The sequence below is a fragment of the Leptonychotes weddellii genome, chromosome 3, assembly GCF_054177405.1.
Source record: "Leptonychotes weddellii isolate Sample4059 chromosome 3, ASM5417740v2, whole genome shotgun sequence".
NCBI classification, from domain to species: domain Eukaryota; kingdom Metazoa; phylum Chordata; class Mammalia; order Carnivora; family Phocidae; genus Leptonychotes; species Leptonychotes weddellii.
Genome location: NC_138371.1, coordinates 64,006,046 through 64,141,301, shown reverse-complemented (window position 1 = coordinate 64,141,301; position 135,256 = coordinate 64,006,046). Strand labels below are relative to the sequence as shown.

Below are 135,256 nucleotides of genomic sequence, written 5' to 3'. Positions count from 1 at the left end.
GTGGATGGAACTGGAGGGTATTATGCTGAGCGAAATAAGTCAAACAGAGAAAGACATGTATCATATGACCTCACTGATATGAGCAATTCTTAATCTCGGAAACAAACTGAGGGTTGCTGGAGTGGTGGGGGGTGGGAGGGATGGGGTGGCTGGGTGATAGACACTGGGGAGGGTATGTGCTCTGGTAAGTGCTGTGAATTGTGCAAGACTGTTGAATCTCAGATCTGCACCTCTGAAACAAATAATGCAATATATGTTAAGGAAAAAAAAAAAAGAAGATAACGGGAGGGGAAGAACAAAGGGGGGGAAATCGGAGGGGTGGACAAACCATGAGAGACAATGGATTCTGAGAAACATACTGAGGGTTCTAGAGGGGAGGGTGGTAGGAGGTTGGGTTAGCCTGGTGATGGGTATTGAGGAGGGCACATTCTGCATGGAGCACTGGGTGTTATGCATGAACAATGAATCATGGAACACTATATCTAAAACTAATGATGTAATGTATGGGGATTAACATAACAATAAAAAAATTTTTTTTAAATGTAATGGGAAATTCCAAGAAATAAATATTTAAGTTACTTTTATCTTCAAAAATGTACAAGGCTCCAAAGCTAGACCAGTTGTGGCCCCACCTGTTTCTAGACCATACCCCCTCCCTCTGGCAAGGAGCGCCCCACTGGAGAAAGTCTTTACCAGCTCACCCACCACCCTGCTGGGCCACCAATTGGACTAAAACTGTGGTTCTTATCTAGGCAGCTTCCCTGACACCGCCCCCCCACCCCCCACCCCGGCCAACTCCCCTCCAGCCAGTCCCCATGGAGATGTTATCTGCTTTTAGAGAATACCCATGTCATGGGCCTAAACTAAATACGTGAATTTTCTACTGATTCTGATTATTATAGATTCTCTTCTTAAGAGAGACTGTGTCATGTGGTCATAAAAGCAAAGGCTCCAGAGTTGGACCGACCTTGATTCAAATCCTGGTTCCATATTAGTAGCTATGTGACTCTTCCACCTCTTTTTTTCTCATCTGTAGAATGAGAATAAAATTTATTTCATAGTGTGGTTGATTCAGTAAGATAATGTCTTTGTGTACAGCCACTAACGTGGTACCTGGCACAGTGAAGTTAATAAATATAGTTTATTTCTCTTCTTTATCAATTTATTTTTGGCTCTCTCATCTTGCACTTTAAATTACCTTGAAGGTCTTGGAAGAAAGCCTGGAGTCCTGCTAGCAATGACTTCAGCTTGTACCAAGTATTGTTATAAACTTCTTTATTTACTGTCTTGCACTATAATTCTAATAAATGTGTTGGGCCGAAGTATTCAATTGGGTAGTTTCCTCAAGTTTCTGGGTGAAAATCAACTCAAGAGAAGAGTGAATGAAATCCTTTAGCCTCTTATTTCTTTGAATAAGAGCCTTGCTACCATAAAGAGGTTTTCTTAATATATAATGCCAAAGAAGAGACTCTTCCTTCAGTAGTATAAACTCATCCTGTGTGGCCACCTATTGAGCAGTAGTAGAGAATGTCAGGTCTCAAACCCAATCCTGTACTTCTTTTTTTTTTTTTTTTAAAGATTTTATTTATTTATTTGAGACAGAGAGAATGAGAGAGAGAGAGCACATGAGAGGGGGGAGGGTCAGAGGGAGAAGGAGACTCCCTGCCGAGCAGGGAGCCCGATGCGGGACTCGATCCAGGGACTCCAGGATCATGACCTGAGCCAAAAGCAGTCGCCCAACCAACTGAGCCACCCAGGCGCCCAATCCTGTACTTCTTTATGCACCAGATATATGGTGAACTCTTAAGTGCTAGCAGACGCACCGTACTTCTAGCTGTTTGTGAGGGTACCGACTACATGCAAGCCATGGCCGCTGCTCTCAAAATACAATTATAGAACAATGGAGGAATGTGTAAGATAAACTAAACTATATGTCTCAGAGTCTCAGTGCTAGAAAAGTTCAAAGAGATAGGAAAGTCTTCGGACTGGGTAGTGAAAAGTTTCAGCTTGGGCAAAATGGACATCTAATTCAAGAATAGAATGTCCAGGGGTGTCCCGGTGGCTTAGTTGGTTAAGTGTCTGACTCTTGATCACAGAGTTGTGAGTTCAAGCCCTGCGTTGTGCTCCATGTTGGGGATGGAGCCTACTTGAAGAAAAAAAAAAAAGACTAGAATATCCAAAACAAATCAAACACTAAACACACTGCATTTGTCCCTGTTTGGATAGCTTCATTTTTCTTCTCAAAAACCCCAACCTCACCCTTGCACACTGGGCAGGAGCCTTCTCTGTGCAGCCAACCTGAATGCACCCATTCACATTTTCCTTCATCCACCTTCACCCCCACACCCCCTGCTTTTCTTCTCAATTTTCTCCTGTGTCCTCTCCCCTCACAAACAAGCTCTGTGTGAGAAATTCAAACTTGCCGGGGAAGAGAATCAGAAAGCATTGGTATGTTAGAGCTGGTGGACATTTGAGACACCATAGAACTACTTACTCTTCCCTTCATTGGCTGTTTGCAGTCAAGGACTTTCTACCTTCTGGTATCATTCAGTCATTTCTCACTTTTTTTTTTTTTTCACTTAAGAGGATGTGAGCCACCCTATCATATACAAAGTTCCCAGTAACTCTATTTCTGCCAAATTTCCCAGATTCTTAAGAATTTCATCCCCTGCCTCTTTCCATGTAATCAGTTTAGACAAAATTGAGAAATGGGCAAAACTACCTTTTGTACTCTTAGCCTTTTCATTCTTCACCCATGGTCCTCTTCAGCAACCACCTCCATCCTTGTTTCTCGAAAATTCCTCATTTCCCTTATCAATAGTTAGCATTAGAGTCTCAGCCACCTTGAGGTTTAATGGCCCACAACAGTATAATTGTTCTCCTTACTAGATAGATGTAATTGGATTCAAGGTCTTCTATTACAAATAAAGGTCAAACCTATTTCAGACATCAGTCAAGGAGGATTTGGGGAGCCCCAAGATTTTGGTGGGGACCACACCTGAAGAGACATTTTATAGTTAACACTGTTTTACCTACCTTTTAGTAATATAGATAATATGCTTACATAAAAGCAACAGTTGAATAATGATGTAACAGAATATATGAAAACGAATCCCCTACATTCAAAAATACTCCAGCTAAAAATATATTACTTCCCAGTTCCAAAGCCACCCTTTATTGTCTACACTGAAAAACTGGAGCTAGAATATTAAAATATTTCTCATTTTCAGTGAGAATGATGTTAAACTTTGTCAGTATAAGGACCTGGAAAGACACTACGAGAGAAAGAGGGCTTCTCTTTCTGGGTGGGGTGTTTTCGGTTTCCTATCTCATTGTTGCCAGCTTCCTGTTAGGTTCATCCAGTGGCACACACCCCCACTGAGTTTCAGTGGCACACATATGGATGGCTTCCCATCAAGTTTCAGCAGCATCCCTACGGACAGCTTCCCAATGAGTCTCACCAGTGTCCCAAACGTCAGCATCCCAGCCTTGGCCCATCTGCATTTAGAAGTGTTTCCTGCTTGCCCCAGCATCTGTGGATCAGTTCTAGCCTGAAAATCCAGCAAAATTCTTGCAATCCAATGATCTGAAACCACATCTCTTCCAACATGGCCTGAATTCCAGCCTTGGAGAGGAGGGTTCTTTTTCACATTGCTCCTTCCTTAGGTACCCTCTCTGAGTACCTAAGGAATGTTTTTGTTGTTGTTATCTTTTGTTGGTTTTTACCCATTTATAGATCACCAGCTGTTATACTTAATAATTCTTTATATTAAACTTTCCCTATTCAAACTACTATATGGTGTCTGTTTCCTGATTGGACCCTGACAGATATAAGATGAGGGATAAGAGATCTTCTTCCCTAAAGAATAAATCTTCAAAGCATTTGTTTAAAAACCCAAAAAATGCAAACAACCAGAGAGATAGTTTGACTTTCTGCCAGAGTAATCTACCGCAAATGAGCCTTATATCTTGGTTATAATAAATAAGATAGAAAAAAAGGCAGTAAGCATTTAAATCCTAGAACAATAGATTCTCATAGTAAACCTGCAACAAAAAATAAAATAAACAAACTAAAAATTCAAACCTAGATATACAAGAAACTTAATCAACTGTCAAGTTTCGGTATTGTGTTCAAATGAGTATCTTCTGTATTTAGTTTAAAAAATTATCTGGGGGAAAAAATTATGTAAGGGAATAGGAACACTGACTAATTAGGCTTTCTAAATTGAGGTCTAATTGATATACATTATATTAGATTCAGGTGTACAACATAATGATTCAATATTTGTATATATTGCAAAATGATCACCATAATAAGTCTAGTTAATATCCATCACTATACATAGTTAAAATTTTTGTTCTTGTAATGAGAACTTTTGGGAACTACTCTCTCAGCAACTTTCAAATATGCAATACAGTATTATTAACTATAGTCATTAACTGTACACTACCTCTCCATGACTTATTTATTTTATAACTAGAAGTTTGTGTTTTTTTACCCCATTCACCCACCTCACCCTCACTTGACTCCCAACTGGCAACCACCGATCTGTTATCTATATCAATAAGCTCAGTTTTTGTTTGTTTAAGTTCCACTTATAAGTGAGATTATACAGAATTTGCCTCTGACTTATTTCACTTAGCATAATGCCCTCGAGGTCCATCCATGTTATAGCAAATGGCAAGATTTCATTCTTTTTTTTTTTTTTAGATTTTATTTATTTGACAGAGAGAGAGAGCACAAGCAGGGGGAGAAGCAGACTCCCTGCTGAGTAGGGAGCCCAACATGGGGCTCTATCCCAGGACCCTGGGATCAAGACCTGAGCTGAAAGCAGACACTTAACCAACTGAGCCACTCAGGCGCCCCAAGATTTCATTCATTTTTATGGCTCAACAATATTCTATACACCACATCTTCTTTATCCATCTATCTATTGATGGATACTTAGATTATTTCCATATCTCGGCTATTGTAAATAATACTGCAATGAATATGGAGGCGCAGATATCTTTTTAAGTTAGTGCTTTCTTTCTTCTTTTTTTTTTTTTAATAAATACCCAGAAGTGGAATTGATGATCATATGGTAGTTTTATTTTTAACTTTTTGGGGAAACTCTTCCACAGTGGCTCCACCAATTTAAATCCCCACTAACTATGCATGAGGGTTCCCTTTTCTCCACATCCTCACTAACACTTGTTATTTCTTGTCTTTTGATAATAGCCATTCTAACAGGTATGAAGTGATTCTCATGGTGGGGTTTTTTTGGGGAGGGGATTTTTTTATTATTATGTTAATCACCATACATTACATCATTAGTTTTTGATGTAGTGTTCCATGATTCATTGTTTGTGCATAACACCCAGTGCTCCATGCAGAACGTGCCCTCTTTAATACCCATCACCAGGCTAACCCAACCCCCCACCCCCTTCCCCTCTAGAACCCTCAGTTTGTTTCTCAGAGTCCATAGTCTCTCATGGTTCGTCTCCCCCTTTGATTTCCCCCCCTTCATTCTTCCCCTCCTGCTATCTTCTTCTTCTTCTTCTTTTTTTTAACATATAATGTATCATTTGTTTCAGAGGTACAGATCTGTGATTTCAGTCTTGCACAATTCACAGCGCTCACCATAGCACATAATACCATCCACTTTTTTCAAAGAAATGGAACAAATAATCCTAAAATTTGTATGGAACCAGAAAAGCCCTCGAATAGCCAGAGGAATGTTGGAAAAGAAAAGCAAAGCTGGCGGCATCACAATTCCGGACTTCCAGCTCTATTACAAAGCTGTCATCATCAAGACAGTATGGTACTCTCATGGTGGTTTTGATTTGAATTTCCCTGGTGATTAGTAGTGTTGAGCATCTTTTTCATGTGTCTGTTGGCCATCTGTATGTCTTCTTTGGAAAAGTGACTATTCTGATGCTCTACCCACTTTTTTATCAGACTGTTTTTGGTTTTTTGCTTTGTTTGTGCTATTGAATTTTATGAATTCTTTATATATTTTGGATATTAACCCCTTCCCAGATATTGGATGTACAAATATTTTCTCCCATTCAGTAAGTTGTCTTTTTGTTTTGTTGATGGCTTCCTTTGTTGTGCAGAAACTTTTTAGTTTAATGTAGTTACACTTGTTTATTTTTGCTTTTGTTTCCTCTGCTTTTGGTATCAAATCCAAAAAATTATCAAGACCTATATCAAGGAACTTACCACCTATGTTTTCTTCTGGGAGTTTTGTGATTTAATTAGGTTATATGTTAGTTTCTGCAAAAATGTTAGCACAAAATAGGCCATGTTGGAAATATAAGATCTGCTGTCATGTTATTTTGCACATGGTATTCAGAGCTCCAAACTTTGAGTGACAGAGAAAGAGAATCATAATACCTGTCTCAGGGAGTTGTTGTAAAGATCAGTACCTAGGACAATGGCCTATTTTGTGCTAACATTTTTGCAGAAACTAACATATAACCTAATTAAATCACAAAACTCCCAGAAGAAAACATAGGTGGTAAGTTCCTTGATATAGGTCTTGATGACAATGTTGGCCAAGTAGCAACTTCTCCAAAAGGCTATTTTTTGTGGTTATTACTATTATTCATGACTTCTTTTGTACTATATTGAGTAGTATGGCAAGAAGATTTCACTTGCTAGTAACAGAAAATCCAACTCAATCTAGCTTAATAAATAAGAACTTTGGGGAGTACATAATAGCAAAGTCAGGAGGTAAAGGGAGCTTCAAAGTTTATTGATCTGGTGACTCAGCAATATCATTAAAGACTCAAAACCAGCAATTGGTGCTGGTTTTCCTGAGGCTAAAGCTTTTTGTAGAGTTAGGCTGGCTACCAGCCATAATAAGGGTAGTGCATCCTTGTTTACTCTCAGTGAAAAGGTGAGCTCTGTCTACCAAACAAGAGTACTGGGATTCACCCAGATCTTAGCTTACCCATGTATCAGGAATGGAGTTAGCTTCCCAAATAGTACATAAGTTATAAGGGGGAATAGGAAAAGGCAATATGGATGTTGCACAGATGAACCAAATATCTTGCTTAAATAATTTAATTTCCCTCTGTTAAATTTTCCTACAATCCTTGTATATATTCACATTACAATTTTACGGAGACAGTGAATAAAAATATGGCAAGGAATAAGGAACATAACAAAAAGCTCTTATATAGCCTTACCATGTGCTCAGTGTTTTAAATGCTTTACATATACTCACCCATTGGATCCTCAAAACTACCATAAGATTAAGACAAGGAGCTATCCAAGAATGGAATCAGGATTTGGAACCTAGGCAATATGGCTCGGGTACCTATATGCTTAACGCTTCTGCCACATTACCTCTCAACAAAGAGGTGATTTGCAATTCCTCTGGTGTGCTAAACAAAGAGCTTGCTTCTGTGGCATCCCCTCCGGAGAGGTGATCAGCATAGAGCAATGGATGAATGAAGGACTAATGAATAAATGAGTGACATGGAAAAGAGGTGTCCTGAGAAGCTTTTCTCCCCATTCAAACAATATTTTAAAACCCAAATCCCAAATAACAAAAGAGACAAAGCACACACCAATGGAGTGATTAGAAAACGTTCTCTAATCACATCTCACTCTGCTTTCAAACCTTTATCGCATCCTTGAATTATAGTCAGAGATGATGAAGTACTTTTGAGCTAGGTTCTCTAATGCCAGTGGAAATCTGTCAACACCATCAATCAGCTGTTTGATATTGAGAACATCAACCTCTTTGAGTCTCAGTTTCTTCCTCTTTGAAGTGAAGGGATTCAACCAGGTTATCTAAAGAATAGCATGTACACACGCGCACACACACGCACACACACACACAATTACTTCTACACTGCTAGCACTACTTCAGTCTTTCCCCCCCAAACAATAGCTTGTGATTTTACTTAGAACCATGTTTATTGGCTCTTTCATCACGGCTCTGGCATACCTCCAAATATGATAAATTAAAAGATAATTGGTAAACTGAAGAATAAATAACACACAAGGAACCTTGAAATCTTTCTGTGAGCTTCAACTAGTTAAGCCTCTCAGTGTCCCCCTGGAGTCAAGCTAAACAGTTTCCAAAGGGCAAATATCTTTGAAAGTCTGACTTATTTTATTAAAGCTACAGAAAAACTCAGAGTTTATGGATTATCTTTTTTGTCTCTCCTTCTTTTCTCTTCTCTCTAATTTCTATCTTGTTGTCACTGCGTCTTAGAGTTTATAGATGGGCTAATGTGGTTTTTTAATCTCCTCAAGAGAATTACGAGTATGAACTATTAATCTTGCTAATATTAGAAAGTGTATCAGGACTAAATTACTGTACTGTGTGTGTTTGCATAGAAAATTATTGATGACCTTAAGCATCTCACACCAATTTCAATTTCATGAATTCATAAATCCATTACTGGAAATATGTTTCCAGTAATGCACATTTGTTTTCTACCATTTATAAATTGTGGATCTCTGTGAAGGAGCCGAGTAATTTTTATTTTCTTTATTCTAATATCTAAACCATTTTTCTGGGTTTCTCGGTTTAAAGAAAGAAAATGCCTGTGAGAATTATTCTTTTGGTCGGTGGTTCTCATTAACCTTGGACAGGAGAATCCCAGTACATAGATCAAAATAAAAGGGCCATTTGGCAATAAACTAAATGTATTGCTACCTTGTCCACTAAAAGAGAAAGTTGAAAACATAACACCTGGAACAGACTTTCTATGGTGAGGTGCCTTTATTCCCTGATGAAATTTTGTCAACTTACCGAGATTTTTAGTGGAGAATTAGATAGTTCACCTTATACCCTGTAGAAAGTACCATGGGGTTTGTGTGTGTGTGTGTGCAACTCACTAAACTATACATAACAGATTAGAAAGGAAAAAAATTGAAGGATAAGTAAATCTTCACGAACAAAATGTGTACTGTCATCTTCCTTAACTAACGACATTCGATCTGCTCCAAGTCTGCCCTATTTTCCTAAATTGGCACTTAAGAAAGGGCATCAAGTCTAAATCGCTCCTCCACTGCTCAGCAAGAGCCCCTTTCTGCATAGCCCTCCTTTTCCTTTTCCATCGTCTTGTTGTCTCTAATTACACCATACCTACAATCCTATCCTAAAGCCAAATTAGTGCATGTTGAGCAGGGATTGGAGGTGGTATATTCTCAGTTCATTAACTTCTTGTTAGTCTGGAAGCTTGCAAAATTGGGCATAAGAAGAAATAAAAATTGGTAGGGAAAACATCTGAACTTCTTTTTACCGCCTCTAAAATTCCATATTATCAGCGAATGAGAGAATCTGTATTAAATAAAGTGCCCTATAATGGGCATCCTGGCTGCAGTATAGTGAAGTTGTTAAAAGTATGGACTTTGGAGACAGATGTCTGCATTTCCATTAACTAAGCTATGTGCACTTGGTTAAATTAGTTAACTTCTTTAAGCCTCTGTCTTTGTATCTATAGGAGAGCACCCTTCTTATAGGGTACTTATAAGAATTAAATGAAATAATACATGTAAAGTACTTAGAATTGTGCCAGACCCATAGTAAATGCTACATAGGTATTAGCCATTATTATCTAATCTGAGATTTTAATGCCCTTGCAAGATTCCCAAGCAGTGGTCATTCATCTTTTGCTTGATTTTTCCCAGTAATTGGAAACTCATTACCTCCCAAGGTGATCTATCTCATCTTCTTACTATTGGAATGTTGATCTTTCCATAGTGAGCCAAAATTTGTTTTTCTTGTAGTTCCTACTTAACCAGTCTGAGTCTATCTTAGAGCTATATAGAAGAATTTAATTGATATTTGAACACTGTCATCTCCTTCTCATTTTCTTTAAGCTAAACATCCTCCATTCCTGCAATCATATACATGTAATATGGATGAGTATTTTACAACTAGTTCGTCTATGGTCATCTTAAAGAGTGGTACCCAGAAAATTAGGTCTGAAAGCAAGACTGGCATTTTCCTTATTCTAGGGGGCATTCAAGTTCCTATTCATTTTGGAGCATTTTAGCATCCCCAGATTACTACCTCGAATAAAACTCTTAAATTGTGTTTGCATGACTTCTACTAAGTTACATCTTATCATCCCCTTTCTGGGCTTAGGCCACTTTTTCCTGTTTTGTTTGTTTGTTTGTTTGTTTGTTTCTAGGATGGTGGTAGGAATGGCGTTAGTAATTAGGCAACTTTATAACTACTATTAAAATTCATGTTGGCGTTGGCCTATAACTTGGGTTTGTCAAGATATTTTTGGATTTTAGTTCTATCAATCTTCTTTTTATCATACATCACTGAGTGTCCTCTTTATTTTGATAATCCAAAATACATAGCCATCATAAGATGAAGAGGACAGAGTACTGGGAAGCCACAGCCCTACTTCAATTCCTGTTCTCAAAAATAACAGGTCTGAGGTACTTCTTAACTACTCAGTCTATCTGTGTACTTCACACATTTATTTTTTAAGGAAACATACCAGGAACACTAAAACAGTGTTTATCATCAAGACTATAAATAACCCTCTACAATGTTAAAAAGCAAATTAAGATTTTTTTGAGAAACTTTACTTACAAAGCTTTGGAAATAAGCAAAAAGTCACAAGTTTAGCCTGAAAGAAATCAAAGTGGAAAGGCATAAAATACATTTTTAACACTTGGTCCTTTTGCTTATTCAGTCCCTGGATATCTAGGCATCTCTTCCTGAGTTGCTCAAGCTCTGGGGACTGCCTCTCTGCCCACAAGCACCTTGTATCTCTGCTCTTGCCTTTGGTAGTGGGCACAGGAAAATGTTGTTTGCCTATCTGTCTCTTCCTTAGGGTCATGAGCTCCTCAAGGGCAAGAAAAAGCCTTTTAATAATCCCTATATCCAGCACAGAACCTAACACATAATAGATAATAAATGTTTATTGAATAAATAATTGAGCAAGCATGCTAACTACACATCCCTACTAATATAAAGCCAGTCATTAACTGAGATTACAGCTAAGTATGAGAACTGTAAAGAGTAAGGCTACTTCCTTTTCCCTATCTCTTCCTACTTCAACCACATCTCCTTTCCCCATTCATTATGGCCAGAAATTCCATTAAATGGGGACACCTTTAACTCTACAACTCTCTAAGATATAAAATGCAAATATTCCCACCAGAGAAGCAGTACTTTGACATAAATTTATATTAAGTTGCAAATTAGTGATACGAACTACTCCCTCCAGTGCAGTTTACAGAGATAGGGGTGTTAGCAGAAAAAGAATATCTATTAACCCTGCAGGTTCCAGCCCTGCTTTGGCCATGGGCCAATAAAAATCCTAGAGCATCAGCCTGCCGGCAAATAGAGGCTAGAAAATTCTGCTGCTTCCACAAATAGCATGCCTGGAGCAAGGATCCACCCTGAAGTTTCCCATGTGATCATCTGAACCAAATTCCTCCATAGGACACATAACCTAGGCAGCCCAGCTGCTGAATTAGCTTCTAGCTTCAGAGTTGCAGATATCTGCGTCCCCTCAGGGAGGAGAGAGCTTATCCCTGAATCCCAGCCAGCAATGAAGAGCCCCGGCCTTTTTGCCCACTACTGTCCCCAGGGAAGACGCTGCTTTCCCGGGATTCTTCTTAGGGAGGCCTTTCACTTAAATCTGCCCTGAGAACCCTGGGGCCCCAAGGTGGTGATATCTGCATTATTTGATTAGGAACTCCTTGGCCATTCACCTCTGCCTAAACGGGAACCTGACTTTGGCCTCTCATTCTCTAATTTGGCCTTGGAGCACCGAACCGTCTCCTCCTGCCGTGGTCACTGTACCCTAACCTTTGCCATCCTGGCTTGGTGCCGGTTTGCTCCTTCCTCCCCCACGGTAATCTCTCAATTTCTATCTGCCTGGTCACGTGGTGTATGACTCTGAGAGGAAAAAAGGAGGGGGAGGGAGTAGGAAAAGGAACTGCCAGAGACAACAAAGATAAAAACTTCCATCTGTCTCACATGTTTTGCCTAGAGCCAGAACTGCTCAGTGGCAGAGGTTAAATTCCACGCATTCGGACAGAATTTCCTCAAAAAACTCCTCTTAACTGCAGCTTCTCTGTCTTGCCTCAAGACCCTCTTGCCACCAGCGCCCACCAGGTTGAGACCAAACTCCCAGGACTAGCCAGTTCTGCTGGAGCTTGGGCATCAGCCAAGCTCACGTGCCAAAGCAAATAGAAGAGGGAAAGGGCGCAGAATGGAAAGACCAAAGGGGCATCTCATCAGCACTGCTTTAAAAAAAAAAAAAAAAAAAGCTGTGTTTTTAAAATTCTGCTCAGGCAAAAATATAAATTCTTGAGAAGAAAGTTTTCCTTCCATTTTTTGTTTTATTTTGCAATATTTACAATATTAGGTAGGTTTTATTTTTCCATTGCATGCAAGAAAGTTTAATGTTTGCTATCAGTAAGATAGTTGTAAAACACAAGTGCCGAAAGAAATTAATACTTCACTATATGTTAGATTAGTAAATGGAATGTTTTTCATTACACGCTTATTCATCATTTTAGATGGCTTAAAACGTATTTCCTTTTCACAGAATAATTTCATCATGAGTAGAAATATCTCAGGCTTATTTAACATCTAATTTAAGAGAGGGCAGGGTGTTAAAGTAGAAAAGAAACCAGACTGAGAATCAGAAGCTCTAAATTCTAGTCCTTCTAACAGTGGGACTTCAGGTGAAGTCTCAAACTCCTCATTTGCAAAATGCAGGAATTGAACAGAGACTGTCCATCTTTTGTCGCTGTTGTCACATTTTCTGTTCAGTAACTTGATGTACTAAGAGTGTGGTCCAGTAAAAAAAGGAAATGCACTTGGATTCAAAAGACTCAGCTACCTCTAACTTTCTTTATGACTTTGAGCGTTTACCCTCTCCTGTTTCCTCATCTGTAATAAAAAGGTAATGAAACATATGGTGTCTCAGGACATTTCCAGCTCTAACAAAGAAAAATGTCTGCAGTGCATATGCTGCCTTCCTTTTGCATGTAAAACTTCATGTTTTGTTCCAAGTAGCCTGAGAAAAATAGATGCATTTATGAAGCATTTCCCCTGTGTGCTGGAACACGCATGCTCTCATCCACACGAACAGGGCACCTTTAGCTCCCAAGGAGAAAGCTGTCTTAAGAGCCTTTTTCGCTTCATCTTTCTTCTCCGTCTCCGAGACTGTTCTCTGGAATCCAGCACAAACTTCATTATTACTAGGCTTCATCCTCGTGACCTCCGTAGGCCTTGAAGCAAAGACAACCACACTCAAATCTAGTCTTTGCCTGCTGTTTAGAAGTATACTGCCTAGGTTAAAAAAAAAAAAAAAGTGCCTTCTAAAAGCTAAAAAAAAAGCCATTTTTTGAACAGACTTTAACATTTTCTTACATGAAAATGTGCTTAATCCAAAAATATTTTTGTGTTTACAATTTCTGGACTTTTGTTAAAATGCCCTAACTATTCAAGAAAAGTATCTTTGATTCAAAAGGAAGTCAGAGCTATAGTCACGGGTGGTTTACAGAACATATGCTGGTAGTCTTTCCTTCATTTCAATATCTTGCCATGATTGGTTGTTGAGAGCTACAAATAAGGAAGTCTTCAATTTAGGGGATTTCTCAGTGGAAGTTCCCAGAGCAACACAAGGGAGAGCTCAGGTCAGTTTGGGCAGCATTGCTAGAGCCTGCAGATAAAAGCTTCCAGACTCTGTAACTGACCACGTCTTTCAAGAGCACTAGTCTGTGAAGGAAGACTGATAACCCGGAGAAGAGGTAACCAAAATTTTAGTTGTTTCCTACCAATTCTCAACCTAGCTAGGTAGCCTGCATGTCATAGACTGAAATGTTGCAGATTTGTTCTACTCTTGCTTCTGTAAAGTGAGTAATTTATGACATGATTCGATAATATCTCTGTATTCATTGTCATAATTGGACACTTGGCCCTTAAAAGATGGGGTCCCTAACCAAGACTCAAGATAATTTTTAAATACTGTGATCTTTTTACACTCTTCTCAACTTTTAAGATCAAATTTTTTTTTTTTTAAAGATTTTATTTATTTATTTGACAGAGAGACACAGCGAGAGAGGGAACACAAGCAGGGGGAGTGGGAGAGGGAGAAGCAGGCTTCCCGCCGAGCAGGGAGCCCGATGCGGGGCTCGATCCCAGGACCCTGGGATCATGACCTGAGCCGAAGGCAGACGCTTAACGACTGAGCCACCCAGGCGCCCCTTAAGATCAAATTTATGTCTCTACTTGAAATGGTTTTTTTAAGTTTATATCTGTAATATATAAGCCTTCTCCAACGAGTGGTTTTTATAACATAATGTAAGACTTAAAAGATATGTGTTTGGCATAATTAAGTTGTATATAGCTTACTAGGTTGAACAGTAAACTAATACTGTATATATTTGTACTTTTGGGGGACTCAATTTTTAAAAAATCAATTCTGGCCTGATCCAGGGTGTCCATTCAAAAATTAACTCAAGGTTAGTATTTTTTCATCTCCTAAGAAACACACATAAATGAATATTTTTTTACAGCAAAATATTAACCTTACAGACAACATTGCATTTCCTATCTTAGAACATTTAAACTTTCACCATGGTAGTAATCCAGTCTTATTGGTATCAACTGGTCTTTATTTTCACAATCAAAAATGAATATTAAAGATTATGTAGTATTTTCTTAAGAATAATCCTAAGAAAAGTTGATAATTTGGAAAGATTAAACAGTGAAAATCATTATCAACACCAATAGCTGCCGTTTATTGAATGTGTGCCGGAGAAAAACAGTCACAGGATCTTCCAGTTAGTAAGTGGCAGAGCAGAGCTCAAACCTGAATTCATATTGCTTCTTTTTCTTATGACTCTGTTACCATTGCTCTGCCCTCTTACAATATTGAAATCATATTTTGAGATGTCTTTTCCAAAGTGCAGAGTGATGGGGGGGCAGGGAGGAAGATGACTTGGCCAAGGTCACAGATCAGCCAAGTCACTCGTAGAAGCTTAGAAGTCATTTCAAGGTCTCCCTTCTGCTCACTCTCCCACCCCATTCCCCTCATTCCTTCCAGGATGCACTTCTACCCATGCACAGGTGTACATATTAGTCTACTTCCATGCAGTGGGGGACATGGTGCTGTGTACTACGTCCAACCTGACTGAGGTTCCTGCAAGCAGCTAGTTAGGGCCCCAAAGCAACATCCAGTTACTTCTTTTAAACACTTGTGACAATGAAAGAGATGGCCACTGGAAAATTTAAAATCAGTTTGTTAAATTCTGCCCAAAAAGTCCTAGTTGGAATTTCATGGAACTTACACATTAATTATGATCATCCTTACAGTAGAGAACCTTTCTGTCTGCACATATTTTTTTCTCTCCATGTATTAAGGCCTCGGAAAACACCACAGGTTCTTCATTTATTATAAAATGTATTTTATTTAATGTATTTTATTAATGTATTTATTATAAAATGTATTCCAATATATTTTATCTTCTTTGTGTATAGGGTTGGGGATGCTGTTTGGATAAGGACGTTCTTTCCACTGTATTTTCTAACTAATTATTGCTAGCATTTAGAAAAGTTCTTGATTTCATATTTTTATCTTTTATCCAGCTATTATATTGATCCTCTATTTGTTCCAAATTGCTTTAGGTAATTCACATGGGATGCCTAGTTAAGAAAAATATAATTTTTTCTCCTCTTTTTTTTCTTCTCACCAAAACTTCTAGAACAGTGTTTAATAACAGAGGAGATAGCAGCTAACCTTGTCTTGTTCTGATCTCAGTGGGAATTTCCCTAGTGGTTAACATTAAGAATGATGATGGCTGTTGGTATGAGATAAATACGTTTATCATAAAAACCAAATAACTACCAAATCTACTTCTCACTCTATTTTACGAAAGGTATATCAAGACTTCATGTTAACCTATATTCCATGTCTTTTTGGTATTATTAGAGATAACTGTAAGGTTTTTCTACTTTAAGGGAGGTAATGCTCTGCTGTTACACAATGCAGTAATTGCCTTATTTAAAAATTCTATGTTATCAAAAATCATGCCTCCATAATAAAGGTAGGTTTATAATTATAAAGTATATTTAGGTATTGCTCTAGTTAAAATAATAAATTAGTTGATCAAAATGAACCAAACCAAACCTACACATTTCCTCATTCTCTCTTTAATCCACATGCATAGATGCCTCTTCTCTATTATTTTGGCTTCACAATTCAGTTCACAACTCAAATTAACAGAAAAGAATGAAAACAATGTGGCGTAGCCAAGGAACCCTATCCAGGCAGAGCAACCAGATACTCAAACAAAGCAGCTGTTCCTACGCTTTGTGCAAAAAAGCTTTCTCCCAATGATGACTGTGCTAGTTGCAAGCCACAACTGTGTTATAACCAACAGTGATATGCAAAATGTGTGTCCAGATTAATTAATCTTACACCAATTTATGTTAAGAAAACATATGCTAAAAGAAATCTGTAATTTGTTGGGAACTTTTGCTTTCATTTTCACAGGTGAAATTAATTTGTATTTTTATTTTTTGATAAAAACACCAAAGTTTTCCATGTTCTAAAAAAGTTTAACGAGAGTTATCTGCTCCTTGAAAAGTTTAAAGAGCAAATCTTCACACTGTTTGTCCTTGGCACCCATTTTTGGAAGTAATTCTCTAAAAGCTTTCCAATATTTTCTACTGTTATTGATCTAGCTGGGTTGAATGTTATTTTTTCCACACAGTTTAGATGGTTTATAAATGATCCTTTTCATCACATTTTTCAAAGGTATTAGCATACACAGTATTCTCTTGTATTTTTGCATCATCTCCATAACTATGTAGATAATCTTTTTCACTACTACTTTTGTTCATTAATGTTTTCTCTCTTCTTTTTTTTCCTGATTGGACATGTCAAAGAATTTGTCTCTTGGATTTAACATTTTATGATTCGCTCTTTTTTAAAATAGTTTTTGCTTTTATCTCTATCAGTATTTTCTCTTTTTTGAGATTTATTTATTTATTTAAGGGGGAGGGGCGGAGGGAGAGGGAGAGCGAGATTCTCAAGCAGACTCCCCATTGAGCAGGGAGCCTAATGTGGGGCTTGATCTCTGGACCCTGAGATCATGACCTGAGCCAAAATTAAGAGTTGGAAGCTGAACCAACTGAGCCACCCAGGCGCCCCCATCTTTATTAGTATTTTCTTAATGTCTCTTATTAGACTACAGTATTTTACTTTTTCTTTTTTCAATTCTTGAGTTAAATGCTTATTTCATTTATTTTTATTCTTTCCTGTTTTTTAATGAAAGTATTAAGGCTAAGAATTTCCTGAGCACCATTTTAACTACATCTTACAACTTTTTATAGGTTACTTTCACATCATCATTATTTTATGGTTTTAATTGTAGTTTTATTTCCTCTTTGATCCAAGAGTTATCTAGAACAAGCAAGTTTTTTTCAGTTAATAGCCTTTGTTTACAACAGTTTTAGATTTAGAGAAAAACTGAGCAAACACAACAGAGTTTCCATATTACCACCCTGCCTCACCTCATCACATAATTTCCCTTATTTCTAATATCTTACATTAGAATGGTACGTGTGTTACAATTAAGGAACCAGTATTGACACGCTTTTATTAACTCAGGCATAGTTTATTCAAATTTTCTTATTTCTTTCCCTTTTTAAAAAATTGAGGTAAAATTCATGTAACATAAAATTGAACATGATAAAATGAACAATTCAGTAGCATTTATTGCATTCACAGTGTCGTGCAACCACCGCCTCTATCCAGTATCAAAACACTTTTATCACCCCAAAAAGAAACCCCGGGCCCATTAAGCAGGTGCTCTGCCTTCCTTGCTCCCCTCAACCCCTGGCAACCGCCAATCTGTCCTTTGTCTTTATGGATGTACCTGTTCTGGCTATTTCATATAAGTTAAATCATATAATACGTGACTTTTTCTGACTGGCTTCTTTTACTTAACATAATGTTTTCAAGATTCAGCCACGTTGTAGGATATATCCATACTTTATTCCTTTTATGGCCAAGCAATATTCTATTGTATGTATATACCACAATTTGTTTATCCATTCATCTATTGTTGAGTAGAATAGTTGGGCTGTTTTCATTTTATGGCTATTGTAAATAGTTTTGCTATGACCATGTATTTATATGTATTTGTTTGAATACCTGTTTTCAATTCGTCTTGGGAATATACCAAGCGGTGGAATAGTGGGTCATATGGTAATTCTGTTTGACTTTTTAAGGAAGAACCAAATAGTTTTCCAAAGTTGTCAAACCATTTTACATGCCCACCAGAAATGTATGAGAGCTCTGATTTCTCCACATTCTTGCCAACTCTTGTTATTTTCCATTATTGTTGTTATTATTATTATTGCTATCTTAGTGTATATGAAGTGGTACCTCATTGTGGTTTTGATTTACATTTCCTTTATGACTAATGATGTTGAGCATCTTTTCATGTGCGTGCTGGTTATGTGTATAGTCTCCTTGGAGAACTGTCTGTAAGTCCTTTAGCCATTTTTAAATTGAGTTGTTTGTCATTTTGCTGTTGAGCTTTAAGAGTTCCTTATATATTCTGTATTCTTAGAGTCTTATCAAATATATGATTTGCAAATATTCTCTCCCGTTCTGTAAATTGTCTTTTGATCATGTCTTTGATAATATCTTTCAATGCCCATTTTTTGTTAATTTTTATGAAGTCAAATTTATTTTTTATTTTCTTGTTGATGATTTTGGTATCATATCTAAGAATCTATTGCCAACTTTAAGGTCATAATGATTTACCTGTATGTTTTGATCTAAAAGTTTCATAGTTTTAGCTGTTACATTTAGATCCATTTTGAGTTAATTTTTATATATAGTGTGAGAAAAAGGGTCCACCTCCTTCTTTTTATTATGGCTGTGAGTTGTCCTAACATCATTTGTTAAAGAGACTATTCTTTCTTCATTGAATAGTCTTGGTGCCCATGTCAAATATCAATTCACTCAATACATATCGGTTTATTCTTCACTCTTAATTATAGTCCATTAATCATATGACTATCCATATGCTAATACCACGCTGTTTTAGTTACTGGAGCTTTGTAGTAAGTTGTTAAATTGGAAAGTATGAGTCCTCCAATTTTATTTTTATTTTTCAGTATTCTCTTGGCTACTCAGGGCCCCTTGTAATTCCATCTGAATTTAAGGATCAACTTTTACATTTCTGACAAAAAAAAAAAAAAAAGGCCATTGGAATTTTGACATAGATTACATTAAATCTGTAGATCACTTTGAGAAGCATTGTCATCTTAACAATATTAGTTCTTTTAATCCAAGAACACAGAACGTCTTTCCATTTATTTAGATATTTCTTCATTCTTCATTCGTCTACATGTTTTGTAGTTTTCAATGTACAAGTGTTTTACCTCTTTGGTCATATTTATTCCTAGATATCTTATTTGGGAGATGCTATTATAAATGGAATTATTTTCTTAATTTCTTTTTTGGATTTTTCATTAATGATGTATAGAAACACAACTGATTTTTGAGCATTGCTCTTGTGTCTTGCAATTTTGCTAAACTCATTTATTAGCTCTACTAGCTTTCTTGTAGATTCTTTGGGATTTTCTATATATAAGATAATGTCATATGCAAATAGAAATATTTTTACTCCTGGTATGCCTGACTGGCTCAGTTGGTAGAGCATGCAACTTGGGGTTGTGAGTTTGGGACCCATGTTGGGTGTAGAGATTACTTAAAAATAAAATCTTAAAAAAAAATAAAAGAAATATTTTTTCTTTTTTCTTTTTTTTAAGACTTATTTATTTATTTATTTGAGAGAGAGTGAGCACAGGGGAAAGAGGCAGAGGGAGAGGGAGAGAGAATTCAAGCAGACTCTGCGCTGAGTGTGGAGCCCCACACAGGGTTTGATCTCACGACCCCGAGATCACGATCTGAACTGAAACCAGGAGTCCGATGCTCCATCAACTGCGCCACTCATGCCCCTTTATTTTTACTTCTTTCTAATTTATATGCCTTTTATTTCTTTTGCTTGTTTAATCACTCTGGCTAAAACTTTCAGGACAATGTTGCATAGTAGTGATGAAAGGATGCATCCTTGTCTGTTCCTGTTCTTAGGGGGAAATGTTTCAGTCTTTCACTATTGAGTTAGTTGTTAGCTGGAGGTTTTTCATAAGTACTCTTTTTCATGTTGAGGAAGTTCCCTTCTATTCCAGGTTTCTAAGTCTTTTTTTTTTTTTTTAATCATGAAAGAGTGTTGGATTTTGTGAAATGCCTTTTTTGCATCAATGGAGATCATCATGTGGGATGTTTTTTCTTTATTCCATAATGTGGTGTATTACACTGAATAATTTTTTTTTTCTTTAACCACCCTTGCAGTCCAGGGATAAATCACACTTTGTCATGGCATAATCTATTTAATATGCTGTTGGATTCTGTTTGTTAGCATTTTGTGGAATTTTAAATCTTTATTCATAAAGAATATTGGGGTTTTTTTTTTAAAGATTTATTTATTTATTTATTTATTTATTTATTTATTTATTTGACAGAGAGGGAGAGCACAAGCAGGGGGAGCAACAGGCAGAGGGAGAGGGAGAAGCAGGCTCACCGAGCAGGGAGCCCGATACAGGGCTCGATCCCAGGACTCTGGGATCATGACCTGAGCCAAAGGCAGATACTTAATGACTGAGCCACCCAGGTGCCCCAGAATATTGGTTTTTAATTTTCTTTTTCTCTGGTGTTTTTGTCTGGCTTTGATATCATGGTAATGCTGGCTTCATAAAATGAGTTAGGAACTATTCCCTCCACCTCTATTTTTTTTTGAGTTTGAGGAGAGTTGGTGCTAATTCTTTTTTAAGTGTCTGATAGAATTCTCCAGTGAAACCATCTGGCTCTGGACTTTTCTTTGTTGGGAGGTTTCTGATTACTGATTCAATCCCTTTATTTGTTATAGGTCTGTTCAGATTTTCTGTTTCTTCTGTTTGAGTTTTCATTGTGTGTTTCTAGGAATTTCTACATCTCAACTATATTATCTTATTTGTTGGCCTATAATTCATAGTAGTCTCTTAGAATCCATGTTATTTTTATTTGGTTGGTGGCAATGTCCCCACTTTCATTTCTGGTTTTAGTTATTTATTATTCTCTTCCTTTTTTTCTTATAAGTATAGAAAAATTTTGTCAATTTTGTAGATCTTCTCAAAGAGCCAACTTAGACTTCATTGATTCTATTGCTTTTTTTTTTTTCTATTTCATTTATCTCTGCTCTAATCTTTATTATTTCCTTCCTTCTGCTAGCTTTGGGTTTAGCTTGGTCTCCTTTTTCTAGTTCCTTGAAGTGTAAAGTTAGGTTATTGATTTCAGAGCTTTCTTCTTTTCTAATGTAGATGTTAACTACTATTAATTTCTCTCTGAGCACTGTTTTCACTCATCCTGTAAGGCTTGGTATGGTACAATTTTGTTTTCATTAATCTCTAAGTAAATCTAATTTCCCTTGTGATTTCCTCTTTTGATCACTAGTTTAAAAATATGTTGCTTAATTTGCACATATTTGAATTTTCCAGTTTTCCTTCTGTTATTACTGTCTAGCTTCATTCATTTTGGTTGGAAAAGACACTTTGTATGACTTCATTCTTTTTAAATATATTGGGACTTTTTTGTGGCCTACCATTTGTTTATCCTGGAGAAGGTTCCATATCTACTTGAGAAGAAAGTGTATTCTGTTGTTGTTGGGTGGAATGGTCTATATATGCCTGTTAGGTCTAGTTGATTTATACTATTATTCAAGTCCTCTCTCTTTCTTGATCTTCTATTTTTCTACCTATTATTAAAAGTGATGTAGTAAATTCTCCAACTGTTATTGTAGTACTGTCTATTTCTCCCTTCAATTCTATCAATATTTGCTTCATATATTTAGGGGATCTATTGTTTGATGTGTAAATGTGTATAATTGCTGTATCTTTTTGATTAGTGACCCTTTTCAATATATAATGTCCTTCTTTGTCCCTTGTAACAGTTTTTGACTTGAAAGGTATTTTGTGTTAATATAACTACCCCATGTTTCTTTTGATTACTGTCTGCATGGAAAATCTTTTTTCCATCATTTTAGTTTCAACTTAGTTGTGTCTTTGGATCTAATGTAAGTCTCTTGTAGTAAGCATATAGTTTGATCATGTTATATTAACCATTCTGCTAAATTTTGCCTTTTGATTAGCGAGGTTAATTCATTTATATTTAAAGAAATTACTGATAAGGAAGGACTTACCTCTGCCATTTTGCTATTTGATTTCTGTATGCTTTATACCATTTTTCTGTTCCTCACTTCTCACATTAGTGCCTTCTTCTGTGTTTAATTGATCCTTTGCTTTGTACCATTTTATTCCCTTCTCATTTTATTTTATATATATATATATTTTTTTTAGATATTGTTTTAGTGCTTACTGTGGTGATTACAATTAGCAATTTAAATTTATAACTATCCAATTTGAATTAATACCAACTTAGCTTCAATAATATGCAAAAACTTTATTCCTATACAGCTTAGTTCCTATAAACCAAAAATATAATTATGCTTGCTTTCATGTTCATCAATGTAATTGTCTTTGCCAAATTTTTTTCTTTGTAATCCTTTCAATTATTGTCTAGTAGACTTTTATCTAAGCCTAAAGGACTCCCTTTATCATTTCTCATTGGGTAAATAAGTCTACTAACACTGAACTCCCTCAGGTTTTGATTATCTCAGAGCATCTTAATTTTTCCTTCATTTTTGAAGAATAATTTTGCCAGATAGAGAATTCTTGGTTGACATCTATTTTTTTAGCACTTTAAATATGTCATCCCACTGCCTCCTAGACTCAATGATTTCAAAGTGAAATTGGCTGTTAATCTCACTGAGGATCCCTTGTACATAATGAGTCACCTTGCTCTTACTACTTTCAAGATTCTTTCATCTGTGGCTCTCAACAGTTTGATTATAATGTGCTTTGGTATAGATCTCTTTGAGTTTATCTTACTGGAGTTCATTGAGTATAACATTTGGAATTTGACAAGAGAGAAAATGAGGAGAACCATTAGGAGGCTAGTATGGTACATAAGAATTGATGGTGGCTTGAACAAGGGGTGGCAATAGGGACAGAGAATGGCAATGAAGACAGCGTGTAACAATGAGGACAGAAAGTATATGCATGCAAGAAATGTTGCAGAGGAGTACTCATGCGAATTACCTTATTGGGTGACAGATTAAATGTCAGGAAGTAAGAGTTTTATATTTTTGTTATATGGGGCAATGTTTTCTTTTCTTTCTTCCTCTATTAATGTGAAAATAAACATACAATTTTGAATTCTACTTGTAGTTACTTACCTTCACATTAAAAAAAAAAACCCTAAAATAATATGTCTAATTATCATAGTTAGAATGACATCCTATCTATCATTTCCTTATTTTTACAAGTAGAAGATAAGAAAAATAGTAAATTAGAACTTTTCACTTCTGCCACCTCTCTTCCACCCACTTGAGTTTTTGTTGCTATAAACAGGAATTTTAGAATACATTATTATTAAATTATTTATTTATACGTGTACCTTATATCTTCAAAATTACTTTTAATAGCCTTATTATATTTGCTACAAATTTTCACTTAATCTAATAGTTATTTCCAATATTTACAAATATTTCTTTTATCTCAGAATTTTACCTTTCCTTTTTAAAAAAAATTGATTCCCTTCTTCAACTATTTCAGGAAATGAGTGGTATAGTTCTGAAACTTCAGGTATCAAAGAATATCTTTGTTTTCATTTCCTATGTGAATGATAACTTGGGTGGTTATAGACTTTGTAAGTTAAAACTCTCCCATGCATCTGTAGATGTTATTCTAATCAGCTTCTGAAGTTTAATGTTGAAGATAGTCTATTTTTCTTTCTTTGCAAGTAATTAATTCTTTTCTTCCTGTATTCTTATTGAATTCTTACCATATTTTAGATTTAGGAAAACTTCCCTTACCCTCTCAAGCCTGGACTCCAGTGTGTTTTCAAAGTACCCTATACTGACCACTATTGTAATATTATAATACCACATTGTGCAGCAACAGTCTGCTTCTCCTATGTATGTTACCCACAACAGACACTAAGTTCTTTTAAAGTAGGACTGTGTCTTGGTCATCTTTGCATCCCTAACTTTTAGCACATAGCAAGCACTCACAAAATATTTGCTGAATAAATAAATAAATTGATAAATCATTTCATATCAAAATTTTTATCAGGATATGTCAAAGTGTTTGGTCTCTTTTCACTAATATGTTTCAAAACTTATGCAGTCCTTTTCATCTCCAATTGCTTTGGATATATCTTCTGATATATCTTTGGTTGCTATTTCTGTTCTATTTACTCTGATCTCTTCTTCAGGAAAAAGTTAGAGCAGTTTCTTTCCACTATCCATTTCATGGTTTTCATCTATTTGTCCTTTTGATTGACATTTGAGAGAGTTTTTCAGGCTTTTACTCTAATCACTGATTTAATATTCTGCAGTATTAGATTCCATTCTTGACTATGTTCAAATCATATTTTAATTTTGCCATTGCATGCTTTATGTCCTTACAGCCTTAACTTACCCAACTTTATTTTTATTTCTCCCTGCCTCTTAACTAGGTCATTCCTTTTCTTAGTCTAATATCTTGTCTAATATGACATCTCTTTTTTCACAGAAAATGCAAAGCAGATTTTTCCCATCTACTTACACATCTGGTAAACTATTTTCCAAAGTTTCATTGTCTCTGCATTTTGAGAACTCTGTTTTCTTCCTTTATGCAGTATAATCTTTTCAAAGGGATGCTTTGTCTTGTATTTTCTCATTCCAATCATTCTGTAGCCCTTACTAACCAGATGGATTTTCCTTGGTTCTTCTCATTATCTGCCTGATTTCTATTAGTTCCTCAGCACAGATATGGAGCTGAGAGACAAGTAGACATGCACAGATCACAGGGACATTTTTGTCCTGAAGCTGACATTTATTAATTTTGTCACTATAGGTATTGACCTGAGGTGAGATCCCTTACCCTTATTGCCTAGTTATTTTAGGATGAAGAGGAGAATTCCTGGTTAATCAGAAACAATCATTGGTCTTTTCCTTGATAGGAATCATATATGAAAAATTAAAGTCTGAGAAATAGTCAAACCCACAGCTCTGTCTGCTCATTCCCTTTCATTATTGGCTTCACATATCCTTAAATATAGAGCATCACATTTATCCACTTCCATTGGGATCATGTTGGTATACTCCAAACCACAGCTCAAAAAATGATAATAGAGAGAAGTACTAATGGGGGACATTGGGGCAAGGAGGTGTCAAATACTATGTACAGGTCACACATAGTAGTGGGGTTACTGCCCAATTCACTAGCAGGTGCCATGAGGCAGATCATTTTATTACTGTTCTTCAGGCCAGCAGATTTCCTCATTCCCAGGCAACAAAGGTTATGTCCATTTCAGCCCCACAGTTCTTGGAAATGATTGGAAATCCTGTCAAATTTTGTCACTAGATTGCTTGTTGGCAGGGTTACAGCTACTCTTTTGATGCTTTTTTTCTGACTTAGAAAAAGGCATTCCTTTGGGGAAGACTCAAGCCCAAGAGGGCAAAACTTGGCAAGTGACCACCCCTGTCAGCTGGGTGCTCTGTATAGGGCAGAGCCTGCTCAGCCATACATGCTGGATCTGGTCATCAATTCTTCCTTTCAGTGCTATTATGAGTTCTCATATTTTTCTGATTTTTTATTACGCATTTAATTTAGAGTCTGAAACACAAACAGCTAGTCCAGATGTCATCCTAAATCGGAAGTCAACCAGATTCTATTAATAGTGATACTTCACATCAAAGATTTGATGGAGATCATTGATGCATACCTGACATTCCAAGTTGTAGTAAGTGTTTATGCTGGCAGCATTCCTTGTCCCTAGATTTATATTCAGAACGCTCAATAAAATATTAAGCACTTTTGAAAATAGAACCCAAAATATTTTTAATGAGCCTGCAGTTCTCATTTTCATCCCATTCTACCCCATAGTACTGCTTGCTAACCTAACGTATATTAATATATTATGAGTAAAGGAAAATTGAAGTGAAATTATGTCTTCTTTTAAAGGACTAATCCTCAAATAAATGTCTCAACTCAATTCCTAACCTTAATAAAATATACTATATGTCAGTTCTAAAAAATTCATCATCATTATAGAAAAAGGAAAATGTTTGACATTATCTTAGCCTAAAATTCATCTACTTACCCCAGCATTCATGCATGTTTCACACACTGGAGAAATATGCAGCCATTTCTCTTTATGGTTACAACACATCATGGGATTGAAACGAGAGAAAAATATATATTTAAGTAATGTGTATGTTTAATTTTTTTATACCTTATTCAAAGCTCTTAACACCTCCACATTCAAAATGCTTATGCATTTAGTTTTAGATTCTGGGTGTATTATTAAACTCCACTGTTTCAATTAGAAATCACCAAAGCAGCTCTTTCAATTTGCTCAAAAGTTGGATGAGTTAGACTTCATTAAAATAAAAAAATTTCTGCTCTGCAAAAGACCCTGTCAAGAGAATGAAAAGACCAGCCACATACTGGGAGAAAATATTTGCAAAAGATACATCTGATAAAGGACTGTTAGCCAAAATACACAAAGAACTCTTAAAGTTCAACAAGAAGAAATCAAAGAACACAAATTTAAATGGGCCAAAGATCTTAACAGATATCTCACCAGAGAAGATATACAGATAGATGGCAAATAACCATATGAGAAGATGCTCCACATCATATGTCATCAGGAAAGTGAAAATTAAAACAATGAGATATACTACATGCCTATTAGAATGGCCAAGATCTAGAACACTGACAACACCAAATGCTGGCAGGGATGTGGAGCAACAGGAACTCTCATTCATTGCTAGTGGGCATACAAAATGGTCCAGTCACTTTGGAAGACAGTTTGACAGCTTCTTTCCAAGCTAAACATACTAAATATACATATGATCCAACAATCCTACTCCTTGGTATTTACCCAAAGGAGTTGAAAACTTATGTCCACACAAAAACCTGCACACAAATGTTATAGGAGCTCAATTTATAATCGCCAAAAATTGGAAGCAACCGAGATGTCCCTTAGTAGGTTAATGGATAAATAAACTGTGGTACACCCAGACAATGGAATATTATTCAGTGCTAAAAAAGAAACAAGCTACCAAGTCATGAAAAGACACGGAGGAAACTGAAATGTACATTACTAAGTGAAAGAAGTCAATCTGAAAAGGCTACATACTTTTTGATACCAACCATAGGACTTTCTGGAAAAGGCAAAACTATGGAGACAGTAAAAAGATGAGTGGTTGACAGAGATTAGGGGTGGGAGGGATGAATAAGTGGAGCCCAGAGGATTTTTGTGGCAGTGAAACTACTCTAGTATAGTATGATACTACAATGATGGATACATGTTATTATATATCTGTCCAGGATGAACCCTAAAGGAAACTATGGACTTTGGAAGACAATGTTATGTTGATGTAGATTCATCAGTTGTGACAAATATACCACTCTGGTGGGAGATGTTAATAATGGAAGAGATTTGGGGCGTCTGGGTGGCCCAGTCGTTAAGCATCTGCCTTCTGCTCAGGTCATGATCCCGGGGTCCTGGGATCGAGCCCCGCATCGGGCTCTCTGCTCTGCGGGAAGCCTGCTTCTCCCTCTCTCACTCCCCCTGCTTGTGTTCCCTCTCTCGCTGTGTCTCTCTCTGTCAAATAAATAAATAAATAATCTTTAAAAAAAAAATAATGGAAGAGATTTCTGCATAAGTTGGGATAGCGAGTATATGGGAAATCTCTGTACCTCCCACTCAATTTTGCTATAAACCTAAAACTGCTATAAAAAAATTCTTTAAAAAAACAGTGCTTTACTGTCATATTTAACTCAATTACTTGTTATAAGAATCTGTTCAACTGATCACAGTGATATACGAGAAGTTTCTGTTTGTTTAAACATTTTTTTGCAATATGTTTTGGCTTTGACTTTTAAAAGTAAACCGAATATTAAAAAGTGCACTGTAACTTGGTAGGTTTTTAAATCTTGGATTTACAGGCCTAAGTAAAGAAGTACAAACATCCATAGCTCAGAAGTGTAAGGAGGAAGTGTGGCAACCAGAACCTGAGCCTCCTGCTCTAACAGAGAAAAAATACAATCCCAGGAAGAGCAAGATGCTGGGCTCCCCTGAGAAGATAGCAGCTTCTGAGTTATATGGGACTATATGACTAGAAAAAATGGAGCTCAAGAATTCCAGACCTAGGCTTGAATCTTTCAGGATGAATAAAAAATCATTGGCTGAAGACTTAATCAGGCATGGATTGGCCAAGATCACCAGGACAAGAAAGTTCTCAACTTCAGAAATTTTGTCAAGTCTATGGATATAAACTATGTTCTAGAGCAGGCTATGCCTGATAACAACATATAGTATTCATGGTCATTTTAATCCAGGCTCTCAAACTATTACTTTGATGTCCTTAGTATGCTTGTGCTTGGTGAGGAGGTCTTTTTCAAACATTATCAACCCATGTCAGATACGTGCAAAAGTGGTGAGATTTTAAAAAATATTCTTAAGTTAAATAAATAAAATAGGAAGCTTCTTATTACTATGGAAGCTTCTGAGAGCGCTACATGCATTCAGCCAGATGCAGTCATGCTCCAATCAATGTGGATAAGTCCTACACTTCAGTCCTCTCAGGAAGCTTCCACCTGTGCCATGAATTTGACTGCTATTTTCGTGCAAGGAATCTGACGGAAAACCTTCGTGGTGGCAAGGAGCCAGACTGATACGAGTGACTCTGGACAATATCTTTCGTTTGAAGAGCATTCTAAAATTTACCAGGTGCTTTTGCTTACATTATTGGATTCATCCTCACAGCCATCCATCCAGTGAAGTAGGTTATCACTGCCTCCATTTGTCAGATAAAAAGTAGGGTTTGTTAGGTTAAGCAACTTGCCTGAGCCAGGAGGTACAACAGCTAAAACTGAGAGTTCAAACACTTCTAGAGGTATCTGTCTAAACTTTCTGTCTTGGAGAATATTCAAGCATGGCTAGGAAATGGAATAATGGAGAAATCTTAATTCATGAGAATTTTCTCTTTAGGTCTACTTGTGTCTAGCAACCATTCAACTTTAGCAAGTACATTTAGGGAAAGGTTATTACAACTGGGGAAAAACCAAATGGGTGTGCTTGTGTGTGAGTGTGAGAGAGAGAGAGAGTGGGTGTGTGTGTAGTGTTTTTGTTTCTGTGTGGACTTTAATCACCTTAATCACATTCACAGGATGAGACAAAAATGCAGGTTCCAGGCTTCACCCCAATTGCTCTGAACTCTAAGATATCTAGGGGTGAACTGGTAAATCTACATCTTTAACAAGCATCTAGGATGATTCTTGCGTACGCTAACTCACATACAGGGTGATGTTAGACCTGGCTAGTTTCTGTTCAGTAAAAATCTCTCCAAGGCCCTCAGGTGACCTTTAACCTGGACATTGTTGACTTCAGGCGCCGGTACTTTTCCCTTTGGGGCGCGGCGGGGTGGGGCTTAGATGGGCGGGGCTTGGATAGGCGGGGCGAGGGTGGGTGGGACCGTTGGGGTCCGGCCTGGCCTGGCTGGGTGGAGGGTGAAGGGTTAAAAGCTCCATGCGCAGGCGCTGCCCTCTGAACTGGAACGTAAAACAACTTCCGGTCGACTCACTCGGCCCGGCGCCGCCGATCCGGGTCGTGAGAGACAGGCGCGGAATCCCTGAACTGTGAGTAAGAAACTTCGCGAACGAGTTGGTCTGTCGGAACCCGTCGAGCACAACGGCGGGGAACTTGTGTGTGAGCGAAGGCGGTGCGCTGGCAGTACGGGTGCCGCAGGGAAAGAAGCCGAGGAGCTGCGGAGACGACCAGTTCTCAGAGTGGAGAGGGACGTAGTGCGAGAAAAACCACCCGGGTGTGCGTCCCCAAGCGGACCCGGGAGGGGCTTTCCGAGCCCGCGACGTCAGCGCAGCAACGCTCTCCCCGCCGCGACGCTCTCTGGGGAGGGATCCAGCCAAACTGCGCGTCCACCGCTCGCGGTGACTTGACTTCGCGGGGAAAGAGGGGAGGCAGGGCTTGCGATATCAGGGTGAGCCGTGGGCCCCGTCCCCAGAGTCCCAGACTCCCTTCGGGGCAAGGGTTGTCTTCCGGAAGCAGTACTATCGTGGTTATTCTTTCGAAAACTTTTAAGTTGGTCTTTCTGTTGTTCTTCCCAAGGTTGTTGCACAATTGCGCTGCTTTCCTGTGGGGTGTCATCACAGCCGTGTCAATGAGAAGTGGGGTAACTTCCCCGAGGGTCATGGAGAGAATGGGTGGGCGAGGCGGAAAAAGCAAAAGCAAACCCTACCCCCAGGGGAAACCCAGGCGTTAGGTAGGGTCTCAACTCCGGTGTAAACTGAGTAGTAACGAGTTACAGGTGTAAAAAGCTCTGCTTGTCAAGAAGTGAAGAAAGTAGGGGGAAGATACTCAAACCAAAGAGTAATTTTGTCTTCCTTGTTATACTGTAGCAATCAAGAATTGAACAGCCTTGCTATGTCAAGTGTCCTTTATTTCTCTGATGCTTTTGACAAGCTGTCCAAAGGGAGAAATGGTAGTAACGGAAGTGAAGTGACATGAAAATGAAGGAAAATGAAATGATCTGCCTCCTTACCCTGGTGGAATACACATTTCAAACGAGGGGTAGCAGAGAAGTAAGCACTGTATTCTGTTGAAAAATTATTTTTTCATCATTTGGGTGGAGAGGGAAACCCTAAAATGATACGACCATGTATAAAGTCACAATTTATAGAGAAAATGAAACTTTTTTTCTCCGTTCTCTCCCCAGTCGTAGTACTTCACAAGGCCTTCCACATCACTCTTACATGTGTATAAACATGTTATTTCATTTCCTTGTGAAAGTGAGAGTATATATGCATACCATTCTGTTATCTGCGTTTTCAGATAAGAAAAAATATATGGTGGAAATCTTGCCGTACATAGCTCTACTTTATCTTAACGTCAGCATGGTATTCTTTGACAGGTTGTACCATAATGTAGTTAACCATCTCTTAACGTGACTTGCCCATACATTTTGCCCATTATTCTTCAGAATTATTTATCTATATTCTATTAGGGTGCAGATATATTAATTCTTTGTGAAATATATGGCAGATATTTTCAAGAACTGTCAGTCTTTTGGTTTAAAATACCCAGGCTTTCTGTTACTTAAGAAGGCATTTCGCACTCAAAAAATTATTTTCCTGTATTGTCTATTCTTTTTTAATTTTTTATGCTTTATTCATTAAAATATCTGAAAATTATTTTTGTACATTATATAAGGTAGGGATTTAGCCGTTTTTCCTGAAATCATTTGTTGAAATCATTTCTTCCTGACTAGAATACTACTGTATTATAATAAATTTCCATGTATATATGGGTCTTTTATTATTATTATTCTGTTGCTTTATTCTATTTGTCTATTCCTATACAAATACCAGTCTCCTGATTATAGCATGTTTTAGTAGTTCATAAAGCAAGTCCTTCATTTATCTTTTTCAAAATTTTCTTGAATATTATTGCATTCTTTTTGAGGTAAAGTTTAAAGTATAACTGTTCATACTAAATTAAAATAATCCTTTGGGGGCGCCTGGTTGGCTCAGTCATTAAGCAACTGCCTTTCACTCAGGTCATGATGCCAGGGTCCTGGGATCGAGCCCTGCATTGGGCTTCCAGCTCCTGCTTGTGTTCCCTCTCTTGCTGTGTATCTCTCTAATAAATAAATAAGACTTAAAAACAAAAAAACAACTATTAAAATAATCCTTTTGGAGGTTTTAGCTATTATATTCACTAATATTTTGTGGCTGGTACCTAGATGAGTGATTCTATATCTGGCCAACTTTCTAAACTTACTAGTTTTTTTTTTTGTTTTTAAAGATTTTATTTATTTATTTGAGAGAATGAAACAGAGAGCATGAGAGAGGGGAGGGTCAGAGGGAGAAGCAGACTCCCCGCTGAGCAGGGAGCCCGATGCGGGACTCCAGGATCATGACCTGAGCTGAAGGCAGTCGCTTAACCAACTGAGCCACCCAGGCACCCTAAACTTACTAGTTTTAATAAATTGTTTCCCTTGAATTTTCTAGGAAGAGTCATCTAAATATAATCTTATCTTTATACTTCTTTTCTTTCTTTGATTTAGTGAATTGCTAGTTTCTCCAGCGCAGTGATATGTAGTAACAGTGATTCTGGCCATCCATATATTATTTCTTAGTTTGTGGATGTTTTTACTATGTCATCATTAAATAAGGGGTTTACTATTAATTTCCAATAAATTCTGTTTATCAAGGAAATGTCTTTAATATTTCTAGCTTACTAGGATTTTTGCAGAGAATGGATTTTATTTTGTTTTATTTTAGAGAGAGAGCAAGGGGGGAGGGGGCAGAGGGGGGGAGAGAGAGAATCTCAAGCAGGCTTCATGCTCAGCTCAGAGCCTGAAGCGGGGCTCGGTCTCACGACTCTGAGATCATGACCTGAGCCGAAATCAAGAGTCAGATGCTTAACCTACTGAGCCACCCACACACCCCACAGAGAATGGATTTTAGGCCAAGGTTGTGTGTGTGTGTATGTGTGTGTTTACATTGACTAGCACATTGAGAGCATTTTGAATTATGGATGTTGATGTTCATTTGGTCTGTATATTTCTGGTTGTTAAGATGATGTCTTTTCATTACAACTTAACTAAACATTTTTATTAGAAGTGGAAGTTGAATTTTGTCAAATGGCTTTTGGCATCTGTCATGACCTATTATGTGCTTTTCTTTGACCTCTTACGATGATGGGTTATTTTATTTGAATTCCAGTTTGTGAATCCACCTTATGTTTGGTTATAGTGTAATATTTAAGCATATAGGTTTCTTTTTGGTAACATTTTTACTTAAAATCAGTATTTGGGTATCATCTGTAGCCATCATTTTCTGTGTTATCTTTGCCAGAGTTTGATATTAGGGTTATGAGTTTCCTAAAAAAAACTGAGAAGAATTCCTGCTTTCTCTGCACTGAAGTTAGTTTAAACGGCATAAGAGCTCTCTGTTCTTAGAAGATTTGAAAGAATTCACTCATGAAACCGTGTTGGCCTGAAAGTACATTGTTCTTAAAATAGCAACAATATTCAGCAAAAAGCCTCAGAACTTAAAAAAAGCAAACAAACAAAAAGTCCACAGAGTAAATCCAAATAAAGGGAAGAGGTTAAGATACCAATATATTGAAAACAACTTCTGTGTTGATCCTGGTCATTTTTCTCCCCTCCCCCACCTCTTTTTTTTCCCATAGTCAGAGAAAATGCTATATAGGTAGGCTGAGGCTGATAATAAAATGTATTGCTGTTCTTTCTTTCCTCCACTCCAGTTATACTATAAAGTAAAGGGTGTTGCGTCTACATGGGCAAGCTCTTCTCTGCCCTGAAGGAAACCAGGAATGACACTCAACTGGGAAAGCATCAATTTCACTTTGTTGTCATTAGCTTCCCAATTTTGTTGGGAAATTTCTTTCTTTAGAGGTACTAACCGAGCTAACATTCTACTGTAGCCAAATCCCATAGGAGAGTTTCAAAATGAGTAGGTGAAAAAAATACGCAAGCTCAGCATGACGGTACTTACTTAATATGAAGTGAAAATTATTAACATTAACATGGTCCAGATATGTGTGTGACATGTGTATTGTGTACTCTTTGGTAGGGTTATTACCTTTTATAAGTGATTATTTCAGACACTTTTTGATCACTCAAGAATATGACCTTAAGCAGGTAATGTAATTTATCAGTATACATCTGTGAACTGTGGAGGACTTCAAGACACTCATAAGTGTTATTTACAGAGAGATGCAGGCATTATGTGAATGCTTGCATATTTGAGTATTTTAATTGATCGTATATCAGTCTAGATAAAATAATTATTGACATGATTTAGGAGTGTGCCATATAACAACGAAAGACTTTGCATGTTTTTTAAAGCCATACTCATTATCCAAAAGTAAATGGTAAATAAAAATAAGTAGCCTGTGATGTAAAACTTCACTATTCTAACTATTCTGACATGATGCATTAACTGATTAGCTGTACTGCTGTTTTGTATTTTGTTTGTTTTCTGACACCTTATAAGCATGTATATTACTGTTTAATTTCACCAGTTTGAGTTTCATTATGTCAGGCCAAATTTTGATTTCTGGTGCCTGTAGGATTTATGTTGTGGCTGCCATTCCCCTTCCCCCCATCTCCTTGCTGCTGTGGTTTTCATTCATGGGTAGAGGGAAAGAGGAGGCTATTATCTAGAATAGGTAACAAAAATCTCTTTATAGTCTGGGACCAAGATTCTGAGTCATTTTCAAAAAAAGAATAGAGAATATTAAATGAACTGCCTTGTGGGTAGATGGCTAATTAGTGTACAGTCTTTTGAACTAGATGTGGTATTTGACACTGTTCAGAACAGTTGAGGAGGACCAGAACAGGCAGCGGTACCAGGTCCTTTGCAACTGAAAACAAGCCTTTGGGACCCATGTAATACATGTTATAGTTTTTCAATCCTTAGTCTATAAAAACTTTTAAAATTATGGTGAAATACATAAAACGTGAAATTTACCATTGTAACCATTTTTAAATGTACAGTTTTGTGGTGTTGAATGTATTTACAGTTGTGCAAACAAGAATTCTTAAGGGACCTTAAGGGACTTTGTTTGTTTGTTTGTTTTTTGTTTTAAAGAAAAAGAGTCTGGGAAGTAAATAATACTTATCTCATAGGGGAAATGTCCTGTATAGTAACCTGAGTTTTCTTCCTTTTATCCAGAGATATATCTCTATGATAGTAATTATCAATATTAAATTATGACAGTAAACTGAGCACTGATGATCTGCATTAGCTTTCACTTACTACCGATACTTTTGGTTTGAAAAAAAAAGTGTCTATGAAAAATAGGTTGTGAAAACAAGGTCTGTCTTTCAAGTCATTTCAGTAAGGAATTATTGGGAATTGAGCGGATAAAGAAAAATAACATGAGTTCTATTTTGATGGTTACTTAAGAAGTTGAAGTTTTAAGAATCTTTGAAATATTTGCATAGAGTGAGGTATAGAGAATTGTTCTCTGGAGCACACAACCGGGTAATTTTGCTAGGGAGAGTGACTTGCTAAATGGACAGAAATCAGGGACTTAGGTCTCTTCAAAATAATATGTTATTTCAAATCTTTTGAGGGGCGCCTGGGTGGCTCAGTTGGTTAAGCGACTGCCTTCGGCTCAGGTCATGATCCTGGAGTCCCGGGATCGAGTCCCGCATCGGGCTCCCTGCTCAGCAGGGAGTCTGCTTCTCCCTCTGACCCTCCTCCCTCTCACACTCTCTGTCTCTCATTCTCTCTCTCACGAATAAATAAAATCTTTAAAAAAAAAAAAAAAACTTGTAAAAAAAAAAATCTTTTGAATAAAATCACCTGCTCTTACGGGATATTTAAATGCTTGTATTATTCATAGCGACTTGTTATGTAGCATTTCCTATAATAGAATTTCATATATTTCCTATCACTAAATTAGAAATGCCTTTCCTTTGATATTGATGGTTCTTGGCTTTTTAAAATCCTTCTCTCCTTTTTCATAAACGTTAAAATCTCACACATCCAAGGAGATTTAATATTTGTTCCTTCTTCCCACAGTCTTCTCTTACACCTCCTCATACTGAATATAAACTTGGCTCTTGTAGTTCCCCCATCTAAGAATATTCTGCAGAGCACTACTTTATATGATTTATGAAAACAGATTTTTAATATTAAATAGCCATTTTAAACTGCATAAACCCCATTCTACCCCCCATCTCCAGATTTTAACATGATCCTTACTCAGGAGAGGATACTCCTTAGGAAGCTGAGGAAGCTAACTGAACAGTGCCATGTTTCTGTTTACCTTGGGGTAGAACATCGTGCCATGCCCAATTTCTCTTTTGGTGTTATACTGTTTGGTTGTGCACTTCAACTCCTAGAATTTGATAAACAGTTTGAGAGAAAGAAGTACTACTGGACCAAAAAAAAAGGAAGTAAGGCAAAGCTGAGACACATGGGTGTGGTCTTTGTGAAATCTTTGAACGCTTAGAAGATAACACAAAAAGTTTCACCAAGTCCGAACATCCAGCAAAATGGGGAGCCTGGTCTGGGGAGGTTTTGGGTTGATCTTTGGGGGGTTCATCTTACCTTGTTTATCCTGATACATTTAGCATACTACCAGCTTATGGAAAAAATATAAAATCAAAATTCTGACACTGCTGGATCAATGGTATTTCAGTTTCTATTATTTCAGCTGCCTGACTGCAACACAGTCACAGTTCTAGTGCAGTGTGCTATGGGTATATCAGAAAGTGAGACCAGAAATGCAAACTGTTATTTTGGAGAATTGGCTGCTTATGTTAGGGAACTCTCTTAAGAGTGGGAAATGATTATAACTGTTAGGAGTGACAGTTCTTTTCCATTACCTTTCTTTAAGTGGGGAAAACACACAGACTTTTTTTTTTTTTTAATATTTTATTTATTTATCAGAAAGAGAGAGCACAAGCAGGGGGAGCAGCAGAGGGAGAGGGAGAAGCAGGCTCTCCGCCGAGCAGGGAGCCTGATGTGGGACTCGATTCAGGGACCCTGGGATCATGACCTGAGCTGAAAGCAGACGCTTAACTGACTGAGCCACCCAGGCATCCCATGGACTTTTGAGTGTCTTTAAAAAATTTACCCTAAGACAGAGGATGTCCTTCTATTTAAGTGTATTTACTATGTTATTGACTTGTGCTTTTTGCTTCTGATGATTTTCATGGGTGAAAAAGTGAACACAGAGCTAAAATACAAAAAGGGGGTATCTTCCACTAACTTATTTACCTCTTCTTTTGCTAAGGTGCCAACTTTTCTGAAATAGAATGTGAATGCTTATTATTATTCATACCCTAAGGGGTTGGAAAAGCAGATGACTTTCTTTTCTAGGGTGGAGTGGAAGAGGTAGCTCCAGGTGATTTCCTCCCCCCATCCTGAAACTTCTTTAGATTTAAAGTGGCCTCTTACCACAAGTGTGAACCTGGCAGACCACTTACCTAGACACAATAGTCTCAGCAGTGGGCGAAACCCAACAGAGGGGCCTTTCCCACCTCCCAAATCACCCATACTTGTCTCTACCCCACAAAAAATAGACCTTACTAAAGCCTTATAAATCATTCAGGGTGGAGGTGGTGAGAATCTGATACCTTTAAGCCTGTGATTCTTTTTTTTTTTTTTTAAGATTTTATTTATTTATTTGACAGAGAGAGAGAGCACAAGCAGGGGGAATGTCAGGCAGAGGCAGAGGGAGAGGCAGGCTCCCCGCAGAGCAGGGGGAGCCTGATGTGGGACTCGATCCCAGGACCCTGGGATCATGACCTGAGCCAAAGGCAGTCGCTTAACCAACTGAGCCACCCAGGCGCCCAAGCCTGTGATTCTTTTCCAAACTTGAAATCCCAAAATATATAACTAATCAAAGTTGAGTTGTTTTGATTGAGCTGGGCAATTGGTGGAACATTGTTTTGCTTTACACACCCCCAGCCTCAGTAGAGCTCTGGAAGCACCACTACCTACTTTATTATTTTATTTATTCAGGATTGGTTAACAATCACTTGGCAGAATACTGGTTACCAAAGATAGCAGGCTTAAGATACTTTATATATGAAATAAGAAGTTCATTTAAGAAGAAGAGGCTGGGAGGAATTCGAGTATCACTTTAGAAGATGCAACATCCAGATAGAGGAGTCCCACAAAGGAATACAGAAGGAAAGAAATTGCCCAAAAAATAATTGAAGAAAATTTCCTAGAAGTGAGGGGTGAACCAGGTGAGTTAAGTACAAGATCAGGAATCAAAATGGCTCTGGACTTCCACAAAAACAAATGGAAGCTAGAAGACAGCATAGCAAAGCTATGACCTGAATCCTTACTTTGCATAGTGAAGACAAGTAAAACTGAAAAATCAGTAATGGCAATATTAGTATGTTATTTAGAGATACCAAGATAAATCCCAGAAAGAACCAAAGGAGCTAAAAATTGTTGCCAAGATGAAGCAGGAAATGAGGGGAAAGAGAGAGCAAGAGATTTACAGTTTTTCTTAAGCCTTGTAAAACTCCTTGACTCCTTAAAATATAGATATGTATAGCTTTGGTTAAAAATAAAATAAAAACTAAATTAGTGAAAAGAGCTAGAGATTGGACTTTCATATCAGAGAGACCTGGATTTATCTGGGTCTTTCATTGTCTAATTCTTTGACCTTAGTCAATTTATATAAACTTTTGAAGCTTGTTTTCTTTATATAGAAAGAAAGGGAAGATAATCTATGCTCCTGCAGAAGAAAAATTAAAATAAGATAGTTTATATAAAGCACCTGGCAAGTAATATTACCTCAATAGGTATCAATCCCTCCCTCATCCCTAATGTTTCCCATGAGGAAATAGGGAAATGCCTCTTTCATTGTTGGAATGCTTGTCATTCAAACACAAAACTGAAATTGTCCTTATGGTCTGGGGTTGTGTCCCTTTCTGGATTGAAGGCATGTCATTGAGTTCTATGCCCTTTCTCAACTATTTATAGATAGTTTGAGAATTTAGATAGAATTGAGATGATTAGAGTATTGGTAGGTGGAGCATCAAGTGAAAAGGGCCATTGCTACTTGGTAGGAGAAGAGCTATGGTCACACTCAAATTTCTTTCTCAACATGAACTTTGGTGCAAATGCCATTAGTGGAGTCGCTTCCATTAACAGAGGAAACACTTGTATAGACTGATAAGTTGTGGAAATTTCAGGGAACCAAGATCGTTAGAGTACTATTGCTCTGGGCCATCTGCCAAAGTATCAAAATACCTTTTTTTTTTTTTCTTTCTTTTTTTAAGAACATCTTCTACCTTAGCAACTGCTATTTTTGTTTCCAAATTCTATATACTTCTTCTGGAACAATTCAAAAAGCAGATCACTGTGGAACAAAAAAGACACTTTATAAAAAGTCTGTTTCCCTGCCTTGGTATATATTTGTATAGTGTTATACAGAGTACACCGCTTTTCCAGTTATGAATTGACCCCCTATGGCAGTGATTCTAAAATTGTCTCACAACTGCTCTTCCCTCTTCTCCCCTTTACCCCCCACAAAAAATTATCCAAGAAGTCTTGGACAGGTTTGCTGATCTGTTTTTTTAAACCACCCTGGATGATTCTATTGACCCATGTTGTACAGTACGTTCTACCCTAAACATCCTAAACTGGGGCAGATGAGGGAACTGAGGTCCACAGGAAGGTTAAATGACTTGTTCACCCTCACCGATCAACAAGCATGTATTCTATACTCCCAAATCTGAGTTTATCTTTGGTTGACCAGGCTTTTTAATTTTTCTTTCTAATGTTCAAATTGTCTTAATAAGAAGCTAATTTATACAGGATGTGGTCTCAATTAAAAATTAAGTTTGGGATCTTTATTTTATAGCATCTTTTTATTTTTTCCAGATACAAAAAGAAGTGAGTGAAAAAAGTGAAAATTTTTAATAAACTCTTGTTTCCCCACAGTAGGATAGCACAGCAAATGTTAAGATTTACTAGGTCTGAATATTCACATTTAAGAAAAACTGGCTTTGAAAAGAGTGGAAACTCGGTCAATTTGGGCACAGATGCAGGTTGGAGAGGTTGGTTTGTCAGGGTACCCAGGGATTTAGGGGTCCTGTCTTCAGGGGTATTCAACAACTGGAATAAGAGTGTGTTACATGGTATTATATCTGGTTTTAAACTTTTATCATACTAAACATTTAAAGTCACACCCTAAACATCTTGGGAATGACTGGAAATAGAGATCTGGAAATCTTTGAAACCTTATTTATTTTCTCATTGGAGTTCTCACAATTACTTCTAAAAAAACAAGTTGTGACTTGCAAACATTTGCCCAACAGCCTCGAGGTGTCCTCAGGGAAATTAAAAGCAGGGGTATGAAGAGCTGGGGAGTCCCGTGCCAGTGGTTAAGAGCACAGAGTACAGCTTTATAATTATATAAGCTTTTGCCTGTTCCCATTTATCATCGGTAATATTCTCAAGACTAAGTGACCGCTCAGCAATTTAAACTGTGATTTAAGAGAAAATAGGCCTTTTTATGAAAAGGTCCCCCATCTGTCTCCTAAAGTTTTATATCTTCATAGAAGAACTCTTTCCTTTCATAGTGGTTTTGTTTTGTTCTGATACAGTAAATGACACACAGATGCTGGAGGGGTCCCTAATCTGTTAACTTGTGAGATTTTATTTTTTTATTTTTTTTTAAGATTCTATTTATTTGAGAGGGAGAGAAAACATGAGAGAGACAGCGCACAAGCAGAGTGCACAAGCAGGGTGGAGTGGCAGGCTGCCAGCTCAGCCTTACGCAGGACTGATCCTAAGACCCCAGGATCATGACCTAACCGAAGGCAGATGCTTAACGAACTGAGCCACCTAGGCACCCCAACTCATGAGATTTTAACGACTTCTTCAAAAGCAACTTTTCCTTTTATGAATCTTGTGCAGCCTGTGACATCTCATACATTATTGTGTTCTGTTTGGGGGGACTCTTTTAGGATTACTGAAAATATTTTTTTTTCAAACTCTTCTGGTTAAGACCAGAAGATAGGTACAAACCATCCTACTCCTGTGCAAGATCATTAGTAATTCTACTTTCTTGTCATAAATTTGGCAGAGTAGAAGGGAGGAGATTTCAAAAAGAATGCATTCAGACACTTTACCAGAGAGTTATTTTCCTGTTATTTAACAGCATGTAAGGGTTAACAGAACAGAGCATTAGATAACATTCCTACCGTTTTGCCTAATAGTCTCTTTACATAAGATAACAGACTTCTGCTAAAATGCCTTAGTGTTTTATGCATTCCTTAGTTTATTATGTACCTTCTTACATTGTCCGGATAGTAAGTGGCCCTATCCTCTTTTTTGCTTTATATTTGAGAGGAAAAGAGTGTACATCTTGTGACATGAAGTGACACGATAATAAATACTACTTCTTTCTCCACTATTTTCCTTTCAAAAATTTGGTTTTTTTGGTAAAAAGATTTGAGCTTGGTTGACTGTCCAAGGACTTACTAGTATCAGAGGACATTCGAAACAGGACTTTAAGAATAGGGATATAAGCAGGAGGGAAGCCATACTTAATATATATTTGTTCCTCTAGATTTTGTTATCACTCAGTTGGCACATTTTTCCTGCCCTGTTGTTAATTATATGTCTTCTATAGCACTTCTGTCCAAACGTGTATTCAATAACTTTCTTCCCAAAACATTTTTCTTCCTGTTTCTCTATCTGGCTATCATCACTGCCTAGTATTTTGAAAAATATGGCTGGTGAACTATTTTCAACAAAGTCACCTGGGTTACTTATTAAAATGCAGATTCCAGGACCCCATCCCAGGCCAGCTGATTCAGAATTGCAGGGACCTGAATGCTGCCTTCCTGTCGATCCACTTGGCCAACAAATCCCATTGATTCTGACTTAGAAATGTCTCTTCAATGTATTCCATCTTTCACTTCCCCTGCTTTTGTTCAAGCCCATCTTTCACCCAGACTACAGCAATAGTTTCCTATGGATATCCTCACTTTGTCTCCCTCATTAGTTTGTATTCCACAATGGGTATCCAGTTTACCTTTCTAAAACATGTTTATCTCCTGCTTGAAAATCCTCCATTACTTTTTTTTTTTAAAGATTTATTTATTTTAAAGAGAAAGAATGTGCGTGCACATGAGCAGGGGGAGGGGCAGGCGGAGGGGGAAAACCCTGAAGCAGACTCCCCACCAAAGTCAAGAGCAAGATGCTTAACTGACTGAGCCACCCAGGCACCCCAAAAATCCTGCATTACTTCTCAATGTCAGGTTAAAGTCTAAATTTATTAGAGTAACATTCAGGGTCCACTACAGTCTGGCCATAACTGAGTCTGCTGCATATAGTTTATGCACTTAGTACTCTCTGTAACTCTAGGGGGTTCCATTCCAATTACGGTCTGCCTGAGTGGTGCCCCTAGGGTTTTTGTAGTGCAGCACAATCATACATGGTAGCCCTGACCATTCTGTCTTAATACCCTCACCTCTCCATCTTCTGTACACATCTTAGACTTACATAAATAGGATACCTCCAGTCCCTAAATGCACTATACTAGTGACTTCTCAGTGCCTCTCCTCTTTCAGAGTGAATATTCTTTCCTCCCTCTCATTCTCTGCTTGTTGAAATCCTCATGTTTCAGGGCCTAGTTTAAGTCTCAGATCCTCTATGAAGCCTTCTACAATCCCTCTCATTTTAATTGTTTTTCCTATTGAGCTGTTACCCTGCTTATACCTTTTATTTAACAGTTCTTTTTTCTTTTTCTTTTGAGATAAAACTTATATGCAGTAAATCTTCAGTGAACCATTGGGCGAATTCCTGCAAATGCTTCTACCTGTGCTTCCCAGACCCCTATCAAGATATGATCATACCTTTTTACACATTTATAATTGGCCTGCTAGTATGGGTTAATCATTTTCATGCTTGTCTGCCTTACTAAATTATAAGCTCTAATTAGAGAAAAAAAGCAAAGACTATGACTTTGTCTCTTTCACTTGGAAAAAAAGGAGCACATACGATGTATTCAGCATTGAACCAGTGTTGACTGTTGTACCAGTTAGTAAACAACTCTGCTCCTCTCAAGATATTCTCAAAGACAGTGGCTTAAATAAGACAGAAATTTTATTTCTTTCACATACTTCAATTTAAAGTATAAGTTGTCCAATGCTGATCTGGCAGCTCCACGGTGTCAAGGACCTAGACATCTTCATTCTTGTTCCTGCATCCCCTTGTCCTTCCACCATCCCTGAAGTGTTACCACCCGTTCTAGGTGACTCACCACAACATCCAATCCAGCTGGGGAAGGGAAAAAAGTGAAGAACTCCTCTTGGAAGTTGCACTTACTTGCCAATGACCAGAACATAGTCACCTGACCATACCAGTTAAAAGTCAGGAATATTAGAGAAGAGAATAGATACTGAGGAACAGATAACATACATACTTCATATATGGTTTCATTTAATCTTCATAATAACACTGCAAACTATGTAGCATAAGAAAACTAATAGAGAAGCCAAGTAAATGGCTAGAAAATTGCAGATAGGAGATCTGAATCCAAAGCCTTTACTTTTTTCATTCTACGTAGTTAAGTGTTAGGAGGACGTACATAAATGTTATTAAATAAATAAAGTCATCTTTACAGTGTTATTTCACATATTTTTATATCACATAGTTTCACAGTATCATATCATCTCTTTAATTCCAGGACACCCTATATAACTTTACTCCATGCTTCTCACCATCTTGAAATGCCATATCAGCTGATTTGTAACCAAGGCCTAGTTTATAGTACAATTTAAGACAAAATGACTACTTCTTTTAAAGCTATGATATCATATGAGGAAAAGTATATCACTGTATTTCCCAAGCAATAGCTTCAATACTCTGTATTTATTTGGAAATGCTATATAATCATAAAGTTGAAGGAGATTATATTATTTAGCCCCTTAGTTTTATTTATTTTTTTCTAAAGATTTTTATTTATTTGAGAGAGAGAGAGAGAGACCACGCTCAAGGAGAGGGGCAGAGGGAGAAGCAGGCTCCCCACTGAGCGTGGAGCCCAATATGGGACTCAGTCCCAGGACCGTGGGATCATGACCTGAGCCAAAGGCAGACGCTTAACTGACTGAGCCACCCAGGCGTCCCCAGCCCCTTCATTTTAAAAGAAAGGAAAATTGAGGTTCATTGAAGATACAAGACTTATCCTTTATTTCATTCTCATTGCTGCTGCTTTTCAAGCATCATGGGAAGAGCACTAGCCTAATCAGTCATTTCTGTAAGTAACCGTCATTGTTATACTAAAGAATTGTCTCAGGTTTGCAGAGTTGTATGATTAGAAAAATCAAGGGGCGCCTGGGTGGCTCAGTTGGTGAAGCACCTGACTCTTGATTTCAGCTCAGGTCATGATCTCAGGCCTGAGATCAAGCCTCAGGTGGGGCTTCTCGCTCAGCAGGGAATCTGCTTGAGATTCTCTCTCTGTCTCTCCCTCTCCCTCTTCTCCCCTCCCCTTGCATGTGCACACTCTCTGTTTCCCAAAAAAATATTAAAAAAAGAAAGAGAAAAATCAAGCTGAACAATGCATAAAGAAATGCTTATTATCCTAGCCTTTTTTAGTGAAGAATGGATATTATCTAACACTAAAAACATCTTTATAGCCCTTGGGAACCTGTTCTAGAAAGGATCACTATTTGATAATCAAATAAAAGGAATGGGTGAGATCATTCCTATCCATAATTCAAAACCTAGTGCAAATGTTACCTACCTCTCAAAGCCTTTCCTAAACCTCAAAAATAGATGTAACCACTTTCCTCTCCCAATTCTATAGCCTTTGGATACCTCAGGGTACATATATATACAGTTTAAGTTATAGCTAATGGTACCTTTGGGAAGATAGGTTTCATGTTTCTTTTGTTCTCAGTGTCAGTGGTGCCCAGTACAGGCTTTGCTCTTACTTGGCAATGTTTTATCAAATGAACATATCCACCATGGCACCCTGGGAGAATACTTTGCAGTTGCCTTCATTTTTTTTGTTTTGTTTTGTTTTAAGATTTATTTATTTATTTATTTGACAGAGAGACAGCAAGAAAGGGAACACAAGCTGGGGTGGGGATGGGAGAGGGAGAAGCAGGCTTCCCGCTGAGCAGGGAGCCTGATGCGGGGCTCAGATCCCAGGGTCCTGGGATCTTGACCTGAGCCGAAGGCAGATGCTTGATGACTGAGCCACCCAGGCGCCCCTGCAGTTGCCTTTAATAATCAGTCCTTGAATGAAGAATTTCAAAGCTGTAGTCCCAGTTCCCATGCTTATCGCTTTGTAGCTCTAGGCAAGTCATTTAATGCCTCTGAGCCCTTATCAGTCAGATGGGAATGTGAATAATAGAAAATAAAGAATTGGTGAAAAAACTTTGTAAAAGGAACACAGCTCTAAGGTGGTACTCTCTGAAGCCCCTTGCCACACTCCACAAAAGTGCCTAACATGTAGCAAGTAAACATAAACTTTATTTTTCCTAATTGAATTGAATAGTAATGGGATCCATTTATTAATATCTAAGTTTGGTCCTAGCAGTTGGCAAACCTTTGTTGGAGCTGGAAAACTTTACCAAGGGAAGATAAAATTATCTTCCTTGCGTAGGCTGCCTCTCCTACCCTAGGACAGTTTCGTTATTGAACCAAGGGATTAATGAAAGAGGAAGCAGCCTGCTGCCCAGGGATTTTCTTGGTGCTTCCTCCTGGGTGGGCATACGCTGGACCTGGGAGACAGAACAGGAACTTGCTGTCCTTCATTTTCCTTCTCACAGGAACCACCCAGGGGGGGAAAAAAAAGGAACTACTGCCAGAGCGACAGATGTGGGTGGATAGGGACTCTCCTGGGTTCAGGGGGATTGCCCTGGGTGGGTGGGGGTGCTTTGCATTCCGCTTGCCAGGTACCTTCTGGGGTATCAGTGACTTAATCTTTTCCTCCTGTAGTGGAAGGAAACCAGCAAATCAGACCCAGAATAAAGAAATTACCATGGAAGGCTTTCTTAAAAATACACTTAAAAGAGTGAAACCATAACTAGAAGAGTGCTTCCAAGGCAGAGGTTGCTTTAGCTTGGATCTCCTGGGTTTAAGCAATGAGATTTGGGTTTGAGCATGTTTACTATAAATAAAACCATTTCCCTGGAGCCTGGCAAGTTTTGCAGCAAGCATACCAAAATGTAATTGAAATGTGACTGCCTCTTAAATTGTGAAATTAATTTTACACTTAACAAATGCTTTAAAAAAAAATTAGAGGAACAAGTGGCTTTAAAGTTCAGGGTGTTAATATTTGAAATCTGTCCAATTTAATTAGTTGGGTCCCAGTGACTTTTTCTCTGGTCAGTGTCACTGATCTAACACCCAATTCTCTTCTTGATTGTGAGATAGAAATTAATTGTATCATTTATTTAGTTGTATTGACCTGAATCGTATCTCTCCAGCATACATTATTTCAGGAAATAGGATGCATCCATGTGGAATTTACTCAGTAACTCTTCTTAGTGACATTTGTGTGATCTAATTCAAGGACCTGAAGTGAAGCCTTCACATGATTTACTTGCATATGATGCAGCTGTTTTTAGTATTGCATTTACATTTTTAAAAACAAGAATGCACCTTCTTGATGGAACAGACATGCATTTTTAGACTCAGCAGACTCAAGAACTGTAGAACCAAGAAGTTTCTTCAAAATCAAGTCTAAACATCTTTTTTGTATTGGAGAGAAAGAAACTTGGGTTCAGAAACATTTAGTGGCCCTGAATCAAGGTCACAGTCATTCAGTGATAGAACAAAATAAGAAACTAGATGGGTTTCCAATTCAAGGTTCTTGTTTGTCTCAGATTTTAAAATATAGATGTGTTTTATGTTGACAATTTGTCATTATGTGCAGCTTTTTAGGACAGTGATAGGTAACTTAGCCACATAGTTACTTAAACCTCTCATTTCTGCATTAGCTTTTTACACTATATTATAGTCCTGATAGCTGCCTATCCTTATTTTCTTTGCCTGCTTGTATACCTATTTTTAATCTTGCTTATATTTTTATAAGCTGCCTTAAATCCTTCTTTGAATGATACAGTGTCCAAATGAATAAAGTACTCAAAGTGATACTTTGTGTTAATGCTGATTATTTATTTTTCCATAATATCTTTTTTTTTTTTTGATTTTATTTATTTATTTGACAGAGAGAGACACAGCGAGAGAGGGAACACAAGCAGGGGGAGTGGGAGAGGGAGAAGCAGGCCTCCCGCCGAGCAGGGAGCCCAATGCGGGGCTCGATCCCAGGACCCCGGGATCATGACCTGAGCCGAAGGCAGACGCCCAACGACTGAGCCACCCAGGCGCCCCTATCTTTCCATAATATCTATGGCATGTCAGAGATCCTGGCAATGTTAGTTATTCTAAGAGCATTTCATCTTTTTTATCTATCAGAGGTAGCAGTAGAAACAAACTTCCTAAGTGGAATGCCTAAAAAAATTACCATTCTTTTATTTCTTCAGAAAGCAATAACACTCTGATCCTCAAAATAAAAACTTTGAAATTGTTTTTAGAAGCCTGAAAATGACTTAGTGTATTTAGTACTTAAAATGAAAGACTGGCTGATAGGATTGAAATATTACCCAGATATTTTAAAAAGCATTGCAGTTTATGGTCAGCTGATTTCAGTAAGAGTGCCAAGGCCATTCAGTGGGAAAAGAATATCCTTTAGTGCTACGGCAGTAGGATAGCTGCATGGCAAAGAAAGAGTTTGGACCCCACCTCATACCGTACATAGATTAACTGAGTGTGGATCAAAGATCCAAATGTAAAAGCTTAAAAGTATAAAATTCTTTAAAGGAAACATAGATGAAAATTTGCATGACTTGTATTAGGCAGCAATTTTTTAGATAGGACATGAGAAAAGCAAGCAACAAAAGAAAAAATAGATAGATAAAATCAGACATCAAAATTAAAAACACTATCAAGGAAATACAATCTATAGAATGGGAGAAAAGTTTGCAAATTACATATATCTGATAAAGCTCAAGTTTCCAGAATATATAAAGAAGTCTTACAAATCAACAATATGAGGACAAATAACCCAATTAAAAAGTGGACAAAGGAGTTGACTAGATAGACATTACTCTAAAGAAGATATACAGATAACCAATAAGCACTGGAAAGATGTTCAACATCATTAGGGAAGTACAAATCAAAACTGTGATGAGATACCACTTCACACCCACTGGGATGCATATAATTTAAAAATGGATGATAAATGTTAGTAAAGATGTAGAGAAATTGGGACTCTTACTCATTACTAGTGAAATATAACATGGTACACATCCTATGGAAGCAGCTTTGGCAGTTCCTTAAAAAGTTAAATAAGGTTATCCTCTAACCCAGCAGTTCTGCTCCTAGGTATGTATCCAAGAGAATTGAAAACCTGTTCACACAAGTATGCATACACAAATAGTATAGCTTTCTTCAGAATAATCAAAAAATGGAAAGAACTCAAATGTCCATTAACTGAGGAATGGATAAACAAAATGTGGTATATTCACACAATGGAATATTACTCAGACATAAAAAGCAATAAAGTACTGTTATATACTACCACATGGATAAACCTCAGAAATTTTATGCCATGTGAAAAAAGTCAGACACAAAGGCCGTATATTATATGGTCCCATTTATATGAAATGTCCAAAATAGACAAATCCATAGAGTCAAAAAGCAGATTAGTAATTGCTGGGGGATTGATGGGAGAGGGGAATTGGGACTAACTGCTAATAAGTAGTTTATTTTTGTAGTGATAAAAATGTTCTGGAATTAGATAATGGTGATGATTGTACAACATAATGAATATACAAAAAGCCACAGAAATGTACACCTTATTTTTTTTTTTTTAAGATTTTATTTATTTATTTGACACAGAGAAACAGTGAGAAAGAGAACACAAGCAGGGAGAGTGGGAGAGGGAGAAGCAGGCTTCCCGCAGAACAGGGAGCCCGATGTGGGGCTCGATCCCAGGACCCTGGGATCATGACCTGAGCCGAAGGCAAAGGCTTAATGACTGAGCCACCCAGGTGCCCCAGAAATGTACACTTTAATATGGTGAATTTTATATTATATGAATTGTATTTTAATGAAATACTACAAATTTTTAAAAAGCATTGTGTACCCAAAATAAAAGGACAGATGAAAGATTAGAGACTGAGATTATGAAGGATTTCCAATCATAAAGAAGTGAAATAATTTGGTACCTCCAAACCCCCCATGACTGATAGAGAACTTTATCTATTATGTGGCTTCAGAAGATTAAGAAAGGTCCTGTGGTGTGGCTTTTACAGCTGGACAGGAAAAATCAGAATCATTACATGGCCCTCTGCTCAGAGCCAAGGAATGTGGTTAGAAATGTTATGCAAATTGAGGTGATAAAACCAAATTACCTCCACTCAGTAAATCACCTGTAGTTCAGAAACAGCAGGGAGGTTGGAAAACTAATAGGGAGTGTGGGTAGGACTGAAGGGATGTGATTTTTCTTTTTTAATGTACAATCCAACAGCAACTCTCCCTAGATTTTGTGCTAAAATAAGAGCATTTTCACACATTTTAATTGCTCTGCGATAACAACAGTGTGAACTCCATCCACAAACATTTATTATCTACTTAATTTTGCTCTAATTTCAGTGTAGCAAGAATTCACCTTGTAAGTGGGAATAACTGTCCGTTTAGTAAAAAGAAATCCCTTCCCACATTGCTAATCCTATTGTGCATTTCTATAATAAAGTATTAATAACAAATGGCCTTTTATATTTCTCCATTTTAAGGTTGCGTTTTTAGATTACTATTTTCAAAGTAGCATCTTTATGAACTGGAACCCCACTTGCTCCTTGAACATTAGTAAAGAATATTAAAATTGAAGAAGTTAATGTTTCTTAAGATTTCTAATCAGGATTTTAGATGAGACTTATATGCCTTTATAAACTTTATAGTACTTGGTGCTGTAATGTTCATGATAAACTATACGGAACTGTCTATAAGATGCATTTAGAAATGAGATTTGTATAATTTCATAGCTATCTAAATTGTTCTGATTATTTTCCAGACCTGTCATATACTCCATCCTTTATAGTGATGCTACAGAACAGAGAGGAATGGATAAAAATATTGGCGAGCAACTCAATAAAGCTTATGAAGCCTTTCGACAGGCATGTATGGATAGAGATTCTGCAGTAAAAGAACTACAGCAAAAGGTATATGGTTTTGGTTTTGAAAGTTCTTATTTATTCTGGCAAATGGAAATTTGAGAATCTTTTGCAAGTGAAAAATATTGTATTGTTACAAACTTTCTTGAAGAACTGTAATAACTAAAACACTGAGATATATATTAATGGATGAAATTTAAGATTCTTATTTGTTGTTTTTTATTTAAAAAATAAAATTTTTTTATTTTTAAAAATAAAATTATTTTTAAAATTTAAAATTTTTTAGGAAAAAAAAAACATTGTGACCTGAAGGAATAGTTCATGAAGAGCATCATCCTCCATAAATAATTTTTAATTTTCAGTTTCAAAAGATGGTAATTAGAAGAAAGGTATATTTCCTAGGCATAAATTTAGTAGTTCCCAGGCACATGTCTGTCATTGGTCCATGATTAGGTCTTCACTGATCTGCAGCAAAATGAGAAAAATAAGAATGTAATGAACTTCTCGTAATGCTAAATTTATCCAATTCAAAATTCTGTCCTTTATTCTCATACTGTGTTTCCATACTATCAGATTTTAGGGCAGGATTTTATTAACACACACTTTTGTGAGATGCTAATGATAGAGTTTTTATTTGCTTATTTAATATCACTATTTAGGAGTGTTTTGGGGGTCCCAGTACCAAAAAACACATTCTGTGTTGTCTAGAGGGACTCACAGGACTTAGCATACAGTAACACTCACAGCTAAGATTTATTACATTGACATAATAAAGATACACAGTCAGATCATTAATGTAAAACATCAGGCAGACTCTGGAGGGATCCACATGCAGGCCTCCTATGCTCTTTCCCTCCAGTGAGGGGTCACACAGAGTGCACCCTGCCTCCAGCTTCAAAAACTTAGTCATTCAGGTGCAGTCCTTCTACATAGGGAACTTCATTTGAAACTCAAGAATTCAGGGTTTTTATTAAGAGCTGGTCACATAGATATCCTATGTCAATCAAAATTTCAGACTCTCAGAAGGAAAGTAGGTCTTCCCCATAAATCTCATGGTACAGTCTAATTAAGCTGGCACAACAGTCAACTTTATTACTTTATCGACTTTATCACAAGTCAGGTTCCCGGATGCCAGCCAAGGGCCAACCTTGCAATAGTTTCAACAGGCAGTTGAAAGTGGGAGATCTTGAATTGGTTACCTCATTTAAGAAACAATTTTATTAGCCTTAAAATTCTGAAGTCTCGAATATGCTAGCCATGCAATTCTTAGTCACTTCCATAAATATAGGAACTACACAATTCTCTTCATCCTTTCTACTTGACACATCTATAAAACTAGATGTTATACGTACTTCCCTGTATTTCTCAGAAATCATTATTTGTGATTCTCCTGTTTGTTTGCAAAAGATTACTTCCAGTTATATGGGTAGACTTGTGGACTAGGTCTTCCTTAGGGGTACACAGGAGAAACAGGGGCATAACAATGACAGGGAGTTTTCCAAATTATTGAAGTTTAGAATTTGGATTTCTTTGCATTTCCAGTTCAGGTATAAAGCGTAATCACATTTTAAAAAACAAGAACAACAACAAAATCCCAACTTTTATTCTTCTTATTTTCCCATTAGGTTCGTTAAGAAACTTCAACAATCTTATACTTGTTCTAGGAAAGTTAGGAAACAGAATTAGGGAAGAGGAGTATTGAGATATTCTTAGGTTGAGGCAGAAACAGAAATTTCTCTAACTGCTCCTCTGCCTTCACTGCCAATGGTAAGCAACCAGAAACTTGTGATTTAACTTTTTAACTGCCATGGAAAAAGCCTTTGCTCACATCAGCAATTATCCAAAGGATGGTAAAGGGATAGATATATATATATGTATTTTAGTGTTTGTCAGGTATTCAAGAATAAAAGAAAACATGTATACTCTCTATTCTTATATAGTAAACTCAAAATATCCTGATTTATTTAAGAAAAATCAATGAATGTCTGCTGCATACTGGGCCTTTGATGAGGTTCTAGGAATGCTGAAACAAAACATAGTTTATGCCCTTAAGGAACTTTCCAATAAGAAGATAAAAAGGACGATTAATAGTTATTACCACAGTGTACTAAGTGCTATAGTGGAGATCTGTGGGGGCTAACAAATAAACACAAAGAAGAATCACCCAAATCAGTCTGGGAGGATCAGGTCATAAGCCCACTCTCAAGCCCAAAGCTTGGGCTAAGATTAGGAGTTGGGTAAATTAAGGGGGCGGGGGGAGCAGTTTATATAATAAAAACACAAAAGTGAGGTAATATATGGTACATTCCATGTACAATAAGGTGATTCTATGGCTCCAACAAGAACAATAAAGAAGTACAGGAAAAAAAGCTGTGAAGGTAGACTAGGGCCCTATCTTGAGGAATATGACTAAGTAGTTCATACTGTATTCTTATTCAATCCGAGTTTACTGAAGGATTAATGTATATGCTTTAAAAAAGTCTTCCTGACATTTGGATATAGGATAGAGGGCAATGTGGAATTCAGGCTCAATAAGCATGGAGATGATAAACAATGGTCTAAGAGCCAGGAATATAAAAATAAGTGGCAGTCATCAAGTTGCACTTTATGAATTTTTATATGTGTGTGTGTATAATATATGTATAATTATATATAAATATCTATTAATATACATATGTTATATAGTTAGCCCTTGAAAAAGTGCAGGGGGGTTAGGGGTGCTGACCCCCCATGTAGTCAGAGATCTGCATGTTAACTTTTGATTCTCTAAAAACATAACTACTAATAGTCTACTGTTGACTGGAAGCCTTACCAATAACCAATAAACAATTGATTAACATATATTTTGTATGTTATATGTATTATATACTGTATTCTTACAATAAAGTAAGCTAGAGAAAAGAAAATGTTACTAAGAAAATCATAAGAAAAAGTATATTTATATATAGTAATGTACTGTATTTATTGGAAAAAAATCCACATATAAGTGGATGCATACTGTTCAAGGGTCAACTGTACATATATTATACTTCAGTGTAAAAAAAAATAAATCAATGGCACTCATTTCAAGCAGTCAACATGAGAACTTAAATTAAGCATTAAGGATGAATTAAGGAAGAGATCTAAGATTTATTTAGGAAATAGAATAGAAAGCAGGTGGCACCTGAATGCAGGCCACTTCTGAGTGTGATAACATAGATTCTAGGAGGATACCCAGGTATCTGGAATAGAAAACTGCATTGATGGTGGTGCTGATGACTAAAAGGATCAGTAGAGAAGAAGATACAGATTTATAGATGGGGAAATAAAATGTGTAATTAGGTTTTAGTTACCAGGTTTAGTTACCTGCGGGACATGCAGGTTAAATTGTCCAATGGATAGTTGCAAATATGGAACTAGAAGCCTTTATTATAGCCTTGAATAAAATAGCATTTCCAGGTTCGAGTGTATAGGGCAAAGGAGTATTTGAAAGATAAGAGTGTGAGAGGAAGGAAATAAGGCCAACCAGTTGGTCATTGGAGATTCAAAACTAGGTTAAAGGATTGACTATGAAACAAGAGGAGAAACACCTATTCCTCTGAGAAGTGGAAGGAACAAGAAAAAAAAATACGTGTACACAAAGATAAGTTTGCAGATCAGAAATGGTGGTGGCAGGAAGTTAGCAAGGTTTTCATCTATCATTTATATGTGGAATCTAAAGAAGTCAAATGGTGGTTACCAGGGGTTAGGAGGTGGGAATAAGACTGATGCTGTTTAAGGATATAAACTTATAAATGTATAACTTATAATGAGTAGTGAATAAGCCATAAAGATCTAATGCACAGTATAATGAATATAGACAATAATATTGTACTATAATTATATAATGTAAATATTGCTACAAGAGCAATCATATTACAATATGTAAATGTATCAAAGCACACTGTATACTTTAAATTTACATAATGTTCCATGTCAAATTTATTCAGTAAAAAAATAGAGTTATAATGTAAGAGTCTATTTTTTTTTCTGTGAAATGCAAGGTGAGGTCATCTGAATGAAGTGATTTTAGGTTATTCTGAGAGTAGTAGTAAAGAAGTGAAACAGCTTCAGTTAAGAAATGAGAGAAGAAAAATGTTACATCCAACATTTACTGAATTTTTGGTGATAATCCATGTTTGTTGTCATTTTTTTCAGCAGCTTTCTTGGTATAGAAGTGGAATGAGCAGATGGCCAAATCCAGGATTAGGAGATTGCGGAGTTAAGAATAGAATAATGTTAGGTGGCTAGAAAGGGTACAAAAGCAATTGAAATTGTGTGCTTTGAAATACAAACTAACATCAGAAAGAAGTTAATCTAGGAGTCTAATAGACTAAGAACAAAAAGAGGGTTTATGTCTGAGGTCTCCATGAAGTGAGAGAACAGATACAGAAGGAGTAGAAGAATGTGAGAGGTCTATTAGTAATAGACTATTACTAATGAGTTTTTGAATTGATGTTTAGGATCTCTGTCTTCATGATGTGTCATGAAAGTGGGTAGCCGGAGTGGGATTGAGAAATTCAAGAAACAGATCTATTAGAACACTTCTCCTAAAGTGGTGATAAGATCAGGAGCATTTGGAGAGACTGTGTGAAAGGAAGAGCCAAGGAGCACTGGCTGGCTCCGATGGTTAAGCGTTTGCCTTCGGCTCAGGTCATGATCTCAGAGGCTTGGGATCGATCCCCACATCAGGCTCCCTGCTCAGTGGAGAGTCTGCTTCTCCCTCTCCCTGTGACCCTCCTCCCTGCTTGTGCATGCATGCTCTCAAATAAATAAATTATTTTTTTTTAAAGGAAGAGCCAAAATTCTTGAATGTGAGAGAATGACTGGTATGTTGTAAGATAAACGGTTTCGAGGAGAGACTGGTATAATTGAATGCCTTGTGGATGGTCTTTTGCTTAAATTTAAAGGACTAATGGTTCAGAAGTAGCAATGATGAGGCAAGATAGTGCGCATCTTTTTGTTCTTCCACTTCCTATTCCATCCAGTGCCCAACCCCTGTGGTTTGATGTAGACAGCTTCATATGAGGAGACTGCAGAGGCATCTGTATCCTCAGAAGACAATGTAATAATTCCCATTTTAAAGCAAGACACCAGTCTTTTTGAAAGTCAGATTTATTGGCCATTACATTCTCTATAGTATAATGAAATAGGAGTTCTGACATAAAATTTTATACTTTGATCTCATTCATTATGTTTTTTTTAATTAACTTTTTTCTAAAATATTATTGTGAAAAGACCTGTATACTTTTGATATTTCTTGGGATTTTGTTTTATGGAACATTTGTTGTTTTTCGAATTATAGAATCAGAGGTGCCAAGTGTAAATCACTAATTTGTTCCAATCTACTCCCAGAAATGAAATTGAACTTTGAAGTAAAACAAGCTAGATATTCCTCATTTAAAATCTTTAGTAATAAGGTGACAAATACAAGCTCTCAAACTTACAGTATGAAAATTAGAGCAAAGGCTCTGAGTGGTGATTTTGGTAAAGGAAATTATTACTTGATTTGATTTTATTCGGATATTTTGAGTTCATATGTAAGAAGATTAGTCAGGGGAAGATGGTTAGCAGGCAGTTGAAGTGTGGATCTTTAAAGTAAGGTACCAGTTGGAAATACCAATTTGGGAATCATCTTCACAGAGATATTTGGAGTGATGGGAGGAGGAAGTACCAATGGGAAAGAGAACAGAGCAAGAGAAGAAAAGCAAGAGGACAACCTTGGAGAAGTTGCCTGGCATTCTGATGGCAAAAAGGCCCCAAGGGCTGTGCTGTCAGTGAGTCTACCTGCCCTTCCTAACATTATGCTTAAAGAATTGGTCTATTAAGTGACATCAGCAAGATGGCAAACTAGGAAGTGGTAGGCCCTTGTTCAGACTGATTGAAATAATTTTAGAGGAGCTCTGGAAATCAGTGATCTTCAGCAACCAAGCAGACCCTAGTCAAGAAAAAGCCATATTCAAAACTGTAGGAAATTTCCTGGCATTTCTTCTTGCCCTGGACCCACTCCCTGCCCATGATCGTGTGGTGCAGTTGGGAGGAAGTAGCCCAAATTCTTGGTTCCCTCCCTCAGAAAGGAAAGAGCAAGTTAGAACTTGTTTGAAACATCCTGACCTGTCTGTGGACTATCCAGCGGACTGTTTTCTGTCTCACTTGACTTGGAGCTCAGAGTTGGGAATGGTAGCATAGTTTGGGTAGCATAGTATGGGTCCAGCATAGGCTGGAAGCTGTGGAAGGCAGTGTTGGGCAGCATAGCATGTGGAAAGAGGCTGCAGTGGACATCTAAGTGTAAGAGATTGAAGGAAGAGGAATATAATAAACATCTAAGGTCCTATAAAGCTGGGGTAAGACTTTTTGAGAAGTTAACATACTTCCAACAAGCCAGGGAAAATCAGAAACAAACAGAAACATACACACACTAGCCCAAACAAGATACACACTCAGAAAATACCTGGAAGACCGTAAAGCTTTACCCTGAGCTAATCATAAGGCTAACGGGCCTGCTAATTATAATCAATGAAGATCTTTCACACCTGGTGGCAAAGACTAGGAGAGTTTATTCACATACCCCAGTTTTCAACAAATTACAAGGCCTACAAAGAAACAGGGAAATGTAGCCCTTTTTAAAGAATATCATAAATTTCCAGAAACAGTCCTTGATAAACATGCATCAGACTTACTAGACAAAGACTTTAAAACAGTGTCATAAATATGCTCCAAGAGCTAAAGGAAAACAGAATGAAAGGAAATGAGGAAAGCAATAATATAAACAAAATGAGAATATCAACAGTGAGACCAAGTATTTTTAAAAAGTGAAACATTCTTGAGTTAAAAAATAGAACATATGAATTGAAAATTGCACTAGAGGGGTTCAGGGGCAGACTTGAACAGGCAGAAGAAAAAAATCCATGAACTCAAAAATAGGTCGTTTGAAATAATGGAGTCTGAGGAGCAAAAAGAAAAGTGAGCAGAGCCTAAGAGATTTATGGGACACTATCAAGTGGAGCAATATACACATTATAGGAGAAGGTAAAGGGAGAGAAATTAAAGAAATAGAAAAAAAAAGAAGTAGATTGAAGAAATAATAAATGATAACTTCCCAAATTTGGGGAACAACATGAATATACAAGTCCAGGAAGCTCAACAAATTCCATGTAGGATAAATCCAAAGAGCCCTCCATCAAACTACATTGTAATCAAACTGTCAACAAAAACAAAAAAAGAATCTGGAGAGCATCAAAAGAAAAGGGACTCATCATGTAGAAGGGAGGCCCCAATAATACAGTCGGTGAATTTCTTAGCAGAAACCTTGCAGGCTACAAGGCAATGGGATGATATTTTTAAGGGCTGTAAGAAAGAAATCTGTTAACCAAGTATACTGTATATCTGGTCACACTGTCCTTGAAATGAAGGAGAAATTCAGATTTTCCCAAACAAAAGTGGAAAGAGTTCATTACCACTAGACCTGACCTAGAAGAAATGCTGAAGAGTGTCCTTCAAGTTGAAATGAAAGCTGGATAGTAATTTGAATTCAGGTTAGTTTGATATCAAGTTAAGATAGTGTCATAACTTCAGGACGTTGTATGTAGTCTCAGTTGTAACCTCAAAGAAAATACCTACAGAATATACACAAAAGGAAAGGGAAAGAGAATCAAAATGTGTAAATGTGTCACTACAAAAAAATCAACTAAACACAGAGGAAGGCAGTAATGGAGGAAACAAAGAACAAAAAGCTGTAGGATAGGGGCGCCTGGGTGGCTCAGTTCGTTAAGAGACTGCCTTCGGCTCAGGTCATGATCCTGGAGTCCCTGGATCGAGTTCCGCATCAGGCTCCCTGCTCGGCAGGGAGCCTGCTTCTCCCTCTGACCCTCCCCCCTCTCATGTGTGCTCTCTCTCTCATTCTGTCTCAAATAAATAAATAAAATCTTAAAAAAAAAAAATATTAAAAAAAAGAAAAAGCTGTAGGATATACAGAAAACAACAAAATGGCAAAAGTAAGTACTTCCCTGCTGGTATTTACTTTGAAGTGTAAATGGATCAAACACTCTAATCAAAAGACATAGGTTAGCAGAATGGATAAAAAACAATCCCACTATGTGTTATATACAAGCCTAACTTTAGATTTAAGCACATGCATAGGTTGAAAATGAAAGGATGGGAAAAGATTCAATGCAAATAGTAACCAAAAGAGAGCAAGGGTGTCTATATTGATATCAGACAAAACAGACTTTGTATCAAAGTTTTTTATAGAAGATAAAGAGGGGCGTTATATAACGAAAAAATTATCAATTGTCAAGAAGATATAGTAATTATATATGCACTAAACATCAGAACTCCAAAATACATGATGCAAACATTGACAGTATTCAAAGAAGAAATGATAGCTCTACAGCAACTCTGGGGCACCTGGGTGGCTCAGTCAGCTGATCATCTGACTCTTGGTCCTGGCTCAGGTTTTGATCTCATGGTTGTAAGTTCAAGCTTTGCATTGGGCTCCACGCTGGGCATGGAGCCTACTTAAAAAAAAAAACAAAAAAACTTCAATACCCTACTATCAACACTTTCAAAAAGGGACAGAGCAACCAGATTAGAAGATCAGTAAGGAAAATGAGGTCTTGAACAACATTGTAGACCAGTTGGAACTGACAGACGTATATAGAATACCCCACTCAACAAGAGCAGAAGTCACATTTTTCTCAAGTTCTTGTGGAACACTATCCAGGATCGCCCGTATGTTAGGCCATTAAAAATGACATAATAAATGTTAAAAGATTGGAATCATACAGAGTATCTTTTCTAATCACAATAGAATGAAACTAGAAATCAACAACAGAAGGAAAACAAGGAAACTAAAAATATGTAGAAATTAACACAGTCTTAAACAGCTAGTGGGTCAAAGAAGAAATCACAAGGCAAATTAGGAAATATCTTAAAAGCATAAAAATGAAAACACAGCCTACCAAAACTTATGGGATGCTGTGAAAACTCTGCCAAGAGGGAGAGTAAATACTTAGATTGAAAAGAAGATCTCCAATCAATAACCTAACTTTACCTTAGGAAACTAGACAAAGAAGCACAAACTAAACCTAAAGCTAGCAGAAGGAAGGAAATAGAGATTAACAGTCATTAAAAAGTTCAAAGAATGCCTAGTATCCAGTGGCTTCATGGTGAAATCTGCCAAACATTCAAAGAGGCATTACCACCAGTCCTTCTCATACTCTTCCAGAAATCGAACAGGATGGAACATTTCTTAATACTCTATGAGGCCATCATTACCCTCATACCAAAGCCATACACAGACATTGCAAGAAAACTGCAGACTAATATTTTTTATGCAAAAATCCTCAACAAAATACTAGGAAACCAAATTCAACAGCATATTAAAAGGATTATACACCTTGACCAAGTGAGATTTATTCTTGCAATGCAAAAGTGGTTCAGCATACAAAATCAGTCAGTGGAGTACATCACTTTAACAGAATGAAGAGGGGGAAAACCACATGATCATTTCAACTGATACAGAAGAAGCAGTTGACAAAATTCAAACCCCTTTAAAGCCTTTTAAAAACACTCAACAAACCAGGAATAGAAGGAAATATTTCAACATAATAAAGGCCATTTATGAAAACCGCACAACTAACATACTCCATAGTGAAAGACTGAAGACTTTTCTTGTAAGATAGGAGTAAGACAGGATGTCCACTTATACCACTTTTGTTCAACATAGTACTGGAAATCCTACCCAGAGCAATTAGGCAAGAAAAACAGTATCCAAATTGGAAAGGAGGAAGTAAAATTATCTGTTTGCAGATCATCTTATATGGAGAAAACCCCTAATGATTCCACCAAAAAAACCCTGTTAGAACTAATAAATTCAGCAGAGTTGTAGGATACAAAATCAGTGCACAAAAATTAGCATTCCTATACATTAACATTAAATAATATGAAAAAAAATGAAGAAAATTCCATTTACAATATCATCAAAATAAATAATATACTTAGGAATAAACTTACCCAAGTAGATGACAGACTTATACACTGAAAATTACAAAAACACTGCTGAAAAAAATAAGACATCAACAAATGGTAGAAAATTCTGTGTTCATGGATTGGATTTACCTTTAACCATATACAAAAATTAAACCAGAACCTAAATATAAGAGCTAATACTATAAAACTCTTAGAAGAAGTCATAGGGAGAAAATTTCTTTACATTGGATTTAGCAGTGATTTCTTGGATAGGACACCAACAAAAGATTAGGCAACAAAAGAAAAATTAGATAACTTGGACTTCATCAAAATTAAGGCAGCCCAAGGAACGTGAGAAAATATTTGCAAATTATGTATCTGATAAGGGATAGATATCTAGACTAAAGAAACTCTACAGCTCAACAACAACAAACCTGAGTTAAAAATAGGCAAAGGGTATGAATAGACATTCTCCAAAGAAGTTATACAAATGACCTGTAAGCACATGAAGTGATCCTCAGCATTATTAGCCATTGGGGAAACGCAAATCAAAACCACAATGAGATGCAAGTTCATACCAATTGTATTGGCAAAGATATGGAGAAGTTAGAATTCTTGTACATTGCTGATGGAACTGTAAAATGCTATAGCTACTGTGGGAAATGTATGGTATTTCCTCAAAAAAATAAACATAGGATTACCATATGACTCAGCAGTTCCACTTCTGGGTATATACCCCAAAGAATTGAAAGCAGGGACTTGAAGAAATATTTGTATATCCATGTTCATAGCAACCTTATTTATAATAGTCAGAAGATAGAAGCAACCTAAATGTCCATGGATGGATAAATGGATAAACAAAAGGCAGTATATACATAACAATGGAATTTATTCAGCCTTTAAAAGAAGAAAATTCTGACACATAGTACAACATGGATGAACTTTGAAGATTTTATGCTAAGTGAAATAAGCTAGTCACAAAGGACATATAGATGTATGATTCTGCTTATGAGGTATCTAGAGTAGTGAGATCATAGAGACAGAAAGTAGTAGGGTGGTTTCTAGAGGCTGAGGGAAGTGAATGGAGAGTTAGTGTTTAAAAGGTACAGAGTTTCAGTTGAGGAAGATGAAAAAGTCCTGGAGATAGTTTGTGGTGATGGTTATACAACATTGTGAGTATACTTAATGCCACAGAACTGGACACTTAAGATTGGTTGAAATGGCAAATTTTATTTCTGTATTTTACCACAACTTTTTAAAAATCTGTTGCAAAAAAGGAAAAGAATGGGTGTAACCTGGATTCTCTTACTAGCTATGTTTTATTGCTGTTCATCTGTTTGTACAAACTCACTAGCCTTTTATGACTTAGTTGTCCATACTCCAAGCCAGTTCTTCTCTTCGTGTTTCTGTGAAAAAGTACAATTTAAGACTCCTATTTAAGAAGTCAATGTGCTACATCCATTTAAGAGCATTCTGTCAAGCAAAGGCATCCAAGTATTACAAATTAATGAGGGAAACAAAGCCAAATGCAGGTAAGTGATTTTTAAAATACTACTGGCTGAAACTACAAAAGCACATGCATATTGAAAAAAATGCAAATAATTCAAAATATACAGAATATAAAATGATTGTCTTCTCCCTTACTCTCCAGGGGTAAGCATTGTTAGTAATTTATGAATCATATTTTTCGAAAAATAGAATGGTGCCAATCTGAAAAAGATTAAAATTTTTCAAAAATGTCTTTAACTTTGGGGCACCTGGGTGGCACAGTTAAGCGTCCTACTCTTAGTTTTAGCTCAGGTCATGATCTCAGGATCATGAGATCAAGCCCCACATCGGGCTCTGCACTCAGCAGGGAATCTGCTTAAGACTCTCCCTCTCCCTCTGCCCCTCCCCACTGTGCAGGAATGCACGTGTGTGCATGCATGCTCTCTCTCTCTTTCTCTCAAATAAATGTATTTTTTTAAATGTCTTTATCTTCATCATCATCATCACTAAAATTTATCAAAGCTTATGTTTACCAAAGTGCTTTGTACAGTCACCTAATTTAATCATTATACAAATCTTGTGAGGAAGTATTTTCATTTTTCAGATGAGGAGAAGGAAGTGCAGAGAGGTGAAATAACTTGCCCACAACCATGTATCTAATAAGTACTAAAGCTAGTAGAACTGTGATTTGAAAAAATCTCCCTGACTGTAAATATCATGTCTATAACTTCTTTGCCTAAAATCATCAATAGTCTCAGATTCATACATAATAGGGCTACCTCATTCCATTTAATGGCTGACCATATATATCTCTTCTACTACCTCTTCCTTTTTTAACATTCCAGATAGCATGTTTGATTTTCCTCATTTCTTCTTGAGTCCCACTTCTTTAATCTCCTTTGTAGGTTTATTCTCTACCACCAGGCCTGGTACATTTTAGTTTTTCAAGACTTTCTTCACTTCTTATTTTATGTTCTTATATGAGCTATCTCATCTTCTATAATTTCAGATACCTATGACAATGACTCCTAAATTTATCTCCCTACTCCAGATCTGCCCTCTGAGCTCTATATCTCATTGCTACTTGGAAGGATATTAAACTGAATGCCCAGACCTCCACTAATTTTTCCTCATCTGTATCATTTCAAAGGAGTTATGAGTTTTACAAACTGCTGTGGAGAATTATACTGCCTTTTATTTATCCTAAATTACCTCACTTAAATTTCAAAGGGTGATTCCTCATTCTATTACTAGCATCCTGCTATTGATCATCAAGTATATTTACTTTCCCTGGCCCCTAAGTATTTTCCTCTTTTAGTTCAATACCAAATTTTCCATTGTTATACCTAGGCACTCTTGCCACCATGCCCTTAAATTATATTAGAATCTCTCATTTTAAGAACACATAACTATTTTTAGCTTTTCTTTCCAGTATAGCCTTCATTCTACTCCATACTAAAATGTCACATATCCCCAGATAATGCTGAACCAGTTGCATCCTCTTCCTCATTCAGCCCTTAAATTTATATTACATTATAAAACAGAAAGGAAAATTACCATTCATTGAATGAATACATTTTACAAGTTTCACATACTTTATATGTAAATCCTCCTAGCCTGGCAAAGTAGATATAGTTAGCCCATTTTCAAATGAAAAAACTGAGACTCGGAAATAAGTTAATTTTTTCAGCCAATGTGGCAGAATGTATACTGAAACTAGGTTTATCTGAATCCAGATTTATTTTACTAACCTAGCTAAATCACAGCCCATTCCAGGTATTCAAACTGTTCTTCCCATTACTATGAATAACCTATTTTGGGTTCTTCTTTTCTTGGATGAATCCTTCCTGTGTGATTTATATGTCTCGTATGAAAAGAGGCTGGAGTATAATGTTTGTTACTGATGGTTCTTTCTTTCATCCTACAATTTATGATGTCCCAGGTACATAATAAATGCTGGGATTCAAAGATAAATAAAACATAGAGCATGCACTTAAAAGGTTCATAATCTGATATCGCTTATTCTGTTTGTTGCCTTGTGTAAGCATTCATATGTACCCATGCTAAGAGGTCTTCTGATTGTTCCAAAGTAGAGGGATGTTTTAATCACAGTAGCCCCTGACATGGACAGCTTTTAATATGCTTACAGAATAAGAGAAGAAACTCTTACACAGGGCAGTGGTAGAGTTTTTTGGTCCTTGAATTAGTTACTGTACAGGATAAACTATTGTTAACAAGAGACCAAGAAGTACTGTGCTTAATTAAGATAGAAGTTTATCCTCATGCAATAGTCCAAAGGTGAGTAGCCAGGGATAGTAAGGCAGCTCTACCATTCCTTAAAATACGGTTTCCCTCTCTGGAATCACAGTGGCCGTTCGACTTGTTAACATTTCCCTGCCAGTGAGAAAAGAGAGAAGCATGGAAGAGCAGATAGTTTTCTTTTAATTATGCAGTCCAAAATTTGTACAGGTCACTTCTGTTCACATCGTATGAACAGAACGTAGACATATGGTCATATGGCTGTAAATATAGTCTCAACTAGATGACTATGTGTCCGGGTAAAAGTCTGTATTACTAAAAGAAAAAACAAATGTATATGGGGGAATAATTAGCAGTCTTTGCAACATCTTTTGACTGACTAGGCTAAAGTTGCCGGAGAGTATCAAATATCACAAGAGTCCATAATATGGACTTAAAATATTTAATCAATTTTATACTTATACCAAGTTGCTTCTCATCCATTTCTGCCACTGTTCTGTGGAAGAAACAAAATATATTTAATAAAGACTTCAGTATCCTCTATTGGTTCTTAGACCATCTTTTCAAAAGAAGAATAATAAAATAATTAAAACATTTTGAGGGCGCCTGGGTGGCTCAGTTGGTTAAGCGACTGCCTTCGGCTCAGGTCATGATCCTGGTGTCCCGGGATCGAGTCCCGCATCGGGTTCCCTGCTCGGCGGGGAGTCTGCTTCTCCTTCTGACCCTCCTCCCTCTCATGCTCTCTGTCTCTCATTCTCTCTCTCTCTCAAATAAATAAAATAAAATAAAAAAAAAAATACATTTTGAAATTTTAAAATTGCCATTTAAAATCAGATTACCATATTCATAAATGAATTGTTTCAGAAAACGTCCTACAGCTGATCTCTTGCTTTTCCCAAGATCTTTGCATTATGTAAAAAGAAAATAGAAATCTCCTTCATTGAAAAGAGAAATGTGGAGGGATGCCTGGGTGGGTCAGTCAGTTAAGCAGTTGACTCTTGATTTTGGCTCAGGTCATGATCTTCTGGGATCCAGCCCTGCATCAGGCTCTGCAATCAGTGTGGAGTCTGCTGGAGATTCACTCTCCCTCTCCCTCTGCTCCTCCCTCTGCTCATGCTCTTTCTGTCTCTCAAAATAAGTAAAATCTTTTTAAAAAAAATTTTTAAAAAGAAATGTGGCCTAAAACATATTTGTCTCTTCTTGCCGTTCTTGGTTAAAAGTGAAAAATCAACAATGTCTTGTATACAAAGGTAGAAATCTCTTAATTATAAGATAGTTCAGGTGCTTACAAAGAAAATTCCCTTTCTTTGTACTGCAAAGAAAAGGGAAAGATACAGAATATTTAGAGCCATCCCATTTGCTAAGTAAAGAGCCTTACTGACTAATCAGTGAGTCTAAGATGAAATCCTCAAGACTAAATTTAACCATGCACTGTCTTTTTGTCATAAATTACAGATCCAAACTTTTTTTTTTAATTTTATATATTTATTTGAGAGAGAGTAAGCGAGAGAGAGAGAGAGAAAGCACAAGCTGGGGTAGGGGCAGAGGGAAGGGGAGAAGCAGACTCCTTGCTAAGCAGGGAGCCCAATGCAGGGCTTAATCCCAGGACTCTGGGATCATGACCTGAGCCGAAAGCAGACGCTGAACCAGCTGAGCCACCCAGGCGCCCCAGATCCAAACATTTTTCTGACAACAAATGTTAAGGCATTAAGGATTGTGTTGTCAGATTGCTTTATCCTAGAGTTAGTCTTGACCCATCTGAAATGTAAAGTGTCAGGCTTATGTTACCTCTAAAAGCTTATAGAATATGTTTTCTAGGATTGTATGAAGGTATAAAATGCCTTTATTATAGGTACTGCTTTATTTAATAATGCCTTTACTTTCACTTAAGATGTGCATGGCTTCATTCTTTACCACCCTTCTTTTTTCCCTTTCTTTCGTCCCCGAAATCTGGGTAAAGTGTCTGTGCGATTGGAGCAGTTGACGCTTGTTTTTTTCTACTGAAGCTACTGGTATTGGAATAAAAGTGCTCTGGCCATTTCTGATCAAAATTTTATTTCTTCTACTGTACATTGTCAGTACTTTGCCATAGACTCATTTTCTACCTATCAAAATTTAAAATATTTGTATTATTTGTTCCAGATTTTTATTTCCAGAAATATATCCTATCAAAACTTTTAGACAAGTATACTAAGATACAAATTCAAGAAGATCTGTTAATAATTGGGAATGTTTAAATTATGATGTTCACTCAAAGATACTGTGAGCACCTACTCAGTATATTGTATCAGGAACCGTTCCACGTACTGGGTTCATGGAATGGTGGTACATCTAGTAAAGCAGAGACTAGTCAATCTCATAAATGTAAATTTTCAAGCTCTGATAAGTATTTTTTTTTAATGTTTTATTTATTTATTCATGAGAGTCAGAGAGAGAGAGAGAGGCAGAGGCAGAGGGAGAAGCAGGCTCCCTGCCCAGCAGGGAGCCCAATGCGGGACTCGATCCCAGGACCCTGGGATCATGACCTGAGCCGAAGGCAGATGCTCAACCATCTGAGCCACCCAGGTGCCCCAAACTCTGATAAGTATTAGGAAGAAATTAGAACATCTCTTAGGGACTTGACCTAATCTATAATCTAGGGGGTCAGAGAAGATAGTCTTTATGAAGGACAGGGTCGGGGTGCTTTCCAGGTGTAAGGACCTGTGTTATAAAGACTCATTGGCCTAAAAGAATTGAAAATATAAGGGAAAGGTGTAATGAGAAGAATCAGGGGCAAGACTGTGTAGGGTCTTTAGAGACCACCATATTGAGGATTTGGGGTTCTGTATTTTGAATGCAGTAGTAAACCATTGAAGATATTTATGGGGAAAGAGTGGGAGGACTGAATGGGTGTTATGATTACATATGCGTTTTGCAAAACAAAATGGCTACAGTTGAGAGAATAGATTGGCTGATACATTTAGGGAGAGCAATGAGGTTATTGCTGTAGTTAATTAAGGTTGTGATGGCTTGAGTGGTGATGGCTACATTGGAGATAAAAAAGTGGATAGATTTGAGAGAGATTCAAGATTAAAACTGACGCTTGGTAATGGATTGACTATAGAACAAGTAGTTGTGAAGGATTGTTACAACTTTCTGGATAGATAGATAGTGGTGCCATATACAAAGAAGGAGTGCAAAGGACCTGATATTGCAGGGAGCTGGGTGAGAGGAGGGAGAAAGAGAAGTTGGAGGGAAGAGATCATCAGTTCTGAATATGTAAAAGTTGAAATGCTTTCCCAACAGCACTTGGCCACATAGATCTAGAGGAGAGACCTAGAAACCTCAAAGGAGCGGTCTGGGTTAGAAGGAGAAATTTGAGAGTCTGGTATATAACATGCCACTTCAGTTAAGATTGTTTAAGGAGAGAGTATATAGCAAAAAGAGGGTCTTGGTAGAACTGCATATACTTACATGATATGCCGTAGTGGTTATTTAGGGGCTGGGGCTTTGGTGGTCAGGCAAACCTGAACTCAAATCCCAGCTCCACTGCCTACTGAGAAACTTTGGGCAGATTATTTTGTACCTCTTCGTGCCTCAGTTTTCTCACCTGTAAAATGTGGGAAATAATCTACTCAGAAGATTAAAGAACTAAAATGAAATAAAATAGAGCTCTCTGATTTTGGTGCATAGTTAAGTATTCAGTGAAATGATCATATGATGATAATGTATTGTTGAAAATTTTGGTTACAGAATAGTTCACAGTTTTTTAAAAATGTATCTTACTTTTGTAAGTAACTTCTGTTACTTACGTATCTGTATGTGCACAGAAGTTCTGAAAGGGTACATACCAAAGTGTCAGTAGTTAACTCTGAGGAGGAATGGAAATCACAGTAAAGGAAGACTCACTTTTTACCTTGTACGTATGTGGAGTTTTGTAGTGGTAGTGATGGTAGACATTTTTGTTGTTTTTGCATTTTCTCAACAAGTGTGCTACTTTTGTAATTTTTAACAGCCATTAATTGTTCCTTAATCATTTTTGACTATTTTTTCTTTTTGTAAACTTTGGACAGCCAGGGTTTTTAGTTTTTTTGCTTGACAGAATGTTTTTGATTCAGTGGAGGTACCACTGAGCTTTGAGCCTTTTTTTTTTTTTTTTTTTTGAGCTTTGAGAGAGCTCAAAAAGAAACTTCTGAGTCCTGGGTTACAATGAACTAGAAGAAAGACTGAGAAAACTGGCTTAGAGCATGGGGAAGTTGTGTGGTAAGTCTGATGACATGTTGTCCATGTTCAGTGGTAGTCAGGGCTTTAGTTAATGGATGCATACGCTACATGCTATGGTAACATTTTATATAGATACCTTGCTCATTATTAAAGGAAAGGAACTAATATTTGCAAAAAGCTTATTATGTACCAGATAATTTATACACACTATTTCCTTCAGTGCTTCCAGCAAATATCATTTTCGTTTCAAAAAGAAAACAAAGCTCAGAGAGACTAAGTAAATTAATCAGAACCAAAACAAAGATCGTAAAATAAAAATAGTTTGTCATTCTTTACCATTTGGCATGCTGAGAAATTGGTGGCAGCACTGTCACTAAATAGTAGATAATCAGATTGATAATCTGATCTGTCAAATTGCAGGTCTAGGTAAGTCTTGATGGGGCCGGGGGGTGGGGGGGGGTTGTATAGCAGGGCTTGTAACCTAGTTATAAGAAAATATAGCAGAGAATGGTTGAAGAATAAACGGTGTAAACCAGGGTCTCTGAGTTGCTAATCCTATACAATCTCTTTTTTTAACTTAAAATTGAAGTTGATATTTAGTTTACCCAGAGTTTCAAGATAAGGTAGTTTGTGATCAAAGTGTTGTATATTGGGACAGTTATTATTTGTCTTACTTCATGAACTGTGGAGTTTCCTTATTCAGAGCATTTGTGGTAGCCTTCTATAAATCTTTTGTCCTCTTTGTTAATCTTGGAACAGTCTGAAAGGTTTTTAAATTGAGATTCTTTTTTTTTTAACCCATTTCAGTTTATTAAATTCCTATTGTCTTTATACCTGGAGGAAAACAATGGTATTTTTCAGAACATTGAGGTTAGTTCTTGAGGATGAAAAGAGACAATGTTTGACCTTTTGCAAGTATCATTGATGACAAAGGGCACTTGAACTTTTGTTCCCCCATCTAGGAAATAAGTGCTTTGGAAAATATGAAAATGACAGTTTTCAGTGTCAGCAGTAGGGAAAAAAATTCAATTTATAGAACTCTTTTAATATTTATGAAACCCATGAAAACTTGAGCAGCTGTATATCCAAAATTATAGAGAATATGCTGCCTTAGTTTTGAAGATGAATTGAAATTTTCCCTGGATAAAGGGACAGTTCTAAAGATAAGCTTTCTGCTTTGTTTATGAGCAGGGAAGGACATGTATGGATGACCATCTTTAATAAACTTAAAATGTGTACTATATTGATGGGCATTGTTTTAAGTTTTGCTTTTGAACACTAAGAAAGAATACAGAGTACATTATGGCACAAGTACCTAAGTACCTGTTTACCTCTTTAGATGCTGGTAGACCACTTGTTTTACTAGTCTTTGGAGTTGGAAGGAGTGTCAAATACACAGAAGCCAGAGTCGTCTTGGCCAGATGGTGTTTGATACAGATGGATGGTTAGTTGTCATGCACATCTCCTAGTTGGTAACTTGTTGCTGCCATCTGACTCAAAGAATCATTCACACACACTGGCTGTCAAAAGCATCTTCTCTTCTGTCTGTTTTAGCTGTCATGTCTGTGCTCTGTACAGAAGTGTTGACAAGACATTGCTGTTGTACATTTTCAATGTGGTTGTTAGTGATTTTTCTGTTTTGTGGGGTCTCTGATAGGGCTGTAATGTACTTGGTTTGTAATTGTATTTTTTAAAAAAAATACTGTGACAGTACAACAATTATCTCACCTTTTAAAAGGACTTTTCAGGTTGTAAGTTTATTCAGATCTGTTCAGTGAACAAAAGCATTTAATAAAAAGAAAAAAAACTTATTCTTTCAGTTTCCAAATATAACAAATAAATTTAATTCTACTGGTTATTTCCCAATTTGATACAATATCTTCTTCTGGACTTTCCCTCTCATAGCCTTGTGGTCAAAATCTTTATACTATTTTTTGAGTATGTATTTTCTTTTCTTGAATTAGCACCTTTTTTGCTGATGGTATAAGCTTCCCTTTTTTCAAAAAAAAAAAAGATCTTTGGATAATTGCCTATCTTTTGTACCCATTTTCTCAAACTTAATGTCCTTTTGTCTTACTCACCTACTGACCTGTCTCCATTTTTCCTGTTTCCCTTATAGAATATAAGCAAAGCCTTTTCTCCGTTCTTTCAGGTACCTTCTGAAGTCATGTCTATTTCTCTGATACTTAACAACTTAATTAACAACTTAAAGTCTATTTATTCCACTAATATTTACTGAGCATCTCAAAATTTGCCAGCCACTCTGCTGTATACTCTAGAGATACCAGAAGAAAATAGCCTCTGCCCTTGAAGAGGTCATAGTCTAAAGCGAAATCAGAAATAATTAGACTAGGATACTATAATTGCTATAATGTAAGTATGTGGAAAAAGCAGTAAGAAAACAAGGACCATTGCTATTCTTTTTCCCCTACTATACTTCCAGAATATCAGTTTTTAAGTTATTACAGAGTTTGCTAGAGTTTATGAAGTACTTTATTAAGTAGTTTAAGAAATAGTTTAGAACTTCAACTTGAAATTTTTCCCAGCCAATGAATATATTTTCAGCATTATTCATTTACTATAATATTTTATATGTAGGTGTGCTAAAGTATGTTTTTAAGCCAGAGACTAAAAGGTGAATATTACCTAGCAGAGCCTTCTGAGTTGATTCCAAAAGAAAATACAAGTCCTTTGGTTTTCCTTGAAGGTGGGAAAAAAATATATAGTAGAAGGAGAGTGGGCTGAGGTTTGAGTAACTTACACGCTTATTCTGGGTGTATCTCTAATTGCTAAGTTTTTTGTACTGGTTACTTAATGTCTGGATAGAAGAATACTTTTACCTGTCGAAATGTAGTGAAAGAATGGGCATTTATTGGTCAGTGTTTATGAAGAGCTTTGAGTTCTTTGGAGAAAGTTGTAAATACACAGAAGTAGATAGTGAAGAAATAACATCCGCATGTTTGCTGATTGCTCAGCCTGGTAGTTCTATGTAGCCCAGGTAAATTTTTTTTTTTTCAGCCCAGGTAAATTTAAGCTATTACAGAATTTGCTATTGACCTTTAAATCCTCCTACTCACTCTAGGGGTTTGGATATAAATTTATGTAGGAGTAAGATGTCTTGTCCTGAGAGGCCGGGCCCTAGTGTTTAAGGTTTAGTTCCGAGATTCATAATTATAGGTCAGATGGTCCAGATGGACTCACAACATACATTCTTCTATTTATAATAATAAAATTTGGCTTCTTTTTTTTTTTTTTAACTTGGATTCTTTATTTCCTTTTTTTTTTCATCAAGGATGTACTAAATATCTCCTATGTATAAATTACTTCGCAGAACTCTATGGGAGTATCAAGTTATATAACACTACTCTCAGGCAACGTGCAAAGATAACAAACCACTTGAGTTATTTATCAGCTCTGTCAGTTATTCTTGGTTGAAGTGTATTACTTACAAAATTTCACCCTTCATTTGGGAAAATGTGGTATTTTGCTTTAATTTCCTAAGCTAATTTATTTTGGGAATCTAGGAACAGCTGTATAATTTATAAAGAACTTTAAGCATATTGGTCTCTGAAAAGAATAATTTCACTAATTTTGAACTTTGATAAAAATTCAATTCAAAATCAAATATTTATTTTTTTAAGATTTTATTTATTTATTTGACAGAGAGAGTGAGAGCACAAGCATGGGGAGCAGTAGAGGGAGAGGGAGAAGCAGGCTCCCCACTGAGCAGGGAGCCCAACATGGGGCTTGATCCCAGGACCCCGGGATCATGACCTGAGCTGAAGGCAGATACTTAACTGACTGAGCCACCCAGGCGCCCCTCAAAATCAAAAATTTAGTATCTACTGAAGGACATTCTGAGCTTATTAGGACCCTATTTTACATTCAAGGAATTTATGATTTAGTCATTTATTGTTACACCAGTGATAAAAATTGATAAAGAATTCTCTATTATTTGTTGGTAATATATTTTTAAGACTTTGTACTAATTTGGTAGTTGTAATGCAACATTTTCATATTTGCTTAAAGGTTTGTTAACATCTGTTATTCTCTAATGCAAACTGCTATCTTCTTTCATTGCTTAATTCTCACAGCCATTGCAATAAAACAGCAAGATGAATGGATTAAAAATATAAGGGAAATTATTATATTTAAGATATCCAGTAAGGATTAACCACATATTCTCTTGACTTCTTAAAATGTAATCTGAGAAAAAAAATTTCTAATCAATATAATTTTATAATTTGTACTTGTTCCTTTGATTTTCATAGGGTCTTAGTTATGCTACTTTCTTTGTGGTTTTATACTCTAAATACAAATTCAAAACTGTTTGTTTAAAAGATATGAAATCTTTTTTTTTTTTTTTTTAAAGATTTTATTTATTGGACAGAGACACAGCGAGACAGGGAACACAAGCAGGGGGAGTGGGAGAGGGAGAAGCAGGCTTCCCGCCTAGCAGGGAGCCCGATGCGGGGCTCGATCCCAGGACCCTGGGATCATGACCTGAGCCGAAGGCAGACGCTTAATGACTGAGCCACCCAGGCGCCCTAAAAGATATGAAATCTTAACATTTTTTAAGTTATTAGTAGGTATTTTTGTAGGATAATATAGCATCCATTTTGTCATTCATGCTTTTTTGTTGTTGTCATTAGGGACTGAATTCTAAATTACAATTTTTATCCTAACTGAAGGACCAAGAAACCATACGTTGAACTATTAACTGAAATTTCTTTAATTAAGATGATTTTTTAAAATTTTACAGTGTTTTACGTGTTTTAAACCAGTGATGTTTATAATGATTATTAATACACTGTTGGAGCCAGTTTTTAGTTCACAAATAACATGCTCAATACCTGGGAAGTGGCAGTAGAGCAGCTCATATCTATATGTAATTAATTATTAGTGGACAGTAAATGTATGTACATTTGTGTCAGTAAATATCAGGCTAACTGGTTTTTATGTCAGCAGACTGAGAACTATGAGCAGAGAATACGTGAGCAACAGGAACAGCTGTCACTTCAACAAACTATTATTGATAAGCTAAAATCACAGTTACTTCTTGTGAATTCCAGTCAAGGTATGTTCATACTAATTTTCTGTGTATTTCTTGAAACTCTTGGGGAAAAGAAAGGTGGAAATCAGGTTTTTCTTTTTTATTTCTCCATTGTTTCTCAGTAGTTCTGATAATTTAATAACTGTGGTGCAGTTACATATTTTTATTTAAGAAATGGATACTTGTAGGGTATGGGGAAATGAACATTCACATATACTATACTGTAGAACTCCCAGTTGATGAAACTTCCTAGAAGACGATTTATCAGTAAATAGCAAAAACTTTCTTAAATGTCTGTGCCTTTTAAATGAAAAATTCAAGTCCTAAAAATATGTCATAAGAAAATATTTGTTCAAGACCTCAAAGACATGTATGCAAGGATGCTTATCACAATATAACTTCTAATAATGAAAAATTAGAAATAAAGAAGTGTTCAACAGTTATTAGTCCTTCATATAACGAATAGCTATGTAGCCAAGAAAAAGTGATGATAACAGATGTTAACTTAGTAACGTAAGACATATTCATAATATATAGAAAAATGAACAAAGCAGGATAAAAAAATACATAATTTTGTGTGCAAAAAAAGATAATGTTGTTTGAATCTATATGTATAGAAAAAGAAAAACTGTGATAAAATATAAACCAAAATGTTAACAGCAATAATTCACAGGTCATAAAAGTTGTGGGCAGCTTTTATTTATTTTTGGCATGTCTGCATTTTCTAATTTTCCTAGAATAAGTATGGAGTAGTTATGCAAATAATTATCTTAAACAAAGGATGCATACCTGGAAATACGGCTTATTAAAAGTTTAATTGCTGTTGTTGATACTAAGTTGCAAAGAGTTTCTAGTTTTCTAAATTCTACATATTTTTTACACCACTTATTTTGGGAGTAGGAGTTTTGTGTATTTAGTGGGAATGAAAAAAATCTAAATGGGAAAAATTTTAATTGTTAAAATAATTATTATCTAAAGAATTTTTGAAGTTTAAAATCTCTTTAAAATTAGGGTTCCTGGTTTGTTTTTATTTTTTCCATGTGGTACCAAAAAAAAAGGGTTCTCTACTTACATGCAAGAGGTTTTTGTCTTGCAGATAACAGTTTTGGCTATGTTCCCCTGCTTGAAGACAGTGAAGCAAGGAAGAATAATTTGACTCTTGATCAGCCACATGATAAAGTAAAATCAGGAATACCAAGAGAAAAAGAATTAAAGGTAGACTGCACTGCTGGTTTATTCCCTAAAGGAAATAAGAAATGAGAAGTCAGGTTCCACAGACTTCCTGAATTATTCAGTCAGTATTCTATCAAATTTGGGTGGGCAGGAACAGGGGAGAAGGTGGACAAGATTCTTCTCAATCCTACCATTGCTTCTGCAAAAAGCAGCATTCAAATGCAGATACATAACACATCTTCCTTGTTTAATTTTCCTGAGGTAGATCCACCATTGGAATTTAAACAGAAATTCTGTTTATACACAAACAAATGACTTACATGTTTCTAAATAGAAGCACTATTTCCAAGTAAAATAAAGGGTTAGGTTTGTTTCATGTTTCCTGTTATTCTCATTTCTATATCACAGGCATTTAACAAAGAAATAAAACATTTAACTAAGGTAGATAGTAAGGCACAGATGATTCTGGATTAGAAAACAACACTCTGGTTTTTTTCTTCAATTGCCTGTGCTTAATTTTTTTTAAAAATCTACCTAACCAGTTTAAGCAAAAGGAAACAATATAAAAGGAACATTCTGTATCTGCAAGGAGATAAATACGAGGATGTTCAAGCTTCACTGAGACAACATAAAAAGGAAGATTCTTGTATCTGCAAGGAGACATATACGAGGATGTTCAAGCTACATTGTTTAGAAACAGCTTAAACATCCATCAGTAGCAGAATGGTACACCTTTACATGAAACACTTTAGAAAAATTAAAATTAACTAAATATTTATATATTAGTATGCTTAGATTTCAGAAACAGTGTTGAATAAAAAGCGGAAATTACAAAATGATAAAATGGGAATAATTTATGTAAATTTCTTAAAATATAAAATATGACATTATTTATTAAAACACAAGTATATAGTAAAAGTATAAAAACATGGACAGGAAAGTTATGCAACTTCTTTAGAAAAATGATCACTTCTACAATTGGAGAAAGAAGAGTCTGATTCTGGGAAGGGAAAAAAGAGGGCTTCAGTTGTATCTACAACTTCTTTTTTTTAAAAAGAGCTTAAGCAAAATGCTAATACTTGTTAAATCAAGGTAGTGGATATATAGATGCATATTGTTCTCCATGTTTTTATGAATCACTGAAATGTTAAGTTTAAAAAGGAATTTTTTTAGTGAGTTAGGTTTTAGTAGGATGAAACAGCTTTTGAATAAAGTAAGATCTCCCAGTAAATGAGGACTCTTAACATCCATAAGACCAATGAAGTCAAGAATGCTATATTTATTTCTTTTCTTCTAGATAAGGTAGAAGATTTTAGCTTTATGTGCCAAGGTTATTCAGTTACCAATCCCATAACTAAAGACTATTTTTTTTTAAGGTTTTATTTATTTATTTGACACAGACACAGCGAGAGAGGGAACACAAGCAGGGGGAGTGGGAGAGGGAGAAGCAGGCTCCCCACGGAGTGAGGCTCGATCCCAGGACCCTGGGATCATGACCTGAGCCAAAGGCAGACGCTTAACGACTGAGCCACCCAGGCACCCCTCCCATAACTAAAGACTATCTTAACTTGTTTTCATTTAACATCAAATATGAGAAATCCAATTTAGATACATTTCTATATACAAACATTTTAAAATGGGAAGTTCTCTAAAGTATCTCCCATTTCACTTTTTTTTAAATCATTCTTTTTTATTTGGATCATCATCTCTTCACCCCCACTGCAATTTCCATTTATCTGAAAATGCTGATAAACACAAGACACCCTGGCACTGGAATATGTTTAGGTTTATTTTGCAAAAGACAAAATTCAGAAACAGTGATACTGACTTCTGAAATACAATTTTATGATTGGGTCTATTATAAAATAATGGAACTGTAAAATGGTGACTTATAAATTTAGTGCTTAAGTAAACTATACGTTCCACTTTCCTGTTTCAGGGACTTCTAAATATTATTTACCATTTACCATTAATCTTGATTCAAAATTCCTGTACTCCAGTTACAACATTTCTTTGAAGATTATTATCTGGCATCTCAGTTCCAAATATAGAGAAGGTATTTTTGAAAAGATTAGTCTTAGTTAAAACAAATGGGATGGTGTAAAAGGCTTTTAGATATGTTAATAATTTCATTTATTTTATATTTGGGTAATTTGTCATTGTTTATGGAAGTTTTAGAGTTTATTTTTCAGTCATTAAGTGTTCAGTGGGAACCTTCAACAGAATTCTTTTTTAAATTACATTTGTTTTATTTTTATAAGATGTCTTTTGTTTGTAAAATATATGTCTGGATACCCGGGCTAACGTTAAATATAAGTAACAGAAATTATGTCAGAGATGGCTTATTTCTAAAGAATTAATAATGTTGCATCAATTGTAACTTTAATTTGTAGACAGACAATAGAGGGGAAAAAATAAAGCTCCAAGTAAGAAATAAATCTAAATTCAATGAGTTCTTTTAATGATCTTTACTAGTAGGGGAAATGTTTATCTGACAGCCACATATTTAATACTTGAATAGCTCATCAACTCAGTCTTATACTGTAACCATTTAATAAAAATAAAAATTAACTCTTTTGTATTTCAGCTTTCTCATGTTTCTTTATATATCCAGATCCAAAGTGTTAATGAGCACTAAATATATAACAGATTAAAAAGAAGAGCAAATATATTCTAAAAGAATGAATAAATTGGATTTATTGAATATTTGAGAGCTGGCTGTATATTGTAAAAAGTTAGGCTTCATTTAGAAAAATATTGCCAAAATTAAGTAATGGAATTAAAATCTTTTCAATTGGCATATATGTTGATCTATACATACTGAGTTATAATTAAATTTAGTTAATACAAGGGAAATCCATTCCTAAAGTATTTCAATTTTGGATATATCAGGATTTTTCCAAAATGAAAAAATATATTGGTTATCAGTTGCAATTTTGTAAAAATATACATCTACATATAAAAACTGCAAGGTATGATGCAGAAATGGCTAAGAAAATGGTACAGTTCATTTTTTTTCTATTTTCAATATACTTTTATATTATTAGTCTTCTTAAAAACTAAATGATTTCTAGAAATCACATTCCCAATCAGTTGGCCTAGCCTCTGTAATGAATTACTAAGTTAATAGAAATGCTTTGAACCAATAACACAAACTACTAATTACCCACAGTTCTTTCCTTCAGTTTGGTGAGTGGTTTGAGGATTTGTTTTCTTTAGACTGTTTTGTTTAGGATTTGGTTAGGATATTTGACAGGGGAAAGACCCATTGACATGGCAAATGCCAACTTTGAGTGCCTTGGAAAATGAGACAATAGAGGAAAAGGGTATATTGAGGGGAAAGAAGCTTTTAGAAAATTTTATTTGAGAAACATGAAATTTGTAGTTCAACCTCTATTCATGGTATTCCTACACAGAGCATGCAAGAGTCCTTTGACTTCTAAAAGGACTTAAAGAAGTCAAGGGGTGCCTGGGCGGCTCAGTCAGTTAAGTGTCCAGCTCTTGATTTTGGCTCAGGTCATGATCTCAGGGTCGTGAGATCAAGCCCTGCATTGGGCTCTACGCTTAGTGGGGAGTCGGCTTGAGATTGTCTCTCTTTCCCCCCTATGCCCCTTCCCACTGCACCCCCCACCCCGGTGCACACGAACATGCGTGTGCTCTCTAAAAATAAATCTTAAAAAAAAAAAAAGTCAAGACAGCAGAGCTTGTATAATTGGATGACCCTTAGTACTCTGCTTATAGTTTAGAGGCATTAGGGGAAAAGTACTCAGTTTAATGGAAAACCTGAGTTTCACTTCTTATTTTTATTGGCTGGGGGTGGGGAGGTGAGCAGAGGGAGGGAGAGAACCCCAAGCAGGCTCCATGCCCAGTGCGGAGCCCAACACAGGGCTTAATCCCACACTCTGAGATCACAACCCTAGCCAAAATCAGGAGTTAGACGCTTATCCAACTGAGCCACCCAGGCTCCCCTGAGTTGCACTTGTACACCACCATAGTTTCCACAGTCTTTCTTGACAAGATATTTTGGCAGAGGGGTCATTGCATCATCCATCATACAATAAAGTACCCCAAATTTTACCCCCAAACTTAACAGCTTAAAACAACAAATATTTATTATCTCAGTGCCTGTGGGTCAGAAATATGGGAGTCACTTAGCTAAATGGTTCTGGTTCAAGATCTCATGTGATTAAAGTGAGGACATGGGCAAGGGCTTCAGTCATCTAAAGGGTTGGTGTGGTTGGAGGACCCACTTCCAGGATGGCTCACTGACATGACTGTTGGCAGGAGACTTCCATGTGGGCCTTTCCTCACAACCTGGCCAATTACTTACTCAAAGTAAGAACATACGAGATCCAAGAGAGAGAGCAAGGAGGAAGCCACAGTGCTTTATATGACCTAGTCTCTAAAAATCACATACCTTCACTTCCACTTTATTCTGCTCATTAGAAATAAGTTACGAGGTGCCCCAGAGGCAAGGAAATAAGCTCCTCTTCTTGAAGAGTACCAGAGATTTTGTAGATGTATTTTTAAAGTATCATGGGATTTGTAGACTGTGGTATACAGCAGAAGGTACCAAAGATCAGGGGTATAGGGTGTAATGTTTAATTTATATGATAAATACTAGTGAAAAGTAGAGGATCTTGGCAGAATTCAATAGTAAATTCAACTTCCTGCATCCTATCACTGTTAATCTCAGAAGAAAAAAATATCATAGCTTCTCCTCTTAAGAACAATTTCAAAAATTCTAACATGAATGTAGACTTTCCAGAGAATAGCTGAGCAGTGTTTTAGAGAACCAAGAAACTGTTGCCTGTTGTTACTCTTTTCTTATAGCCAATTTTAAAAATTGAAAATATTTACAAAATTAAATAACACAAAAATAGACCTACTTATTCTTCACAAAACTACTCTCTCTTATTTGTAGAACACCATTGTCAGACGTAGTAACTTATGAAAGCAGTTATTTAAATAACAAATTGTGTTTCTTAATGTAAATATAAATTGGTTTTGTTTAATTTACTTTTTTAAAAGCCAGGATTGTAATATACTGGTCATTTTTAAGATCTTGGAAATAAGAGATTTTTATAATACTGCTTCTGGGAAGCACTTCAGTTGCCAAACTAAATACTATAGCTGCCTAGGGTTTGACAAAAATTGTTTGCCCTCATCTTTCTGTCCTACTTTTTGTTTTTGTGGAAGTTACACAAAAGTCTAGATAGAGTGTTTGGATGCCAGAAAATATGTAGAGAGCAATAATATAGAATACATAGAAGAATTTGGTGATATTGGTAAATTTTCTTCACTCATTCATTAACTGAACTGCTGAGTGTACCTGACACGGCAAGCCACTAGAAGAACAAAGAAATACTGCCCCTGCCCTCTGGCTTAAAGTCTTGATTTAATAAACAAAACTAACATTATTGACTGTTGTAAAGTCATTTCAGAGTCTAGGATTCAGGATACAAAGTATAGTGTGAGTTTATTTGAACTTCTATTTATTTAAATAGAGCTCATGTGTTTATGTGTCCAAAGAGCTGATCTTTGCTTTATTTCTGATTTTCTGTGTATATTTCTAGTTTATTCTTTACACGTGTCTTTTTTCATCTGATTTATATGTGTCAAGCAAAAGTATAAAAGAACAAAGAATGCACTTGTTACTGAAAGATGCCGGTTAGACAGTTGGCACATTTCTAATGTAGCTATCATTATGATTAGATCAGCAGATATATGGTAGCTTTGAGGCGCAGCAAAGATTTTGTGGGTTTAGAAGAGTAAAACAGTGATGCAGCTGTGGAGCTGCCATCAGTGCTAATATTAAGGAAATAAGATGTGCTGTACCTGGCAATTCTAGTATATACAGAGGCTCTGACATGTCTGAAGAAAGCTGATGTCTTAAAAATTCACTTGTCAGTCACTTAGACAAGAAGTATTTGAACTCCTTCTATTTGCCCTGTCTTGCTAGTCAGTGACAAGAATACAAAAAAAGAGGATGACAAGATCCATCTCCTTTAAGGAGCTATATAATCTGGTTGGAGAAACAAGGATTTGGAGACCCAAAGCAATTAGCAAACCTTATAAGACAATGTGAAGCCTTAATTATATGATAAACTGAAACACTCATAATTTTATGGTACAGATAAAACATGTAGGACCTTAATTTAAAAAAAAAATTCCTGGTGAGCTGAAGGTAGGCTTGAGCCAGGGACTCAACATTTAGTTCAAGTAGAGAAAAGAAAACATATTCTTACATGCCTATATTTTGGTAATATGTGCACAGATATGTAAATTTTCTACAAGATTTTAATGGAAAAAGAATAATTTCTAGGCAAGAACCAAAATTATTACTGTAGGCTACTTTGGAGAACATCATATAAACTTTAAAGCTGGGGTGCCTGGCTGACTCAGTAGAGCATGTGACCCTTGATTTGGGGGTCATGAGTTCAAGCCCCATGTTGGGTGCAGAGATTACATACATAGATACATCCGTATATACATACATACATACATAAATTAACTAACTAACTAACTGAAAGCTAAAACTGGGGGTTTGAAAGAGCATTTCATTTACTATAACCTTTTTAAAATGACATAATCATGGCTTCAGAAGACAGAATGCTCCCTACCATTTTGTTACTTTATAGATGGTCCTTCAGTGAGAGGCATTGGTGTGTTCCTCCAGTTGTTATGTATGACAGTTTCAGCAGGCAGAGTATGAACTTTAACCCCGCTTTACTTTCTGGACTTCTGTAACTTATAAAATCCTAGCCTCACAAGTCTGTGTCTTGGATGGCATCCCCATCCTTGAACTGTTCATTTGTCAGATACACTGGATTTCAGATGCAGTTCCCACTTTGGGATCTCTCTCTCTGAGTTTAGGCCCCCTGTAGCTTCTCACTTTTTCTATTGCAAGTCTCTTAAACTATATTTATTTGTCAAGTTGCTGTATATTGTCCAAGTACCTGGTTTTATATTCATTATGAAAGCTTTATAGTAGACTATTGTTATTATGAATACCTTGACACACGTTAATACATAACAGCAATTTTTGTGAAAATGTAGCTGATAAAGCCTCCCATCTATAATTTTAAATACTGCTCTAACAACAAAACCATAATATGAAACCAGTTAGGTTTTGCAGGAAGAACTCTTAAAACAGAACTCACAGCCTTTTCCCCCCTTCCTTCAGCATTTTAGTATCTGGAGCCATTAATAACTTGGGGTGTTGTTTTTTTAGCTAGAAGGTATACAGAAACCTTTCCAGATTTCCTTTTTCTCTTATTCATGTGGATACAGTTCTATCAAAATACCTTATTTTGAGGCACCTGGGTGCCTCAGTTGGTTAAGCATCTGACTCTTGATCTCAGCTCAGGTCTTGATCTCAGCTCAGGTCTCGATCTCAGGGTCGTGAGTTCAAGCCCCATGTTGGGGTCCACGCTAGTTTTGGAGCCTACCTAAAAACAACAACAACAACAACAACAACAACAACAAAACCACCTATTTTACCTTACAGATATTTGTTGCTTGAGCAGACACTGCTGTATTTAGAAACTTCTATTTTAATTAAAAACTGCAAGACCAATCTGTATCATGTACTGAACTGATTTAAAATAAATAAATCTACATGCTTATTAAAAATAGATTGTCATATACAAGTGTATGATAAATATGTTTTTCATCATTTGAATGAAAGTTAGAAATTAGACCGTTAGTCAAGATATGTAACTATCAAATGATTTCTGTGGCAAAATCAAATGTGGTTTACATCATCTAAATACATAGTACCTTTTCTAAGAGAGGAACTTGAAATAAATTTGCTTATATTACTCAACTTCGTTAAAAAAAGAGTTACTGTATTCTTTTTTTTTTTTAAAGATTTTATTTATTTATTTGACACAGAGAGAGTGAGAGAGAGAGAGAGAGAGCATAAGCAGGGGGAGTGGCAGGCAGGCAGAGGGAGAGGCAGGCTCTGTGCTGAGCAAGGAGCCCGATGTGGGACTCGATCCCAGGACCCTGGGATCACGACCTGAGCCGAAGGCAGACGCTTAACGACTGAGCCACCCAGGCGCCCCAAGAGTTACTGTATTCTTTTAATGATCAATTCTCTCTTTTCATCATCTTTTTATTAGATAAAAGTAGTGATTGTACCATTTATACAAAGGCACATGGCAGCCTAAGCTGGGGCTTCTGTAGGCTTGGAGAAAATGTGTGTGAGCACCCTACCCTGTCTTCTCAGTCAGAGCAAATGTCCTATTCCCCCTAGTTTTGTTTCTAGAAACTAGATTGAATATACCTTCTTTTAATGTATAACACTTCTGTATTACTCTTCTTTGGAGACTGGTCTTTGTTTATAGACCCTCTGGTAGAATAATAATTAGAAGGAAGAAAAATTATCTTCAACCAGTTCATTCATTAAAGTTCAGAGTTTTTTCCAAAGTGTCATAATAAATACATTACAGACTTAAGAAACAAAAAAATATATGTTGATATTCAAAGCATTTTAATATTTACTTTGAAATTTCTATTGCAGAAATTTTGATTGTTTCCAAATCTGAATTTTTTTTAAGATTTATTCATTTATTATTTTAGAGAGAGTGCACAGCAGGGAGGGGCAGAGGGAGAAGGCAAGAGAGAATCTCAGGCAGACTCCCTGCTGAGCGTGGAGCTCCATCCCACAAACCTGAGATCATGACCCAAGCCAAAATCAAGAGTTGGATGCTTAACTGACTGAGCCACCCAGGCACCCTTCCAAATCTGAATTATTAATCCAGCCTAGCCCTTTCCTATTCTGGGCCTCTGTTTTTTAATTCAATACATTATTTTAGGATTTTTGTTTTTATAATACTGGAAATAATTTTTGAGAGAAGAAAAAAAATGAGAAGTGGCATATCACTTTTTAAGTTTTCTACCTGGGCTTCTAAGCAAATTTGATTATTTCTAGTGATGACTTTTCTCCCGTTACTTCCCCCTTTTAAGCCCCTTCCTCACATTTCCCATTTTTCTTTTTTCTACTCTTTTCCAGATGCCACAAAACAGAGTTAGTATATTCTGTTCAGCCCTGATTTCTCTTGACCCAATCATGAAAGTCTGTTCTCTCAGCCTCAGTAGGTTAGGACTAGCCTCGCAAAACAATCTAGTTTCTCTTATAATCTGTCATCCTAAAAATCTCAAAATCTGTTTTGAAGACATTTGTTTCTCAATGTTATGAAATGCTTCCACATTTGGTCTATTGTGATCTGTTGTGTTGTTTTTTGGTTGAATTATATGGAATCTAGTTTCATCCAGATACGCAGTTGGGAAAGGGAAGAATATTTTAATAACCTTTTTAGAAATTGTGGCTCTTCTCTTTTGATACCATACCAAAATTCAGTAAGTAGTAGTCTCTTAAGTGTTAATTGCAATATAAAAGCTGAAACCAATGAACTTTTCTACTGTATTAAAAGTCAGTGGTCCATCTTGTACTTTAGATCTTTTACCTATATGATTTTGTAGCATCGTGAATTGGTTATTTGGAAAATATTGGTTCGGCGCCTGGGTGGCTCAGTCGTTAAGCGTCTGCCTTCTGCTCAGGTCATGATCCCAGCGTCCTGGGATCGAGTCCCACATCGGGCTCCCTGCTCCACGGAAAGCCTGCTTCTACCTCTCTCGCTCCCCCTGCCTGTGTTCCCTCTCTCGCTGTGTCTCTCTCTGTCAAATAAATAAATAAAATCTTTTTAAAAAAAGAAAATTTGATTCACTGAGCAGTGCAGATCTTGCAAATATTTACTTATGATAAAATATTTAAAAATCACATCTAACATCATACTGATCTCATCATAAAAGTCTTTTAAGGATTGGGCAGTTGTCAAGCTTACTGTAACAGGTAACATTCCCTAAGCTTTTGTGTTTTTTGTTTTGTTTTAATTGCTGTTTTTTGTTTTTATTTATTTATTTGACAGAGAGACAGGGAGAGAGGGAACACAAGCAGGGGGAGTGGGAGAGGGAGAAGCAGGCTTCCCGCTGAGCAGGGAGCCTGATGCGATGTGGGGCTCAATCCCAGGGCCCTGGGATCATGACCTGAGACGAAGGCAGACGCTTAACCACTGAGCCACCCAGGCGCCCCTTCCCTAAGCTTTTAATTTTCACTTGAAAACTTAAATTTTTTTCATGGACAACAGATCTTTTCAGTTGTTTTCCTTAAACTGAGAGGCTAACTTCATTTGCTTTTGAGAACATCTGAATAACCATAGCTTGCATGTCAGTCATTCTTTCAAGTGAAAATGGTGTTCCATTAAAAAAGTGACTAGTTCTCGGGGTGCCTGGGTGGCTCAGTTGTTAAGTGTCTGCCTTTGGCTCAGGTCTTGATCCTAGGGTGTTGGGATTGAGCCCCGCAGTGAGCCCCGCAGTGAGCCCCGCATTGAGCCCTGCATTGAGCCCCGCATCGGGCTCCCTGCTCAGTGGGGATCCTGCTTTTCCCTCTCCCACTCCCCCTGCTTGTGTTCCCTCTCTCGCTGTGTCTCTTTCTGTCAAATAAATAAATAAAATCTTAAAAAAAAAAAAAAGTGACTAATTCAGCCTGCAACTCAAACAGTTGAACCAGTGCTTTCCCCCAAGATAACCCTTGTACTTTGGTATGAAACAGAAGTCTTTTATGTGTATTTCCTATTTTGTCTCACACAATATTTAAAAGCTGTTAACTTGGAATCAAAATTTAATAAAATTAATAATTTTTACTGTCTCATCAAGGAGATAGCTTAGGACCCCCCAGGGATCCTTTTTTCACTAGATGTGTGGCATTAACAGTGTGACTCCAGTTTGGTACCATGGCCTTGATTATACTCAGGTGCCAGCAGTTTTCACTCACCATTGTTTTTGCATCATCAGTATAAATGCCAACAGAGTAAAAAAGGCAAATAACATCTAATAGTATTGTAATAATAGGGGACCCCCCTGGATTTCAGGGTCAGTGATTTGATTTTACCCTACTTAGAAGCTAATAAGTTAGCCGGTTACTGCTTCAGGGATGCTGTAAGAAGAAACAAAACTCTTGAATCAGAGAAAAAAATCTTTATTATACACAGCACAGCAAGCAAGAGCATTATTATTTGCTTTGGTCCCTCCTGGGGATGGGGAATGGTAACACAATAAGACTGAGATGGATGCCTGCATATGCAGTAGGTTGCATTAAAGGTGAGAAACACTGAGCTTGGGAGATCTATCATTTTATAGCAAGCAGTCAGCAGCCTGCTCCTTGTCCAAGAGAGACATTATCTTTCAGGTTTGCCCCCTGCAAACACGATCCTGAGAAATATCCCAGGTAAAGAACAATCAGAGCCTTGTATTCTGTCATACACAGCAAAAATGTGCAGGGACATTCAGGGCCCATGTAGATTTCTCTCCCAAAAGTGGATCCCTTGAAAGGATCTCAAGACCCCAGGGATACTAAGCCGTATTTTGAGAACCAGTTTTTACCAGATTATAATTTTCTGTTAGAAAAATACCTTTTTCTCAGTAAGTTACTTACTTTTCCTTCTATTGAAATAATGTTATGCTCTAAGAATAACATCTCAGGAACCTTTATGCATATAAGTCATATTGCTTGTTCATCAGTCCTTTTGGCATTTATTAAGTAATTAATTGTTCTACATCTTTATCCTTTATTTTGTCGTTGTATAAATTAACCCATTTATTATAGGCTAACAGTGTTTCAAATAGTGGAGCCTCCTGCTGGTCTTTCAACTCCTTCAGTCGGCAGACTTTACTGTGGTGGCAGAAGCGGTGTTGTAGGTCCAGGCGCCACTGTTTTCATGCAGGAACTACAAGGCCAGATCCCCACAGCTCATCTTTTCATGTTGGTTTTGCCACAGAAGGAGCAGGTATACTTGGCATGCTGGCTTATTTCAGTCTTCACCATTTTCCCGAGAGGGCACCAGAACAGATCCTGTATTTACCAGTGATTCCAACCTTGGTGTGTTTAAGCCATGTCACCACAAACTACATCTGAGCCCAGAGAGCTACATCTTTATACTTTAAATCATGATACCTATATATTGCTCCCAGTTACTTCTCTATACCTACTATATAAAGTCTAGAACAAACTGAATTTTGATTGTAATCTGTTAAAGATAGTATGGTACCTGATACATTTCCTGGGGTATCCACAGAACTGCAGACCTCTAAAATGCTGCATACTGTATACTCTTATAATTTGTTTTCAAGGCATAAGAATGTGTTTATGGGATCTGAAATCAACAGTAAGACAACCACTTAGCTTCATTTAACCAGTCTCCTTAAAGATATTTCTAGAATTTGGTGGGGGAGAGGCAGGGAAGGCTCACCTAATTTTTCATTTGCACCTAGTATGTTATACTTAAGCAGTCTTGCTATGTTGTGAAACCTGAGTTTTTCTCTGAAAGATTTTTTTCTATCCAAGTTGGACATCTTTTGTTTTCTCTCTCCCATTTTGTTTACCAGCAGTGGTATTGTGATTTTTGTATTCCAACTTAGTTTTCACCTAAGTAATTCCATATCAGGTGGGTGTACGCACATTATTTCTACCCCTAGTTGCTCTTCAATATTTAACATTAAGAACAGTATGTCTCCCTCTACATTGCATCCACATAATGTTGCAGGGGCTCACTGACTGGTCCGTATTCCCTGAATATGTCATCTGGAATTTACTTCTGCTGGATGGCCATATAGCTCCAGTAAGTCTTGCTTCTTGCTGCAGCTGATTAAACATTCTCTTCTCCTCTTGTCCTGAGGACAGAGTGATAACTTTTTTCCAAAGCTGAATCTAAAACTCTCTCCTTCCTACTTTTTTTCTATTTATTTTTGACATGAAGAAGATAATAGATCTTGGCATTTTATTGCCCTTTGTCAGACCCACATTTTTGTTTTGGATTTTACCGTTCCAGGAAAGCCTAATCTCACTTTCTTTAAGGTTCTATCTTACCCTAAGATTCTTTGATGCTACGGAGAACATCCTTATATTAAAAAAGGAAAATGAAGGTTAGAAATATGAACCATATTTGAAGAAAAGGTAATTAGGTTATGTTTTAAAACTTGGTCGACAGCAGACAACAGAACAAGTGAAAAGGTATTGGATCAAAAGAGATGAGAGTGGTTATCAAGAGAGAAGGGAGGCCTGAAAATATAGACTAGAAAATGAAAACTCAATAGATTTGATATGAGAATGAATGATAAGGAAAGTATATAATGAGAGAACAGTGTACCCATGTCTGAACCTTAGAGAATAAGGCCACATGTATGGCCCTGGTCAGGGGGCAATGAAAATACCAAAACTTAAGAAGACCTAAATATGTTATACTGGTAGCCAAAAAAAAAAATGTTTCAGGGAGGAGGATATGGTCAGTAGTGTGAATCCTGTTAAATGAGCAGTGAACAGAATGAGAACTTTAGGAAAAGCCAGTGGATTGGTGATTAAGACTTTTTTGGAAAATTATGGTGGAAGTTCAGAAGAATGAAGGGATTAAAACAAACAGACAAACAAACAACCCTGAGTTTGGGAGTTGGAGCTTCTGTATAGAAAATAAGTACCTAACCAGTTCTCTACAAGTAACAGTATTAACTCTGGCAACATACACAAGAGTAACTCCCTGAGGAACTGGACACTGAACTTTGCATATTTTAGAAAGGAGTCAAGTGTGGAGAAAATAATCAGCTCAGAGTAAATTCCCAGTTTTCTGTAGGTTTGTCCTGAGAGTGGTCATAGTTGCAGTGGCTGAAATTCCCAATAGAAAGCCCACCATCATTCTGGCTGGAAGAATCAGGAAGGAGAATGAACACAGAATAAGCATGGTCACCAGAGAGAGGGAAAGAGCCCCAGAGAGGAGAGAGCCAGAGAAGGAAGGAGAACCATAAGTTCTGTGTTTAGACTCAGCCCAAGTCTCTGGCTGTCCCCTGAGGCCATGGATGTGCAGGGGCAAATAGGAAGCAGTTTGCAGCTAAGGCTTATGGGGCTGAACCGAAATATGAACTGCCCTTCAAAGGAAAGGAGTGACAGTTTGGAGTCTGAGCCTCACCAAGTTAATGGCCTGCAAAAACATTACCACCCTTGGCACCATGTAGTATAATGTCTCCACAACATATTCACAATGTTCAGGGTACAGCCCAAAGTTATTCAATACATGGAGAGTCAATTGTGACCCAGTTTCAAGGGAACACACCAACCCTGAGTGGAGCTAGATAGTGAAATTGTTAGACAAGGGTTTTAAATCAGCTACCATAACTATGCCCAGTCCTCTATTAGGAGATAGGGGGGCAGGAAGAGAATTGAGGTTTTGAGAAGATGGAAGTAACAAGATACTCTCCATTGTCATGCTTTGTCAAATGGTTAACTTCTAATAGTAAGTTTGAGAAATAAACTCTCTGAAGTTTTGGTTAAGAAACTATTGTGGTGGTGAAGGAGGGAGAAATAGCATATAAAATTTAATGCCAGGAATACAGGTGTTTTCTTTAGTCCAAATGATTTCCTAAAATGCTATATGTTGTATGATTGTGTACACTTTGGCAGTTTGCATATGGATTCTAAGAAACAGAAGTAAATGTATAGATGGTCACTGTTCAAGCATATATCCTGCACATGAATTAAAAACTTGGAGTCATAATTAAAAAAAAAACTATTGCCAGATTGCTTCTTTCAGCAAGTGAACAACCATGGTTTGGCAGAACTTGAGTAAATCTATCTAGGTTATTTTCTAATGTAAATTTCTACTTGGACATTCTTGAGCACAGAAAAAGTTCATACCAAAGGTTTTTTCCCAGGCAAAATTTAAACATCAAAACTTGGCTTATCACTGCTTCTCAGTGAGAAATGTATTTGTTGTATGATGGGTTTTAGAATCTTAAAATTAGTTTGCATTGGTGCGATGTGTAAATGTTACCGTTCTGTATCTACCTCACCATGCTAGATAACTACTACTGAGCTCCCCTGGCAGCCAGGCCCTATACTTGCGAAGTTAAGAGCCTCGATTGATGAGGCCGGGGTTTCAATTGCAGCTACTCCACCTGCTGGACTGTAGGCAAATTATTGGACCTCTTCAGAGCCTTATTTACTATAGCAGACTTTAAAATCAAAGTACCTACGGGCGCCTGGGTGGCTCAGTCAGTTAAGCGTCTGCCTTCAGCTCAGGTCATGTTCCCAGGGTCCTGGGATCGAGCCCCACATCAGGCTCCCTGCTCAGCGAGGAGTCTGCTTCTACCTCTCCCTCTGCCCCTCCCTCTGCTCCTGCTCTCTCTTGCTCTCTCTCAAATAAATAAAATCTTAAAAAAAAAATCAAAGTACCTAATTCACAAGGTTATGTGGATTAAGTTAATATATGCAAATTGCTTAAATAACAGCTATTTTCATGAAGACATTTTCAGTTTAATGCGGTAATGGTATAACATAGAATTTGTGGTTAATAAAAAGGATTTTCCCAAGTCAGTTCGTTTTAAATCTAGTGTTTGGAGAAGGGGTTGGGGGAGTTATGGGAAACCTTACCTTTTTAAATTGGTCATTTAAGGTATTCATTTTCTATTTTGCATAAAGAGGCATCCCCACAGTTCAATATTTCTTCTTATTAAGAAAACAAATTCAGAAAGATGTGAAAAAGAAACCTAATGTACAGTGAAGATTCAAAAGACAAAGTATTAATCTTGCTCTACTTCAAATTAACTTAATAGAATTGAAATTACAGTCATTGTGACAGTACTGGTAAAGGATTTTAACTTTTTTTAATTTTTTTTTTTTAAGATTTTCATTTATTTGACAGAGAGAGACACAGTGAGAGAGGGAACACAAGCAGGGGGAGTGGGAGAGGGAGAAGCAGGCTTCCCGCTGAGCAGGGAGCCCGATGTGGGACCCTGGGATCAGGACCTGAGCCGAAGGCAGACGCTTAACAACTGAGCCACCCAGGCACCCCTTTAACTTTTTTTTAAAGAATGTTTTATTGTAGCATTGATAGTGATTTTTTGGGATTTACATTAAACCAGAACCCTGTGATGAACTTGGAAGTAATTGGGGTATTTAATTTTATCTGTATATTGTTTATTTTCTTGCTACTTCCTTCAGAACTCTGGAATGGATCCCATTTTGCCTTGAAATTGTTGCTGCACTGGCAGTGGGTTTGCCTGGCACACTGTGTCATGCCAAACAGACAAGACTTGTAGGATTTGTGTTCCTCTTGCTTTGCTAGATTTTCAGTAATATTAATGAGGGTGAGAGAACCGTAGATTTCACACAGCCATAAATTCTTATAAATACAGTTTTCTTGTATTTTTTAATTTGCCTTTTGTCCTTAAACTTTTCATCAGATCTCTTTTTTGTAACTCTTTTTTTTTTTTTCCTTCTCTTTCCACCTTAATCTCTTCCTTGGCTCAGCCCTATTCTCACTTTCTCCCTACTTTAGCCATATTCGGTGCTTGACTTTACCATAACGTCTTTATCTCAATATATCTAAAACTAGTAAGAAAATATTCAACTTCAGTTTCTCCTTTAACATTTCATTCTTAGTTTTAATAATCTAAGTGATAAGTGAATTCTTGTTTTCAAATTGTTTTTCCACTGGTCATTTATTTCTCCTTTTTCCTTTTTTTTTTTTTTTTTTTTTTTTTAGATTTTATTTCAGGGAGAAAGTGCGCGAGCACATGCATGAACGGTGGGAGGGGCAGAGGGAGAAGCAGACACCCTGCTGAGCAGGGAGGTTTGATGCAGGGCTCCATCCCAGGACCCTGGGATCATGACCTGAGCCAAAGGTAGACACTTAACTGGCTGAGCCACCCAGGCACTCCTGTTTCTCCTTTTTCTGAGAAAATTTTATCAAGCTAGTATTTATAACTGTTCCACAGTTTCTATTTCCTTTACCAATCTATCCTTATCTCACCTTGGTTTATTTCTTGGATTTCATTGTTCCAAGTAAGAGCATAGTTCTCTGTTTTAAAAGCATAATTCTAGGGGCGCCTGGGTGGCTCAGTCGTTAAGCGTCTGCCTTCTGCTCAGGTCATGATCCCAGCGTCCTGGGATCGAGCCCCACATCGGGCTCCCTGCTCCGCGGGAAGCCTGCTTTTCCCCCTCCCACTCCCCCTGCTTGTGTTCCCTCTCTCGCTGTGTCTCTCTGTGTCACATAAATAAATAAAATCTTTAAAAAAAAAAAAAATTAAAAAAAAAATAAATAAAAGCATAATTCTAGGGGCGCCTGAGTGGCTTAGTCGGTTAAGCGTCTGCCTTCAGTTCAGGTCATAACCTTGGGGTCCTGGGATGGAGCCCTGAGTGGGACTCCCTGCTCAGCGGGGAGTTGGCTTCTCCCTCTCTCTTTGCCCCTGCCCCACACTCTAGCTCTCTCTCGCTCTCTCAAATAAATAAAATCTTTAAAAAATAAATAAAATCGTTATTCTACTTTTTTAAAAAAGGCATAATTCTACTAAGCCTCACCCAGAAACAAAATCATACATTTATTACGGTCAGTTGCCTGAGCCACATAAAAATAAATACTCCTTTTGCATCAGCTAAATTTTAGAGGGAATCTTGGATAGGAACACTGGAATAGAATGATAGTCATTGCTGTAGTTCATAATGTGTCATTGCAGACTTACCACCTTTATTCACAATGTTAGCCTTTTAAAGTTTAAATTCCATATAAGAGAGTATACATTGCATTAACGAATGTAGTATTATCTTTAAAAGTTTCATAACGTTTAATTGTCTAACCTCAGTTGCTTAAAATTTTTAAAAGACATGATTTAGAATTTGAATATTATTGCATTTCCCCCACCTTTATGGAGGTATAATTAACAAATAGAAAATGTATATATGTTCAGTGTACAATATGATGTGCTTTTTTTTTTAAGATTTATTTGAGGGGCTGGGAGAGGCAGAGGGAGAGGAGGAGAGAGAATTTCAAGCAGAATCCCTGGTGGGGCTCAGTCTCATGACCCTGAGATCATGACCTGAGCCGAAGTCAAGAGTCAGACACTTGGGCGCCTGGGTGGCTCAGTTGGTTAAGCGACTGCCTTCGGCTCAGGTCATGATCCTGGAGTCCCAGGATCGAGTCCCGCATCGGGCTCCCTGCTCGGCAGGGAGTCTCCTTCTCCCTCTGACCCTCCCCTCTCTCATGCTCTCTCTCTCTCATTCTCTCTCTCAAATAAATAAATAAAATCTTTAAAAAAAAAAAAAAGAGTCAGACACTTAACCTTCTGAGCCACCCAGGTACCCCCAACATGATGTTTTGATACATGTATACATTAAGAAATGATTACCACAGTCAAGCCAATTAACATATGCATCACTTTACATACTTATCTTTCTTTTTCATTGTGATGAATACATTTAGGATTTACTCTTTTAGCAAATTTCAAGTATACAATATGGTAGTGTTAACTATAATCACCATGCTATACATGAGATCTTCAGAACTTACTCATCCTGCATAACTGAAACTTTGTATTCTTTGACCAACATCCCACCCCCATTTTTCCCACCCCATCCCCAAACCCTGGCGACCATCATTCTACTCTTCTACTCTCTACTTCTATGATTTTGGCTTCTTTAGAGTCCACATAAAAGTGAAATCATGCAATATTTTTCTTTCTGTGCCTGCCTTATTTCACATTAGGATGATGTTCTCCACATCCATGTTGTCTTAAATGACATGCTTTCCTTTCTTTTTTTTAAGGTTGATATATTCATCGTGTGTGTGTGTGTATATGTAGTTAGTTAGGGACACTGACTCCCCACATAGTTGAAAATCTATATAGAACTTTTGACTCCCCCAAAACATAGAACTACTAGTAGCCTACTATTGATCAGAAGCCTTATGATAACACAGTCGACTAACACATATTTTGTATGTTATACGTACTATATACTGTATTCTTACAGTAAAATAAGCTATAGAAAATAAAATATTAAGAAAATCATAAGGAAAATACATTTACAGTACTGTACTGTATTTACTGAAAAAAATCTGCATAGAAGTGGACCTGCACAGTTCAAAACCAATGTTGTTCAAGGGTCAACTGTACAATATCCCATTGTATATTTATATACACCACATTTTCTATATGCATTCATCAAATTATGGACACTTAGGTTGAATTCATATTTTGGTATTCTGAGTTATTTTTCAAATTGGTTTATAAAAGGAATAAAATACTTTCACTTTTAGTGCTAAATATAAAAAAAAGGCAAGCATTGGGGAAAGCCTACATTTCTTTCTTTAAGATGTTGATATCTAACATCCTGGACTCCCAACGTACACACAGAAAAAGATTTCCATTATCTTTGCATAAAGAATAAATCTGGTTTGGGACTAACAAAAATATTAGCCACTTTTTCTTTTCCCTCCTTAAATATCATTGCATAGTCAACTGGCCCTGGAACATATATTTTTTATGATACCCATCTATGAGAAACTTAAACTGATTTACACTAAAACAAAATTCTCCCAATTCACATAAGAGGCAATTTAAGGAATCATTTCACAACATCTTTCAACTGTTTTAAATGGGTTTATCTTAATGATTTAGTTGAATGACTTATCCAGCGCCATAGTGAAGTGTAAATGAAAAGTACGACGTGTAAAGCTCTTATTTCAGTATTCATTCCACAAGTTCGGCATTTCCAAACTAGTACTTGGAACAGTTTATAATGTTAAGTATTTTAAGTTTTAGTACCTCAAAATAAACTCATTTGTTGAATGATTTAACGTTTAAAGTCTCCTAAAATACAACGTTCAAAGTTCCCTTGCTTTCTTATTTGAAGTTGCAGTAACTTCAGCTTCTTGCAGTGCAGGGTCTGCTTGGAGAATAGTTGAGAATAGAAAGAAAAATACAAGTTATCTCTTTTAATGTTTACTTACTGTCTGGGATGTTCCACAAACTGCATAGTCTTTATTAAGTAATTTAGCATTGAAAAGCAAGTCTTGAGTTTCTGGGAAAGGTGTTAGAGTTGCCATTGACTACACTAATTCTACATCCTTTGAAAAATATGATTGTTTTCAGGAAGTTGTGTCAGATAGCTACAATGGAAAATAGCATTGACATGCTATACCCATTCTAGATAAACCTTGCTTCCCAATGTCAGAGAACTGCTTGCCATTTTTGTCATTTGTTGAACAAACATGTTAAAAGGTCCCTTTTGAAATTTTTTCTTGGATGCTGGAGACCTAAAATTTTCATTCAAACTGTATCAAGATTTATTTGGTGTAAATGGTAGAAGATACAGTGTATTGCTTAGTACAATTGTAATGTTTTTCTTCAATAATAGTAATAAAAATAATAGTAAGCAGGGCTGTGTTCTTAATCCCAAAGAAGCTGAAGATCTTAAATTTACATACTTCATGGAAATTTCTCAATAAGAGAGTACTCCCTTTATCCCCTACCGTTACACCTGATGAATCTTTCCCAGATAAATTCACCCACACTGGTTATCAAATCTAAATGTCAGAGGGGTGCCTGGGTGGCTCAGCCTGTTAAGCATCTGCCTTCGGCTCAGGTCCTGACCCCGGGGTCCTGGGATTGAGCCCTGCAATGGGCTCCCTGCTCAGCAGGGAGTCTGCTTCTTCCTCTCCCTGCTGCTCCCCCCCTCCCGCCTCTCTGTCTCAAATAAATACATAAATAAAATCTTGTAAAAAAAAAAAAATCTAAATGTTAGAGAAGTAGGTTGACACAGCTTATTTGCCAAACCATAAAAAGTCTATCATTCTTTTCCTTCCTTTTCCTTCACTTTCATCTTATCTCCACCCCTACCCCTTTTGTTTTTAAGGGTTCTTTTAACATCAGAAGCAATCATTCCAGGTACTGATTCCCAAATCAGTACTTTGGAAACTAGAATAGTCTTTACTAAACTTTCTGTAAATATCTTCATTTTTAGGTTAAAATTACAGAGCACAGCTTACCCTTGAACAACACAGGTTTGAACTAAGTGGGTCTACTTTTATGTGGATTTTTTGTGATACAGTAGTGTAAATGTTTTTCTCTTCCTCATGATTTTTGTAATATTTTCTCTAGCTTACTTTATTGTAAGAGTACAGTATATAATATACAAAATATGTGTTAATAGAGTGTTTATGTTATCTGTAAGGCTTCTGGTCAATAGTAAGCTATTGGTAATTGAGTTTTTTGGGGAGTCAAAAATTATACATGGATTTTATACACGGGGGTTGGCTCTTCTAACTCCACATGGTTCAAAGGTCAACTGTACTTCTTTTTGGTTCTTTCTGGCTCCTAATAAAATAATTTTGTTTCATACTGAGTATTTCTAGTAGTAAATTTTAAAAGGATATTAATCATTTCATTTAATCACATATTTTATGATTTGTTTAACATTAAGTTGTCAAATGTTTCTGTTTTCTTAATACTACCTCTTCTCTGATTTGTTGATACAGATTTAATATAATATCTTTTATTATTATTTTTTTAAGTAAACTCTCTACCCAACATGGGGCTTGAACTCATGACCCCCAAGATCAAGAGTCACATGCTCTACTGACTAAGCCAGCTAGGCACCCCTTAATATAGTATCTTTTTTTTTAAGATTTTATTTATTTATTTATTTGACAGAGAGATAGTGAGAGCAGGAACCCAAGCAGGGGGAGTGAGAGAGGGAGAAGCAGGCTTCCCGCTGAGCAGAGAGCCCGATACTGGCTCGATCCCAGGATCCTGGGACCATGACCCGAGCCGAAGGCAGACGCTTAACTGACTGAGCCATCTAGGTGCCCCTAATATAGTATCTTTTAAAAGTTTGCTTTCGGGGCGCCTGACTGGCTCAGTCAGTTAAGCGTCTGCCTTCAGCTTGGGTCATGATCCCAGGGTCCTGGGATCGAGTCCCACGTTGGTCTCCCTGCTCAGCGGGAAGCCTGCTGCTTCCTCTCCCACCCCCCTTGCTTGTGTTCCCTCTCTCGCTGTGTCTCTCTCTGTCAAATAAATAAATAAAATCTTAAAAAATAAAAGTTTGCTTTTATATCTGGGGCATCCTGAATGGTTGGCTATCTTTGAAATGTTGCCGTTCTTCCTAGTCCACACTAAAATCCATTGAGTGTTTTAATTGCACATAACACTAAAGAAAAATCTTGTCTACTGCTTTTAAAAACAAACTGAGTGTGAAAATGTTTTCTGATGTGACTGCTTTGCAAGCTCAGTAGAACACTTTGAATCCAGAAGAAGACATGGCCTAAATGTTTGCCAGACAAAAAGTGTGCAGCAGCAAATGATACTTATTTTACCTCAGTCTGACAACATATAATATATAAAATCACAAATTGTTTGGGTTGCCGAGATTTTATTTTACTAATTAAAGGAATATTTTAAAAATGTTAAGCAAACACTTTAGAAAAAGCTAAAAAAGTAGAGCAATAAAATGAATAAATTGAAGAAGATACTAATTTAAAGAAAAAAACTGGGATCAAGGCTTTTTCTTAACAAATGAAACTCCTAAGAAACTGAAAGAACTTTTTGAAAAGCAAAATTAAAAGGGGTTATACTCTGATGATAAGAAACAATGAGGTAAAATCATCCATTTTAATAATGGCTACAATGACCTTAAATCTTAAAAAGTCTCTAAATACGAATGTCCATGGTTTCAGTTTGAACTTAAATAAGACCTATAAAATTTTGGTAGAATTATAATTTATGATTGTATAATATTAAGACATGTGCAAATCTTTGAATTTGTCAGTTTGTGCCTTTAGAAGATACACAAAGTTTTCTAGGTATTATTAAAGATTTTTTTAAAAATCTAAACCAACCAGTGGATTTATTACATGTTCTTTAATGTTGACTTTTAAGTGTCAGAATCAATGTAATACCAGAATAAGCCACAGGGTGGGAGTGAAAGGCAAGAACTTAGCTTCAGAAAGTAGCTTAAATACATCATTGTGCTATCTTTAAAATACTTGTTAAATGCTAAGGTGCTGTAGCTTGGTTTTCTTTCTTCCTCTAAATATAGCTGCATTCCTCAGCAAAGAATCTATAACAAAATGCAAAGACATTGATTTAAACATATAGGCCAATAATGGGGAAGAAGTAAATACACATACACACAGGTATTTTTTTCCCCTAGTTGCTGGTCATACCAGGTGCTTGATAATCAGAGTAACAATTTCAGTCAATACTTCAATTTGAGGAAAGTTCTTGAATTGTCAGTACTGGAAATAATAATTACAGAAGTTACCAGAAATACTTCTTGTCTTCATCCTATTTTTCTACCTTAATCTTCCTTTTTCCCTGATCTCATTTAAAGAAAAAAAAAATCTGTGTATATCTGTATGCTACCTAAATTTATTTTCCCATGAGGAAGATGAATATTCCATTGTATTTTCTGTTAACCCATTCTCATTTGAGTTTAGAAGCAATTTAAAGTGGTGATTATTTTGTATCTTTAAGGTAAGAAGACAAGAGGTTTCTTCTCCTAGAAAAGAAACTTCACCAGGGAGTCTTGGCATTCCTTTATTCCATGAAAGGTAGTTCTATATCCTTTTTTGCCAACTCTAAAAATCATACATACTGAAATATATTTTTATTGACATATATTTTAAAATTTTGCACTTGTAACAAAATAGCAGCTTAGAACTAGAAGAGACCAACCCAAGGCTCCTCCATGTTAAAATGACATATGTAAGTCATACAGTGAATAGCAGAGATGGATCTAAAAACTAAATTAAAGCTCTAATACTTAATAGACAAAGTATTGTGGCCACATTATTTTATATGGACAGATTTTAATGTAAAGTGAGGAACATTTAATTTTCTTCTATTTAAGATGTTTACAGAATCAATACATTGAAATTTCTAATGTGAGAATGAGACAGCCAGCAAAAGTGTGATTTATGAACAAATAGATATGCTAGTCTGTGCTACATGTATGTATTAGAACTTTTAATTTATCGCTTACTCTGTGACTTTGTGCCTAGCTCTCCAGACATTAGAGTAGTTCTTTGGGACATTTTCTAGGATTTTAAAATAATTTTTTTAGGTTTAACCTTTCAGTAATTATTTTGTGGTATATAAAATGGTGCTATTTAAGTTTAATAATGATAAAAAATATTTAAAGATAAAGCCTTACATTTTAAAATATTTATTTTTAGGGCTTATATAGAGAAGACTTTCCAGGATCTAAAAGAAGAATTTCATAGAATATGCATGTTAGCAAAAGCACAAAAAGATCACTTAAGCAAACTTAATGTACCAGCCCCTGCAACTGGTAAGGTTTGATTTAACACACGGTAATATTAATTTGACTGATTTAAATTTATTTCTTTTTTGATTGTGAAAATATTTCTAAATGCTTATTAAGTGCTAAGGATCTGCAATTTGTGCCTCCCACCACTTTTAATGGGTAAGTGCTGTCTAAGCTCTGTACTGTATTACATTACCTAATGATTGGCTTTTTTCTCTCTTTATTGTGTGTGGGACTATATAGAGTGAATTGAGTGATGTAATTACTGATCATCTTAATGAGAAGTTCCACCTTGGAAAAAGTACAAAACAAGTATAGGAAATCTCTCTCAAAGTTTTCAGTTGCTATTTGGGGGTTTAATTAAACATTAATTTATAAGTCAGTAAGCAACCTTGAAGCTGTACTACTATATATGAGCTAAGTAAAATTATAACATCAGGTTTATTTTTAACTTCTGCTTGAAAGTTGATTGAATACTATGGATTTTTATGATTTGGTTCAAGAAATAAACATTTCACATTTCGTGAGGCCAGTTCTGTTGGAGATAGAAAGTACAAATTTAGTATAAAATATGACTTAAAAGGAACATCTGTTTTACACATGTGTTACAGTGTGTTTTTTAAAACCTTTACCCTTTCCTAAAACCCCAGACTGGTGTTTGCTTCCGTCACTCATATGATAGCAAAATACCAGGGATTGAATCTGGCTACCAAGCACTTCTGTAAACAAAAGGAAGGTAAACTGATCATTTAAAATGATAAATTCTCCTTTACCTTTGTGATTTGAGATATTCTGCATACAATTCCCAAGAGATGTGATTTACAGTTTTCACTCTGAAAGATGTTGCAGCAGTGCTAATACCCCTTTAATTAAAGATCACTTTCCATTTCTAACAGCTCTTATATCTATGCTATTTAGAAATCATTTGATTGTGTAAATTCACTTTTTGCATACCACTACCATTTTATTTTCAGAAAAGGTACACAATGTGGTAGAGAAACAAAACAATCTGTGTAGAAAGACGTAATTTATTTCTCCCCCTCCCTCCCATCCACCTCCCTCCCTCCCACCTCCCAAAAAAGAACTCTAATTCTTTCACCTGAATCTTTGTCATTTTCATGAGAAACTGATCTTTTGTGTAGGCTAAAGGCACTAAGTACTTCTGAAGTAAAAGAATTTTTATTTAAAATGTACTAGCTATAGATATGTAGTATGTAAAATTCATAAACATGATTTTTTTTAACATCAGCATCTTATCAAAACATTGTAATGGTGATGTATTCATTGTTACACAGGGAACCTACCCCATTATTAGTGGCTTAATACTTTGACCATTTTTAAATTGCACAGGTCTAAATCTGAGTATGTATCTGTCAACTAGAACACTGAGTGTTTAACTTCAGTTTCTTCCCCACTAAAACTGCTTCCTAATGTTATTTTTATGTTTTATATTAAATGTGTCACAAACAATAAATACAACATTATTCTTGAAATATTTTAGATCTGTGTGTCACAGACTGCAGTGAAGTTTTGCTGGGTCCAAACAAAAACCAAAATATTAAGTATTATTCTGGTAGTAGTAGGTCAAAAAAGGGAAAGAAATAAAAATATTTTGGAAAAAGGTGACTATTCAGACTTTTTAAGGATGAACACTACATTGAATGAAAATATAAAGAAACCATTTCAAGTGTGATTTGCCTAATACAGCTGGAAATTAGCATTATTGCCCCCGTATTATTTTTTGTGAAAATTTGACTTTTAGATAAACATATAATTCATGAAAAATTGCTGAGTTAGTAGAATTGTACATTTCCTTTTTCTTTTTTTTTTTTTCTCATTCACTTAATGGCAATAGCCTTGAGAAGGGATAAAGGTAAAATGTATGTTGAAAGCAAATGTGGCTTCATAAAAAGTATTATTTGGTCCATAAAAGAGGGTCCTATTTCAGGAGAGAGTATCACAAGAGTAGAATATAGGATTGCAGGTTACCAACAACCATCAGATCTTTTTCTTTTGTCAGTATATAAGGTAATTAAACTAAGAAGTAGTCTAAATGGACAGCCTGTACTTAAAATTTGGAAATCTAAAAATGTTTCTCATTTTGTTTTTTTTTCTTGCAAAAATAAGTGTTCTTGAAATAAACAAAATAGAAAAGCAATTTGCTCCACCTGATGATGTTTCTCAGTATAGTGTCAGGATGACAAGTACTTTTATGTACCTCGTTAAAATTTTTTTTTATAGTAACTCATTGCTTGAACAGATTAATTCAGAAAATTATTTTAATGTGGCTGAAGTATGCCCGCTAGCTGTACAAAAAGAAAATACCTGCTTTATTATAGCTCTTTTGAGGTTTTCAGGTTTTGTTCACAAGGGGGATAGGTCAGCTACTAGAAAAGAAATTCAGAACACATTTTTATCATTTTGGTGACTCTTCTGTGTATATAGAAAGCAGCATGTTTGATTTAGCATAATGGTTCAGAACACAGGCTCTAGAATTAGGTTGCCTGGGTTTCAGTGCCAGATCTACCACTCATTCATTAGCTGTGTAGCCTTGGAAATAATCTCTTCATGTCTCAGTTTCTTCACATGTAAAGTGGGGATGATATAGTGCCTACCATGTGATTATTTTGAGTATGAAATGAATTAAGGCACATACAATGATTATAAGAGTGCATGGCACATAGAAGTGCTATTAACGTTAATAGTTGTCATTATCAGCACCAGCAGATTCTTCATCATCATTCTCCCTGTTCTTGTGAAGATCATTTTGATAAGCATTTCCTCCTCACGTGTTAGAGAATTTGGTTACCTCAGCAGTTGATTTTCCTGATTTGTTTTTTGCAGTTAGCAAATGTTACCTACAAAGAAAGTACTATTTCCTAGAAATCCTGCTACTGTTAAAGTCTACTATCAGGAAAAATGACTAGAGTTAATGGACTTTAAGACACCTCCAAGGACAAAGAAATCCTGCCAAACAATTGATTTTGGTCTCAGTTACTGGACCACTCCCAGTCACAGATTATCTAGTGAATGTAGATTATTATACTAGGCTCTGTTGGGAACAGAATACAAATTTATTTAGAATGCATTTATTGAGGGCATACTATGTGCCAGGCACTGGACAGGGTACTGGGGTTAAGTGGGAAACAAAACGTGGTTGAAGATTGTAAGAAACCTACTTTAATGGGAGAAAGAACAGTATACTTGGAGACATAATACAAAGTGTTTAACCCTCAGGGCACCCAAGAATCATGCCTAAACCAGTCTTGGGGAGCCAGAGAGAGCTATCCAGAGAAATTAATGTCTACACCAAGAAATGAGGGACAAATAAGAGTTAGGTAAAGAGTAGTCAGAAAGGACACTTCAGGCAGTCTGCACAGCGTATACAAAGGCCCAAAGACCGGAAAGCATGGCTGTTTTGGAGAACTGTACAAATTTCCCCACTGTTATAGTTCTGGTGAAAGGTGAGCATGGAGAAGTAACCAGGGGCCAGTCATGAACAGTTTTATATGACTTTTCTGAGGGATGAGGCTTTGGAGAGCCATGAAAAGATTTTATGAGGAAGGTAACATGACCAGATTTGTACTTTAGAAAAAATAGGGAACAATGTAGAGAATGGATTGGATTGAGCTAAGTTTAGCGGCAAAGAAGCAGTTCAAAGGCTGTTGTAATCCAGTAAGATAAGATGGTATGTACTGAAGAGAGGTAGTAGGTATATAAGAAGGTAAACCAAAGAAGTTGGTTGCACTGTACTACTGTCAAGTCCAAGCAGAAAATCTTGCGTTGGAATGTGCTGTGGTAGAAGAGGAAAGGTGTCATGAGACTGCAAGGAACTGACATTTGTTGAGTGCCTACTAACCTGGACAGAATTGTGCAGGGCGCTCTCTGTTTCAGTCCGCATCCTTGGGAAAGCCTCCTTTTGTGAAGGTCCAACTTCTCTGATGACTCCCTTTTTAAAGTGCTGTGTTGTTGTTTTTTTAATTTCTATCTTTTGTCCATTTAATGAAAATCACACATTACCAATCTCCAACCTTACTGTTGTCTTAGGTAAGATGGTGGAGCACAATTTAGCTTTTTCTGATGTCTCAGGATCATCAACATGGAGAGTGCTTTGATCGTTGTTTTTTTGCATTGAGAAATGTAGCCCTTATTGGCCCTACACCAGACGATAGTGTTTTCTGAGTTCTTATATCTGCTTTTTTGTTTTTCTTGTCTCCTCTCATGCTTTCAGCTCTTGTTGATACCTATATCTGTCTTCAACAACTCCTATCCCTACCTTTTAATTTGCTGCTTCTAACCAGCTCTGAGCTAGGGAAATATCATCAAGCTTGTTAGAATAAATCTAAAAAGAGAATAAGAACAAAATGCATGTATCTGTGGGCCTTTTGGCTCTAATTCTGACTCCTCAGAAGCTCTGTTTACTTACTTTCTAGCTTTTGCCTGTGTCCTAGAGAGCTGAATTTGTTCTAGAGAGCTGAATTTGTTTGATAAGCAACTTCTAGTTAAATGCGCTGCAGAGGCCATGGTATCTACCTGCTATCTACCTACTACTAGCTAACAGGAGACCTGTATATCAAATGAGAGAATTATATATTCACATACAGTTTTCTGAACATGCATCCCAAAATTTCATCCTTCTTTTGCCTCTGCTGTCTTCTTTCTCCCCAACCCCCACCACTGCTACTCCCTCACATGGATTACTGAGAGTACACAATGGCTAAATTGATTGGTGAAACACTTGGTCACACAGTGACATCAGGGGTAATAAATGGCCTAATTCACGCAGATTCTTAACCTGTATAATGTTATGTATGCCTAGTAAGGATTTTCCTTTTTAACAACTTACTTGTCTAAGCAAGCTCACAGTTGCAGCTTCCATTACTGACAAAATGTTTAAATGTATACACCACAAGCAAATGTTTTTTAAGCATAGAACAGGATAACTGTGAACGAGAGGCAAAGCTTACAGCAAAAGACCTAGGCAAAGACAAAGTAGTTTAACCGTGACTAATAAGCTCCGTTCCAGTTCACGCACTGGAGACTGCTGATATTCCTGTGAAGATGGAAGTAAATGTAAAAACTACCAGTTGTCTTCAGTTGCTATAAAAACTAATAGAAAAAATCATATTCATCTGTCCAAAGCTAATTGAACATTCAAATTTTTAAGAATGATTGGAGTGCAACTGTTTTCCTTTTGTGTTCTTTTCCCTGCAGAAACACAATGCTCTCTCCCTATACAGTGTACGGATAAAACAGAGAAACAAGAAGCGCTGGGTAAGCCTCAGGCTAAAGATGATATAAATAGAGGTACACCATGTGTCACATCTGTCACACCAAGAGGACTGGGCCGGGATGAGGAAGATACCTCTCTCGAATCACTTTCTAAATTCAGTGTCAAGTTTCCACCTACGGACAATGACTCTACTTTCTTACATAGTACTCCAGAAAGACCCAACATCCTTGGTCCTGTCCCATCTGAGGCGGCATGCCAGGATAAATTTAATATGGAGTTCAGAGACAACCCGGGAAACTTTGTTAAAACAGAAGAAACTTTATTTGAAATTCAGGGAATTGACCCCATAGCATCAGCTATACAAAACCTTAAAACAACTGACAAAACAAAACCCTCCAATCATGTAAACACGTGTATCAGGACAACTCTGGATAGAGCTCCGTGTTTGCCACCTGGAAACCATAATGCATTATATGTAAATACATTACCACTTCAGGACCCGTCTGATGCACCTTTTGCTTCACTTGAGTCCCCGGGAAAAGCTATCCGAGGACCACAGCAGGTAACCGTTTTGCATTAACAAATATATTATGTGTGAACACACATTTTGCCATACATGCACAGATATGCATCTTTTTTAGGTTATCAGTCATCCTTAAACTAATGACTACCTACAGTTAAGGGTTTTGATAAAAAAAAAAAAAACCAAGGCCTGTAATAAATGACATGAAATTTTAAAAGCTGAATATATATGGTAAAGCTCTATTATAAAGTACCTTAAAATGTAGGACACATTTTAAAATACATGTCAGCTTTATCCATACCTAGTGTGTGTCTCTTTCTTAGTCCCTTATTCAAAGCTTTTTACTCAGCATCAGTGTTACAATAGGATTCTTTGTTAAATTTCATACTGTGAAACAGATGGCATTTTTTTATTAAAAAGTTTGTGTGTCATTACTCTTTACAAGAATGCATGTTTTTCATAAGTAAATAATTGCATCGTGTATTCCTCTTTATCAAAATAAGTGAACTGTCTTTCATCTAATACTTCCATTACATTCTCAATTATATAGTACATAGATCCGAATGGTTTGGTTTTGGTTTCTAATCTGGCAATGAACATGCAGCCTAATAGATTTTTTAAATAGTCTCTGCATATGTATGATTTTAATCAAACACTTCAATGTTTCTAAAGCTCGCAGACTACTTACAGCCCCCCAATCCACTACTATCCACCCATTTATCCAGGTTCTATTGCAGAATGATGCTCTTAGTTTAAAAAAACAAAGCAAAAACAAAAATTAATGCCTGAAGGCAAATGAAAAATATATAATTGTTACAATATACAGAAGCTGGTGAAAATACAGAATGGTATAAATATCTATATAATTTGCCCACATTTGTTTGATTTCTATTTGCCTTGAGATACTTATTTTTAAAAATCCAACAATTTGATGAATACCCTTTGGCTTTCTAAGTACTCACATAGGTTATAGACTTTTAAATCAGCATACAAAGGAGGCAGTATAGTCAAGCTGTGGTATTTTAGTAGTGGGGAAAACTAGGCATCTCTGACAGTAAGCTTTAATTGTAAACTCACTTATGTTCTACATTGTGCCTTATTTCACATCATAGTCTCAGTTATAGTTACTACTAAATGAAACAAATTAAACAATTTCTTTTATTACAAGTAGAATTCCTGTGGAGCTGTGAAGTGCATCAGTTCTAATGCTTGTTACTTTTTTCTCCATTATATCTCTTGCTTGTTCTTTTACTAGTTAGTCTGTGCATTCATGTTTCAGTAGATGGCACCCTGCATTGTGCATTTGCTTTCTATGCTACAGCAAGGGAAACAGCTGGTATGTGATTACAACTTGATGGAAAAGTATTCAGCTTAAAAAATGCAGGAGAATTGGTGTTGAGCTGTCACAAGACATGGGGCATAAGGTTAGATAATTGATATTTTGGCAGAAAAGGCAAAGAAATTAGTTTGTTTTGAAGGCCATGTTGCAGTTTAGGATTGAAAGAATATTTCTTAATTTTTAAAAACATTTTGCCATTTTATTTGTATTAATAAAGCTAGTATGATAAATATAAAATTCTTGAATTGTTGGTAATGATAAAGAGACATGAAAAATTTGGGTTACATATTTCAGATTTGTATTTTATATCAGTCACTACTACCACTTTTTTATACCTTCAGGTATCATAACAAAGCGTAAAATATATCTGCTTATTTTTGCTCTATGTGATTTTCTTTTCTTCCTACTTTTGCTGAGTCAGTGAGTGGGGTCCCAACTGAATTCTATGAAAAGATCAGGTCTGAGCCAGTAACTCCTAATAGAGAAGGATAAACATGGACTTTAAAGATAAAGTGGCAGTAGAAGATTGGCTCACCAAATTTAGAAGCTAAATTGCTTCTAAGCTTATTTCTTGCTATTGTATAGATCTTAATAAGAATTATCTGTAACAGAACAATCTTTTATTTATATCCCTGTCAGTTTCCCATTAAAGTGATGCACATTAATCACTTGTACTTTTTGTTTAAACTGCAAACAGTAAAATTTAAATCTGGTTAACTCTAACTTATTTTTGCTTATATACTCACAGTTATTACTGCTGCTTTTAATCATATTTTCTAAAGAAGATTATCCCAAATTTTAAAATAAATATTTTTACTATTACTATTTTTTGTGATAAAATTGTCACTTCTTAGAAAGGGAATTGAGTCAATGTTATTATAAGCCTCTGCTCTAATATTTGAATGTATCTCGGTGCCTAGACAGACTTTGTATATTTACACCAACTGTACGCAGCTGTCCAGTAAAATGTTTATAAGAAGACAGTGATGTGAAACTCAAATGCTTCAATTAGTAATACACTGTTTATTGTAAATGATTGGTTAACTAGAATGAAAGAGATTGGTTAAGGGAATGAAAACTAACACTGTATCAGGTGTTGGACTAGGTTGTTACTTTAAAAACATATGGGTAATGGGAGCCCAAAGGGATCTCTTTAAATTGATTTTTTGAGGTGATTCTCCTCAAAGTGTCAGAAATTAGCTGTGTCAAGGTAATTTACCTATGTCAGGGTATACCAGGAAGCAAATTTTAAAAATAATTTGGTTTACAATATTTCAGGAAAGTAAGACATTCCAGTCAACAAACATTTATTGAGCACCTACTATTGAACTAAATGCTTTTTCTTGCCCTGCTAGATATTTTTTTTAGAAAGAATAAATGCAGTATTTTCAGAGTACTTATGTCTTGCTTACAATGGAGACAGTTCTGTTGAATTATGGTTTTCCCTGCTTTAATTAAGCAGCTATTGACAAGTTTCACTGTATTCAGTCACAAGAAAGGGTAAAGAAGGCAAAACGATGCACTCTGTAACAAGATTTTGTTGAATGATTAAATATTTGAGGTTTCAAAAAACACCTGATCAGTGGAATTTGTTTAGTACTTTAAAAATTTTTCAAAAACCAAAACTACACTTATTCCTATGTTTTATTCATTGTGTATTTGCTTATAGATAGCAAAATTTAAATGGCTCTTGATCAAAATGCATGTTTACACACCTCATGTCTAGTGTACTGTGTATTAAAAAGAGCCCTATAACTTAAGGTTTCTGTTGGAAAATGGAAAAGATAGAATTTAATTTTTAAAAAGTCTTAATTATTGACTGTTGTTCCAAAACTACTGCTTTTGTGATAACAGGTATTAAAATTTGCTGGTGGTAAAACTGGAAAATTCTTAAATATGTGAAGATAATGTGCATGTATGTATTTTAAGTGACTCTTAATCAAAGTTTAGCTGTGCCCTTAATGAAGAGAATTGAGTCACGTCTTCATGCTAATGCTATGGAAAGGTAATTGCTTTCATATAAGGGAATTTTGTGTTTATGCACATAACCCACACAAAAAAATTTGAATTTGAAATTCATTGGAAGTTGATTTTTAAATACAAATAACAGAAGATGTTTTTGTTTGTTTCCTGCAGCCCATTTGGAAGCCCTTTCCTAATCAAGACAGTGACTTATCATCGGTACTAAGTGGCACAGTCTCAGAACTGCATATACCTCGAGTATGTGAATTCTGTCAAGCATTTTTCCCACCATCCATTACATCCAGGGGGGATTTCCTCCGGCATCTTAATTCACACTTTAATGGGGAGACTTAAGATGCATTTGAAAACAGTTCTGTGTGATGATTCTATGTGATCATCAAGTTCTATGTGATGATCTTGGGTTTTAATACTATAAATACTTGATTGCAGACTTAGTTCAAGATCATTTATTGAAAAATAGCTATGTCACAGCTATTTGAGTTTTTTCCTAGACTTGCATTGTAACTTTCTTTTATTATCTTTTAAAAGATCATTCTGTATAAAACTATAATTCATTATATTCATGTTTACAGTGTTTATTACCTTAATTTATATTTGTTTCAAATATCTAAGCTTATTGCTTGGATTTCTAGTTAGATCTATTGAATTTGGTGATGTCAAATGTTGATAGGGTTTTTCACCTAAAAATTAGATTATTTATGCTATAGGTGATTTTTTTTTTTTTAAGTAAACCTGTAATACAAAACAGCAGACAACATGAATGTCTTAAGTAAATACCAAACCTAAGACATTTGTTGCCGAATGATAAAATCACTGGTAGAATTATTTAAACACTTTAGATTGTTTTGTTAAATAATATACATGGTTTTAAATTTTACTATGTGTATAGCTACATGATGAAATGAGTTAAATATTTAAAAAGTTACTTATGTTGTGATCATTAAATGTGTTCTTTGTTCCTGAGTGAAAAAAATAAAGGAATAAATCACGTTTTGGGGAAGTTTGTAACATTCGTGTTTTGTAATAATAGGAGGGTGATATCAGATCTGGTGATATTTAATTACGAGTAGTAGATCACTTGGAATTTAAAAATTATTTTTCAAACTAAACTTGCCAAAGAAACATGTATTTCCTGGGAGCATATCTAAAGCCCTGTAAGGACCATCCACATTTATTGATTTATATTATACATGTTTACATTGTTGTTCAGAAATTTGTTATTCATTGTCAGCAACCTGATTGATGGCCACTGGAAGACATTTGAGAGTAAGGATACCGAATCCAGAAGGCTGCAAAATTTTGTTTAAAATGAGATTTCTCTTTCATTTTTCTTCCCTGTGGTGCTTGTTTTTTTAGGTTTCCCTTTGCCCTCTGATTTTTAAAAATGTTTGAGGCATGGCTTCCATTTTAGAAAATGAACATTGATTTGCAACTCTCAAAACATGAATTTAAGCCTTCTTTGGAGTAAGTGTTTTTAAAAATTGGAGGGTTTTAGGATGGGGGAATTTGAGAGGCCCCTGTGCCACAGCAAAGAGCCTTCACTCGTGGAAGAATGAGAATGGTGCCTCGACTTCTCAGGGTGCCAAGCACATCACGTTGACATCTTCCTCACCAAGGTGACATAGCGATTATTAGGCATTCACTGTGAAGGGTTCTGAGACATGTACATCTTTCCTCCACTGCCACTGGGGCTGAATGGAAATACCTAGACAGTTATCCAAGTCTCTTCCCTACCTCCAGCCCACCCAGCCTCCCCTCTCACTTAACTCCTTCCCCCCTCCCACAAAATTAAAAATAAAAACTTCTCCGCCCTACCAGCCAGAATATACCACTGTACCTATCTCGTGAACGGGGATTCTTTTTCCTTCTCCTTTTCTAGAAGAGAAAGAGTCCCTCTCACACAGTTGCCATCTACTAGCCTGCTGACAACCAGAGGAAATTATAGCCCAGAAAGTGACTCAAAGTGTTATCAGGGACTCTTCTCCGGTCCACCCTTCTTCCACATCCAGCACTGTTAGTAAGAGCGGGAAACTCTTGTTTCCTTTTGGGTTCCAGGGCTCCAACTTCCGAGGGACAGAGGCCCTCTTGGGCCACAGGAAATGCAGCCTGGAGAGCAGCCTCCAGTCCCGCACTGCAGAGGTGGCGCAGGCTGCAGCTTGAAAGGTGGAGTGGGCACCCGCCGGGTCTCTCCCTCTGCCCCTTATTACTGAGTCGTGCAGGGGCTGCATCTTGGCATCTGCTAAGCGTGGCCGGGTAAGAACAGCTCCCAGGTAGAAAAGCTGCACACGCGAAACGCTGAGTCTGAAAAAACCACCCCCGCCGAGACGAGGCAGTTGTGAGCGGGATGCCTGAGAAGTGGGAGGTGAATGTCCTCGGGAGGGCCCCCCTCCCCCCACCCCGTGCAGCTTTCCCCGGAGGCTGAGGCTGCTGCCAGCGGGGACATCTGCTTTCTTACACTCCAGCCTGGCTCACCCCGCCCCCTCAGCCCGGGTTGCGTGGTTATTTTACCAACACCGAGGGAGGGAGAGAGCTCGAGGAGGTAGAAAAGGGGTGGCTGGAAACTCAGGAGATATTCTTCCCACTCCCCCACGTCCCCTCCTTTTTTTTCACATCTTTTAACCTTCAAGGTAAAGACTTGATAAATATGAAACGATAAACGTGTCCGCTGGCTCCCAGGCCCGCCTTCTGCTCGCGGGGCTCTCGGGTGCGGGGCCTTGCCCTTCTCTCCATGGTCCCCGGAGTCGGGCCGGTCCGGGCGCTTGGGCCGCGCGCAGGGGCCGGCCTGGTGCGCTCCGCCTGTGGCGCCTTCTCTCCCGGGCTGCTGCCTCGACAGCTGCTTGTAGCTACAGTAATTAGACTGTCAGTGCTTGTTAGAGGAGAGCGGGGAGAACACGCTTCTGACAGCAGATTCCGAGACTCCCCAGTTTGTTAATTTCTAAGAGATCTTTAAAGCATTAATTGAGGTCTCCCCAACTCTCCCCTCCCGCCCCTCTCCTCAACTCCTCCCTTCCCAAAAATTTCTTCAGGAGGAGAGAATTCTCTCCGCGTGGAAGCAGTGTTTCCCGCAAAACTGCCAGGCCGCCCCCTACTCACGCGCATACACCCTATTTTACATAGACGCATATACGCGCACTTGCATACGCGCGAGGTTAACTTCGCGGAGGCCTCGTCCAAATAGGAACCAGGCTTGCATTTAAAATAATAATACCACTAATAATAATAAGTAAGTAAGTAAGTAAGTAAATAAATAAATAAATAAATAAATAAATAAATAAACTGGGGGGTGGGGGGAGGGAAGCAGAAGTCGGGAAGAAAAGAGAAAAGCAGCAGGCTGATTACGAGGTGTCAAAACTGCCAGGAGCAAGAAGGTGATAGCAATCAGGGGTGAGAAGAGTGCGGCATTCGTGCGGGGCAACTAATTATCCGTCTCATTTGAGAAGAGCAGCATTTGAGGCAGCAGCGTTCGCCTGCTGAACGGTGACAGATTGGCGCGGAGGAGAGGGGAGGTGTTAAAACAATGGAGCCGGGCGCGCGAGCGCTGCTGCATGCTAATCAGCCCTCCCTCCGCCTGCCTGCCGCGCTCCCTCCTTCCCCCCCCCCCCCGCCTCCCTCCTCCGCGCTCCCTCCTCCCGCCTGCGGCGCTCCCTCCTTTCCAGCGGGCCCGCCGCCGCCGCCGCCGCCGCCGCCCGCTTCCTGCTCCCTCGCTTTCCCGCGCGTCCTTCCCGCCACTGGCAAGTGGAACCCAGCCACCGCTATCGCGTCCCTCGCAGGTCGGGAGCCCCCGCGCAGCTCGCCGCGGGCATCCTTCGCTGGGCCCGGCCGTAAGCGCGCGGCGGGCGGGAGCCGCCCCGAGCTGCTGCGCCACGCGCCGAGGGCCGGCCTGCGCCGGGTGCCCACCCCTGGGCGCCTCCTGGGGGTGGGGCGAGGGCCCGCGCTCTCGCTTCCACCTCGTGCGGAAGAGGCCCAGGAGCCAGCATTCTTGTGCCCACTTGCTTTCTGCTGGTGGGCTGAACGAGCTGGGCAGCGAGTGAGAACCCAAGCGAATTCACGAAGGGCGAAGGGACAGGTGGGACAGACAGGAGTGGGAAAAGAGTGGAGACCAGAAAGGCAAGGAAGGCCCCTGGAGAGACTGCAGCTCCGACGCCCGGCCCTAGGACGGCTGCCGCCCCACAGGGCTCTCGCGGCCCGCAGCCCGCTCCAGGGCAGCCGGGCAGCGGGCGAAGTCAGCCCCTAACAAAGGCTCCCTCGTTGAACCCCACAGACACCCCCAGAACCTTCCTCGGCCCACCAAGCCAGAATAGCGCACACGACTTAGAAATCAGACAGAGGAAGACAAAGGGCCTTCGCAGTAGTTGTGCTTCCAAGGCTGGACCTCCAGAGACACCCCCATTAAACTGTTGCTGGTGAGAGAAAGCCTTTAAGAAAACGGCCACCCCACCCTCTGCCGCTTAGACTTGGAGGCAAGAGGGCGCCGGGGCATTTCTGGAAGCGCAGCTCTCTGCCTGTTGCTCCTCTCAGTGCTCTGACCTGAGTGAAGTTGTCTCCCCACAGAGGAGAATCCAGAACCTGAGTCTCTGCTCTACCTCTTGAGGCAGGCAGGCCCAGGATCTGAGGTTTTGATACAATTTCCTCCTACTTTTTTAGTTTAAAAGCTGATTGTTGAGCTCCAAGCTTTTGCTTAAAATGCTCTTTTACCTATATCCTACATTTTTACTATTCTACATCTTACATAAACTACCCTTAAAGATTAAAACATTGAAACACTGCCGTTCTTGTGGCTTCAGTGGGTTAAACGAAACATAGCTTCAGAGGACTGGTAGGAATTTGGACTGAACGAGAATGCGGTTCCTTCCAACGTGTTCTGTGCTATTTAGCTAAGCAGGTGTTTAAATTAACATCATAAAACTTCCTTCCCCAAAAATGTAGATGGAAAAGGAAAGCCCCTGAAAGATAATCCAACCAGTATAATTTTTTTTTCTGCTGACCTTTACCATTGCATCAATTTACACACACAAATGTTCGTTTAAAAAAGATCAATTTAAAATGTGAAGATTCGATAAAGCTGTCATTTATACCTGAGAGTTTCATTTATAGTATTCTCTCTACCCCTCCCTGTTTGTAATGTGTCATGGTTAAAATACAACACAAGAGAATAAAATAAAAATGACTTGAGTAAATTTTGGTGTCTTATATCATAATCATTGATCTAGTCATATGAAAACCTGCACAAACACACAGAATGAATCAGTTTTCCTTTTAGAAGATGCCCAAGGCATACCAATACAATAGCTGAATGCAAGATTGTTGGGATCTACAACAGAATAACACAGAATGTTTAAAAGTTTTAAAATTGAGAATTCTTAAAAGAGTTACCTCAAGAATTTTGTATAAATAATGGTTTTTTTGGTTTCTACTCCTTGGAAAACCACTAAGCAGGCCTCTCTACCCTCACTGCATCACAGACTTCTCGGTGCTAGAGTATTATCTGGCATTTGGAAAACTCCCTGGCATGGGAATCTGTTAAAATAGCAACCTACCTAACAGGAAAAAAGTTTTACTTTACATTTACTAATGTAAATTTGGAGATTCAGGTGCTCCATCAGTATCAAAATTAACCAACTCATTAACTAGTCATTAGACTTTTCTTCATTAACCAATTCTATAGAACCAAAATCTCTCTCTGAAGTGGTAAACTTATAGAGTTCAAATACATTTAGTTCAGTTCCATGCTGTGTATGTATTTCTAATATCTAATCAAACTCTTTACCTTCCAATGTCTTGGTTGTTGTTACGCGCTTAATGCAATTTCTTCCCAGTCTACAGACTTCACAAATTTGCATGGTTGTTTTAATGGTGTATTTACAGATAAGTTTTTATTTGCACATAAGGACAAAAAGGTGAAGTGAAATTTGGTCCCAGTGGAAACCTGTTAGGTTCCCTGAACATATGGCTCATTGGGCTGTTACTTCCTTTTTGAGATCATTTTCCAAGATTTTTTAATATATACATCAATTTGACACCAGTTATAAAGCAAATATATTGGCTTTGAAGATGCCTCCACCTGGGGCATATCTCTCGGTAACAACCCATCTAGTCAGGTGGACCTCTGAATGTACCGGCTTCCAAGTCTCCAAGAACAGGGTACGGTGATTTGAAACATGTCAGAACTGACAGTTGCTTTACACTGTCTTTGAAATCGGGTAGTTCTTTGGATTCTTAGAATGCCACAATGATTTGGTTAATACAGCTCAGGGAAGACTGTGTAAAACTCTTTTTAAGGAGGCTGCACATTTGGAAAACACAGTATTACAATGACTCCTCTCAGTAGATACAAGTGATGTAAGTCTCATTTATTGAAAGTATGGGATGCCAGCTTAAGACTTAAGGGGAAAATCACAGCACTTTGAAAAAGATGTAAATGTTCAATTGGTAAAAAAGGAGGGAAACCGTGCTAAAACATGTGCCTATTTCCATTATGCTTAATTTACTATTCAAAACAAGTTTTTCCTAATAAGCTCTATTGTTTCTTTCTGTTTTGTAAAATTTAGTATGTGTGAGACAAAAACCAGATTCAGAATGTGAATGAAGTCTGTTTAGCGAAAGCTTGTTGGAGCTTACAGCACAAGGAGGGCCTCAAATTAAAAGACATACCACTTTATAACCCTGATTGGATGTAAGGAAGTGAGTTTTTTGGGTCTTTTCTAGAACCAGTTACAACTAGATTGCTAACTTCCTCCAGCCTCAGAGCACCTCATGGATGAATTCATATACTTAAAATGCAGCAAACACTAGAATATTGAGAATGATGATACCACGTATATTTACTAAGTAACTTTAGCTTTCTCTTTATTGCAGTCTTCTTTCTCAGGTCTCATTCCCCAAATAGGGCTCCACCGTAGGTTCTCAAACGTGTTATCTATCCCCTTGTCCTGTTTGTTCAGGGTTAAGTCTTTGCTCACCCTTCTCCAGAGTATTTGCACCTGCTTATGTATCTCTTGATGTTGAACTGGTCTCCTTCATTTGAATATCCCCTTGGAATCTGGAATGCCTGGGTAACCTGAAGTGTGCCCATGATTCCTTTGTTGTTTAGAGCCGCATCATGAATACATTCCTTAAATATCTTACTTATATCTTTTGGAAGCAGAGTACAAAAGATAAGTCATCACTTACTAATTAATTCAAGGAATAGTTGTTTTTGAAATAACAAAATCTCAAAGATTGCCTAATCCAACTTTCTTTTTGTGTGGATGAAAAAACCCAACAAACAATAAACCCCAAATAAACTGCATTTAAAGAGGATGAATGAGTCTCTCAAACCCACTCAAATTGTTAGAACCCAACTCAAGCTCTCCTGTCTTTCAATCCACTATTTTTTCCATAATAATCCTTCACCTTAAAATAACTACACTTTTTCACTGGCTTTGTACTTGGCTTCATAGGAAGCTTAAATCATTCTATCAGAAGTCTTTTGTACACAGAGGACTAACCATTATACCAAACCACAGGGACAGTGGGGAGGCTGACATTACCTGACCATGGGTGGGGTGAATTATTTAGGGATTATCCATTTATCACCATCCCAAGGCAGGCCTCAGAACAGTTCTGCTGGGAGGAAGAAGCACCTTAGTGCACTGAATGTCAAGCATTTCTCTTTCCTTGCTCCAAGCAGCAAGTGTTGGAATGTAATTTTGAAGCTTAAGACACAAACTAAGGTAGGAGAGAAAGTAAAAGAGATTTGCATCTCAAAAGCTTGGAGTTAAACCTCACCATAACACCCAAACCACAACGCTAACTTTAATTGTCTAAACTCTAAACCGAAGGTTAGAGTTTGTAAGGTAAAGAAAAACAAGTAAACCAGTATGAATTGGAAGTGAGCCTATATATTTTCTGAAACTATCCAACTGGAACTAAAAATTCCCTAAACCAAACAAATGTTTCATTGGTTCAAGAGTTGGCCTTCACTTGTCTCAAGATGGCCCTGAGGCCCATGAGGAGGTCTCAGCATTATATTATCTTCCCTTACATGTTGGTGAATCAACTCTGGAAACAGCTTTCATTAGACAAATAGTCTCTCCCCTTGCAGTTGTTAAAGGGGCAGCCCGTGTGGGTGTACTCATCCAACTTCAAGCAGTTGGCTTAAAAGGAAGGCAAGCTCACTGGGAATCCAAAGTATCAGTAAGGGTGATAAAGCTTCCTTGAAAAAGCTCTCACTAACCAGGACTGAGGGAGAAATGCAAGCAGCAGGCTTCCACCGTTCAGCTTTTCGATTCACACACACACACACACACACACACACACACACACACACCCCATTCCAACATGGAAAGACCCACTGTTTCGTTTTTCTTGAGGTTTTTACCACTGGCATTTTGAAAGTCTTTTCTTTCAGCATCTGTAAGGCCTGGATGAGATCTGTTTATAGGTGAGAGCCCTTGAGAAATTTCAAAGCATATTTTCCTTTTCCCTTCCACCTTTAAAAGTTTTCAGGTCCCAACTTTGTCTCTTTCGGAAACAAAATAGATACAATGAGTAATGTGGGTCCATACTAAGTGGTAGAAAACATCTAATCCTGACATGGGAGTCCCACTGTCACTGACACTCTACTTCCAGGCAGGCTCTGGGTGCTCTGTCCTAGCCTGGAAGGGAGCCAGCCTCTGGGAAGGAACCCTGGCCCATTTCCTAGTCAACAATGACACCGCTACTTCTTCCAACAAATAAGGACATTTCCGCGTGTTTCCATCATTTCTTCCTCCACCCTACTATATGCTTGGAAAAGGATCCTGTGAAGGCAACTCATTTCCTTTCAAAGTCAAAGTCCCATTGAAAAGTCCTTACTATCCTGATTATTCTATTAATATACATCAGAGCATAAGCCTTGCTTTTTTTTTAGTTAGTATTGCCAGATTTGGCAAATAAAAATACAGGATGCCCAGTTAAATTTGAATTTCAGATAAACAACAAATCATTTTTTACTGTAAGTATGCCCTATGCAGTATTTGGGAGCCCTATTTTTAATATTTCATTGACTTGTAACGATGTGAAATCAAGTCTTACTTAACAGATTTTCCTCTAGTTTTTTTTCTTTCTTTCTTTCTTTTCTCTTTTTTTGCTCTTTGTGGATTTTGGGGGTGAGGGTGATTAGGTGTGAGGTAACTACCTCTTTTTGTGCCTGGAATTGTCTTTCTTCCTTTTTCATTCCTCAAGGGAGATCTCAGCGCCTCTTAAATCTCTCTCAGCATTTGCCGTACAAACTGCTCCCCTTGCTTTCGATCTCACAGTGTTTTGTGTTTAAATGTGTGTTTATATAGTCTCCTCCATGCTACGGTGAGCTTCTCCAAGAGAGAGACTCCGTGTCGCGTGGCTTCCTCCCTTCCAGAGTTGCCGGGCCCCTTTCCACCTCTCCCTCCAGGTGGGTCAGGTGGGTGGGGAGGCGCGCCCCCGAGGGCTTCCCTCCCGCCTCTGACCCGGAGCCGGAGCCGAGGGGAGACTGAGGCTCAGGTACTGGGCTCCTGGAGCGGACCGAGAGGGAAAGGAGAAAGCGAGGAGGGCTTTTCGACCCTTGCAGCCCAGCCCTGCGAAGGGTGGAGGGGCCTAGGCAGGCCCTTCCCTGAGGCCTGCACTGGAGGCCTGCGCGCTGCGAGGACCCGCCAGGCCTGGAGGCCGGGAGCCCGGCCCGGGGCCGGGATGGCCGGGGAGCGGCGCGGGGGGCCGACCGCTCCGGACCCGGGGTCCGGGGGGCCGGGGAGGCAGGCCCCGGCTCCGGCTCCCGGGCGGGAGGCCCCCAGGCCCTTCCCCGCCCGGCCGCGCCGCTCCGCGCCTCGCTCCAGCCGGGCGGTTCTTCCCCTCATTTGTTGCATTGTTTGCATTAATATGAATATCTTGTTCTGTTTGTTTTGTCTTCTGGGAGCCAATAAAGCTGTGAGTTTTTTCTTTACACCAAATGCAGCTCTACGGGCGATCAATCAATGGGTAGTCTTCGGATAATCTGTGAGAGTGAGAAATCTAATAAAGCTAGCGCCTAAAAAAGGAAAACAATCTATTTTTCTCTTAGGTTAACTACGTCAGGATGAGTGTGTTCCACTTCTGCTGCTTGAGGTGGGTTTAACTCTTGTTCTTGTTTGGTTTGGTTTGGTTTTGGTGTTTGAAACAAATGGATTAAAATGTCCAGGTGGGAGGGGAGGCGATCTGAGCGGAGAGTGAGGAGGAGAGGGATGTTTAGGGGCCTCGTAACAGTTCCTGATGATTGGTCGGTTCTCGCAAGAAGAGGGAAGAAGGTACTTTCTCCTGTCCCAGAAAAAAAAAAAAAAAAAATGCGAGGGATGTAGGATTCTATGAAGACGCACTTTGGCGAGGAGGGCCTGCCTCAGTGTTCCAAGCAGACAGGAAATGTAAATTAATAACGAAGGAAGCTAACTACTGATAATAAATCAAGTCATTACGAGGGGCCCTCGCCCCCATCGCTTGTTCGCTCCAGCTAGACGCTAAGCTCCCCAAATGCATTTTTGGAAGTCCCCTCAGCTCTCCTGAGCCATGCAGTAAAGACGAGAAGGATCTTCTGCTCCGCCGCTGCGCTTCTCCTCACCGCACAATGCAACCTAAATCATTTATAAACAGATCAAAATAACAATCTGAATTATCTAACATTAACAGCTGAACTGAAGAGCCCAAGATTATGTGATGAATTGTTAAATTGCAGTAGCATTGTTTTGGATTGCTAATTAAAAAAAAATAAGCAAACCCCATGACTCTAGATATGACAACTGAAAATACCCACAAATTATTTAATAAATGAAGCGTCTAACAACTTTAACACTTCCTGGTCGCCTTGTTAATAAATGTAATTTGAGGTAGATTTTAAAAATCTTCAATCTAAACAGTGAATTCATTACGCGCCATTCAGATCTCTGGATGCCTATGGACTTCTTGGAATTAGGTGTTAAATAGACAAAAGTGAACCAAACTGCCTTTAAAAGCACAGCATGACCATGTAATTCTTTTTCCAGTTTGTGGTAAAAAATGATGAAACTTCTTTCCAAGTAGCTATCACCCAGATTTAGTGTGAAAAGTAGTGTAATTGTAATTCACGCCATCAGGGTCTATCGCTGATAGACGATCAGCTGTTCTGTAGTGGGGAGAGGCTTTCTTTTCAAATAGGAAAGCTGCCAAGTGCTCTGCGATACCTCCAGCAAGCTTATCGGATTGAGTTCAGAGCCAAAACAGCAGCTGCACACATATGCAAATTGGCAATTAATAGTATAACATTCTGCAAAAAAAAAAAAAAAAATGTTTAAAAAATTTTTAAAGAAAATAGAAAGAAGCTACCTGAACATTAACCTCCACTGTAACTGGGACTTCTAGGATGAATGACTAAGGATTAATTACCCTCTGGAGAGGACCTGCTCTTTATTACCTTCTCTCCTGCAGATCAAGTCTTTGTTGTCTTGCTGAGTTTTGTCTGTTCCATGGAACACAGCAATGGACTCTACAGGAAGAAGTTTAAAAATAACTAAAAAGCCCTCATATTTTGATTCCAGAAAAGGGGGAAAATTAAGTCCCTTCCATTGATCATGCTTTCTCATACACAGAGATCACAAAGCAAGAGCTTTAGCGTCCTCGTGGCAAAAACATTTTGTTCTGGATGTCACCATCTCCTTCCACTCCAGCTTGCAGGAGGAGCAAGCTTCACGTCCTGGGGGTGCTGCCTGTCTCTGTCTTGATTTCTGTCTGTCTCTTCCTCCCATTGACCGGAATGCCGTTTCTAGGCTTCACGCAGCAGTAGCAGAAATCCAGCAAGATTTATGATTTATGTTGCCCAGCATGTAGAAACACAACAGTCTCAAATGTTTAAAGAAAAAAAAAATCATATGAATGTGTTAAATGTCTTGACATCCTGGTGCCCCACCCCCACCCCACCCCAATTCACACACACAGAAGTACACTGTTTTCCCTGGTAGAGTCAGGTAATAGTCGTGGCTGGAATTAGGTTGACAACCTAAGGCCTAAGAAGGGCCTGGCATTTTCACAGTGGGCTTTCCCCAATGCTTGGAGTCTTCCTCTCCCTCTAGCTTGGGGGTGGGGTGATTAGTAAATGTTTCAGATAATCTATGAATTCTTAATAGTCATATTTCCATGGTTGAAGATCTGCTTGTTTCTGGGATGTGGCAGGTTTCAGAAACCTTGGTGTTGGGGGTTTTACAGATATTTCCAAGTTCCAGGAGTTTGGAATTTGAGTGAGGATCCTGATTCCCTTCAGTGTGGGAAGGAAAGTGAAGGAGGTTTTATTTTGCTCTCTTTTTCTGGATGTTCTGCGGGTGAGATTGTATTGGTCCTGGCTGTAACGTGGACCATAAATGCAGAGTTGTGGCCATTACCTCTGCCTTTTTCTCCTTTTATCCCCTACACTTCTGATGTTCCCACTTTCAGTTCTATTACAAATCAAGTGTGCCTTTATTTTTAAAAACATTATTTGTCTTAGGCCCTAGGGACACTTCTTTTATAATCTGAGACAAATTTGGGATTAACATCCCCCTTGAAAGCAATACTTTTCAATGCCACTATGGGCTTTGAAGCGTGAATACCAAAATGTTAATAGAAAATTCACCCATGCAGAATTTAAATATATTTGTTTATATTTCTTGGAAAAGAAGATTTTGGATAACTGTCAATTAAGCATCCAATCCCATGTTGGGTGCAAAAAATTTTGAGCTCCTAATAAGAAGGACAAATTTTTTTTTCCCCACTAAGTGACCAACTCTGGGTCAGTAGATTGCACTTTCTAAATACTTATGATTAACAGAACTTTTTTTTGTCTGATTCCAATAGAAATAGTCTATGTTCTGAAAATTTAAGGTACAGGAGAAAAATTGTCAAGCCTGTATTCTGTTCATAAATAAGATACTATTTTTCTTGACTTGTGATCCCATTTGAAAGCACTGTTAGGCTTTTCTATTTTCTTTTGACTAAATGAAAAGTGGTTTAAAATGATATAGCAAGTCAACTGGAAAGTTGCTTTTGAATAAAACAGAAAAATGGGAATGCCAACTTTCTTTCCTTCTCTATAACTTCATTAACATGGTTGTATAGACATTTGCATGTAAAATGTAGTTAACAAAAATTACACAAAAGTAAATTTAGTCCTTTAGTGCCTACCTCTATGGTAAAATCAGACCATTTGGCATAGTTTGAAGTCTTCCAAGAAGCCTGGTTTCCACCTGGAAAATAAATTACTAAATTTGAATGTGTTACTTATACTATGGTGAGTTGTCTATCTGTTAACATTTTATTTTAGTGCATATACTAGAAGTTGTATTTAGAGTTTTCTAAAAATGTCATCTGTCAAGGTAGAGAATTATAATCATATAATTATATCCAGGGAAGGTGTTCTGACTTTAGATTATTTTGATGCTGTCACAAATATGATGCATTTTTCAAAATTCAGAATGCCACAAGTTCCTATGTTTCATTGTCTAATTTAGATTAGCTATAACTGTTATAACCATAGTTTATTTTCTTTGCATTTATTAATACACAGATAATGTTTATACAGGGGTTCAATGTAACACGTATGCACTATCAGAATATCTAGCTGTATTATTTTGCTCCATCTTTAAATGGAACTTCATCTCAAAAATTTCTAATATAGCATATTTATCAAATCATTGTTATAGTCTCAATTCAATGTATCCTACTCTTTTGAATCATAAAGTTTGTAGTATTATAAAAACTATTTTGATTAATCAAAGATTCTCTGTCATAGGACACAAAGTATCATAATGAGGTGGTTGATGAAATGTCATAGGCAGTGAAGACAGCACTGGATTAATTTATCCAGATGGAAACTATGTCTTATAATGCTGCAGGTGTACAGAGTGGAAACAGATGAAGATGCGGGACCATGGCTCAGTAAAAACTCATTAGCACAGCTAGGGACAGGGGGAAGCGATGTGTCTTATTAAAATGTATTTGTTAAGTTTTTCTTCATCTGAAAGGAGAACACATTAACCTCCTAAAGGAAGCAGTGTTCCTGTCTGAAGGGTATATTTTCTAAATTGAATAAATAGCCAGAACAGGTGTGGCTGTGGGACTGTATACTTTCAAGACCAAAGACTTTACAATTAGTTCCAACATAGCCAAACATGTCTAATTCCTATACCATTTTCAGGATAATTATAATTTTATGTTTGTCATTTTTTTAGTCTGAAGTGAGTCCAGGTGAATATATAATAGATACCACCTTCTGTGGGGTTGAAAAGAAGAAAAATCTTGATTCATACTTAAAGATGCTATATTTGAACAATATGATGTTAAAATATTTTATGTAATATTTAAGAGCACAGGGCATTTGTTTTAAGATGCTATATTTGAACAATATGATGTTAAAATATTTTACTTAATATTTAATATCACAGGGCATTTGTTTTGGAGAATTTATCAGGAGGACTCAGCACATCTTCTGTGTAGTAAACTGAATGAAGAGCCTTGACTTAAGATGGTAAAAGAGTAATATTTTTAGAAAATCATGCCTCTAGGACATTTACGTGGCCACTGTTTTAATAGTCTAAGCAGTGATGGTGATTGTGATGGTCATTATTATCTTTATCTACTGACAAGGAAAATGTGGCCAAGTTTAAGTCACATGGCTGGTAACGGATGAGCCCCTACGGCTGTGGAACTAGTCCTTGCTCTTCAGTGAGGCACTTCCATTCTGGTGTCTGAAGGATAGAGGGATGGGAGGTTAAGAAACCATCTCTGCCCCCTTAAAATTCCATTTTTCCTTTACTAAATCCAAAGACTCAATGAAGTAGTCCAAGAATTTAGCAGTGTAATCAAGGTCCATTTGATTAGGAAGTCTTTATATGCCTAGAAACAGGATTGCTTTGGCACAAGCATAAAGACTCGGGCGATCTACACATCCATCCTCAAATTTAGCAATTCGAAGCAGTTAGCTACACGGACAGTTTTGTATGCATTGCTAAATGCAGACACAAAAACTGCATTTGCAAAAAGAGGAAACCCAGTTAAACTAGGTTGCAAATTTGGCCCTAATTTAGCGTAGCATTTGTGATACATATAGGTTAGAGTGACATTTATATAATGGTGTGAAATATGAGAAACTTCCAATGCTAGACACAAAGACTTTTTAAAATTGCTTTTGCCTACTTTGGTTAGTTTAAGAAACAGGAGGAAGAATTTGGTTTTTCAAGTGATGGGAAGCCTTTAAGGATGTTGGAACACTGTTCAGTCCCCTGGGGTTCTGCCTGCTGTACAATTTTAAATGTCTTTTAGCTAAAAAATTGGCCAACAAGGGAAACATAGAGATGAAATCTCTTTTTCCTTATCTGGGAAGTGACAAGCTATAGGTGGGTAACATAATCCAATTGTGACTGTCAAATAAATGGTCAGCTTTGGGGGTCGGAAAGCCATAATCGTTTCTCGTAGCTAATATGACTATTTAACTGGAGTAACTACTTATATACTAGAATTTTCTTTGGAGGTTTTGTCCTTATGCTCGGTTGTAGACGTAGTTTTCAGCTTAAGAAATACAGCCAGAAACAAGACTAGCTATACACACAATGTTTTCTCTAAGTGCTGCAATCATGGTACCTGAAACTATTTCCATTTCTCCAGTGAAGACCACTGGAGGGCAGTGTTTTCTCCTGTGGGAATAGCACCTGGTTTCAGATGGAGGATGCGCTGGTAAATTAAAAAGGCGTCTCGCTCATGGAAAATGAGTTGCTCTTCTCATTCAGGCTCTGCTTGGAACTGACCCCTCCTGTTCACATGCTGCTTATCACACTGCCAGCCAAATCAGGCAGACCTAAAATCAGATCCTAAAATAATATCATGTACATTATTTGCTACTTGGGAGTCTAAATTTTAAAGTTTTATGTGAATGAACCATGTGAGGATTGTGCAAAGTTTGTTCTACTAATTTAAATAGCAAATGATAGGATACATGAGAAAGAATGGATCGTTTTAACTAGCTGCTTTGTGCTTCACAATTTTAACATTTCATTAGGTTTACATTAATTTTATTTTTAATACAGTATGTATACATGTTTGTCACCAAATCAACAAGTCAGCATTTTCTAGAAAGAACAAATAAAGAATGTTTCCTAGAGTTTATTTGCCCTATTCTGTGGTATGATTTGTTCCCTGGGAAAGTATATGGAAAAATATTTAGAAATTTTTTATTAAAAATATGATCTGTTGCTGAGTATTAAATTTTATAATTATACTTATTTGTGTTCCCATTAATTAGAAAATGAAGAGGGATTACATAATAAAATTTAGGGAGGAGCCATTTAATCTTTACTTAAAGGAGTATAATGCTAATTGAATTCTTCTAATTATTATAGTAATTTGTTTCTTTTTAAAAAATGAAAATACTGCGTATTTTAGCTCTGTGATTTTGTCTAACAGAAGATCATGATTTTTTACAAAATCAACATATAATTTTATTCTCATGATTTACTTGGTATATTTTCTCAATGAAATGCTGACAAGCTAACCTGGGCTTACACCTAAACAAAGTGACCCAAAGCAACCAGTCACTTGAGAAAAAACATAAATTTCAATGTCTGCATCATAAACATTTGTTTAAGGGTTTTTTTTTAAAGATTTTATTTTTTTAAGTAATCTCTACACCCAATGTGGGGCTCGAACTTCCATCGCCGAGATCAAGAGTCACACACTCTACTCAACTGAGCCAGCCAGGTGTCCCAGGATTTTATTTTTATAACATTATTGCTGATTATAAAATTAGTAAGTGTTTATTGTGAAAATTATGGAAATAATATAATAAAAATCACCCATAGCCCAACTAGTTAGAGATAGTCACTGTCAATATTTTAAGGCATATTGTTATAGTGTATTTTTCTGTGCAATAATACATATTAAAAATAATTAGAATACAGGGCACCTTATTTGTGAGCTACACTTTTCACTTAAAATATATCACAAATATTTTCCCATGTCATTAAATGTTTGTGCCCAGAATTATTCTGAATGCCTGTATGGTACACAATGGTTTACCTAACAAGTTCTCTGGCACTATATTCAGTGGTTTCTAGCTTTCCTACATTATAAGCAATGCTATGATGAACATCTCTGCAGACAATACTTGCATACATCTACAATTATATCCTCCATACAAATTCCCAAGATGGGAATTTGAGGATCAAACAGTTTTTTTACAAGCTTTAACACAGAAATCCAAAGTGTCTTCCAGATTGGAAGGGTATGAAGGTGTCCATTTATCCATCTCTTCACCAACACTAAATGTTACCAGTTTTTTAATCTACTGTGATGTTTAAAAAAGAGTTTTGTTCTAGTTTTTGTTACTTTGACTCAAAATTTTTAATATATTTCATATGCTTATTTGCCATTTATATTGTTTCATGGTGACTTGCTTCTTTCTCTACTTCATCCATTTTTTTTTCTATTGACATGTTTTTATTTTTAAATTAATTTCTGAGCGTTTTTTATATAATAAGGATAGTAACACTGTGCCATATATTATAGAGTATTTTTCCAAGGTAATATCATATTTTGTCATTGACCTTTTCATTTTTAAAAAGTATTTTTTAAGTAAACTCTACTCCCAACATGGGGCTTGAACTCACAACCCCGAGATGAAGAGTCACATGCCCTACAGACTGAGCCAGGCAGGCACCCCGACTTTTGCAATTTTAAATTACCAGTTTCGCAAATGTTTTCATTAAAATTTCTACCTGTGCTTGTACATTTAGAAAATACTCCTTATACGGGGCGCCTGGGTGGCTCAGTCGTTAAGCGTCTGCCTTCAGCTCAGGTCGTGATCCCAGGGTCCTGGGATCAAGCCCCACGTGGGGCTCCCTGCTCAGCGGGAAGCCTGCTTCTCCCTCTCTCACTCCCCCTGCTTGTGTTCCCTCTCTCGCTGTGTCTCTCTCTGTCAAATAAATAAATAAAATCTTTAAAAAAAAAAAAAAAAGAAAATACTCCTTATGAAGATTAAGTATTCACTTACATTTCCTGCTACATATTTAATGACTTTGGTTTGTTTTTGTTTTTTGTTTTCATTTCATGCATTTAATGCTTTAAGCAATCTGCAATTTATTTTGGCTTGTCACGTGAGGTGAAGATTTGATTATTTCTTTCCAGTTGTTCAGCAATTGTCCCTGAATACTTATTGAATGACATACTTCTTTCCTATTGATTTAAAAAGACTTTTGAATCAAGCTGAATTTATGTTCGAGTCCTCTTCTGAGATTAATTTCTGCTCCTCTGATTTCTCTCTTCCTCTACCTTTATCACAATATTTTAATTATACATTCTTATATCTGATATTGCAAGTCTCTCTTCAGTAGTTTTTTTCCAAAGTCCTCTTTGTTATTCTTGCTTACTTATTCTTCATACGTTTCAGAATTACTTTATTAAGTTAAAAAATTCACTTGAGAGCATATGTTTTACTATGGAAAAATGTCCAAGATATATTAAGTGGAAAAAAGCAAGTCGTAGAACAGTATGGATGATATTATCCCTCCTATAATTAAAAAAGTCAGCGAAAGCATAGAAGTGTGTGTGTATGCCCATGTGTATGTGAATATGTGCCTTATAGACACGTAAAAAATTTCTGAAAGAATAAACAAAAAAAATTGTTACCAATGGTTACCTTTGGGGTGTAGGAGTGGACATTGTGGGGAAGAGGAAATTTTCCTTTTTACTATGAGGTAGTCCTTTTAGGCAGTCTGGATTTAAAAACTCACCTGAAAGTCTAAACAGAATTACATTCAATTCATAAATGAATTGAGACACCTTTATATAATATTGTCATTTTCCCATCTAGGAACAATTTGTAAAAATTTTTGTTTTTCTCAGTATAGTTTTTTAATTGTTCTCAGATGGGTCCTACACAGCTCTGCAGTTTATTATACCTCAATTTTATGTATCTATAAATACCTAAATTATATATCTATATTTATAGATTGATATACAGAATTCTAAAGATATACAATATCATAATAATATTATATAACTGTGATTGTAAAGTTAATTTGTCTCATTGAAGACTATTTGCTAATTGCTTTTTTTCTTTAAATAATTGATTTTTTAGTTTCTGAACTTGAATTTTAAAAATAATCCTAAAATAATTGGTCATCTCAAGTTGGTCAGTTTAAGTTCAGGCTAAAAGGATTGGTTTATGTAGAAATACTCTGATTTTACTCAATGTAATTGTTTTTATTTATATACTTATTTTGGAATCATGTAAACATGGCTGAAGAAAATAGCAATTATGAGGAATATTCTAAAATATAAATGACTGCAGAATACAATACCTGTCATTTTTTTGAAATGAAATGCAAAGGAGTAATGAACAAAAATAATTATTAGTATAGATAAGATTTCTATGAATAATTTATGAGGACCTAGACAAGGAAGAAATAATAGATATGACCTATTTTGAATCCTGTAGGCTTTTTTCTGTATTTGTAGTAGAAGATACTGCCATTTTAAATATTTTTTCTTTTCAAAAAGGAAGGTGTTTTATCGCTCTTATTCCTGACTATAAATATATAATATTCTCATTGTAAAAAGCATTCAAATATTATAGAAAAAAAGGACTTCCTTATGTGAAGTTCAGCCACAACCCTATCATCCAGAAAAAAATACTATTAGTAGAATTTTGCTTATTCTTCAAGAACTAATTCTATTCATATATATTTCATATATTTATAAAATGCGACCATACTGTGCATACTGTTTAATAACTTCCTTTTTCTTTTATTTTTTTAAAAGATTTTATTTATTCACTTGACAGAGAGAGCGAGAGAGAACAAGCAGGAGGAGTAGCAGACAGAAGGAGAGGGAGAAGGAGGCTCCCCGCGGAGCAGGGAGCCCGACGTGGGGCTCAATCCCAGGACCCTGGGATCATGACCTGAGCCGAAGACAGTGGGTTAACCAACTGAGCCACCCAGGTGCCCCAGCTTCCTTTTTCTTTTAATGTATAATTACTGCTGTCCTTAAAAGTCTATAAATGCAGATCTTGATAATTCTTAACGGCTGCCATTAAAATGTATATTTTATTTCATGGTGTTCCATAATTTGATCAGTCTTCCATTGACTAACATTTAGGCACTTTCCAATATTTTACAATGAATATCCTAAAACATCTTTTCACATTTGACACATAATTTCCTTAAGAAATGGAAATGCTAGATCAACAAGTCTGCTTAATTTTAAGACTTTGGATACATACTGCCAAACTGTCCCGCAAAAACGTCATAGTGATTTTTCTCTCAAACCTTTCCAGTATTGAGTGTTGACATTATTTTTTTAATCTTTTATAATCTGATAGATGACAAATGGTATTTCATTGTTCTTTTAATTTCCAGAACTTGATTACAAAGGAGATTTATTGTGTTTTTGCCTGTTTGTGGTCTATTGTTATTTCCATATTTATTTGTGAGTTAGCTATTCCATCCTTTCTGGGTTTTCTTCTGGAGTATATATATTATTGTTATTGACTTGTAAATGGCTCCTTAAAGATTAAGAATATTAATCCTTTGTTATATCCATATATTTCAGTATATCTTTAGTCTTTTCACCTTATTTGTGTCATTTTGCCATACAAAGTCTTTATGTGATCAAATTTGCAAGTTATCACTTAATTTAATATCTTTGGTATCATTCTTAAACTTTCTCTATGACAAGATTAGTGAGAAAAGATTCTCATATGTTTTATTCTAACTGTATTTATGTTTTCATATTTTATAGTTATATTTCTAACTTTTCTAGATTTTTCTTTGACATAGAGATCTAACCATATTTTTTTCCAAATGGTTAATGTTACCATACCATTTTTGAGCAACTGATAATTTTCCCACTAAGTTCTTAGATATATTGTGATCTAGTTCCAGATTTTATTTTTATCTTCTGTTTCATTTATCTGTATTAACATGATCTACATTAATGAGATTCTGAGAATATTGTTTGGGTTTTGCAGCAATAGTGCTGTGTAAAAAACACTCCCCCAAATCTCCATGGCTTACAACAACAAACATTTCTTTCTTTCTCATGGGTCGCTGGGTCAGCTATGACATTGCAAGGTTCTGCTAGATGCAAATGGACTTTGCTCCAGGCTCCAGGTCAGGTTTATGACTGTTTCGCATGCCTCTTTTGTTAGAGCATATTCTTTTGGCAGGAGTTCAAGAGGGCTGGCAAAGTTTTGGCTATACTTACTTCTCAACTCAGCACATTCTCTTTTCTATCCACATTCCATTGCTTTGGCCAAGCTCTAGGTGAATGGCAAAGGAAAATATATTGCCTTCCCAAGAAAGGCATGTTAAGGACTTGGAGAAAATGAAACTGTATAAACAAATAATACTATCTACCTCACTGAGCCAGTTGTATTTTTAAAGCCCTAGGTTTTTCACTGTTAAACGTGATAATTGTGAAGATTCAATAATATAAATAATAAATTACTGACATCTAGTAATTCAATAAATGTGTATCTGCTTCCTCATAGTTTTACAATATACTTTAATATGTGAAAGAGCAGATTAGCTCCTACCCCATCACTCTGCCTTAACAGCATTTTTCTAACTATACCATTTTTTCCAGGTGAATAAACAAATTTTTTATTCCATCACATGTGTTCATCTCATTAATTACTGAAAAAAAAATCTCAATCATACTACTTTTAGAATGATGAGCAGGTTGTTTCAAGGCCTCACCAAGAAGGGATTGAGAGATTACTCTTAAGACCCATAATAATCAACATATTTTCTGTTTATTCAAAAAAGTCAAAACAATACTGCACAGATTTTCAAATGATATTAAATTAATTAAGGTACTTGGTATCCTGAAAAAAATAAACTATAATTCAATTTAGGATAATCATCATATATTTTTTTTAGTTTAGAGATTTTATTTATTTGACAGAGAGAGAGAGAGCACGAGCAGGGGGAGCAGCAGAGGCAGAGGGAGAAGCAGGCTTCCCACTGAGCAGGGAGCCCCAATGCGGGGCTCGATCCCAGGATTCTGGCATCATGGTCTGAGCCGAAGGCAGACACTTAACCAACTGAGCCACCCAGGCGCCCCAATGACCATATTTTTTTTTAATGATGCTCAAAAGAAGTAAGTGCAAGGTGCACTCATAATCATTCAGTACAATATAGGCTTGTAAAGAATGTCAGGGCAAAAGGACAGAAAAAAAAGACTTTAAGATTTATCTACGAAATACAAATATTCAATGTGGGAGAAAACATAGTTTTTATGATTTCCTAAATATTCTTAAACAGGCGAGGGAAAATTTCTGCTCTGTATCATATATTAATTACATTTTTGTTTGAAAATCATTTCCTGTTTGGGATCACATTTTTTTTAAGATTTATGTATTTATTTGAGAGAAAGAGAGCACGTGCACGTGCGGGGAGGGGCGGGGGGCAGAGGGAGAGGGAGAGAGAATCTCAAGCAGAGTCCCTGCTGATGGGAGAGCCAGAGGCGGGGCTCAACCTATTGGCCCTGAGATGATGATCTGAGCCAAAATCAAGAGGAAACTCAACCGAATGAGCCACCCAGGCGCCCCTGGGATCACATTTTTAAAGGAGGTGAAGAAACTGATGAGAATTCAAAAGACAGAAAAATAGCTAAAGAGATTTAAGTCCTTGAAGAAAGCTAAGGGAATTGGCATTATTTCGTTGTAAAAGGCGAAAGTGTGACTTGATTAGTATTCAAAGGCAGAATTTATTTTCAGAAAAAAGATACTGAACAGGAGTCCTCTATGTCTAAATAAGAACAAACAATTTTTATTAAAACAGTTTAATGTGACTTTTTTTAAAAAAGATTTCATTTCTAAGTAATCTCTGCACCCAACGAGGGGCTCAAACTCACCACCCCAAGATCACTGACTGAGCCAGCCAGGCACCCCTGATATGACTTTTATAAGGTAGCGGTGATTGTTTGTTAGGTCAAGGAAACACTAAAGATAAATACCAAGAAAGATTTTTAAATTTCTATTTCTAGAGAGAGAAATATTTTATTTAAGTAATAGACAGTTACCCGTTTGGCTAAAACTGTCATTTGAAGGTAAGTGGCAGACTAGATGAGCCCTTCCAACCAGTGTGAGCCTCTGAATTTGTCTCAACTTGCCTAATACATTAATCTGTATTATTCATTAATAAATTAACTCAAATATTTATTATGTAGTTTAATCATAGCAATATATTGACATATTTATGCACATTTTGAACATGAAACAAAATAGCATAGTTGCCTAATTTACTCTTACTTCTTAATAAATAGCAATAGATATATTAGAAATACATTTGGTTAGTTATGTTCTGCGGATCATTTTAGGCTATTATTTACAAGCATCCAACAAAATGTTGCCAACACCATGCCCACTTATTCTTGATTATAACATAGAAATTCAGAGTTTTAGCTGTATTTTTAAGCATTACTTTAAGGCTTAATTTTAGAATCATATATTTTAAGTTGTCCTCCAAAGACCCAGGTTTTAGAACTAACATGCCCTTTTAAATGTTATTTGTTAGCACTGTAAAACTGATTTTTCAAATGGGGCATCTTCAATGCATTTAAAAAAGGGGTCTGTAACACAAAAACCAAGAAACTCTCAGTAAAAGGGCAATTGGGAGGAGCTGAGATATCCTTTGCTTTCAGTCCGATGAGGCACGGGCTGTTCCTTGTGTGTGTGTGTGTGTGTGTGTGTGTGTGTGTGTGTGTGTGTGTGAGATGAGAAATTTTAAGAAAGAGTAAATGTCAGTTTTCAAAAATATAATGCAAACCTGTCAATTAATTTAGATCCAGTCACAAGAAATGTGTTTTGGTAGAATCAAGAATGAGGTAGGGTGGTTTTGTTTTTATTTAATCCCCTGCCAGTGGTTCTAAGAAATGTGTGTGTGTGTATGTGTGTGTATGTGGAAAACACATCAGTTTATTCCCAAATCTCAGCTCAGTGGAGTAACCTTTGTGTAAGGAAGCAGTGTATTTGCATATTATAAATGGGTCAGTTAATCTGCCCAATTTTTTATAAATATTCTTTTCAAACTACTGATATTATTAGCCCTGATTGCATTTTGGCCCAAGTGAAGACCTATTTTCGCTTTTCAATGGCTTACTCATCTTTACAAGATTAAATAGCCTTCATTGCTTTTAGCTTTCCGGTTGGTTCTACTTTTTAAAATTGCATTATTCCAACTATTGATAACTTCCTATTTGCATTATTAATAGGCTGTCAAAGTGTATTGATGTCTGTGTTAGTTTTGAAAATCCCTTAAGGTTTTCTTTGCACTGGATCTAGACAGATCAACCCATTTGGAGAAGAGTGTGATCAAAAGTGACAGCCTTGCTCTCTTGGTCGTAGAATCACCCAATGCGGGCACAGATATGCACAAGTTGGAATTAAGGTAGGTAGGATGTCTACTTCAATTTCAAAACTCAATTTAGTTTTATATCATCTTGTGTGTTTTTTTTTTTTAACATTTGCTCCTTTTTTATAAAACAAAAGGAAAATTGCATCCTAGGCCTCTGCTGTGAGGACTGATTCTGATCTTAAGGATGAGGATAGTGTTTGTTCTTCCTTGGAACTGACTGTCCCACCACTAAACAACACCTGAGGCATGGCAGCTCTCGATACTATTTATCAGTCAGGTGAACTTGACAGTATAATATAAAGGTACCAAAACTTGCCCTTTGTAGGTTCTTGGAAATTGGACACAACTTTGCTGCTTTTAAAGCTACAATTTAAAATGTTTAGATGGCATTTCATTCATTGTAGTTGGCAATCTGGCAGTCTTCATCAAAATTTAATACACACATATTTGACCCAGTGATTCCAGTTCTTTGAACCTATCCTATAAAAGGCCCAAACATACTCACGAAGACTGGTCTACAAGGCTACTCACTGCATCATTGTTTCAACAGAAATACCTGATGGACTAAATGCTCATCATTGGCAGATAGTTAAATAAATTGAGGTACATCTACACTGCACAGCAGTTTTAAAAGAAGGAGGTAGGTCTATGCATTAACACATGGAAAGATCTCCGATATGTATTGTTGAGAGTTGAAAAAAAAGCAAAATTCTCCAAATAATTTATGTGATGCCAATGAATAAGCATATGTTCTGAAATGATAGGCACACACTTTTAGTATTATTTACCTCTGGGATACAGAGGTATATTGATAAAAATCATATGTTTTAAGGTTCTGATATGGGCTTTCATTTTTTACTCTACTGTATTGGTTGTATTTTAATTTTTTGTTTTGTTGTTTTTTTTTAAAGATTTTATTTATTTATTTGACAGAGAGAGAGAGACAGTGAGAGAGGGAACACAAGCAGGGGGAGTGGGAGAGGGAGAAGCAGGCTTCCCGCTGAGCAGGGAGCCCGATGCGGGGCTCGATCCCAGGACCCTGGGATCATGACCTGAGCCAAAGGCAGCCGCTTAACCGACTGAGCCACCCAGGCGCCCCTGTTGTGTTTTAATTTTTAAGAACAAGCATGCATTTATGAATTAGATAATTAAATAAGCCTGAGAGTTTTTTAAACAATACTTTTTTAGGCAGAGAAGCTTTTCCCTGGTAAAACAATTGTTAAAGTATAAGGTATAACATTTATAATTATTCTCTACATCTCCATCTTTTATGCCATTCCTCTCTTCACACATCCCATCCATTACAAAGCTACAAAAAGCCAAAACATCTTTAAAAACAGGAAAAGGGAAATAAAGATATGCCTAGAAAATGCCTCATTTAGATTATGTCCCTCTTTTTGTTTAGTGGCAAAAAACCAAGTTTCTATTTAATCCAGTGGATACCGTTCATATACACAGTATTGAGAGCACCAGAGACCCCGGCGTGTTGGTCCCTCTTGGTAAACTTCCAGGGAGATGGAGCTGATCATTTCTACCAAAAGTCAAAGACAGAACAGTTCTTAAATGCTTTTGAATGAGTAGATACAGCCTTTGTTAGCATTTTATCTGCTTGTCTTATATTGAACAATATCAGACTGGGGTTAATGTTTTTCTTTAAGTACATGTTACATTGCTTTCATCTCACTAGGTATTAATATTTATTAACGTATGCTCTGTTGTGGTATATTATTTCCTATTCATTTGTCTCATTTTGTGACATCATTTATTGCTGAGACTAAGTCTTGTCCATGCCTTTGTAAACAAAATATAAGAAGTACTAAAGAGGGGTGCCTGGCTGGCTCAGTTGGTAAAACATGTGACTTTTGATCTTGGGGTCCTGAGTTTGAGCCCCATGTTGGGGGTAGAGTTTACTTTAAAAAATATAAAGAAAGAAAGAAAGAAACAAGTACCAAAGCAGTACTTAGCTCTTGTCCCTTCTTACTCTCTACTTTTACATACACTTATATACAATCTAACACATAGTTATAAAATTATTTTTTGTTTTTATGTTATCCTATGAGAAATATTTTAAATAAGGAATAGGGAGGAAAAATGCTTACATAGAATGAGAAGTTGCTTCCAAAAAAGAGAAATGTTTTAAATGTTACAAACACTTCAACTTACTTGCTCTCTGTAAACTCTCACTTAGATGTCAGCTACAGATCTTGATCTCCACTTTTCAAAACTCTGAAAATCTAAACCACTTAATCTGAACAGATTTTGTTCTTGAAAAGAGGAAAACTTTTTAAGATTGAGGCCCAAGGTTTTCTCATTTAATGCCATTTTGAGCTAAAGTATAAGACTATTAAGAGAAAATTGAGACATCACCTGTCCCATGGTCCTTCACAGATTCTGATCTGGTCAATAGAACTACTAACCAAATAATCATCTCATAAAACATATTGCTACTTTCTAAATGAAAAAGCATTAAGCTAATAAGATGAAACAAAATCTAATGATAGCCAACCCCTTCTGCTCTTTTCAAATTCAGAAGTAGCTACCCATTTTCCCAAGAGAGGAAAATTTTTAACTAAACAACTAGAAAATAAAGCTACTTTCATATATTTTTCTATTATAGCATTCCAAGGAAAAAAAAGAGGCAGGTAAGACCTTAAAGCAGGAAAATACAGCAAGAAGTAATGTGGGTTTTTTGTTCGTTTTTGATCATTCATATTATTTTCTTTTTCTTTAAATATACTTCCTCTTCCTTCTAAAAGAGTTGTATTTCTAAAGTCAATGGAAAATGACATTGTTGCGGGCCAGGTAAGGGAAGATGTGTTAATGCTCGGTCAAAATGTGGAAAATCCTACTGAGGTCTTAACAGTTGTTCAGGCTTTTGGCCTCTCCTCACATTCTATTTTCTCACCTCGATTTTTAATCATTACTGCCATCATTAATTACTAAGACAAGCAGAATAAATGATGTAGCGGGAACTCAAACTTTCGTTTAAATATAGTTCACATTTTTAAATAGCTGATGGTCTAATAGGAGAGACAAGATTAGCCTGAAATGAACTCACTGAAAATAAGCTAATATGGGTTATTTACTCTTGTTATGTTGTAGGTTTGCCTGTTATATAGATATTTATATGCATTCATTGAATATATTCTTGCATGTGAACACATGCACATATAGGGGACAAAGTGGTCGGTTGCTCTGTATTAATGAGAGAAGACTTCTGAGAGAAGGGGACTCCACTCGACATATGGATGGCTGATAATTCCATGCTTGGAGTCAGCTTGAAGATGATGATGGACCAAAGGACTTACCTGAACTTTTTACTCTAAAAATTGTAGTGTTGTCACAGGAATAATTGTTGTCTATGGGACAACTAAATATACAGACATATTTATATTATTATGAACAACTATTATTGGCCTGTCTGCCTCAAAATGAAAAACTTACTTTTCTTTGAGCTTTGTTTCAAACTGAATTCTGATGAACTGGAAATAACAATATATGAAGAAAACATTCTTTTTGTTTTCCATCTCTGTACACAGAACAACAAATACAACAAACACAGTTTGAAAACCAGTTTTTATTTAGGACTATTTTTCACACAAATT

The 135,256-nt window shown here is 36.9% G+C and overlaps 1 protein-coding gene and 1 long non-coding RNA gene across 11 annotated transcripts; both read left to right on the top strand.

Annotated features, from left to right (window-relative positions):
• The first annotated feature begins 13,581 nt into the window (after positions 1-13,581).
• TANK (TRAF family member associated NFKB activator) lies at positions 13,582-108,277 on the top strand. Of its 10 annotated transcripts, XR_004076502.2 has the most exons (9): positions 29,629-29,801; positions 49,786-49,933; positions 72,788-72,899; positions 73,972-74,090; positions 97,407-97,483; positions 98,108-98,223; positions 103,414-103,994; positions 107,149-107,299; positions 107,431-107,482. XR_004076502.2 is itself a non-coding variant. In XM_081814317.1 (8 exons), exons 2-8 carry the CDS (start codon positions 49,835-49,837, stop codon positions 107,608-107,610), a joined length of 1,281 nt encoding a protein of 426 aa, XP_081670443.1. In that variant the 5' UTR covers positions 13,582-13,741; positions 49,786-49,834; the 3' UTR covers positions 107,611-108,277. The 10 variants fall into 10 exon arrangements, 9 of the variants coding, with proteins under 9 accessions (XP_081670443.1, XP_030886682.1, XP_030886680.1 ...); XM_081814317.1 differs by lacking the exons at positions 29,629-29,801; positions 107,149-107,299 and adding an exon at positions 13,582-13,741 and having other exon boundaries at positions 72,791-72,899; positions 107,431-108,277; XM_031030822.2 differs by lacking the exons at positions 29,629-29,801; positions 107,149-107,299 and adding an exon at positions 13,582-13,741 and having other exon boundaries at positions 107,431-108,277.
• On the top strand, positions 30,167-31,854 carry LOC145720538 (uncharacterized). The gene is made up of 2 exons (XR_014143579.1): positions 30,167-30,352; positions 30,579-31,854. It is a non-coding gene; the product is annotated as an uncharacterized LOC145720538 (long non-coding RNA).
• Positions 108,278-135,256: the final 26,979 nt, after the last annotated feature.

Coding starts and splice junctions, on each gene's coding strand:
- TANK (XM_031030820.2), top strand. CDS start 29,692: ATGCGCAGGCGCTGCCCTCTGAACTGGAACGTAAAACAACTTCCGGTC. Junction 72,900..73,971: donor TCTTGTGAATTCCAGTCAAG/GTATGTTCATAC, acceptor TTTGTCTTGCAG/ATAACAGTTTTGGCTATGTT. Junction 97,484..98,107: donor ATTCCTTTATTCCATGAAAG/GTAGTTCTATAT, acceptor ATTTATTTTTAG/GGCTTATATAGAGAAGACTT.